At 39.0% G+C, this 144,179-nt stretch overlaps 1 protein-coding gene across 1 annotated transcript; it reads right to left on the bottom strand.

Moving 5' to 3' along the window:
- Positions 1-67,748: 67,748 nt before the first annotated feature.
- Positions 67,749-128,265, bottom strand: LOC143021814 (uncharacterized). Its single transcript, XM_076179563.1, has 4 exons — positions 128,127-128,265; positions 103,471-107,130; positions 88,364-88,541; positions 67,749-69,150 (listed from the first exon to the last, which is right to left on the bottom strand). Exons 2-3 carry the CDS (start codon positions 107,128-107,130, stop codon positions 88,395-88,397), a joined length of 3,807 nt encoding a protein of 1,268 aa, XP_076035678.1. The 5' UTR covers positions 128,127-128,265; the 3' UTR covers positions 67,749-69,150; positions 88,364-88,394.
- Between the last annotated feature and the right edge of the window lie 15,914 nt (positions 128,266-144,179).

The following is a 144,179-nucleotide window of genomic DNA, read 5'->3' as shown; positions in this document are numbered from 1 at the left end:
TTGGCATACATTTGCAAAACAACAAGGTAATTTGAATATCTTGCGCATGTGCTGAACGCAGCAAGCATTCAAACCAAGCTAAACAAAAGCTAGTGGGCCGCAAAAAAATGGCGATGTAAACAGTACATGGTCGACAGTGGCGCCGCGCGTGGATTCGCGCGTACCTACCTTATGTTCAAAATTGGAAAAGGAGGTGGATGACTTTTTTTGGACAATTTATAGTGTCACCCCATCAACGATTTTGATATGTGGCTTATGTGTTTCTGGTGAGAAATGTTGTGATATGAACAATGGTGTACATCATTTCCGTCACAAATGCGTACTTTTCAAGTAATTAATTATTTGATCTATGCACTTATGCCTACATCTCCTCAATGATCTGGGAGGCACCTGTGGGAAATTGGGGTTTTTGGGTGGGGAGCACTAATAAATTGAGTAATGCGCATTGCAATACAGGTATAAAATGAACAAGAACAAAGAAAAAATATATAAAAAACATAAATTTCACCTTTGAGGTCCGGAGTGTGGTCGGCTATAGCGAGCGGAAGCCATCTTTGTTTATGAATTTACCAATGATTCAAAATATTTCTTGCTACGCTAGGTTACGTTATGCTAGGTTTTATCTGCTCAATTGATTGCTTGAGCACGACGATTTCATTCAGAGGCCTGAATATCCTGCTCCTGGTAGCCTCCAATCACTAAGTTAGTCACTCGTATATCCCCCAAGGGTTATAAACCGCACTCTGGTTTTCTGTCTTTATTACTTAACACAACTCTTTATATATTCTTTGAACAGTGGTTTTTATAGTATCCTTATACACTAGTAACACCAACACCGTCTATCACCGACAACCGCTCCTTGAGAGAACCACGGGGTTTTTTGTTCCCCGGAAGTGTTGAGTAGACAAAATCTCGAGTTGCCTTTCATCATGGTGTTTACAATAATGGCTTGTTAGTCCGTTGTCCCACATGGGTGGGGCAACTGCACTAATTACCTATTGATCTTTGGTACAATAATGTTAATTATATATCCAGGGGGTGGCTGTTAATATGTAATGTTTCCATGTGTTATGTCTGATGGCATCTCTTATGTGTGTTCGTATGTCTGTGTGTGTGTCAGTCGTGGGCGTTCAGAGATGGTGTATTCAGCTGCTAAATTTTAGGACTCAGCAATCTTGGGCGGACGTGGTCTAGCGCCAAGGAGTCCGGTAAGTGAGTGGTGTGATATTGTTCGCCATGCATATGGTGACGTATACAAGGTTAGGTTACGTTATGCTTGGTTAGGTTACATTACGCTAGGTTAGGTTATGTTACGCTAGGTTAGGTTACGTTACATTAGGTTTCGCTAGATTACGTTATGCTAGGTTACATTACATAAGGTTAGGTTATGCTAGGTTAGGTTAGGTTACATTAGGTTATGCTACGGTAGGTTACGTTATGCTAGGTTAAGTTAGGTTAGGTTATGTAAGGTTAGGTTATGCTAGTTAGGTTACACTAGGTTAGGTTACGCTAGGTTAGGTTACGCTAGGTTAGGTTACATTATGTTAGGTTAGGTTACATTATGTTAGGTTAGGTTACGCTATGTTAGGTTAGGTTACGCTAGGTTAGGTTACGCTAGGTTAGGTTACACTAGGTTTGGTTACGTTAGGTTAGGTTAGGTTACGTTAGGTTAGGTTACGTTAGGTTAGGTTACGTTAGGTTAGGTTACGTTAGGTTTGGTTATGTTATGTTAGGGTTGGTTAGGTTATGTTAGTTTACGGTTAGCAACTCCTGCGCAGGTGAAGTGGCCTTTGCTAGATGTAGCGACAAATATTTCGAATCGTTGGAAACTTCGTAAACAAACATGGCTGCCGTTCGCTATAGCCGACCACACTCCGGACCTCAAAGGGGAAATTTATGTTTTGTTATATCTTCTATATGTGTTCTTGTTCATTTTATAGCTGTTTTGCAATGCCCATTACTCGATTTATTAGTGCTCCCCACCCAAAAACCCCGATTTCCCACAGGTCCCCCAGATCGTTGGGGAGATGTAGGCATAAGTGCATAACTTCAATAATTAATTACTTGAAAAGTACACATTTGCGACAGAAATGATGTACACCATCGTTCATATCACAACATTTCTCACCAGAAACACATAAGCCGCATATCAAAATCGTTGGTTGGGTGAAACTATAAATTGACCATTTTTTGGACATTGGTACAGTAGGAAAAATCATCCTAGAAAAATTAGGAACCCACAATAACGGCACAATAACTGCGTATTGTGAAAGGTATGCTTGAGTATGAACTTCAGAGGTGCCACTGGTTCTGGATCATGGGTATGGGGACAAAATTCTCGGGGCATTGAGCGGCTTTAGCAGCAACCAGCCTGTAAGGCCCCATAAAATTTACTTATTTCTCATTTCCCTGCATAGGAAAATGTTTGTCAGCATGAAAAAAAAAAATTCAAAGACTCGGTGCAAAACTGACGCCATTTCCCATAAGGGCCAGTGCAAGCTTATCATATAGCTATTCAGTGGCATTTCAACAACAGATTTTCTTTAATTTCAGTTATTTCAGGCTTTGACTTTGAATCATTGGTAAAGTGCCTGGAGAAATTCATGAAATGCCCTGGGACAAAGGCGTTAGAGGAGGCTGTTGAGATGGAACGAGTTCTACTGCGAGATGACTCCCTCAATACTGGAAACTTTGCTTTAAAATTCAATCGAGATTTGTTAACCATGGACAAGCAGGCGCAGGTGCTCATGGGTGAAGCAAACACACGGGTATCCATCAGTGTTACCAGTATAAATATATTAATAATATGTAATATACTATATGAATATTTGTAATTAGTACAAGGTTAGGGTATTTTTTTTAGAAGTGCACACTGCGATATAGTCATAGAAAATTGAATATTCACTTTGTAAATTACAGTACATAGATGTAATATACACGTCTTTTGATGGAAATCAATAAAAATAATTGATAAAAGCAAATACAATACTGAACGGAGCTGTGATGATAGGTTTGAGATACCACATTGTAGATACACTCAAATCCGAGTGCAGTGCCACAATCACTGACATATTGTTTACACAGCCATCTTTGGTGGCTGGTTGGAATACATATGCATCAGTTTTAATGCTTGTAGCGTTCAGTGCATGCACAGGGTATTCAAATTATCTTGTTGTTCAGCAAGTGTATGCCCAGTTTTTTAAAACTTTGCTAATTTTTTATCAATTTAAATGCAAACTTTGATATTAGCCTTGGCAAATTAGTTTTCCAAGTAAAAATCTAAAGACAAGAAACTATAAAATATAATATTTAAAGTATTAATAATGTTTATTAGCCTCTATTCTCCCAGATATGAGCAACTTTGAAATCGTTGGTAATAGCACAGCTGTGCAATTACGATAACTTAGATGCCTATTCGACATATCGAGATTCCACGATACTCTTGTTTGTAGTAGTTGTAGAGGGTGTTGTTGACAACTAATACATTGTTCTGGTACGAATTTTAAGATGTTGGACAGGGTATGCTATGCCTATTACATAGCCGGCTATGGCTATGATAGAATATATGAAATAACGATCAATTTATAGTTTCACCCAACCAACGATTTTGTGATGTGGCTTATGTATTTCTGGTGAGATATGTTGTGTATTGAATGATGGTGTACATCATTTCCATTGCAAATGCATACTTTTCAAGTAATTGATTATTGAAGTTATGCACTTATGCCTACATCTCACCAACGATCTGGGGGGACCTGTGGGAAATCGGGGTTTTTGGGTGGGGAGCACTAATAAATTGAGTAATGCGTGTTGCAAAACAGATACAAAATGAACAAGAACACATTAAAAATATATAAAAAAAACAACATATATTTCACCTTTCAGGTCCGGAGTGTGGTCAGCTAACGCAAGCGGTAGCCATGTTTGTTTACCAACGATTCAAAATATTTCTCGCCATATCCGCTACATTTAGCGAAGGCCACTCCATCCGCGCCGGAGTTGCTAACTGTAAACTAACGTAACCTAACCTATCCTAACATAAACCTAACCAAACCTAACCTATCCTAATCAAATCTAACATAACCTAACATAACGTAACTTAACCAAACCTAAGCTAACCTAACCTAACCAAACCTAACGTAATATAACAATGTAACCAAAGCAAACCTAACCAATCCTAACCTAACATAACCTAACCTAACCAAACCTAACTGAACGTAACCTAACCTAACATAACGTAACCTAACCTAACCAAACCTAACATACCTAACCTATCCTAATCTAACGTAACCTAACCAAACCAAACCTAAGCTAACCTAACCTAACTTAATGTAACCTAACTTAACCTAAGCAAACCTAACCTATCCTAACCTAATGTGACCTAACCTAACCAAACCAAACCTAACCTATCCAAACCTTACCTAATGTAACCGAATGTAACATAACCTAACCAAATATAACTTAACGTAACCTAACCTAAGCAAACCTAACATAACCTAACCTAATGTAACCAAACCAAACCTAACCTAACTGAACCTAACCTAACCAAATGGGTAGGTTAGGTTACACAAGTTTACAGTTAGCAACTCCTGCTCAGTTGGAGTGGCCTTTGCTAAATGTAGCGGACATAGCAAGAAATATTTCGAATCATTGGTAAACAAACATGGCTACTTCTTGCATTAGCCAACCACACTCCAGCCCTCAAAGGTGCAATCTATGTTTTTTTTTTTTTTTTTTTTATCTTTTTTTGTGTGTTAACTTTATACTTGTTTTGCAATGCATATTACTCAATTTATTAGTGCTCCCCACCCAAAAACCCTGATTTCCCATAGGTCCCCCCAGATTGTTGGGGAGATGTAGGCATAAATGCATAATTTCAATAATTAATTACTTGAAAAGTACGCATTTGCGACAGAAATGATGTACACCATCATTCAATACACAACATATCTCACCAGAAACACACAAGCCACATCACAAAATCGTTGGTTGGGTGAAACTATAAATTGTCCAAAATAGCTATTAATATGGTCAGTATTCCAAGTCGCTGACCATGTCCATGACCATGAGTCTAGGCTAGTAGAGGTCTAGAGACAAGATTTGATTTTCTTCTTGGTTTCATAATAGACATGAGCTGCTGAAAAAAGGCTGTTCATTCAGATTATCATGATTATAGATAACATGATTAAACAAAACTCCTTTGAAAGTAAAAATACTTTAGTCTTTTCTCTGTTTTAGTAAGTTGGTGTGAGAAATAATGCACCGATATCAAGGTAAATTTAAGGGTCCTAGAGCTGCAGCGTCTACGTCGTGGGTCCACCCCCCAACCCCAAGAGTTGGGGGCCAAACGGCAGCAACTAACCCTGGCCACCGGCTCTACGCAGGTGGCACCGATCCCCAAGAGGAGCTACGCCTACCTTGGGGAGTACCACAATCCTTTTTCCCAACATGCAATATTACATTTTTTCTGCACCAAGGGGTGATTTTCCGGCGATCACCCCTCTTCTTCCACTTTTAGCTGGAGATGTAGAGAGCAATCCTGGGCCCACCACAAAATACACATGCCCAAAGGCAGACAAAGGGCTCAGTTCAGTGCAATATGTGCAAAATCTGGGCCCACCTCACTTGTACAACACTTGCTGACAAACCAATACACAAACACTTGGACATGTTCTACCTGCCCTCCAGTAACCCCACTACCACCTCCCCAACCCCAACCACAACCAGCACCCTCACCCACTCCCAATTTCCCTCTGCCCTTACCCCCGATTAGTACTCCCCTTCCTTTGTCCCCGATCTCTCCTTTCCCCCCCGACCCAGATCCTACACCTTCCCCACTACCACCCCAACCTCAACCCCAAACGGCAACATACAACACATACAAAACACACAACATCAACATATTACAACACAACATTGACGGTATTAACACGAAAAAACATGAACTTGAACACTTTCTTAAGGGGGTACGCGACACCTGGAGGTCATTTTCTAAAATATTTAGAGTAAAGAGCTGAAACTTCTCAGGTAAATAGGTATCCATATTGCCTACATTTTAGGTGAAGCAGAATGATGTATGTACACATGTACACATGTACGTATACCAGTAGCGACATTTAAAAGTGCACAGCACCATAATACCAGGACCAATTTGTTTTATATTTTGGCTATGATTAGTCAGTAGGCACACCTAGGGCCGGTCATTGAGTAATTGAACAATTTCCTTTATACTTTTGTATACAGGCATTTCAATTTTAATGGCTGGCAAAAATCGTGAAAAATACAATTTTTTTGCTCTTGTTTCCATTATTACTCCGAACTCTTTCATCCTATTCAAAATATTCGAACGATCGGCCCTAGCAGTTACTAAAAGTAATATTCCCTGTAAGTTTCATCTAAATCTAATGTATATTAGATTTTTTATGATTAAAAAAAAGTAGAAAAATATCGAACGGAGATATGGCAACTTGAAATATGAATATATCTGTAACTTGCTTATAGTTTCACCAATTTGACTGATTTTTTCATGGCTTAATTCTTATTATATAATAAGTACAGTAAACATTATCAACATATTTTAATTATAAGTACTTTAAATACTGAAAAACTAAAGTATAAGTATGTCACAGTAGTGACGACGCACAGACGACAACATCATATAATTTGCTTTTTTGCACCTTTGGCGGTTTCTTCATATGAAACCTCTCTGCTGGGGGTCTTCAGGGTATCTAAATCATTGGAGAGAGGTTTATTTTCCAGTAGTGGGCGCCTTCTCTTTCCTCATCAGATTCCCCTCGCCAATCTATGTTGGTAGGGCACCCCCTCCAGCATCATATGATGTCCCTTCTTCTTTCTTCTTCCTGTATAGCCTTGATCTTTTTCCTCTTGCTTTCTTCTTTGGATTTAATCTTCCTCTTTGAATTGTTTAGTCTAATGTTGTCCTTTACCTCTGTCACCGTCACAGAGGTGCAGGTGAGGGCGGTGGTGGAGTGAGAGGTGGTGAGATCTTTAGTCGTCTTTGACTGCTTGCCATCTTTAACTGCTGTTTTTTGTCATTGTGATGTTCTTTTGTTCTTTTGTTCTTTTTGCTACCCATGATGACTGTACTAAAGAGTAATATGTACTAGCTAAAGTAATAGATTGCAATGAGAGCTCATGAGACATGCGTAGTTCCTTTTTCAGAGCTAGCCGGTAACTAACGCTTAGTTTCGCACAAAGTTGGCGAAATATTCTCCCTCCACCTTCCTCCCTTCCCCTCCACAATCGTATTGGCCGTTGATACACTGGGCGAGTGTTAATTCAATCAAATTTCAACGTTATTCGCTTCGCCTGAAGGTCCTAAGTGGCACGCCTCCTTCTAGTGTGGGTTGCGCCTTTAAATCTGTCCCTTTAATCCTCACCCAGGACCTTTAAATTGCGCGCGGCTGAAAAATTATTTGTCGGGATTTGTTTCTAAGTGGTATACGAACATTTTGAACACAGTTTTGAAAAATGCCATATCTTGACCAAATTCACCCCCCCCAGGTGTCGCGTACCCCCTTAAACAACACAACATACACATTGCAATTTTACAAGAAACAAAACTAAGACACTCACACAAAACACCATCATTTCATAATTACACCACCATCAGACAAGACCGGACTGACGGCTATGGCGGTGGATTCATCACCCTGATCCACCACTCCATCTGTTTTGTGGACACAAGTGCCACAACCAAAATTCTCCTCCCTACCACAGATAACACAACAGAAATCCAATCCATTCGAATCCGCACAGGCAACAAATCAACACTGACAATAGTTAACATGTACATTCCCCCCAATCATCCCCCACAGTTCCAGACACCTTCAGGCCTCATTTTAGCCAACTAGCCTCAATCCCCAACCTGATCATGGGTGGAGACTTCAACGCCAAGTCGTCTGCTTGGTATGTTAACAACCCTGACACAGACAGAGGGCTTGATATACAGACTCAGTTTGACTCATTGACTATCATGAACAACACACATAATCATACACATATCCCACACCAAGCCCTCTACACTCCCTCCTCTCCTGATATCACCTTTTGCTCCCCCTGCCTAACCCCAACATCATGGAGAGTGGTCGGAACCCTTGGCTCTGACCACCTTCCAATCATCATCACCACCAAAACAAGATCCCCAGTTGGCCACAGACACACATACACCAATTACAAGAGAGCTAACTGGGAAGCTTTTATTGAAGAGACAGAACAACATTTTGAAACACTTAACAGTACACCAATCACAAACATAAACAATGCTGTGCACACTTTTAATACAATCCTGCAAAATGCAGACAAGAGATACATCCCTAGAGGTAACAGAAAATCACACAACCCCAACTTCACACCAGAAATCCAAAGCCTCATCAGACAACGTGACACACTTAAACACGGTACCCCCACACCTATCCCTCAAAACATAGCAGACCAAATACAAACACTAAACACTGTGATTGCCAATAAAATACATGAACAAAAAACACAAAATTGGCAAAACTTTATCAATACACTTGATCACAAAACAAACACCAGCAAATTGTACAAAACACTCAACAGCATTACACTATCCAACAGTAACACTACACGCTCTCACGCAGCAATAATCACAACAACAGATAATCTACCCTCAAACAGACAACAGGCAAACGCACTCATACGTCATTTTGCACAGACAAGCCATCTCACTTCTCACCCTGACGACCGACGCACCATTCGACGTAAGAAAGACTTTCCCACAGACTCAGACTATATACCCTTCATAGACAGTCAGACAAAACTCATAATACATAGTCTCAAGCACTCATCTGCCTGTGGCCCTGATAAGCAACATCCACCTAAAACACATTGGACCACAAGGTATACATGCACTCACAAACATTGCAAACTACAGCTATTCACACAACACTATACCCGACATCTGGAAGCATGGTAAAATAATCACCATTCCAAAACCGAACAAAGACCCAACAATCCCAACATCGCACCGCCCAATCACACTTCTCTGCACCCCCTCTAAAGTCATTGAACGCCTAATACTTAAACTTGTCACACCACATATTCCCCTTGCTGACTCACAACACGGTTTTAGGCCACTACACTCCACAAACACTCTTCTGACAAACCTCACACAAAGAATTTTAGATGGCATCAATTCAGATAGGCCCCACCAAAGAACACTTTTTATAACATTAGACATTAGTAAAGCTTTTGATGCTTTCCCCTGCCACAACCTAACAAATAAAATATATAACACAGACATGCACAATAACACCAAAAGATGGCTGGCCAATTATCTGGCAGGTAGGAATGCTTACGTGTCATATAATGGCCAATCATCGCACATCAGAAACATTAAGAACGGAGTACCACAGGGCTCAGTTCTATCCCCCACACTATTTAATCTATACATGCATGACTTACCCACGCCAGACACCTCAGAAATACAAATCTCTTCCTACGCAGACAACATAACAATCACATGCACACATCGTAACACAGACAAAGCTGCAGAAATAATCCAGCCATACCTTGACACACTCAACACATGGTTCATCACAAACAGACTCAAAATAGCTCCAACCAAATCTACAGCAACACTTCTCACCAACTGGACAAAAGAACACAAATACATACCTCATCTCTACATCAACAACACTCTAATACCACACACAAACACACCGAAAATTCTTGGTGTAACATATGATACATCCATGTCTTTCAAACAACACATCACAATCATAAAAAACAAATGCACACCCAGACTTAATGCACTTAAGTCAATCACTGGAACAACATTTGGACAAAACAAAGAAACTAATATAACAATATACAAACAATGCATACGCTCAGTGTTGAATTATGCGAATCCTGCATGGGCTCCTAATCTCAGTGAGACACACCACAACACTCTTCAAATCATACAAAACAAAGCCCTAAAAACAATTACAGGCTGCACAAATACAACACCTACAGACCATTTACACCATGAAACAAAAGTCCTCAAAATCAAGGACCACCTCGACATGAGAGGCACACAAACACTTGCCGCAGCCACCACAAACACATTACACCCGCTACACTACATAGCAGAACACCCACACACACCAAGAAACATTAAAACAACACCCAAAGACCTTTATCACGCACAGATACTCTCTTCTCTTCCTCTACAACCACCAAATACCAGCCTCCGGAAACATATTCATAATCATATCACTCACCGCTCCATTAACACACTGAAAGACAACACACTGCTGCATGCCAGACCCCCTGATATCCACCCTTCTGAATCCTCTCTCCCACGAAAGGACAGAGTCCACTTGGCCAGACTGCGGTGCGGTCACCACCCAGCACTTCTAAGCTACCAGAAGAGGCTGGATGACCGCATTGTGAACAGCTGCCCAGGATGTAACACTTCACCCCATACCATACAACACATAATGGAAGACTGCATTATACACAATCATGCACGCAAACAACACAACATACGCTCTATAAAGGATTTGTGGGAAAACCCAGTTTCGGCTATGGCATTCCTTGGGGAGATGGGACTGCTCGGACAGACAGTCTAGGGAACGACAACAACAACAACAACAACGTAAATTTAAGTTAGGTCTTAGGATAGTTGCAGTACTGACTGGTTAGTGTACTGAAAGGCAATCTAAGGGTAAGGGCAAAGGCACCAATATATGCACTTTTTAATGTGGTAGGAGAGTTCTTTTAGCTGCATATACATTACATTGTGCATACATTACATTGATGGAACATGTTACATGATAGGTGTTAGTAAGAATTGTGTAAAAGGAAGGTCCTACATTGTTTTTGACATGCTCAGGTGATTTTTTTACCTATAAAACCTACTTGTATGCCAAGTTGAATGTCAATTGGGCCAGGGTTTTGGATTTTACAGATGATTATCTCTAAATTGATAATATTTGCCATAGCAACATGAAAGGTTATTAGTAAAAATAGTATAAAAGGAAGGTCTTATATTGTTTTTGACATGCTCAGGTGATTTGTTAACCCATAAAACCTTTACATGCCAAGTTGCATGTCAATTGGGCCAGGGGTTTGGATTTTATGGATGATTATCTCTAAATTGACAATAGTTGCCATGTCAACATGATAGGTATTAGTAAGAATAGAACAAAAGGAAGGTCCTGCATTGTTTTTGACATGCTCAGGTGATTTGTTGACCCAGAAAACCTTCATATGCCAATTTGCATGTCAACTGGGCCAGGGGTTTGGATTTCATGGATGATTATCTCTAAATTGACAATAGTTGCCATGGCAACATGATAGGTGTTAGTAAAAGTAGTATGAAAGGAAGGTCCTGCATTGTTTTTGACATGCTCATGTGATTTGTTGATCCATAATACCTTCATGTGCCAGGTTGCATGTCAGTTGGGCCAAGGGTTTGGATTTGACAAATGATTATCTCTAAATTGAGAATAGTTGGCATGCTGTCAGTTGTGGTCCCCCACACCATTCAGGGTATCACCACCCTTGAAGCCATCCAGAGGACCTTCACAAGCAGGATTCAGGATGTACAGTGTATAAATTACTAGGAAAGACTCAGCCACTTGAAGCTGTATTCACTTCAAAGAAGGAGGGAGAGGCACATTGTTATCTATGTGTTAAGATCCTGTAGGGAATAGTACCAAATGTGGGACTACAGCAACATACTCAAGGAGAGGGAGGGCTATGTGAGGATCACCCAGGGCACAATACACAAGCTACACACACTGGTACATAATTCCTTCACATACAACAGTACTTGCATCTTCAAGAGATCTGAGGCCAACCCCAAATATATTCAGGCTTCCACTACAACACCCTCCTGGAAGTCACATGTAAGGCAGGAGCTGAAGACCTTGGGACCAGTGGAGACAAAGGATTACAAAGGCGGAGCATGCTGACCTTTTGATCCATATCTAGGTTGGATGCGAAAAAAATCATAATAATAAATTAATAAATACATAACATATACCTTACAAGGGAGGTAGCCAAAAAGTAAAAGGCATAAAATCATTCCCACCCATTCCATCCCTGAATACACTCCACACCTCTCCACCCTCCCTCTTATCTTAGCACCTCCTGGATGACGGGTCATCCCTGCACCTTGTCCACTGCCCTGGGTCAGAAGCAGTGTTGCAAGACACAGCACATCCACAGCAAGGCCGCTTAATTAAATCAGCGACCCCCCCCTCTCCATCCCCCCATGCATAAAAGGAGAAGACGGGGAGAAATCCCTTCGGGGTGCGTCAAATTTTGCTCACACATACTACCTCACCCCCCATCCCCCCGCCCATTCCACCCCATGCATCACAACATCATCCATATACAACCATTTTCCATTCACCCCTGTCTTCTGTTCTCTCCCGTCCTTCATCAACAGACATTCCCCTCTTCCCCAAAGCCCCCTTCACCCCATCCATCCACTTCATCCTAGGATGTCCCCTCATGTTCACTCCCTCCACATCTGCCTTCCATACCTCTTTTACTAGTCTTTCTTCACTCATTCTTTCCATATGTCCAAACCATCCTAATACTCTTTCATCAACCCTATCTCCCAACTTTCTTTCCACCTCTGTTCTCCTCCTCACCTCCTCATTTCTCACTCTATCTAGCCTAATAACCCCCATCATACTTCTCAGACACCTCATCTCAAACACATTCAAACTCCTCTCTTCCTCTCTTATGTTCCATGTTTCTGCCCCATACAGTGCTGTTGGCACAATCACTCCTTCCTACAGTCTCCTCTTAGTATCCATTCCCAAATGTCTATTCCTCATTACACTCTTTAATCCACCAAGGCATTTACTCACTTCTCTCAATCTACATTCTACCTCCACCTTCACTCCACCTTTTCTTGCCACATTTGCACCCAAGTATCTAAAACTATCCACTTCCTCCAGTCGCTCTCCCTTAATGTTCACTTCCAGTCTACTGCCACTTTCACCCCTTGTACATCTCATCACCTTACTTTTACCCACATTTATCTTTAGCTTTCTTCTATCACATACTCTCCCAAACTGTCACCAACTTCCTCAATCCCTCCTCCGATCCTGCCACAAGCACAGTGTCGTCCGCAAACAACAGCTGGCTCACCTCCCACTTTTCTCCATTTTCTTTAACCATCTCCAATCCCTGACCCACTACCCTTGCATTCACCTCTCGCACTACCCCATCCATGTATAAGTTGAACAGCCAGGGCGACATAACACATCCCTGACGAAATCCCACCTTTACCTCTAACCACTCACTCTCTCCATTTCTAATCCTGACACAAGCTCTACTACTCTCATAAAAACTCTTGACAGCTCCTAGAAGCTTTCCTCCTATCCAGTATATCTGCATAACCTCCCACAGTGCCTTTCTGTCTACCCTATTGTAAGCCTTTTCCAAATCCATAAAAGCCCAAAAAACATCCATCCCCTTTCCTATAGCTTTCTCACATATCTGTCTTACCACAAAGATCTGATCTACACAACCTCTACCCGTCCTAAATCCACACTGTCCCTCACCAATTACTCCCTCTGTTCCTCTCCTAATCCTCTCAATCAAGATCCTCCCATAAGCCTTCCCAACTACACTTAACAAGCTAATCCCTCTGAAACTACTACATTCACACTTGTCCCCTTTTCCCTTGTAAAGAGGAACTATACAGGCACTCCTCCAGTCCTCCGGCACTCTACCCTCTCTCCAGCAAACATTAAATAACCTCACCAGCCAGTCCACCATCACTGTACCTCCTTTTTTTTAGACATTCTGCATGGCATCCATCCAGACCAGGTGCCTTACCTGCTTTCATCATCTTAACAACTGCTTTCACTTCATCCTTCCCTATTTCTCCTCCATTTTCCTCACTCATGACGGTCATTTTCTAAGCATTTCCCACTGCAACTATCTTTCCCTCCCTATCCTTCTTCACATTTAGCAACTCCCTAAAATAATCTGCCCATCCTTCCCTTACTGTGTTCTCTTCCATTATCATCTCTCCATCTGCACCTTTTACCTTTTCTTCTCTACTTGGTTTGCCTCCTCTTCCTCTCTTAATTTCTTTCCAAAACATCTTTTTATTACTTTCAAAATTTTCTGTCATACTCTTACCCCATTTCACATCTGCTCTCCTCTTTGCCTCCTTTACCTTTTGCTTTACTTCTCTTTTCTTTTCTTTGTACCTCTCATATGACTCCCTCGTCCTATTTTGTAACCAATCTGTGAAAGCTCGCTTCTTCTCTTCTACAACCTTCTTTGTTTCCTCATCCCACCATTCACTACCCTTCCTTCTATTTCCTCCTCTCCTTGTTCCACACACCATCTTTGCACACTTTGTGACTCCCTCCTTGAACCATCCCCATTCCTCCTCCACACCTACCTCTACTCTATCCTTCACTCCCTCCCACTCCTCCTCCAGCTTCTTCTTGTACTCCATCTCCTTTTCCTTTTCATTTAAAGAGTTCACTCTAAGCACCTCCCTACCTTTTGTCCCTTTCCTCTTTCTCCATCTATCCTCCACTCTCAACTTACCTTCCACCAAAAAATTATCTGATATTCCCCCACCCTCTCCCCTTAGCACATGTACATCCTTAACTCTTCCTATCATAATCCTATTTACCACTACATAATCCATTAGTGCTCTATCTACCACCCTTCCATCCACCACCTTTTCCCATGTGTACTTATGCTTGACTTTCTTCCAAAACACTGTATTTGCTATCATCAACTCTCTAGATACATTTCCACCATCAACTCTCCACTACAATTCTTTCCTGGAACTCCACATTTCCCCACCACTCCATCAATTGGACCATTTCCTACCCTAGCATTAAGGTCTACCAATACTATTACATTGACATTTCTCCCTAAATTCTCTATGCACTCATTTAAATCTATCCAAAAGGCCTCCCTTTCTTCTACACTCTTCTCACTGCCAGGCCCACATGCACTTACATAGACCCACATCTCCTTTCCCAGTTTCACCTTCATCCACATTATCCTTGAGGAAACCTCCTTCCACTCCACTACACGTTTACCTATCTCTTCACTTACTAGTATAGCCACCCCTTCCCTCCCTCGTCCTCTCTTCACTCCTGATAACCTCCCACTTACACTCCCAAACTTACACTCACCCTTCCCTTTCAACTTAGTTTCACTCAAAGCCAACACATCCATCTTTCTTCTCACAAACATACTACCTATCTCTTCTCTTTTACTCTCATCTGTACCACATCCACACACATTAAAAGACCCAAACCTTAGGGTGCTGGTCAGAAAACTCCCAGACCCTCTTATGCCTTTACTTTTTTGTTTAGGAATGTCCCCTGTGGGGCTACAAGGAGAAGGATGCCTAGTCCCAATCCCCGTCCCTTTCTTTTCGCCTCTTACGATCCAAGTGGAAATACTTGGTGGCAGTATTCTTTTTCCCCACCACAGGGAATTCCCCCTCCACAGAAAATGAATACTCAGAGAAATGGTAAAGGACAGCAGCAAGGGGTTGGGGGGACAGCATAACGGAGGGGCAGTCGTAGTATAAAGATGGGTGTAGGGGTGAAAAATAAGCAGCTAAAGTAACAAAAATGACACCTGCAGTAAAGAGATCCAGACCAAATGTTGAAGATGAATATGTGTTTGACAGGTACTTGAGAGGTGCAATTTTATCATATTTTCTTGTGGCTTTCTCTCTAGAACAGGAAAGTGACCCAGAGGAAGAAGAGGAGGTGGAAGAAGAACAAGATGTGAAGTTCGTAATTGCAGGAATTGAGGAAGAGGAGGTTGAACTACTAGTGAAAAAAGAATTGCAGGGTGAGGTTGTAGAAGAAGATGAAACTTTTGAAAGGAATGCTAAGGCTTGGGTTAAAGAGATCCTAATGGAAGGTTTGTTTACCTACTGAGGTTACTTCTGAGTGACACTGCAAGGTTTTGACTTTTATGTTAGTAATGTCATTCATTGTTGCTCTACTAATCAGTGCTTGAATTCTAATCTTTAAACAGAAATTGAATATGAATATGATAATGTGGAATCAATAGACATAAAGGAGGAGCCAATAGAAGTTAAGGTAGAAGCTACTGAAGAGTGGCGTAGGGGTGAAAAACGAGCAGTTGAAGTAACAAAAATGACACCTGTAGCAAAGAGATCCAGACCAGATGTTGAAGATAGATATGAGTTTGACAAGAGCTTGGTAGTACTTGACAGGTGTAAGTTTATCATATTTTCCAGTGTTCAGTATCTTTATGGTTTACATGTTGCATATATTGCTTGATTTGTGTCACATTATACTTAAAATGTCTTGTTTTTATATTTTCAGATAATTCAGATACAAGTCTCATCATAAGTGAGGAAGACAGATTGTCAGCATATCCCTTAACTGGACGAGACTATGGTTCTGTGTGGCATGGAGTGAGAGCAACTTATGGCTTCACCAAAGGAAAGGTGTTTTATGAAGTGGCAGTGATGGAGCATCTTAATGTTCCTCACCTGAAAGCTGATGAAGATCCTCATGTGATTCGTGTTGGCTGGTCAGTTGATGACACTGGGTTAATGCTTGGAGAGGAGCCACTGAGTTATGGTTATGAAGGCACTGCAAAAGCTTCAAGCAATCTCAGGTTCAAGGTTAGAGTTTGCTTGATGTGTTACTTGTATTTAAGGTTTGATATCCTGCTGTATTGCATTGATTAAAGGATGATGTTAAATTTCTTTATTTCATTTCAGAATTATGGCATAAAGTTTGGGAAGGGTGATGTTGTTGGATGCTTCCTTAACTTGGATGTTCAACCAGCAGTTATTTTGTTTACGGTAAATGGTAAACATCAAGGCATAGCTTATAAAATTCGTCAGAGAGAAATTGGTGATGCTGCTCTGTTCCCACACATTGTTACCAAGAACTCTTCATTCCAGGTAGATTTTGGATAAATGAAATCGCTTGTTTGTTTATGAAATTTATATCCCACTTTGATTTAAGATACATAGATGAATTTTTATTCCTAGGTCAACTTTGGACAGGAAGATCCATGGTTTAAACCAGTAACTGGCTATACGGCACTACAAAAAGTGCCATTAGAAGAACGGGTATTAGCAATGCAGGGACCAGAAAAGCATGAGGATTGTGAGGTAAGGCATATTGCATGACTGCTTTTAGATACTAGCCAGGTCTCTTATGTTGTAACAGACATTATCTGTTTTGTTTCAGAAATCAGATTTTGGTATTCAGAGATTATTTCACTGGGCAACATTTTTCTCAATTTTGTATAGCCAAGGATCTGATAGATGGAAGGGGTGAAAAGGGCTTTGCCTATTGAAGAAGGAAGGGAGAAGGCAAGGGATAGAAGTGAGTGGAGAATGGTTGTGTATGTACAGTAACTCCTCACTTAACGACTTACTCACAGTACCATTGACTCCCTGAGGAGTCATGTTTTAAAATATTCTTTATAAATTACCTACAGGATGATATAACTTTAAATTGCTTTAAGATACAGATATCAATAGAAACTACTTGTGTAAGAAGCAAAATGATGATTTTCTAAAATTTCATGACTTCTCTTATGACTTGAATTTTCAGCGATTTTGCATATTTCACCCTTACACATACATATATACATATGTATGTGTAAGGGTGAAATATATACCAAGGCTTTTTTCCCCCTTACCAGGGGGGTAGCCAAAAAGGACAAGGCACAAAAACATTCCCACCCATTTCATCCCCGAAAACACTCCACACCCCTCCACCCTCCCTCCCATCTCAGCACCTCCTAGATGACGGGTCATCCCTGCACCCTGTCCACTGCCCTGGGTCAGAAGCAGTGTCGCAGGACACAGCACATCCACAGCAAGGCCGCTTCATTAAATCGGCGACCCCCCCTCTCCGTCCCCCCATATAAAGGAGAGGATGGGGAGAAAACCCTTCGGGCTGTGTCAAACTTTTTGCCCACACACACTACCTCACCCCCATTCCCCCGTCCAATCCACCTCATGCATCACAACATTTACCATATACAACCATTCTCCATTCACCCCTGTCTTCTGTCCTCTCCCGTCCTTCCTCAACCGACATTCCCCTCTTCCCCAAAGCCCCCTTCACCCCATCCATCCATCTCATCCTAGGACATCCCCTCATGTTCACTCCCTCCACATCTGCCTTCCATACCTCCTTTACTAGTCTTTCTTCACTCATTCTTTCCATGTGTCCAAACCATCTTAATACTCTTTCATCAACCCTATCTCCCAACTCCCTTTCCACCCCTGTTCTCCTCCTCACCTCCTCATTTCTCACTCTATCTAGCCTAGTAACCCCCATCATACTTCTCAGACACCTCATCTCAAACACATTCAAGTTCCGTCTCTCTTCCTCTCTCATGTTCCATGTTTCTGCTCCATACAGTGCTGTTGGCACAATCACTCCTTCATACAGTCTCCTCTTAGCATCCATTCCCAGATTCCTATTCCTCATTACACTTTTTAAACCACCAAGGCATTTACTCGCTTCTCTCAATCTACATTCTACCTCCACCTTCACTCCACCCTTTCCTGCCACATTTGCACCCAAATATCTAAAACTATCCACTTCCTCCAGTTGCTCTCCCTTAATGCTCACTTCCAGATTACTGCCACTTTCACCCCTTGTACATCTCATCACCTTACTTTTACCTACATTTATATTCAGCTTTCTTCTATCACACACTCTCCCAAACTCACCAGCTTCCTCAATCCCTCCTCCGATCCTGCCACAAGCGCAGTGTCGTCCGCAAACAACAGCTGGCTCACCTCCCTTTCTCCATTTTCCTTAAACATCTCCAATCCCTGACCCACTACCCTTACATTCACCTCTCGCACCACCCCATCCATGTATAAGTTGAACAGCCAGGGTGACATAACGCATCCCTGACGAAGTCCCACCTTTACCTCAAACCACTCACTCTCTCCATTTCTAATCCTGACACAAGCTCTACTACTCTCATAAAAACTCTTGACAGCTCCCAGAAGCTTTCCTCCTATCCCGTATATCCGCATAACCTCCCACAGTGCCTTTCTGTCTACCCTATCGTAAGCCTTTTCCAGATCCATAAAGGCCCAGAAAACATCCTTCCCCTTTCCTATAGCTTTCTCACATATCTGTCTTACCACAAAAATCTGATCTACACAACCTCTACCTGTCCTAAACCCACACTGTTCCTCACCAATTACTCCCTCTGTTCCTCTCCTAATCCTCTCAATCAAGATCCTCCCATAAGCCTTCCCAACTACACTTAACAAGCTAATCCCTCTGAAACTACTACATTCACACTTATCACCCTTTCCCTTGTAAAGTGGAACTATACACGCACTCCTCCAGTCCTCTGGCACTCTACCTTCTCTCCAGCAAACATTAAATAACCTCACCAACCAGTCCACCATCACTATACCTCCCTTTTTAAGACATTCTGCATGGCATCCATCCAGACCAGGTGCTTTACCTGCTTTCATCATCTTAACTGCTGCCTTCACTTCATCCTTCCTTATTCCTCCTCCATTTTCCTCACTCATGACGGTCATTTTCTTAGCATTTCCCACTGCAACTATCTTTCCCTCCCTATCCTCCTTCACATTAAGCAACTCCCTAGAATATTCTGCCCATCTTCCCCTTACTGCCTTCTCCTCCATTATCATCTCTCCATCTGCACCTTTTACCTTTTCTTCTCTACTTGATTCACCTCCTCTTCCTCTCTTAATTTCTTTCCAAAACATCTTTTTATTACTTTCAAAATTTTCTGTCATACTCTTACCCCACCTTACAACTGCACTCCTCTTTGCCTCCTTTACCTTTTTCTTTACTTCTCTTTTCTTTTCCCTGTACGTCTCATATGACTCCCTCGTCCTACTTTGTAACCAATCTGTGAAAGCTCGCTTCTTCTCTTCTACAACCTTCTTCACTTCCCCATCCCACCACTCACTACCCTTCCTTCTATTTCCTCCTGACCTTCTTGTTCCACACACCATCCTTGCACACTTTGTGACTCCCTCCTTGAACCATCCCCATTCCTCCTCCACACCTACCTCCACTCTATCCTTCACTCCCTCCCACTCCTCCTTCAGCTTCCTCTTGTACTCCTTCTCCTTTTCCTCTTCGTTTAGAGAGTTCACTCTAAGCACCTCCCTACCTTTTGTCCCTTTCCTCTTCCTCCATCTGTCCTCCACTCTCAACTTACCTTCCACCAGAAAATGATCTGATATTCCCCCACCCTCTCCCCTTAGCACTTGTACATCCCTAACTCTTCCTATCATAATCCTATTTACCACTACATAGTCCATTAAAGCTCTATCTACCACCTTTCCCTCCACCACCCTCTCCCATGTGTACTTATGCTTGACTTTCTTCCGAAACACTGTATTTGCTATCATCAACTCTCTTTCTAGACACATTTCCACCATCAACTCTCCACTACGATTCTTTCCTGGAACACCACATTTCCCAACCACTCCATCAATTGGCTCCTTTCCTACCCTAGCATTAAGGTCTCCCAGTACTATTACATTTACACTTCTCCCTAAACCCTCTATGCACTCATTTAAATCTATCCAAAAGGCCTCCCTTTCTTCTACATTCTTCTCACTGCCAGGCCCATATGCACTTACAAAAACCCACATCTACTTTCCCAGTTTCACCTTCATCCACATTATCCTTGAGGAAACCTCCTTCCACTCCACTACACATTTACCTATCTCTTCACTTACTAGTATAGCCACCCCTTCCCTCCCTCGCCCTCTCTTCACTCCTGATAACCTCCCACTTACACTCCCAAACTTACAATAGCCCTTCCCTTTCAACTTAGTTTCACTCAAAGCCAACACATCCATCTTTCTTCTCACAAACATACTACCTATCTCTTCCCTTACACACTATTTCATTTTTAGAAAATAGTAAATGTCACCTTACACATTCATTACCCTCTAAATTAAAAATAACATATATTTCCCTTCAAGAAAACATATGTGTTACAATTGTTTTCTTAAAAGCTAATTTTATTCAAATTATTTTTTCCTAGTGACTCCCGATGGAGTCAATGGGACTTAGGGGTATAGATATATACAATATATTGTTGATTATTGACATAAAGAAATAAAAGCATCAACAATAACAACTTACTCTGAATTTCAGTGGGGGAAATTATAATTTCACCTTTGCTCTACTGTAGATTGGGTGCACACACACACACGTCGGTCAAGGTGACAGTGAAGTTCGGACTCAGGAGTTATCCAAGAATGTCGAGGATCACAACGACAAAGAAGTACATGCGTTCTATTTATAGGGAAGGGGAAAGCTCGTGGTGTAGGGGAAAGGTGATGAAAAAGGAGAAGGGGAGGGATTACTGAGGGAAATGGAAAGAAATGAGGAAGGGGAGGACTTGGTCCAGGAGGCCAGGCGACTTGTAAACAAGTGAAGGCTGGATGATTTTGGTGAAGAAGGGATTAGCAAAAATGTAGAGATTAGAAATATAGATAAGAGCAGCATAATGGAAGCTGAAGATAATAATTTCCATGGATTTAATGAGGGGGGGGGATACCAGCCTCCCCCGATTATCAAGCCTAGAGGAAAAATTTGAGAAAATGACCGAACATTGGGAGAGTAGGTTTGGTCAACTTATACGGATTGTGCAGAGAGTTGAAAAATTGGAAGAACTAGAGAAGGTGAACAAAAACCTAACTAAAGAAATAGAAGAATTAAAAATAGAAGTAAAAGATGAGAATGAGGAATTAAAGAGGAATAGTAAAGAGAATAAAGAGTCCATAACAAAAAAAGCACAGGGTTGGAAAATAATCCAAAAGAACAGCAAAATTGCATTTAATGATATAATAAAACAGCAGATGAAAGAACAAACTGAAGACACAGTTATTAAAGTGATGAGACAGAAGGAGAATATAGTAAGAGACTTAGCAGATAAAAAGAAATGTATAATTATATTAGGAATGGGAGAGAAGTATAATCTAAATAGAACCACAAGAATGAAAGAGGAAAAAGAAAAAGTAAACAGTTTATTAGAATTCGTTCAGGAAGATGAACCTGAAATAGGGAAACAAATTGAAGAAATGTTTAGGCTCGGAAAATATAGTACTGATAAGACCAGACCAATTAAGGTTAAATTCAGGTCACAAACGACAGCAGAGAATATCTTAGCAAAAACAGGGAAACTAGCAGACAGTGAACATTATAAAAAGGTATGGATAAAAAGAGAAGTGAATAAACAGGAAAGAGAGGATGAGAAGACAAAAAGACAAGAAGCTAAAGAAAAAAAACAAGAATAGATCAGAGTCAGAAAAAAGAGGAATTCTAATGGAGAGTAGTGAATATGAAAGTGAGGAAATGGGTCATAACAGAAAAAAACAAAAGGGAAACAGAAAATACAATGGAAGTAGCAAAAAATTAAGATTGTCTTACACAAATAAAGATGGATTGATAACAGGATTGAACGAACTGAATGATTATCTGAAGAAAAAAGAACCGGACATAATGGGAATTGTAGAGACAAAATTAAAAGGTCTACCACCCAACAGTGTAGGACATGATGCATATAATTATTGGATTAGAAACAGAGAGACAAAACGAGGGGGTGGAGTTATGTTTCTGACTAAGATATAAACATGAGGAGTGTCACATATGGAAAGAATAGAGTAGAGATGATTATGATAGAAGTGGAAGACAGAGATGAGAAGAGCAGAAAGTTTGTAATAAATTATGTGCCTCCAAAAACAGCCTCGTGGGAAGAGAGTGAACATAAAAGTATGTTAGAAGACACAAGGATAGCATTAAATAAGATAATGGAAGATGGAGGAAGAATAGTTATGATGGGCGACTTTAATTGTAAAGAAGTCTGCTGGGAAGAGATGACAGTAAAGGGTGGAGACGACTCATGGGGAAATGTTCTACTTGAGATGATTATTGACCATACAATGACACAATGGATTCAAGAGAACACTAGGTATAGAAATGAAGAAGAACCATCGAGACTAGACCTAATAATTACATCAGAACCAGAAATAGTGGAAAAGACTGAATATAAGACACCAATAAGTAAAAGTGACCACATATTGGTTGAAATGGAACTAAATGAGGAAAAATACATGAAAAGAAATGAACAATATAGAAAAGGAAGATTGATGTATGAAAAAACAAATTTTGATAGAATAAGAGAATTCTTTCAAAAAGAAAACTGGGAAAGAATATACAAAGAGGAAACAGTGAAAGAGAAATGGAATATTTTGACAAAAAATTATAAAAAAAGGAGTGGAAAAGTATGTCCCAAGACAAAAGCAAGAAAAAGAATATGTAAAGTGCTGGTACAACAAAAGTTGTAGGGAGTTAAAATACAAAATAGACAAAGCTTGGACCAAATTGAAGAAAGACAAAAGACCTGAAAAATGGAAAATATATACTTGTTATAGAAATGAACAGTGGTGGGCAGCGATAAAGCGGTAATGATAAAGCAATAAATTTTTCTGCTAAGTCCTATAACGATAAAGCGATAAATTTCCAAGATACCTTAAAGCAATAAATCCTGCGATAAATCCAAAAATACTCTATTTTTGCTACTTATGCATTTAAAAACCTCTTTTTTACACTTAAAACACCATATATTACTTAATAAAAGACTTAAGGACCCGAAATCTGTTTGCCACATAACAATGAGCCTGTAACCTCCCGCCATAATGATTTTTCGTCTTTTACTTTATCGATGGATTTATCGTGGGAAATTTGAAAGTGATAAATATAAGCGATAAAATTTTTCCGGTCTTGCGATAAATTATCATTTTACTTATCGCAACGCCCACGACTGGAAATGAATATGTACAAGTGCGCAGAGAGGAAAAGAGAAAATATGAAAAATGTCATAGAAAAATGTAAATATCAACCAAAACTATTTTACAGATTTGTAAACAACAAATTGAAAAACAAACAAGAATTAGAGAATTACAACAAGGAGGAGTTGAATACACAGAGGAAATAGAAATGGCAGAAATTATGAACAAGCATTTTAAATCAGTGTTTACAAGGGAGAACATACTACCTGGAGAAATAGAATGGGAAGAGAAAGTCCCCCCTATAAAAGAAATAGAAGTAACAAAGAATGAAATAATGAAACACTTGAGTAATCTTGATGTCAGAAAATCGCATGGACCAGATGAAATAGCAAACTGGATTTTGAAAGAATGCAGGAATGAACTAACAGACAAAATATATAGCATAAACAGTTCCTTGAAAGAAGGAAAAGTTCCAAAAGATTGGAAAAGAGCAAATATAGTGCCTATATAAAAAGGGGGAAATAAAGAAGACCCTACCAACTATAGACCAGTCTCTCTAAAAAGTACATACATACATACATACATACACTAAGGCTTTTTCCCCCTTACAAGGGAGGTAGCCAAAAAGAAAAAGGCATAAAATCATTCCCACCCATTCCATCCCTCAATACATTCCACACCCCTCCACCCTCCCTCTCATCTTAGCACCTCCTGGATGACGGGTTATCCCTGCACCCTGTCCACTGCCCTGGGTCAGAAGCAGTGTCGCAAGACACAGCACATCCACAACAAGGCCGCTTCATTAAATCGGCGACCCCCCCCTCTCCGTCCCGCCATGCATAAAAGGAGAAGACAGGGAGAAATCCCTTCAGGGTGCGTCAAATTTTGCTCACACATACTACCTCACCCCCCATCCCCCGCCCATTCCACCTCATGCATCACTACATCATCCATATACAACCATTCTCCATTCACCCGTCATCTGTCCTCTCCCGTCCTTCCTCAACAGACATTCCCCTCTTCCCCAAAGCCCCCTTCACCCCATCCATCCACCTCAAACTAGGACGTCCCCTCATGTTCACTCCCTCTACATCTGCCTTCCATACCTCAATTAATAGTCTTCACTCATCCTTTCCATGTGTCCAAACCATCCTAATACTCTTTCATCAACCCTATCTCCCAACTCCCTTTCCACCCCTGTTCTCCTCCTCACCTCCTCATTTCTCACTCTATCTAGCCTAGTAACCTCCATCATACTTCTCAGACACCTCATCTCAAACACATTCAAACTACTTCTCTCTTCCTCTCTTATGTTCCATGTTTCTGCCCCATACAGTACTGTTGGCACAATCACTCCTTCATACAGTCTCCTCTTAGCATCCATTCCCAAATGTCTCTTCCTCATTACACTCTTTAATCCACCAAGGCATTTACTCACTTCTCTCAATCTACATTTTACCTCCACCACTCCACCCTTTTCTGCCACATTAGCACCCAAGCATCTAAAACTATTCACTTCCTCCAGTCGCTCTCCCTTAATGCTCACTTCCATTCTGCTGGCACTTTCACCCCTTGTACATCTCATCACCTTACTTTTACCCACATTTATCTTCAGCTTTCTTCTTTCACACACCCTCCCAAACTCTGTCACCAACTTCCTCAATCCCACCTCTTATCCTGCTACAAGCCTAGTGTCGTCCACAGACAACAGCTGGCTCACCTCCCACTTTTCTCCATTTTCTTTAACCATCTCCAATCCCTGACCCACTACCCTTACATTTACCTCTCGCACCACCCCATCCATGTATAAGTTGAACAGCCAGGGCATAACACATCCCTGACGTAGTCCCACCTTTACCTCGAACCACTCACTCTCTCCATTTCTAATCCTGACACTAGCTCTACTACTCTCATAAAAACTCTTGACAGCTCCTAGAAGCTTTCCTCCTATCCCGTATATCCGCAAATCCTCCCACAGTGTCTTCCTGTCTACCCTGTCATAAGCCTTTTCCAGATCCATAAAAGCCCAAAAGACATCCTTACCTTTACCTATAGCTTTCTCACATATCTGTCTTACCACAAAAATCTGATCCACACAACCCCTACCTATCCTAAACCCACACTGTTCCTCACCAATTACTCCCTCTGTTCCTCTCCTAATCCTCTCAATCAAGACCCTCCCATAAGCATTCCCAACTACACTCAAGCTGATCCCTCTGAAACTACTACACTCACACTTGTCCCCCTTTCCCTTATAAAGCGGAACTATACAAGCACTCCTCCAGTCCTCCGGCACTCTACCCTCTCTTAAACAAACATTAAATAATCTCACCAGCCAGTCCACCATAACTGTACCTCCTTTCTTCAGACATTCCGCATGGCATCCATCCAACCCAGGTGCCTTACGTGCTTTCATCATCTTAACAACTGCTTTCACTTCATCCTTCCCTATTTCTCCTCCATTTTCCTCACTCATCACTCTCATTTTCTTAGCGCTTCACACTGCAACTACCTTTCCCTCCCTATCCTCCTTCACATTTAGCAACTCCCTAAAATACTCTGCCCACCTTCCTCTCACTGCCTTTTCTTCCATTATCATCTCTCCATCTGCACCTTTTACCTTTTCTTCTCTACTTGATTTGCCTCCTCTTTCTCTTTTAATTTCCTTCCAAAACCTCTTTTTGTTACTTTCAAAAATTTCTGTCATACTCTTACCCCATTTCACATCTGCTCTCCTGTTTGCTTCCTTTATCTTATGCTTAACTTCCCTTCTCTTTAATTTGTACCTCTCATACGATTCCCTCGTCCTAATTTGTAGCCAATCTATGAATGCCTGCTTCTCTTTTACACCTTTCTTTGCTTCCTCATCCCACCACTCACTACCCTTCCTTCTATTTCCTCCTGCCCTCCTTGTTCCACACACCATCTTTGCACACCTTATGACTCCCTCCTTGAACCATCCCCATTCCTCCTCCACTCCTAGTTCTACTCTATCCTTTACTCCCTCCCACTCCTCTTTCAGCTTCTTATACTCATTCTCCTTTTTTTTCTCACTTAAGCAGTTCACTCTAAGTACCTCCCTACCTTCTGCCCTTATCCTCTTTCTCCACCGATTCTCCACTCTCAATTTACCTTCCACCAGAAAATTATCTGATATTCCCCCAGTCTCCCCTTAGAACATGTACATCCTTAACTCTTCCTACCATACTCCTGGTCACCACTATATAGTCCATTAATGCTCTATCTGCCACCCTTCCATCCACCACCCTCTCCCATGTGTACTTATGCTTGACCTTTTTCCTAAACACTGTATTTGCTATCATCAACTCTCAAGAGACATCACCATCAATTCTCCACTACGATTTTTACATGGAACTCCATACTTCCCAATCACTCTGCCTATTGGTTCATTTCCTACCCTAGCATTAACCCCTTCCATACGGTGCCGCACACGTAGGCGTCATGGACTTAGATCTCGGTGGCAGCAGCCAATGCCAGCCGTACGACGTGTCGTAATAATACTCGCATCATAAAATATAGTCACCGCTTATATCGATCGTTCTCTCTTCACCCGTGAATTTTGATAACCATAGAAAATGCGATTACAAAAGAATTAGAAAGAATGTCATTATGGAGGGGCGACTACAATAAATATAATCAAGACGCCGATATGGCAGCCTCGCGAATACACTCGCTCCCCATGACGCCTACGTGTGCGGCACCGTATGGAAGGGGTTAAAGTCTCCCAATACAACTACATTGACATTTCTCCCCAATCCCTCTATGCACTCATTTATATCTACCCAAAAAGCCTCCCTTTCCTCTATGCTCTTCTCACTACCAGGCCCATATGCTCTTACTAAAACCCACATCTCCCTTCCCAGCTTCACCTTCATCCACATCAACCTTGATGAAACCTCCTTCCACTCCACTACCTGCTTATTTATCTCTTCACTTACTAGTTTAGCCACCCCTTCTCTCCCTCGTCCCCTTTTCACTCCTGAGTACCTCCCAGCTACACTCCCAGCTACACTCCCAAACTCACAGTTGCCCTTTCCTTTCATTTTAGTTTTACTCAAAGCCAACACATCCATCTTCTCACAGACATACTGCCTATCTCTTCCCTTTTACTCTCATCTGTACCACATCCACACACATTAAAAGACCCAAACCTTAGGGTACTGGTTAGAAAGCTCCCAGACCCTCTTATGCCTTTACTTTTTTTTTTTTAGGAATGTCCCCATTTGGGGCTACAGGTAGCAGGATTCCTAATCCCATCCCCCATCCCATGTTTTGTCGCCTTTTACGACTCAAGTGGAAAGACTTGGTGGTAGCATTCTCTTCCCCCACCACAGGGTAGGCAAAAAAAGGAAATTAATATTCAGAGAAATGGTACAGGACAGTAACAAGGGGATAGGGGACAGCATAACAGAGGGATAGTCACAGTATAAAAGTGTCATCATTTCTCTATGAACAGAGTTTGCCTCTATCACAGACAAAAATGATGTGTGGCTCTGGTCTGTAGGGGCACCCCATATAGAACCTAAAGTATCAACTGCATGTTACTTTGCCACAATAACATGCAGCCAATACCCACATAACCAACTAAAATGAACGAACTAACATTTTCAGACAACTAGCACGATTGCAGAGTGCCACGACACTGAGGAGTTTATTTCAGAAGTAGGGAAGAGGCCTGCACAGTGGGATCCTTCCAACAAACAATACAAGAACAAGAAAGCAAAGGTTTGCTGTTCAGTTTCTTTGGATTATGAAGAGAAAACTGCAAAAGAAAAACTAATTGGTAAGTGATTTTATATCCATATTGTATACTTATTAGCCCTTTATGGGACACCTCATTGATTTTGGTACGTCTCAGTCCCTTTAAATGTAAGGTATGGTAAATTATTATATCTGGTGAAATCTGGCAAGTGTTCACCAGCTGAGGACTGCGAGAACCCATGTATTGTGAAATTAGATCAATAGATGGCGTTAGTGGCTGCTAGCCTTGAGAGACGCCAAGTGAGGGACGCCATTTGCAGGCTTGTGTAAACGAGGATTTGCTTAGACGAAATGTCCCAGGATGCCAATAATAGTAAGTGTTCACCTTCCAGAAAATCACAGTTTGTTCATGAATGCATAGAGAAGATGATAAGTGATTATAAAAGTGTTTTTTTATTGATTGATTGATTGATTGATTGATTTATTTTTTATTTTTTTATTTTTTAGAAAATTACGTAAGTGTAAATGTAACTTTTTTGGTACACAGAGCACAGGACCTATGTTTATTATATATATATATATTTTTTTCTGAAATTTGTCATTTTTAGTGACCAGAGTAGAACTTTTGAAAAATAACATACAGTTGTATCATGCCTTCTCATGACAATACTGTATAAAGTGCATATATTGCTTGATATCTGCCACAAACTTGTTTCAGTAAAGAATATCTATCACTGCAAAGTATTTTTATGTAATTTATCTCTTCCAACTGGCATGCACCTCTCAAAATTTTATGGAAAGAAAGCTCCCCCAACACCAAAGGGAGTGAAGAGATTTGTGATAAGAGATGAGCCCCAGTCTGATTCTGATATGTCAGATATATCTATAGATGACAGTGAAGATGAGTATTACCCCTCACAAGATGACAGTGAGGTGCTGAGGCAAGATCTAATGATAGACTATCAAGGTAACTTTCTGTCTCTCAGTTCTCAGTTGGATTTTGAGGATAATACCTCTACCGTAATATTTATTTACATACTAGATGTAGTAAAATGTTTAGCAATAACTATATTTTGTGATGGAAAGTGGTAATTCTTCTTCTTCTAGTATAAGGGAGATTATAACCTTTATTCCTTCCCAGACATATGACTATCTTATTCACGATGGCTTGCTCCAGGGAGCTCCCAGCACGGGATGGGTGGGGTGGCCACGGCAGAAAGTCTTCCAGGAATCACTATTATTACAAACTACTTTGGCCCTTTCCATCGCTCTCACTCTGTAACATCATCAGAATGTACAATTATTGTTATTACTGTCATATACAGTTTTTTTTTTTTTTTTTCCTTCTTTCTTTGACAGATGAAGACCGTGTCATCATGGGAAGTTCCAGGAGGAGGACACTATTACCAGAGTTGTCTGCCATGTCAGCAGAATCTTCCTCTGATGTGTTACCAGGACCTTTCTTTGACATGGGAGGACCTTCGTCTAACGTGTTACCAGCAGAGCAGCAGAGAAGAGAGGTGGAGGAGGAGGAGGAGGAGGAGACATATAAAAATTTAAAAAATATATTGAAATGGACCGTATGTAATCCTGAGGAAAATAATGAAAAACCTATTCCAGACTGGCTAGTTTGTTTGCCCAAAGAAGGGACAATATTAGATCCAATTGAATATTTGAGGATGTTCTTTGATTACGGTTTACTGACTCTTATATGCACTGAGAGCAATCGCTATGCTTTACAGGTAGACTCAAGTAAACCTTTAGGGCTTACAGTTGAGGAGTTGGAAGTATTTCTCGGCATCTGCATTTATATGAGTGTAGTAAAACTTAGTCAGACTCGTAGATACTGGTATCCCGAAGCTAATTTAAGGGCTGTGACAGATTATATGTCTCGCAAAAGGTGGGAAAGAATTAAGAGTTGCCTTCATTTTGCAGACAACACAAAAATGCCTGAAAAAGGTACACCTGAGTATGATAAATTGTATAAGGTCAGGCCATATGTGAACATTCTGAAAGAAAACTTTAATAAGATTCCTTTGAGTATGAACGTTTGTGTTGATGAGATGATGGTTCCTTACAAAGGTAGTCGAGGGCCTCGTTACTACATCAAGTCCAAACCTAACCCTTGGGGATTTAAAGTTTGGGTTTTAGCTGATTCTTTTGGCATCGTGCATAATTTTGATATATGTGTTGGTGCAACACCAAAAGTTGATGGCTTTCCTGATTTGAAATCCAGTGCTAATATTGTTTGTAAATTGACATCTGTTATTCCTCACTGTAAGAATCACAGACTGTTCATGGATAATTTGTTCTCAACAGTTCCTTTGTTTTTTGAAATGTTCAAGAGAGGTATATTGTGCATGGGAACTGTTCGGAGTAACAGACTTGCTGGACTGAAGCTTATTTCAGATAAGGACCTAAAATCAAAGGGAAAGTCTGGCTTTGTAGAATATGAAGGAAAGGTTAGCACATGTGCAGGTTCTGTAAGGGTTGTTAGATGGAATGATAACAATATATGTACAGTCATGTCTACAATGGGATCTGCTCAACCTGTCACAACTATTGGACACTGGGACAAAAATGTATCCACAACACAGAAAACTGATGTAAGGTGTCCTGCTCTTATCAAGTGTTATAATGCTAATATGGGAGGTGTTGATAAAATGGATGCCCTTATTGCTTTTTATAGGATGTTTTTCAGATCAAAGAAGTGGTATCATCGGCTTTTTTATCATTTTTTTGATGTGGCAATAGTCAATGCTTGGTTGGTATACAGACGGGATCATACGGCTTTTGCTGTCTCTGCAAAGCCTCTAAAATTGCATGATTTCAAACTAGTTTTGTCCTCATGCCTGCGTCTGCAAAACAAGCCATTGACAGGTAAGAAGAGAGGTAGGACATCAGCTGGTGGAGTTGATGAAAAGCAAGCTGAGAAAAAGCGCAAAGGTCATAACACTAAAGCAATTCCTTCTAAGGCAATTAGGCATGACCAGGTTGGACATTTTCCTGTAACTCTAAAAAAAAGAGGAAGGTGCAAAATGCCTGGTTGCAAGTCGTCACCTGTAACATGGTGCTTGAAGTGTGAACTCTATTTGTGTATTGCCTCAGACAAAAGGTGTTTCTTGGATTTTCATGGGGTTCACTATGATCTGCAAATACTGCCACGTGAAAAATGAATTGATCTTTCTAGTACAAGAAAATAAAGTTACGTTTCAGGAGTTTTGACTCATTTCAGTACCTTTTAGTTGGTTTTCATTTGTCTCTAATTGGGAATGTGAGATAAGGTATTTCTTGATCTGTAAACATTGTCACATGCATAAGGAACTGATTTCTCTTATACTTGATAAGAAATTTGTGGTACAGGAGTGTTAAATATTTTATCAGTACCTTTTATCTGGCTTTGAATTGTGAAAATGTGTATTTTTTTCATTCAGTCTAACAATAAAATATATCAAACTTCACTCACTACATTCATTATTAATCTCATGAAATGTTTTTATCATAAAAAATAGTAATCTTCACTTTCAGGTAAGATTAAAGCTTGGTATGTAATAATTCTGTATTTTGGCTATATTTCACTAAAAGGCCTGTCCTGTGCTCAGATCATCGAAAAAGGCACATTTGAAAAAAAAAAAAAAAAATTACAAGAAGAAGTTAAAAATACATATACCAAGGCTTTTTTTCCCCTTACAAGGGAGGTAGCCAAAAAGGAAAGGCATAAAATCATTCCCACCCATTCCATCCCTGAATACACTCCACACCCCTCCACCCTCCCCCTTATCTTAGCACCTCCTGGATGACAGGTCATCCCTGCACCCTGTCCACTGCCCTGGGTCAGAAGCAGTGTCGCAAGACACAGCACATCCACAACAAGGCCGCTTCATTAAATCGGCGACCCCCCCTCTCCGTCCCCCCATGCATAAAAGGAGAAGACGGGGAGAAATCCCTTCGTGCTGCGCCAAATTTTGCTCACACATTCTACCTCACCCCCCATTCCACCTCATGCATCACACATCATCCATATACAACCATTCTCCATTGACCCCTGTTTTCTGTCCTCTCCCATCCTTCCTCAACCGACATTCCCCTCTTCCCCAAAGCCCCCTTCACCTCATCCATCCACCACATCCTAGGACGTCCCCTCATGTTCACTCCCTCCACATCTGCCTTCCATACCTCTTTTACTAGTCTTTCTTCACTCATCCTTTCCATGTGTCCAAACCATCCTAATACTCTTTCATCAAACCTATCTCCCAACTCCCTTTCCACCTCTGTTCTCCTCCTCACCTCCTCATTTCTCACTATCTAGCCTAGTAACCCCCATCATACTTCTCAGACACCTCATCTCAAACACATTCAAACTCCTTCTCTCTTCTTCTCTTATGTTCCATGTTTCTGCCCCATACAGTACTGTTGGCACAATCACTCCTTCATACAGTCTCCTCTTAGCATCCATTCCCAAATGTCTATTCCTCATTACACTCTTCAATCCACCAAGGCATTTACTCGCTTCTCTCAATCTACATTCTACCTCCACCTTCACTCCACCTTTACCTGCCACATTTGCACCCAAGTATCTAAAACTATCCACTTCCTCCAGTCGCTCTCCCTTAATGCTCACTTCCAGTCTACTGCCACTTTCACCCCTTGTGATTGCATGAGGTGGAATGGGTGGGGGGATGGGGGGTGAGGTAGAATGTTTGAGCAAAATTTGATGCAGCCCGAAGGGATTTCTCCCCGTTTTCTCCTTTTATGCAATGGGGGGTCGCCGATTTAATGAAGCGGCCTTGCTGTGGATGTGCTGTGTCTTGTGACACTGCTTCTGACCCAGGGCAGTGGACAAGGTGCAGGGATGACCCATCATCCAGGAGGTGCTAAGATAAAAGGGAGGGTGGAGGGGTGTGGAGTGTATTTAGGGATGGAATGGGTGGAAATGATTTTATGCCTTTTCCTTTTTGGCTACCTCCCTTGTAAGGGGGAAAAAGCCTTGGTATATGTATGTATGTATGTATGTAATGCATATAAGAGTCAGTAAACCGTAATCAAAGAGCATCCTCAAATATTCAATAGGATCTAATACTGTCCCTTCTTTGGGCAAACATCCTAGCCAGTCTGGAATAGGTTTTTCATTATTTTTCTCAGGATTACATAAGGTCTATTTCTATATATTTTTTAAATATATGTCTCCTCCACCTCCTCCTCCTCTTCCTCTACCTCTCTTCTCTGCTGCTCAATAGGTACTGTAGACCCTGTTACTCTGGTGGAAACCTGTGCCTCCACTCTATTACTTTCAGAAGTAAAATCTGTATTAATTGCTACACTACTGGCATTATCTAAATCAACAGTGGTGTTACTAGTGACTGAATTAGGCATAGCTGACGACAGAGTTACAGTCATCCTGAAAGGTCCTGGTAACACATCAGAGGAAGATTCTGCTGACATGGCAGACAACTCTGGTAATAGTGTCCTCCTCCTGGATCTTCCCATGATGACAAGGTCTTCATCTGTCAAAGAAAGAAAAAAAAAAAAACACTGTATACGACAGTAATAACAATAATTGTACATTCTGATGATGATACAGAGTGAGAGCAATGGAAAGGGCCAAAGTAGCTTGTAATGATAGTGATTCCTGAAAGCTTTTCTGCCATGGCCACCCCCCCAAGCTGGGAGTTCCCTAGAGCAAGACATAGTAAATAAGATAGTCATATGACTAGGAAGAATGATAATTACTACTTTCCATCACAAAATATAGTTATTGCTAAACATTTTACTACATCTTGTACGTAAATAAATATTACGGTAGAGGTATTATCCTAAAAATCCAACTGAGAACTGTGAGACAGAAAGTTTTCTTTAAAGTCTATCATCAGACCTTGCCTCAGCACCTCACTGTCATCTTGTGAGGGGTAATATTCATCTTCACTGTCATCTACAGATATATCTGACACATCAGAATCAGACTGGGGGTCATCTCTTATCACAAATCCCTTCACTCCCTTTGGTGTTGGAGGAGCTTTCCATAAAATTTTGAGAGGTACATGCCAGCTGGAAGAGACAAATTACATAAATATACTTTGCAGTGATAGGTATTCTTTACTGAAACAAGTTTGTGGCAGATATCAAGCAATATATGCACTTTATACAGTATTGTCATGAGAAGGCATTATGCAGCCATATGTTATTTTTCAAAAGTTCTACTTTGGTCAACGAAAATGACACATTTCAGAAAAAAAAATAAACATAAATCTTGTGCTCTGTGTACCAAAAGAGTTACATTTAAACTTACATACGTAATTTTCTAAAAGAAAAAAGAAGGAAAAAATAAAAAAAAATTATAATCACTTATCTTCTCCATGCATTCATGAACAAACTGATTTTCTGGAAGCTGAACACTTACTATTATTGACATCCTGGGACATTTTGTCTTGAGCAAATCCTCTTGTTTACACAAGCCTGCAAATGGCGTCCCTCACTTGGCGTCTCTCAAGGCTGGCAGCCACTAATGCCATCTATTAATCTAATCTCACACTACATGGGTTCCCGCGGTACTTAGCTGCTGAACACTTGCTAGATTTCACCAGATATAATAATTTCCCATACCTTACATTTAAAGGGACTGGGACGCACCGAAATTGATGAGCTGTCTCATAGAGGGTTAATACCATATGCATATAAATTTATATAATAATATAATTGTTATATAACCTAATGTTACCATATGCATATAATTTATATAATAATTGTTATATATCTGTTGATTGTTACCATATGTTTATAGATACATATACCAAAGGCTTTTTCCCCCTTACACAGGGGGTAACCAAAAAGAAAAAGGCATAGAAACCACTCGCACCCATTTCATTTCCCATATATTCCACTTCCCTCCACCCTCCTCCCTCCCTCCTATCTTGGCACCTCCTGGATGATGGGTCATCCCTGCATCCTGTCCACTGCCCTGGGTCAGAAACAGTGTCACAAGACACAGCACATCCACAGCAAGGTCACTTAATAAATTCAGCAACCCCCCCTCTCCTTCCCCTCATGCAGGAAAGGAGAAGACGGGGAGAAATCCCTTTGGGCTGCGTCAATTTTTTTTTTTTTTTTTTCATACAAAATTTCTCACCCCCCCATCCCTCACCCACTCCCCCTCGTGCATCACAGCCTCATTTATACACAACCCTTCTCCATTCGCCCCTATCATCCGTCCTCTCCTGTCCTTCCTCTACAGACATTCCTCTCTTTTGTAAAGCCCCTTGCACCCCATCCATCCATCTCATCCTAGGATGCCCCCTCATATTCACTCCTTCCACCTCTGCCTTCCACACCTCTTTCACTTATCTCTCTTCACTCATTCTTTCCATGTCTCCAAACCATCCCAATACTCTTTCATCAACCCTATCTCCCAGCTCCCTTTCCACCCCCGTTCTCCTCCTCACCTCCTCATTTCTCACTGTATCTAGCCTAGTATCCCCTATCATACTTCTTAGACATTTCATCTCAAACACATTCAAACTCCTTCTCTCTTCCTTTCTCATGTTCCATGTTTCTGCCCTGTACATTGCTGTTGGCACAATCACTCCTTCATATAACCTCCTCTTAGCATCCATTCCCAGATGTCTATTTCTCATTACCCTTTTTAATCCACCAAGGCATTTACTCGCTTCTCTCAATCTACATTCTACCTCCACCCCCACTCCTCCCTTTCCTGTCACATTCGCACCCAAGTATCTGAAACTATCCACTTCCTCCAGTCTTTCACCCTTAATGCTCACTTCCAGCCTTCTGTCACTCTCTCCCCTTGTACATCTCATCACCTTACTTTTGCCCACATTTATCTTCAGCTTCCTTCTTTCACACACCTTCTCAAACTCTGTCACTAACTTCCTCAATCCCTCCTCTGATCCTACTACAAGCGCAGTGTCGTCAGCAAACAACAACTGGCTCACCTTCCACTTTTCTCCATTTTCTTTACTCATCTCCAACCCCTGACCCACTACCCTTGCATTCACCTCTCACACCACCCCATCTATGTAAAGATTGAACAGCCAGGGCGACATAACACACCCCTGACAAAGTCCCACCTTTACCTCAAACCATTCACTCTCTCCATTTCTAATCCCAACACAAGCTCTCCTACATACACACGTGTCACGCTCATCGAAGCAACACCGCTCGTCGTCGCTGTCGTCGCGCGACCAAGAAGAAGAGGATTTACGACGAAAAAGGAAAACCTGGTTTGTACTGTAGGGGTGGGGAGTGAACGTGAGTGCCCGAAATGGTATCTATGCAGTGCTAGTTAATTGTGTTAACTCGAAATTAGCAAAAATGAATGAAAACGACTCGAAAGCCAGTTGCGAATCAGAGCCATCTGGCGGCAATCCACTGAACCGCGATGTAAACAATAAAAAAAACACGTGTTATGACAATGATTTCTTAGGGTTTGGTAAGTACGAAAGAAAGAACTTAAGTAGATTATTAGAGATAGAGAGAGAGATGAGCAAAAATAGGACTCGGTGGGAAAATGAAATCATGGACTTAAGAAAAGAGGTCATTGGTTTAATTGATTGTTTATCTAAGACTAACCATGAAATTTCTGACCTGAAAAAAGCTAACTTGGATCTTACAAACGAAATTAAAGAAATGAAAAGAGACATAAATGAACTGAAGAATGATAATGAAAAGAAGAAAACTAATGATAATAATAGCGAAAATCTAAAGCAGGAAGTGAACAACAAATTACAAGAATTGACACAAAAGATCGAAGAAAACTTAGGTGGGGACAGTATCCAGGAAATTAAGAAGTGGAAAGAAAATATTGAAAATAAAGAAATTGCTTTCAAAGAAATAGTCAAGCAGCAAATGCAAGATAATGCAAAAGACACAATCATTCAAGTGATTAACGAAAAAGCAAATTGGGTCAGGGACACAGTAGATAGGAAGAAATGTATTGTGGTTTATGGGCTTAAAGAAAAACAAGGATTGGCGAGGTACATGAGAGAAAAAGAAGAAAAAGAGACAGCAGTAGAAATCCTTAATGAAATTCAGGGGGGAGATAGTGATTCAGGCACAGACTTAGAAGAGACTTACAGAATTGGTCGCTATACTAAGGATAGGAATCGACCTCTAAAGATAAAACTAAGGTCACAAGTGGTAGTAGAAGACATATTTGAAAAAGTAGGTAACTTGGCAAAGAGTGAAAAATACAATAAGATATGGATAAAAAGAGAAATGAGTACCGAGGAATTAGAAAAAGAAAGGGCGCTAAGAGAAGAAGCAAAGGAAAAAAACTTGAAAAGATCGGAGACAGAATGCAAAGAATTCCAGTGGAGAGTAATAGACTTGAGATTAAGACAATGGCGCTTCAAAACGAACAAAACAAGGGAAGAAGAAACCAGGGAGAAGGAAGAAAATTAAAAGTGGCCTATACCAACATTGACGGACTAATTTCGGGACTGAACGAACTCAATGATTATCTGTTAGAAGCAAAACCAGACATAATGGGAATTGTAGAGACTAAACTAAGAGGTGAAATACCATCCACTGTTATCGGACAAGGTTTATACAACTACTGGATAAAAAACAGGGACAAGAAACAGGGAGGGGGAATCATGTTCTTGGCCAAGAAAGACCTAAAGGTGACAAAAATTGCAGAGGGCAAAGGTAATGCTGAATTGATCATGATAAAAGTCGAAGGCAAGAATATGAAAAGTAGAAAGTTTGTGGTGACTTATGTGCCTCCAAAAACAAGCGCTTGGAAAGAAATTGAACATACAAAAATGCTAGATGACACAAGAAAATCACTCAATGAGATACTAATGGGTAAGGGTAATCTGGTAGTTATGGGGGACTTCAATTGCAAAGAAATTTGTTGGGACAGCATGACAGTGCAAGGAGGAGATGACTCGTGGGGCAATGTACTGCTAGATATGACCATGGAGTACACAATGACCCAATGGGTCCGTGAAAACACAAGGTACAGAAATAATGAAGAGCCATCGAAACTAGATCTAATATTTACAACAGAGCCTGAAATAGTGCATAAAGTCCAGTATGAGACACCAATTGGAAAGAGTGACCATGTACTCATCGAAACTATACTAAAGGAAGAAATAGACATAGAGAGGAACGAAAAGCATAGGAAAGGAAGACTGAGGTACAACAAAACAGACTTTACAAAACTAAAGACATTCTTCCGGAATGCAAACTGGGAAATATTTTACAGGGAAGAAACAGCAGTGGAAGAGAAATGGAATATATTGATGGAAAACTACAATGAAGGGGTAAACAGGCATGTACCAAGACAAAAGCGAGAGAGAGAGTACATTAAATGTTGGTTCAACAAAAGATGCAGTGAGGCAAAAGACAGAAGGGACAAAGCTTGGAAAAAGTGGAGAAAAGACAAAAAACAAAGCAAATGGCAAATTTATGTTAACTATAGAAATGAGTATGTTAATGTGAGAAGAGAGGAGAAAAGGAACCATGAGAAGGATATTATAGACAAATGCAAAGAGCAACCCAAACTATTCTATCGGTATGTGAATGGTAAACTTAAAAACAAACAGGAATTGGTGAAACTATGCCAAGGAAACATAGAATACACAGAAGATTTAGAGATGGCCGAAGTCATGAACAATCACTTTAAATCTGTTTTCACCAGAGAGAAAATACCGAATTGTGACATAGACAAAAACAAGGAATCTCCCCTCATGAATGAGTTTACAGCATCACTAAAGGAAATATCAGAACATTTATCAAGGCTGGATGTCAGAAAATCACATGGCCCGGACGGTATTGCAAATTGGATTCTAAAGGAGTGCAAAGAAGAACTAACAGACAAAATACACATCTTAATAAACAGCTCACTCAAAGAAGGAAAGATACCCGAGGACTGGAAAAACGCTAACATTGTACCAATACACAAAGGAGGAAACAAAGAAGAACCCACCAACTATAGGCCAGTATCACTAACAAGCACCATTGCCAAAATTTGTGAGAAAATAATCAAGAATAGATGGGTAAAACATCTGGAAGACAATGACATACTAAACCCAAGACAATTCGGATTCAGACAAGGAAGATCATGCTCCACAAACTTAATATGCTTTTACTCAAGACTAATAGACATAGTGCAAGAAAGAAATGGATGGGCTGATTGTGCATTCCTAGACTTGCAAAAAGCCTTTGACAAAGTACCACACAGAAAACTACTAAAAAAACTGGAACACATAGGAGGAATACAGGGAAACCTACTAAAATGGATAGAGGACTTTCTGACTGGTAGAAAGATGAGAGTAGTGCTCAGAGAAAAATATTCAGACTGGAAAGAGGTGATCAGTGGAGTACCGCAAGGATCTGTGCTGGCACCAATAATGTTTGCTATCTATATGAATGACATGGATGAGGACGTGAACTGCTACATGAGCTTCTTTGCCGATGACGCCAAACTGCTAAGGAAAATAGAAACTGATGAGGACTGTGAAGCACTGCAAGAAGACCTAAATAGGGTATGGAACTGGAGTCAGAAATGGGAAGTGGACTTTAATACTAAGAAGTGTAGCATAATGGAGTTTGGAAAAAGCAAAAACAGAATATCAGGAAAATATACAATTGGAACCAAAGAAGTAAAGAAAGTAGGATCCGAAAAAGATTTGGGAGTAATTATCACGAACGACTTGTCCTATGATATACAGATTAACAAAATTGTCGGGGAGACTTACAACTTGCTAAGATCAATAAAAGTGGCGTTTACATACTTGGACGAAGACATGATGAAAAAAATATTGGTTACATTGATAAGGCCTAGATTAGAGTATGCAGCGACATTGTGGTCCCCCAGTACCAAAAAGAATATAAAGAAAATAGAAAGAATCCAAAGAGCAGCTACAAAAATGGCACCTGCACTTGCAAACCTATCATACGAAGAGAGATTGGCTAAACTGGAATTACCGACACTGGAGCAAAGAAGAGAGAGAGGTGACCTATTGACCATCTACAGAATCATGAAAGGCACAGAGGTACTCGATAGTGAGAACTTACTTAACTGGGACAAAAGAAACACAAGAGGACATGGAAAGAAAATAAAAAAACATAGCTATAGAAGAGAACTGAAGAAAAACAGTTTTCCTCATAGAGTTTTGGACACTTGGAACAAACTGGACAATGAAATAGTATGTGCAAAAACCATTCATGAGTTTAAAAACAAACTAGACACTGCAAGATACAAAGGCGGGACAACACGAGCATAGCTCCCCTTCCCGCAAAATACAACTAGGTAAAATACATATACATACATATACCAAGGCTTTTTCCCCCTTACAAGGGAGGTAGCCAAAAAGGAAAAGGCATAAAATCATTCCCACTCATTCCATCCCTGAATACACACCACACCCCTCCACCCTCCCTCTCATCTTAGCACCTCCTGGATGATGGGTCATCCTTGCACCATGTCCACTGCCCTGGGTCAGAAGCAGTGTCACAAGACACAGCACATCCACAGCAAGGCCACTTCATTAAATTGGCGACCCCGCCCTCCGTCCCTCCACGCATAAAAGGAGAAGACGTAGAGAAATCCCTTCGGGCTGCATCAAATTTTGCTCACACATACTACCTCACCCCCCATCCCCACCCATTCCACCTTTTGCATCACAACATCATCCAAATACAACCATTCTCCATTCACCCATCTTCTGTTCTCTCCCGTCCTTCCTCACCAGACATTCCCCTCTTCCCCAAAGCCCCCTTCACCCCATCCATTCCCTCTTCCCCAAAGCCCCCTTCACCCCATCCATCCATCTTATCCTAGGACGTCCCTTCATGTTCACTCCCTTCACATCTGCCTTCCATACCTCTTTTACTAGTCTTTCTTCACTCATTCTTTCCATGTGTCCAAACCATCCCAATACTCTTTCATCAACCCTATCTCCCAACTCCCTTTCCACCTCTATTCTCCTCCTCACCTCCTCATTTCTCACTCTATCTAGCCTAGTAACCCTCATCATACTTCTCAGACACCTCATCTCAAACACATTCAAACTCCTTCTCTCTTCCTCTCTTATTTTCCATGTTTCTGCCCCATACAGTACTGTTGGCACAATCACTCCTTCATACAGTCTCCTCTTAGCATCCATTCCCAAATGTCTATTCCCAGTGGCGGTGCCAGGTGGGGCTTGGGGGGGCTTTAGCCCCCCCAAAAAAGTGACCAGTCCCCCTATTAGCCCCTCCAACTGAAATGAGCAAATTGAAAATTTAAAACACTCATTGAAATAATTTTATTAAGGGGGTACGCGACACCTGGGGGGGTGAATTTGGTCAAGATATGGCATTTTTCAAAACTGTGTTCAAAATGTTCGTATACCACTTAGAAACAAATCCCGACAAATAATTTTTCAGCTGCGCGCAATTTAAAGGTCCTGGGTGAGGATTAAAGGGACAGATTTAAAGGCGCAACCCACACTAGAAGGAGGCGTGCCACTTAGGACCTTCAGGCGCAGCGAATAACGTTGAAATTTGATTGAATTTACACTCGCCCAGTGTATCAACGGCCAATACGATTGTGGAGGGGAAGGGAGGAAGGTGGAGGGAGAATATTTCGCCAACTTTGTGCGAAACTAAGCGTTAGTTACCGGCTAGCTCTGAAAAGGGAACTACGCATGTCTCATGAGCTCTCGTTGCAATCTATTACTTTAGCTAGTACATATTACTCTTTAGTACAGTCATCATGGGTAGCAAAAAGAACAAAAGAACATCACAATGACAAAAAACAGCAGTTAAAGATGGCAAGCAGTCAAAGACGACTAAAGATCTCACCACCTCTCACTCCACCACCGCCCTCACCTGCACCTCTGTGACGGTGACAGAGGTAAAGGACAACATTAGACTAAACAATTCAAAGAGGAAGATTAAATCCAAAGAAGAAAGCAAGAGGAAAAAGATCAAGGCTATACAGGAAGAAGAAAGAAGAAGGGACATCATATGATGCTGGAGGGGGTGCCCTACCAACATAGATTGGCGAGGGGAATCTGATGAGGAAAGAGAAGGCGCCCACTACTGGAAAATAAACCTCTTTCCAATGATTTAGATACCCTGAAGACCCCCAGCAGAGAGGTTTCATATGAAGAAACCGCCAAAGGTGCAAAAAAGCAAATTATATGATGTTGTCGTCTGTGCGTCGTCACTACTGTGACATACTTATACTTTAGTTTTTCAGTATTTAAAGTACTTATAATTAAAATATGTTGATAATTTTTACTGTACTTATTATATAATAAGAATTAAGCCATGAAAAAATCAGTCAAATTGGTGAAACTATAAGCAAGTTACAGATATATTCATATTTCAAGTTGCCATATCTCCGTTCGATATTTTTCTACTTTTTTTTAATCATAAAAAATCTAATATACATTAGATTTAGATGAAACTTACAGGGAATATTACTTTTAGTAACTGCTAGGGCCGATCGTTCGAATATTTTGAATAGGATGAAAGAGTTCGGAGTAATAATGGAAACAAGAGCAAAAAAATTGTATTTTTCACGATTTTTGCCAGCCATTAAAATTGAAATGCCTGTATACAAAAGTATAAAGGAAATTGTTCAATTACTCAATGACCGGCCCTAGGTGTGCCTACTGACTAATCATAGCCAAAATATAAAACAAATTGGTCCACGTATTATGGTGCTGTACACTTTTAAATGTCGCTACTGGTATACGTACATGTGTACATGTGTACATGTGTACATACATCATTCTACTTCACCTAAAATGTAGGCAATATGGATACCTATTTACCTGAGAAGTTTCAGCTCTTTACTCTAAATATTTTAGAAAATGACCTCCAGGTGTCGCGTACCCCCTTAAGTCGAAATTTTAATTGCCAGGGCTAAAGATTTGTCAGCCATCAGTGCTAGCCCAACCATTAACCCCCTCCCCTTCTGAAATGAGGATAATATATGTGTATTATCATATTACTATGAGCACCCCCAAAAATTTGCTCAGCCCCCCCTTAGCCTCCCCAACTAAAAATTCCTGGCGCCGCCGCTGTCTATTCCTCATTACACTTTTTAATCCACCAAGGCATTTACTCGCTTCTCTCAATCTACATTCTACCCCCACCTTCACTCCACCTTTTCCTGCCACATTTGCACCCAAGTATCTAAAACTATCCACTACCTCCAGTCACTCTCCCTTTGTGCTCACTTCCAGTCTACTGCCACTTTCACCCCTTGTACATCTCATCACCTTACATTTACCCACATTTATCTTCAGCTTTCTTCTATCACACACTCTTGTAGTGCTGAGGTTGCACTACATGGTTTGTGAAGTCATCCTTGATTGAAGGATTAAAGAAACATGTAGTTTCTAATGACTTAGTTATTGGCAACATAACGAAAGTATCATTGAATGTGACTGCTGACTTGCAGTGCAAACACAAAAAGGACACATGTATCAATTAGAAGAATGTTGCATTACTTGTTATACAAAATACAATTAGCATTATATAGAGTATTGGTATATACACTAACATATATTTGTACATTGTTACTGGTACCATATAACAATTACTAATTACATATTTGCATAACAGTTTGTACAAGCAATAATATATGTGCTATTCATAATTAAAGAAAACAGCTTAAGGCGTGATGTTGCTACATAATTCCCCCCCCTAGTGACAAAGGATGAGGAATGATCACTCAGTCTCGAGGCATGACGAGCTGTCTGCAGGAGCGAGTCACTGACATGGTAGGTGTGAGCACATGGGCGTCCGTGGACTGCAGGCGGCTCAGTTGGCGTCTGCCCGGTAGGACAGGTGGCGCTCAGTAGGCGCAGTCGACAGTAGTCCATGGACTAAAAGGTGGCAACAATGACGGCTCCGAGCAGCAGTGGCGGCTGGAGGCAGCAGTTAGTGAATGGAGGTAGCGTTGTCAGAAGGTCAGGTTGACGGTGGCAGCAAGAGCCAGCAGGCGGTGGGTGCGGGCGACGGCGACTACGACAGCTCGTAGCGGCTGGAGACTGCGTTAGTAGCAAGTCAGGGCGGCGGCTGGGGGCAGCATGCTGGTGTGGGACTTGCAACGGCAACACAGAGGGCATTCCGGGACAGGCAGCTGGGACAATGACAGCTGGAAGCGGCAGTGGCGGCTAGAGGCAGCATTGTCAGCAGGGCAAGTTGGTTCGGGACTGGTGGCTGTGTTGAGTAGTGTGGGTACAGGGTGTTGGCTATGGGCAGCGACTGGGGGTGGTCCACTTCAACTGCGGCAATGCAGGTTTTCGGCGGCTGCGGCTGGATGGCAGGCGAAGGTTGATGCTGTGCCGGAGGTGACTGCAGCGACACACAGTAGTCGGAATCCATCATTTTGTGAGCAGAAATCAAAGTCAGAATTGTGTTTAAAGGACTTTTGTACATTATTAAGAACATACAGTGTCAGTTAATATGATTATCTTACTGGTATGTCATTTGGGTTGGCTGAAAAAAATAATTAAATAAAATATTGCATTTTCATCAAGTTGCTCTTACAAATGAAATTTCATCATTGGGCACCTTATTAAGAGATATAAATAATTATGCACGAAAAATATATAAAAATTTATATGGAATAGTCTTAAGTATTAACTATGAATTATAATTGTATATTTAGAAAATACAATTTTTTTTATAGATATCCATATTTATCCACTGTATCATACACTAACACCCAAATAGTACATTTATCTATATCATGAAACATAATATATAACCTACTTTTGCCAATATTTTGAGAAAATGGCATTTAAACAACTAAAAATTTCATCTTGCAGTGACAAAGGTATTGAAATCCCAGCTCACCTCCATTTTCTTTGCTTGTCAACAGTGTAAACAGACCTGACCAGCTGACAATTTTCTCACTGCACAATAACACACCTTACAACTAAAGTAGCCTTTATTTATGTATTTTGTGATACATGATATTTAAATATATCAAGGTTATGTACATACATACATATACCAAGGCTTTTTCCCCCTTCCAAGGGAGGTAGCCAAAAAGGGAAAGGCATAAAAACACTCCCACCCATTTCATCCCTAAATACACTCCACACCCCTCCCACCCTCCCTCTCAAGGTTATGTATGTCAATAAATATATAAAGTGAAAAAAGGTGAATGCTATAAGAATGATGAGATGCCAAACGAGATATTAATATTAAAGATTTAAAATAGTTGCCCATAAACCAAGGACTACTATTACATAGGACGTGCGCACCCAGATCCCTGGCTCCGCTAGCGGAGGCCATTGCTTTCTTTGTAACCTAACATTTTATGGTGCCAGTTTAGTATGTGGCCTACCTTTTGGGTGTGGCCTACGAATTTTTTCTCTGGTATAGTATGTGGCCTACCTATTCAACGCACCGAGGGACGCACCCAGCTCTGCAGGTTAGGTTAGTTTAGGTTAGGTTAGGTTTAAATGAAAAAATTATCAAAGTATTGTTTTTTATTTTCATTGCTTCCTGAGGTAGGACATATTCAAATAAGGTAGGCCACATACTAAACCAGTTTCAAAAAGGAAGGCCACATACTAAACCAGCACCCATTTTATATTGGACAAATATACCAAAACTAGAAACCTAACATTGTATATAGGACAAATATATCAACTATTGACTTATTCAATGCAGTATAAGTTAATATAAACTTTTATAGTGAAATGAGAAACTATTTTTAAGACACTGTTATGCTTTGAAATGCCAATTTTAGCTGGACATAACAGGTATTATTTTATGAGGTTATTGGACACCAGGGTTGGCGATTTTATATATATATATATATATATATATATATATATATATATATATATATATATATATATATATATATATGAAATAGATTTTTATTTAAATCAGATTTATTTGATTAAAATAGCTTTTTCATAGATTTTTAATATTGTGGGATTGCTATCTGATTGCTAAAGGACATTTTTAGCATATCAATATAGAGCAGTGTTATATAGACTTGCCACAAGTATACAAGGAACGGTATAAGCCTACATGTAACATATATATCACTGTGCAGCCCACAACAAGTTTCAACAAGACTCTTGTTGAAAATTGTTCAAGGTAAGCAGCTTCTCACTGAGTCAGTTGCTGCTTTGGAATCAACCAGGAAGGATGTCTTCTGGACCTGGTAAAGTGGTTCCTTCAGGCAGAAAAAATGATCCTGTCTGGAATTATTTTGAAAAACTACCAACAACTTCTGGCAAAGGGTACCGAGCTAAATGCAAAGACTGCAGCCAGGAACTACAGGGCATTGTGTCAAGATTAAAATCTCACAAAGATAAATGCCAATGTCAGCCACAGCATACAGAAGAAATTGATTACCCAGGTAAATAATTTTACTTATATTGTGTGCATTTCTCCCTTTTCATATGCAACTATATAAATTTGGTGAAGAACAGAGAGCATGTGCAATAAAAATGTGAAGGCCTAAAAAGATGATACTTCAACTTCATTACTTCTAAATTTGGGTAATGACTATATCACTATTATATACTGTATCCGCTCAACTTTGGAGCCTAGATGATTGTTATTCATTTCATTCAACATTGTGTAATATATTTAATAGGTTCCATTGGAATTCAGCCCACATGGGATTCAGCCCAAAGGGATTTAGCCTAACCTAACCCAACTAACCCATTATTTTTAGTGAATTTAAAAGTGGACTGAATCCTGTGTGGGCTGAATTCCAAGCCCACCTATTTCATATCCTGTTAATTATTTCTAAATAATTTAGTGGTTTGTGTGAATATGATCATTATAAAAAGAAATAACTACTGTAATCAAAAGTAGCCTAAATCACACTGTATTCATTCATTTATGTATTTATAAATTATGCAATATGCTAAAATTTTCTGTTTCCATTTCAGGATCTGTATCCACAGCTTCAATTCCTTCATCATTGGCTCCACTTGAATTATCTGAAAACCTGACTCCACCATTAAAAAGGTCACTATTAGACTCCTCCACAGATGCCACCTCTGCTAAATCATTTTCATCTAAAAGAAAGTCATCAACATCTCTGGACAGATTTATCATAAAAACTGCCTCTCAAAAGGAAAATCTTGACAAAGAAGTTGCAAGAATTATATTTGCTACAAATTCACCATTTCGTCTTGTTCAGCATCCTCAGTTTCTCAAGATGGTTCAGAACCTGAGGCCAGGTTATATTCCTCCATCCAGAAAAGATATTGCTGATAAGTACTTGGATCTCGTGTATGAAAAGGAATATAAAAAGTGTGCAGATGACCTGAATAATGAAACTGTGTGTCTTTCAATTGATGGGTGGTCTAACATCCATAATGAGCCCATAATATGCGTCACTTTAACAACATCCACTTGTCAGATTTATTTAGTTGACACAATAGACACATCAGGGAAACCTCACACTGCTGAATATCTTCTACAACTTGTACAAAATTCGATCAAGAAGGCTGAACAAGATTTTGGTTATCACATTGGAAGTGTTGTGACAGACAATGCAGCAAATGTCACCAAGATGAGAAAACTCTTGGAGGAATTGAGTGAACCTGACCATACTGTCCTCACGGCTTATACCGTTCCTTGTATTGATATGCTAAAAATGTCCTTTAGCAATCAGATTGTATATCAGATAGCAATCCCACAATATTTAAAATCTATAAAAAAGCTATTTAAATCAAATAAATCTGATTTAAATAAAATCATTTTTTTTTTTTTTTTTTTTTTATAAAAAAAAAAAAAATAAATAAATAAATTGCCAACCCTGGTGTCCACTAACCTCATACAATAATACCTGTTAAGTCCGGCTAAAATTGGCATTTCAAAGCATAACAGTGCCTTAGAAATAGTTTCTTATTTCACTATAAAAGTTTATATTAATTTATACTGCATTGAATAAGTCAATAGTTGATATATTTGTCCTATATACAATGTTAGGTTTCTAGTTTTGATATATTTGTCCAATATAAAATGTTAGGTTACAAAGAAAGCAATGGCCTCCGCTAGCAGACCCAGGGATCTGGGTGCACACGTCCTGTGTAATAGTAGTCTTTGCCATAAACAAATAAAGAAAACTTACTGAATGCAAGAGAAAACTGTCCCCAAAGGGGAAATTATTGTATGATTATGAGTCATGATAATTAGTCGACAAAGTATAATTATTGATTTGTTTTTTCTTTATAGGTATGGCTGTTATTAAGAAAGAAGATATTGTGACACATTATTTTTCAAATGGTAGAGACATAACTTTTGACCAAGCAATTGATATCATAATAGAGCAACACCAACGAACTCAGAACCACTCCAAAACATTATCATACAAGCAAAAGAAAAACTTCAAAGGCCATTTCAATGTTAAATGGAGAAGTAGTCATTACGTAAAAAAACATTTCTTAAATAAAAATAGAAAGTGGCTGAATGGTGTGTTAAAACTAGAGACTACTGAAGATTGTGAAGTAGAGAATATGAATGAAGATAACAACTCAAATACCAGTGATAGAGAGAGACCTGTGAGCCCATTTGGGGAGGCAAGTGCTTGCACCAAACAAAGAAAAACACACCTTCTGAGAGATCAATTTTCCACAGATGAGTTGGTTTCTGCCACTATAATGAAATTACGCAAAGAAGGAAAGGTTGATGCTGCTAAATTATGTACTGAAGCTACTTCCTCACCAACAAGGGCAGCGGAAATATTGGAAAAAGCAAACCATACTAATGAGTCTACGTTTACACCAGCTGAAGCACTAAATATTATTGTAACTACAGGAATGAGTAAAGAGTGCTATGTATTTTTAAGAGATACCCATAGACAAAAACAGTGTTTCATGTACCCTTCATATGAGAAGGTGCTAAAAGAAAAAGAAAAGTGTTACCCTGGTGCTGTTAATGTGGCAGATTTTGAAGCTAAACTGCCATTACAAAGTCTGTTATCGCACACAGCTGAGCGTTTGTTAGTGGCTCAAGAGAAGGCTGATATTAGCCTTGCCAACTATTCCAGTAATAACTGTGAACAACCTAACCTGTCTCTTGAGTTGTTAACAAAATACGGCATAGATGGAAGTGGAAGTCAGTGTGATATTAAACAAAATGCTCAGTGTTACTTTATTTATTAACCCACATATTAATCTATTAAATCAACTGAAATCTATAACCACAGGATCTCCTGCCAAGGTTTAACAGAATGGGCTGAGTTGGAGATGGTTCGAGTTGGACCTATCCCTACAGGCACAGTAGTATATTTGAGAGCATGGATTGCAAATAAAGTGGAATGAGTTATGTGAGTTACTGTGGCTACCACTAACCAGAGAAATTATTGATTATATTTAATCTCTTTCTTTGTCCAGCATTACTATTTTGTGCATTTTCACCAACTAGTTCCTGTTCCCTTTCATTAACATCATCAGAACTATCTTCATCATTATGGTTTTCCATATTCCTCTTTCAATTTCAATGTTGTGCAAAACAGCTGGACTACAAATCATGGCCATTGTTTTGTCTAGGTTTGTCAGCATAGGTATGGAAAGACAACAGAATCTTTGCTTGAGGACCCCAAATGCTCTTTCAATGGGACTGGGTTTTTGAATGAGCCAAATTATATCTAAATTCATTCTGCAGTGTGGGATGCCAAACTGGAATTGACAAAAATGAGTTTAGTTGATATGCAGAGTCTCCTAGCATAAGCTCCTGCTTGCATTTGAGCATACAGAGAACTATTCCTAAATGTCCTGCTGTCATACACCAAGCCTGGCCACTGAGAAACTACATTATAAAGACTCAAGTCTGGCGGCTCACACACTGCTTGTACATTTCATGAAAAAAATAAATAAATAAATAAAAAATAAATATATAAATAAATTGCATAAATAGCATAAATACAGTTCTACTTGAGGACCACCTGGACTCTGAGTAGGAATATGTGTGCAATTTATTGCCCCAATAACACTGGGAATCCCAGAAATAGCAGAAAAGTTGTCCTTGACAGTTTGAAGCTGATGCCATTTAGGAAACTGTACATGCCGCTGAAATAAAGCAGCAATAGCATGTACAGTGCATGAGCTTACAAACTGTTGTGATATGTCAAAAGTATCCCCAGTTGTGAGCTGCAAGTCACCAGTTGCCATAAATCGTAAGGCAATGAGGAGTTGAATATGGGGTGGCACAGGACAGCCTGTGGAATAGAAAGAAAATATCAGTTAAAATTTGATAAATTAGCTATTTTGTCTCTAATACTTTTTCTTAACTATGGGAAAGGTGTTCTTGCTTTATGAAAGTGGTACTTCACGTATGATGGAATATAGAATTTTTGTTGACAAAGGAATGCCTATTTAATTTTTTCACATGTGCATTTAGCATATATGTCATTATTTGTTATGATACTTTACACTAACCTCTTTAATCATTTGCCTCTGGTAATTGTAAATCAGCAAACAAAGCTCTTGCAGTCTCCTTGCCTATCTTAAACCTCAATGTAAATTCTTCTTCAGTTAGGCTTGCAAAGAAATCCTAGCGGTTTCTCACAATTTGTATCGGCAGTCTGATCCTTTCTTGTTCTGCATCACCTTTCTTACCAGACGCCATGTAGTTGATTTCAACTGTCAGACATCAGCCTTGTCATCAGATGCCTCCACTCATCTCGATCTTCATAAATTTCTTGTTCATTTACTTCTTCCAACATTAAATTTCTTCCTTGCAAGTTCTTTTTCACATAGTCCATCCACCTACACCTGGGTCTTCCAACTGGCCTCCTTCCTCTAGGGTGCCACTCAAAATACTTCCTTGGATATCTACTTTCCTCCCTTCTCTTCACATGACCAAACCATCTCGAGTTATTTCTTTCTATGATTCCAACAATTGGCTCAACTTTTAGGTGTTCTCTTATTTTCTTGTTTTTAATCCTGACTCGTCTGGTGATCCCCATAATTATTCTGAATACCCTCATTTCTACAGTTCCAATCTTTGACTTTATCTTCCTTGTCATAAATGTAAATTCTTCTTCAGTTAAGTTTGCAAAAAATCCAAGCAGTTTTTCACAATTTGTCTTGGCAGCCTGATCTTTTCTTGTTCTACATCATCTACCATTTAAAAAACCTCAAATTCTTGCAGTGCATCCATAATCTGAAAAATAATTGGAAGCTTTCACAATATGTCATCCATATCATTACTGTTATAGTGACAGTAGTAGATAGCAGTAACTGTGGGAGTGAAAAATATGAATAAATTGTTCACCTAAATCAGGGTTTCCCAAACTTTTTCAGGTTGGCACCCCCTTGGCTTCTAGAATAGACTCCTAGCACCCCCTACCCCATAAACACATGTGAGCTTTCTTTTTGAAGTGAAAACAACAATATTATAAACAAAATATGTATTTAAAAAAACAATGATATAGTACACAAGCTCCCCCCGATATCAAAGCACCGCCCCCAGGGGGGTGGTACCGCCCACTTTGGGAAACGATGACCTAAATGGTGTATGGCAACCATATACTGCATCATAAATGCATATATATACCTACTACATCATTGGGGATTTTCTTCATGATGTGTGTACATATGTATATATATATATATATATATTCTGCCTTTTGGAGGGTTTTCAGGGATGGAATGGGTGGGAATGTTTTTGTGCCTTGTCCTTTTTGGCTACCTCCCTGGTAAGGGGGAAAAAAGCCTTGGTATATGTATGTATGTATATATATATATATATATTTATTGTATATTTGACAAAAACCTCTTCAAGCAAGTTTAGCCCAATTCAAGCACAGTAATGTAATAATATAATCCAAAGTAACATACGTTGGCTAATCAAACCTAACAAACTGATTTAACCAACAAAAGCTAGTGTAACCTTTTTTTCGAGAAAATTATTTCACACTTTATCGAGACCATTTGTTCACTAACTTTGGGGTTCTAATAGGCTGTCAAGAAATATGCATAATTATTTTTTAGTGAAGGGTGTGTGGGGTTTTATACTGCTTTATTTGATATTTACTAAATGCCATTCTAGATATATGTTGTCACTCGTAAGACAAAAAAGAACATAAGAAAATTAGAAAGAATTCAAAGAGCAGCGACAAAAATGGCACCCACACTGTCAAATCTGACATATGAACAAAGAGTGGAGAAATTACAGTTGTCAACACTAGAACAGAAAAGGAAAGAGGCAATTTGTTGACCATTTTCAGAATTATGAAAAGGGATGGAAGTTCTCGATAGGGACAAACTATTAAAGTGGGACAGAAGAGAAACAAGAGGAAACAAAAAGAAACTAAAGAAAGACAGTTACAGAAGAGACCTGAAAAAGAAATAGCTTACCACATAGAGTGATCGATGTCTGGAACAAACTGAACAGAGAAATAGTGAATGCCAGAACTATACACAATTTTAAGAACAAACTGGACGTGGAGAGATATGAAAACAGGTCACTACGAGCACAGCTCTCGTCCCGTAAAATACAACTAGGTATGCTGATGTTGTAATCAACTTAATAGATAATACACAAAGATATTATTCTTTAGCAGCAGTGAACAACACAATTGCAAGTACAATAGAAATTATCAGGTGGCTCAAACTCAAAATAATAAATGTTTACAATTGCATTAGCAAATACCTAAGAAGCTATGTATATATTAAACACATCATTAATGTCTTAAACCATAACCACATATTAATGTTAAGAGGGTGACATAACTGTGCTTTAAGAGGTCCTGGAGCTGCAACGTCTACGTCGTGGGACCACCCCCCAACCCCAAGAGTTGGGGGCCAATCAGCAGCAACCACCCCTGGCCATCAGCTCTACGCAGATGGCACCGATCCCCAAGGAGGAGCTACGCCTACCTGGGGGAGTACCACAATCCTTTTTTTTCCAACACACAATGTTACGTTTTTTCTGCACTGAGGGGTCATTTTCCGGCGATCACCCCTCTTCTTCTACTTTTAGCCGGAGATGTAGAGAGCAATCCTGGGCCCACCACAAAATACACATGCCCAACATGCTCTAAACCCATTACTTCGAGCAGACAGACAAAGGGCTCAGTTCAGTGCAATATGTGCAAAAACTGGGCCCACCTCACTTGTACAACACTTGCTGACACAAACCAATACACAAACACTTGGACATGTTCTACCTGCCCTCCAGTAACCCCAATCCCACCTCCCCAACCACAGCCAACACCCTTACCCACTCCCAATTTCCCTTTGCCCTTACCCCCGATTAGTACTCCCCTTCCTTTGTCCCCGATCTCTCCTTTCCCCCCCTCTGACCCAGATCCTACACCTTCCCCACTACCACCCCAACCTCAACCCCAAACGGCAACATACAACACATACAAAACACACAACATCAACATATTACAACACAACATTGACGGTATTAACACTAAAAAACATGAACTTGAACACTTTCTTAAACAACACAACATACACATTGCAATTTTACAAGAAACAAAATTAAGACACTCACACAAAACACCATCATTTCATAATTACACCACCATCAGACAAGACCGGACTGACGGCAATGGCGGTGGACTCATCACCCTGATCCACCATTCCATCTGTTTTGTGGACACAAGTGCCACAACCAAAATTCTCCTCCCTACCACAGATAACACAACAGAAACCCAATCCATTCGTATCCGCACAGGCAACAATTCAACACTAACAATAGTTAACATGTACATTCCCCCCCAATCATCCCCCACAGTTCCAAACACCTTCAGACCTCAACTCAGCCAACTAACCTCAATCCCCAACCTGATCATGGGTGGTGACTTCAACGCCAAGTCGTCTGCCTGGTTTGTCGACAACCCTGACACAGACAGAGGGCTTGATATACAGACTCAATTCGACTCATTGACTATCATGAACAACACGCATAATCATACACATATCCCATACCAAGCCCTCTACACTCCCTCCTCTCCTGATATCACCTTTTGCTCCCCCTGCCTAACCCCAACAACATCATGGAGAGTGGTCGGAGCCCTTGGCTCTGACCACCTTCCAATCATCATCACCACCAAAACAAGATGCACCCCAGCTGGCCACAGACACACTTACACCAATTACAAGAGAGCTAACTGGGAAGCCTTTACTGAAGAGACAGAACAACATTTTGAAACACTTAACAGTACACCAATCACAAACATGAACAATGCTGTGCACGCTTTTAATACAATCATACAAAACGCAGACAAGAGATACATCCCTAGAGGCAACAGAAAATCACACAACCCCAACTTCACACCAGAAATCCAAGGCCTCATCAGACAACGTGACACACTTAAACACGATACCCCCACACCTATCCCTCAAAACATAGCAGACCAAATACAAACACTAAACACTGTGATTGCCAATAAAATACATGAACAAAAAACACAAAATTGGCGAAACTTTATCAATACACTTGATCACAAAACAAACACCAGCAAATTGTACAAAACACTCAACAGCATCACACTATCCAACACTAACACTACACGCTCTCACGCAGCAATAATCACAACAACAGATAATCTACCCTCAAACAGACAACAAGCAAACGCACTCATACGTCATTTTGCACAGACGAGCCATCTTACATCTCACCCTGACGACCGACGCACCATTCGACGTAAGAAAGACTTCCCCACAGACTCAGACTATACACCCTTCATAGACAGTCAGACAAAACTCATAATGCATAATCTCAAGCACTCATCTGCCTGTGGCCCTGATAACATAAGCAACATCCACCTAAAACACATTGGACCACAAGGTATACACGCACTCACAAATATTGCAAACTACAGCTATTCACACAACACTATACCCGACATCTGGAAGCATGGTAAAATAATCACCATTCCAAAACCGAACAAAGACCCAACAATCCCAACATCGCACCGCCCAATCACACTTCTCTGCACCCCCTCTAAAGTCATTGAATGCCTAATACTTAAACTTGTCACACCATATATTCCCCTTGCTGACTCACAACACGGTTTTAGGCCACTACACTCCACAAACACTCTTCTGACAAACCTCACACAAAGAATTTTAGATGGCATCAATTCAGATAGGCCCCACCACAGAACACTTCTTATAACATTGGACATTAGTAAAGCTTTTGATGCTATCCCCCGCCACAACCTAACAAATAAAATATATAACACAGACATGCACAATAACACCAAAAGATGGCTGGCCAATTATCTGGCAGGCAGGAATGCTCATGTGTCATATAATGGCCAATCATCGCACATCAGAAACATTAAGAACGGAGTACCACAGGGCTCAGTTCTATCCCCCACATTATTTAATCTATACATGCATGACTTACCCACGCCAGACACCTCAGAAATACAAATCTCTTCCTACGCAGACGACATAACAATCACATGCACACATCGTAACACAGACAAAGCTGCAGAAATAATCCAGCCTTACCTTGACACACTCAACACATGGTTCATCACAAACAGACTCAAAATAGCTCCAACCAAATCTACAGCAACACTTCTCACCAACTGGACAAAAGAACACAAATACATACCTCATCTCTACATCAACAACACACTAATACCACACACAAACACACCGAAAATTCTTGGTGTAACATACGATACATCCATGTCTTTCAAACAACACCTCACAAACATAAAAAAACAAATGCACACCTAGACTTAACGCACTTAAGTCAATCACTGGAACAACATTTGGACAAAACAAAGAAACTAATATAACAATATACAAACAATGCATACGCTCAGTGATGAATTATGCGAGTCCTGCATGGGCTCCTAATCTCAGTGAGACACACCACAACACCCTTCAAATCATACAAAACAAAGCCCTAAAAACAATTACAGGCTGCACAAATACATCACCTACAGACCATTTACACCATGAAACAAAAGTCCTCAAAGTCAAGGACCACCTCGACATGAGAGGCACACAAACACTTGCTGCAGCCACCACAAACACATCACACCCGCTACACTACATAGCAGAACACCCACACACACCAAGAAACATTAAAACTACACCCAAAGACCTTTATTACGCACAGATACTCTCTTCTCTTCCTCCACAACCACCAAATACCAGCCTCCGGAAACATATTCATAATCATATCACTCACCGCTCCATTAACACACTGAAAGACAACACACTGCTGCATGCCAGACCCCCTGATATCCACCCTTCTGAATCCTCTCTCCCACGAAAGGACAGAGTCCACTTGGCCAGACTGCGATGCGGTCACCACCCAGCACTTCTAAGCTACCAGAAGAGGCTGGACGACCGTGTTGTGAACAGCTGCCCAGGATGTAACACTTCACCCCATACCATACAACACATAATGGAAGACTGCATTATACACAATCATGCACGCAAACAACACAACATACACTCTATAAAGGATTTGTGGGAAAACCCAGTTTCGGCTGTGGCCTTCCTTGGGGAGACGGGACTGCTCGGACAGACAGTCTAGGGAACGACAACAACAACAACTGTGCTTTAAGATTATGTGAAAGTTAAAGAATAATTTTACTGATGAGGCAGGGCACATGAGTAGCACTGTGATAAACTTCACTGTCAAGCACCTGAGCGTATGAACCCTATTTTAATGTTATTATAAAGGAGTCAAAACCTAGTTTACTATAACTGATATGCAAGTAATGGGTGCACTTGTAAAGATGTACCAAATAATGACCTGGGACAGTAAGGCAACAGGCGTAATATTGATACGCCTCACAGTACAGTACCTGGGTATATGAGCCCTCTGGTATAGCTCATACTAATTATTCAATCATTAAAACATTGATACTAACACTTGTTAAAAGGACAGTTACCCCTAGAACCAAAATAACAGCAACAAAAATGTTTAGTAACTCACCTCAATCAGCTGGAGGTGTTGTGAACTCTCACTGCAACCTTTACAGTCTTGAAAAAGTTATGTAAATATTCATTATCATAACAGGCATGTGATGTCCAGAGCTTTTAGAATTACACTGTATTTTCTGTAGCATAAAATGCAAAAAAAAATTAAATAAAAATTGCACAATTTGTGATTTGAAGTAATAAAAAAATTTCATCAATTGAAGGAAAAAGAGGCTTCTTGTGACTCATTGCCAGCCTTTTTCAATACAATTCCTACGTCAGGCGCAGCCAATGTAATGCCAGGCGAACACTGTTTTTGCATTTAACAGTACCAAATTGCAGAATCGGAAGTGAATCGGGTGGAGAGGAGGGGGTGCAGATGGAGGATGGTGGGGGGGAGGGCAGTGAGAGGAAGATGGGCGGAGTATTTTGGGGAGTTGCTGGGTGTGAAGGAGGATAGGGAGGGAGGGGTGGTTGCGGTGGGAAGCGCTGAGAGGAAGATGGTGGTGAGTGGGGAAAATGGAGGATAGATAGGGAAGGATGAAGTGAGGGCGGCTGTTGGGATGATGAGAGCGGGTGAGGCGCCTGGGTTGGATGGATGCCATGCGGAGTGTCTGAAGAAGGGAGGTGCAGTTGTGGTGGACTGGCTGGTGAGGTTGTTTAATGTTTGTTTGGGAGAGGGTGGAGTGCCGGAGGACTGGAGGAGTGCCTGTGTGGTTCTGCTTTGCAGGGGAGGGGGGACAGGTGTGAGTGTGGTGGTTTCAGAGGGATCGGCTTGTTGAGTGTAGTTGGGAAGGCTTATGGGAGGGTCTTGATTGGGAGGGTTGGGAGAGGAGCAGAGGGAGTGGTTGGTGAGGAGCAGTGTGGTTTTGGGGGATGTGTGGATGGATTTTTGTGGTGGGACAGATATGTGAGAGAGCTGTAGGAGGGGGTGAGGATGTTTTTTGGGCTTTTATGGATCTGGAAGGGGCTTGCGACAGGGTGGACGGGGGGCGCTGTAGGAGGTGCTGCAGATGTATGGGATGGGAGGGGGGCTGTTGGGAGCAGTCAAGGGTTTTTATGAGAGTGGTGGAGCTTGCGTTGGGATTAGAAATGGAGCGAGTGAATGGTTTGAGGTAAAGGTGGGACTTCGTCGGGGGGGGGGGGTGTTATGTCGTCCTGGCTGTTCAATCTTTACATGGATGGGGTGGTGCAAGAGGTGAGTGCAGGGGTTGGAGATGGTTGGGGAAGGTGGAGAAAGGTGGGAGGTGAGCCAGTTGTTGTTTGCTGATGACACTGCGCTTGTGGTGGGATCGGGGGAGGGATTGGGGGTGTGTGTGAAGGGAGGAACCTGAGGATGAATGTGGGGAGAAGTAAGGTGATGAGATGTACAGGGGGAGGGAGTGACAGTAGGCTGGAAGTGAGCGTTAAGGGTGAGAAGCTGGAGGAAGTGGATAGTTTCGGATACTTGGGTGCGAGTGTGACAGGAAGGGAAGGAGTAGGGGTGGAGGTGTAGTGTGGGTTGAGAGAGGCAAGTAGATGCCTTGGCGGATTGAGGAGTGTGGTGGGAAGTAGACATCTGGGAGTGGATGCGGGGAGGAGGTTGTATGAAGGTATGATTCTGCCAACAGCAATGTACGGGGCGGAAGCATGGAGTGTGAGAGAGGAGAGAAGGAGTTTGAATGTGTTTGAGATGAAATGTCTGAGAGGTGTGATAGGGGTTGCTGGGCTGGATGGAGTGGGAGATGGGGAGGTGGGGAGGGGAACAGGGATGGAGGGGGAGCTGGGAGATGGGGTTGATGAAGGAGTGTTGGGGTGGTTTGGACGCATGGAGGGAGTGGGTGGGGGGATTGGTGGGGGAGGTGTGGAGGGCGGAGGTGGAAGGAGTGATTATGAGGGGGTGTCCTGGGGTGAGATGGATAGATGGGGTGAAGGGGGCTTTACAAAAGAGGGGAGTGTCTGTAGAGGAAGAACGGGAGAGGACAGAAGATGGGGGTGAGTGGAGAAGGGTTGTGTGTGGATGAGGCTGTGATGCATGAGGGGGAGTGGGTGGGGGATGGGGGGTGAGGAAGTACAGTATGTATGAGAAAAAAAAAAAATTGACGCAGCCCGAAGGGTTTTCTCCCCGTCTTCTCCTTTCCTGCATGAGGGGATGGAAAGGGGGATCGCCGAATTTATGAAGTGGCCTTGCTGTGGATGTGCTGTGTCTTGTGACACTGCCTCTGACCCAGGACAGTGGACAAGGTGCAGGGATGACCCATCATCTGGGAGGTGCTAAGATAAGAGGGAGGGTGGAGTGTATTTAGGGATGGAATGGGTGGGAATGGTTTTATGCCTTTTTCTTTTTGGCTACCTCCCTTGTAATGGGGAAAAAGCCTTGGTATATGTATGTACTATTTTTTGTTACAATTTAATGACTATTGAATAAGAACCACATATATTTTTTTTACTACAATTGTTATAATCTAATGACTATTGAATAGGGTCCACATATATTTTGCTACAATTCAATAATTGATGGACAGAAAACTCAGGATATTCTTTCATTACCTAACCTGGACATTACTACTATAACATCACGAACAGCCTTACTGCTACTATAACACCTCAAACGGCCTTATGGGGAGGCTCTGGCTAAAAATGGCTATTTTCGATCGTGGGTACGAAATTTAGTTAAGCATCACAAATCCTTGTTCAGTTATCAAGGTCTGCCAGACATATGATTTGAAGTGAAAACCTAAATGGCAAATACCATAAAAATGCACTTTAGTGGCAGGAGGTAGGGGATGGCAGGCTGCATCAAATATGGCAACAACCACATTTGTCAACACGTTTGCCATTTTATTGCTTTTATTGTCTTTTTCATACCCTCACTGACTAGTGCTATGCAGTACAATCTTTTTCCTATCTAAAGCAGCATTTCACGGCTATCATAAGTCCATATTTGATTAGAAAAAGTTGTTTACAAAAGCTTTGATATTGTGCTGTCTATGTTTGTTTACATTTATCGTCGAGTTGACGTGTGTAATTTACATTTTATTTCCATTTTATTGTGTTACCATTATAGTTATGGGTCTTAATAAAGTGAAAAAGCATATGAAACATATGCGTTGTATAAGGAAAGAAATCGAGATTGTTATTAGTGCGTGTAGCCACGCCCACCACATCAGCTGATGTTATGATTTTGTCACCCGAAGCATCAGATTCTGTTCCATCAACTTCTGTTCCATCAACTTCTACACCTTTCAAGAGGACAGGAAAAGCACAAATATGTAAAGAAACACTCGCCAATAAAAGTAATGAAAAAAAGAAGAGGAGGAGGAGAGAGAGAGGATTAAACTATACATTTGCTCTTTACTGCACGTCTGAAGGAAATAGTTCTTAGTCATTGTGAGTGCAGTGTAGATAATGTTGTTCACTATCATAGTGATGGTTTTGAAGATAAAATCAAAATTATGTGTGGAGAGAGTAACAATGAATTTATATCAGAACCTGAGACTGTTGCTGATGATAATTATTTTGTAAGAAATGTTAGTTTTGTTTATCATTCGATTATGGAAGGGTATGGCTGGGAGGGTATGAAAAGAAGCTATTGGGACTGTCAAAGCTGCATTTTATTGCAAGAAGTGCAATTCTAAGCCATAGCCTTGGCTACCAGGAAGGCTCTATATTGAAAGAACTCAAGCTCGGATCACAGGCACTTGACAGAAGCCTAAGCAAGATGGAGAAAAGAAGGCTATTATCCTCAGAAAGAGGACCCAGTAAGAAGAGCAAGAAGATGAGAGCAACAATAGACAAAAGAGACTACTCTGCAGGAAGGTTCTAAGAAAAACTTTGCATCAGTGAGGAATGTGGGCAGTTCCAATAAACTCTGAAGTAATACTCTTCCTGGGTGGGTAGGGGGGGACCAAGTGCCTTTCTTGAACCCTAGAGCCAAAATATGAGAGATCCAGTCTTCTCTATACAAAGATAAGTGAGACAGTAGTCGTAATAGAGTATTCAGCATAGCATTAATTGGTTTTGAGAAAAAAATAATTGTAAAAATTCTTTCAGAATCTTTAATTGGCCGTATCTCAAAACTAACTTTTTTATTATAAAGTGCCAGAACTTCGTTATTTACTGTTCAAATTCCATGAAATATATGGTGCAATAACTATGGATATCTCTGATGATAAATAAAGAGCCAAATTTTTGAAATATTGATTTTATTTTATTTTTTTTACCATTTTTTCTTACGTGAAAAATGACAAAAAAAATACATGAAAGTAGACGACCCACAAAAAAAAAATAATAATAAAAGAAAAAAAAATATGTCTGTTTACAATTGTTAATCTACACAAGAAGTAATAGTAGCATAAATTTCAAATCAATATCTTGATAATTATAACTGTGTTCAGCCTTAGAAAATGCATAGTTTTGACGTACAAAACATGCCTAAGGGCGGCGCCCTTAAGGAAATTAAGGTAAATTTCGGGGTCAAAATACTTCATTAACTTTGTTTATAATTGTGTAATTTTTGGGCAACCCTGAAGACAAAATAAATTTCTTCCGCCCTATGACCGCAAGAGCCTCCCCTTAAGGGGGTACACGACACCTAGGGGTAATTTTCTAAACTATTTAGAGTAAAGAGCTGAAACTTCTCAGGTAAATAGGTATCCATGTTGCCTACATTTTAGGTGAAACAGAATGATGTATGTACACATGTACATATACCAGTAGTGACATATAAAAGTGCACAGCATCATAATACGTGGACCAATTTGTTTTATATTTTGGCTATGATTAGTCAGTAGGCACACCTAGGGCCAGTCATTGAGTAATTGAACAATTACCCTTATACTTTTGCATACAGGCATTTCAATTTTAATGTCCGGCAAAAATCGTGAAAAATGACTTTTTTTTTTTTTGTCTTGTTTCCATTATATGCAAGCGGGGACGGAGAGGGGGGATCGCCGATTAAATGAAGCGGCCTTGCTGTGGATGTGCTGTGTCTTGCGACACTGCTTCTGACCCAGGGCGGTGGGCAGGGTGCAGGGATGACCCGTCATCCAGGAGGTGCTCAGATGAGAGGGAGGGTGGGAGGGGTGTGGAGTGTATGTAGGGATGAAATGGGTGGGAGTGTTTTTATGCCTTTCCCTTTTTGGCTACCCCCCTTGTAAGGGGGAAAAAGCCTTGGTATATGTATGTATGTATGTATGTTTCCATTATTGCTCCTAACTCTTTCATCCTATTCAAAATATTTGAATGACCAGCCTTAGCAGTTATTAAATGTAATATTTACTGTAAGTTTCATCTAAATCTGATGTATTTTACATTTTTTATAACTAAAAAAAAGTAATAAAATATGGAACGGAGATATGGCGACTTGAAATATAAATATATCTGTAACTTGCTTATAGTTTCACCAATTTGACTGAGTTTTTCATGGCTTAATTCTTATTATATAATGGACAAGTACAGTAAAAATCATCAACATATTTTAATTATAAGTACTTTAAATAATGAAAAACTAAAGTCTAAGTATATCACAGTAGTGGCGACACACAGACGACACCATCATATAATTTGCTTTTTTGCACATTTGTTGGTTTCTTCATGAAACCTAACTGCTGGGGGTCTTCGGGGTATCTAAATCATTGGAAAGAGGTTTATTTTAACCAGCAGTGGGTGCCTTTGGAAGTGAATCCTCTCTTACTCCACGAACCATCGATAGTAACTTTTACTTCCGGTAAAGTTGGGTCTTCCTTTTCTAATGCTGCATGTACATGTTCCCTTGTTTTTTCCAAGAGTTCCTCATACTTCTTTATGCTGGTCTCTATAATATGATGGCAAAGTTTACTAAACGTCTTGTGATGTATCATTTTCATGTTCATTGCCATGCACATTTTCTGTACTGCAACATCCCCACAGAGTAAGCCAGCCTCCACAACTCTGTTATGTATTTCATAACTTTCATTTCTACCGCCTGGTGAAGTACACCATTTGCTCTTTTCAGAGCACAACTTTCATTCTGCCTGAAATGTCTTCACCATTCCACATTCTCCTATCGCTTCAACATACATCTTCTCACCACACTGGCATCTAACAAGCGAATTTATCCATGGCAAAAAACTGCTCTTCTCCACAATCATAAATTCACATTCATTCTTATCTCCCCTCTGTACAATTTCATGACTAATATCTAATTTTCTTGCTGTATTTGAAATGAATAAAGTACTTCATGGTGTAGAACCTGGCTACATATGTTGAGAGAGGTGGAAGTGAGGGCAGTGGTGGAGTGAGAGGTGGTGAGGTCTAGGCTAGTCGTCTTTGACTGTTTGCCATCTTTAACTGTTGTTTTTTTGTCATTGTAGATGTTCTTTTTGCTACCCATGATGACTGTACTAATGAGTAATATGTACTAGCTAAGGTAATATATTGCCAGGAGAGCTCATGAGACATGCGTACTTTTTCTTTCAAAGCTAGTAGGTAACTGACATCCAGCTGAGCTCTAAGTTGGCAAGAGCTATCCCTCCACCTTCCTCCCTTCCCCTCCACCCTCATACTGGCCGTTGAAGCATTGGGCGAGCGTAAATTCAATCGAATTTCAACATTATTCAATGTGCCTGAAGGTCCTAAGTGGCACGCCCCCCTCTAGTGTGGGTTGCGCCTTTAACTCCGTCCATTTAAACCCCCGCCCAAGACATTTAAATTGCGCACCGCTGGAAAATTATTTGTCGGGATTTATTTCTAAATGGTATAAAAAACATTTTGAACACAGTTTTGAAAAATGCTACATCTTGACCAAATTCACCACCCCCCCCCAGGTGTCGCGTACCCCTTTAAAGGAGGAGAATGGAATAAAATATGGTTTAATGAAAACAAGTTTCAATTCCAGATCATATATACAGGTGAACGTCGACTTACGATGGCCGCGACTTACGATTTTTCTACTTTACGATGACGACGACGACGATATGATATATTTAACTAAGATAGTATGTCAAGCGCACGTACGATAATTTTTCTAGCGGCTGGCAGCGCGAGCATCCCCGAGAAGCAGCATCAGTGTGTTTGAGTCGTCTCAGTCACCAACATATATACATACATACATACATATACCAAGGCTTTTTCCCCCTTCCAAGGGAGGTAGCCAAAAAGGGAAAGGCATAAAAACACTCCCACCCATTTCATCCCTAAATACACTCCACACCCCTCCCACCCTTCCTCTCATCTGAGCACCTCCTGGATGACGGGTCATCCCTGCACCCTGCCCACCGCCCTGGGTCAGAAGCAGTGTCGCAAGACACAGTACATCCACAGCAAGGCCGCTTCATTTAATCGGCGACCCCCCCTCTCCGTCCCCCTTTGCATATAAGGAGAGGACGGGGAGAAATCCCTTCGGGCTGCGTCAAAAATTACTCACACATACTACCCCACCCCCCAGCCCATTCCTCCTCATGCAGTCACAACATCATCCATATACAACCATTCTCCACTCACCTCTGTCTTCCGTCCTCTCCCTTCCTTCCTCAACAGACATTCCCCTCTTCCCCTCTTCCCCAACATATATAATACTAAAAAATATTTTATAATTTTCTTTAAACCCCGATCAGAGATGGCGCCGAAAAGAAAACCATCCCCAATTAACAAACCTGCTAATAAGAAGATAAGAAAAGCCATTGATCTCGATATGAAGATGAAAGTTATTAAACAACATGAAGGGGGAAAGAAAGTGAGTGTAATAGTGCGTGATCTTCAATTGTCGCAGTCTACTGTGTCCACTATCTTAAAAGATAAAGAAAGAATTTGTGAAGCAGTGAAAGGTTCAGCACCAATGAGATCAACAGTGATAACTAAACAGCGAACTGGACCCATCCACGAAATGGAAAAACTTTTAAATGTGTGGATTGAAAGCCAACTCCAAAAACGTGTTCCATTAAGCCAACACACGTTGCAAACGAAGGCTCTAAGTCTTTTTAATATGTTGAAGGAGAAAGCTGGAGAAGATTATACTCAGGAATTTACAGCAAGTACAGGTTGGTTTAAAAGGTTTAAGAAAAGGTTTCAGCTGCATAATGTTCGAATCACTGGCGAAGCAGCGAGTGCTGATGAGGAAGGGGCAAAAAGTTTCATTCAAATGTTGGATGACTTAATCATAGAAGAAGGCTATCTACCTGAACAAATTTTTAATGTAGATGAAACTGGCTTGTTTTGGAAACGTATGCCTGAACGGTCTTACATTCATAAGGAAGAAAAATCCATGCCTGGATTTAAGGCTTTCAAAGATAGGCTGACTTTGATGTTTGGTGGAAACATCGCTGGTTTTAAGCTCAAGCCCTTTTTAATTTATCACGCTGAAAACCCACGCGCTTTCAAAAATGTGAATAGGCATACGCTACCAGTCTACTACCGTTCTAACAAAAAGGGCTGGATGACTCAAGCACTTTTTGAAGACTGGTTCTTAAATTGTTTTATTCCTCAAGTGCGTGAATATTGTTTGCAAAACAATATTCCATTCAAGATTTTATTGGTTTTAGATAATGCACCTGGACATCCACCTCATCTCGCAGATCTCCATCCAGATGTGAAAGTGGTATTTTTGCCACCAAATACAACTTCTCTTATCCAGCCTATGGACCAAGGTGTTATTTCAGCATTCAAGGCAAATTACCTTAAATGCACCTTTACTCAAGCTATATCTGCTACAGATTCCGATCCCGATTTATCTTTAAGAGATTTTTGGAAGCAATATGATCTTCTTAAATGCATCAAGAACATCGCTGCGGCATGGGATACTGTGTCAAAGAAGTGTATGAATGGCGTTTGGAAGAATTGCGCTAAACGCTATGTGAATACTTTTGCTGGTTTTGATAATGAGAATGAATTAGAAATTATTCGTGACAAAATTGTTAAACTAGCTAAAGATCTTAAGTTAGAATGTGATGTGGAAGAAATTGAGGAATTGTTAGATAAAGAGTCTGAAGAACTAACAAACGAAGAACTGATGGAATTGGAAGAAGAAAAAGTCGCAGAAGAAAGAAGGCGAGAAGCAGCAGCAGCAGCAGCAGCAGAAGCAGAAAATGAGGAGGAGGTGGAACCACAAAGAATGTTCACCACAAGAGGCTTAGCAACAGGTTTATCAGAATTGAACAAAGTTCTTGCTCATTTTGAAGGGATGGACCCAAATATTGAAAGATTTTCAAGAATTGAAAGAATGATTCTAGATGCAATTCGTCCATACCGGGAAATTTATGAAGATAGAAAAAAAACGAACAATTCAGACAAAAATCAGCATGTTTATGAAAAAACCTCCGTCAACCTTGACCCCCAGTGACGCACCCGAGGACCCATAGCCACCATCTTCCCTTATCCCCGAGGACTCACAACAACCATCTTCCCCTACCCCCGAGGACCCTACCACCAGCGATGACCCGGACGATCCAAAGCCAGGCCCCAGCTGGCGAATGTAATTTTTTTTTTTAAATGTTTTTCAGTTTTGATTAAAATGTTTTATAATTTTTATTTCTTTTTTGCAAATACGTACATGTATGTAAATCAATAAAAAAATAAGATAAAAAAAAATTAAAATTCTGTAGCGGGTTAGCGATGCTAATAGCCGATAGGAAATCAGCTGATTTGAATGCGTACTACCTCATTTTGTTTTCTGATTTAATTTTGTTCCAAAGTATAAAATGATTCATTTGGAAATGTATTTTTGTATTATTTTTTTTTGCAAATAAATAAAATGTTAAAACAAATTACTACTACATATTTAATTCAAACCTATAAATTCATAAAAAAAATAATACGTAAGGTACTGTTTGGCAATGCAAATGGGTGTGGAGATAAAAATGTAAACAAATCGGTTGGTGTGAATATAAAACCGATAAATACATTAGTAACAAAAGTAAGTATATTAATCAAGGTGTTAACCCCTTCCATACGGTGCCGCACACGTAGGCGTCATGGACTTAGATCTCGGTGGCAGCAGCCAATGCCAGCCGTACGACGTGTCGTAATAATACTCGTATCATAAAATATAGTCACCGCTTATATCGATTGTTCTCTCTTCACCCGTGAATTTTGATAACCATAGAAAATGCGATTACAAAAGAATTAGAAAGAATGTCATTATGGAGGGGCGACTACAATAAATATAATCAAGACGCCGATATGGCAGCCTCGCGAATACACTCGCTCCCCATGACGCCTACGTGTGCGGCACCGTATGGAAGGGGTTAAAATATTTCATAATATGCTAAACGTAATAATGCAGTATACTATACATGAATATTTTTAGAATACACATAAAAGGTGTGTGTAGTCAATTGTTAATAAATACTACTACATGTATACAAGTACATACATATATACGTACGTCAGGATGATAATACATACATGTATATAAAAAAATACATATTATAGTGTTTGAATATGGTAAAAAGGATAAAAATAATTAAATAAACTACTGTACATGTTTAATAGGCTATATTCAGTATCTCTGGTGGTTAATATACAGGTAGGCTAGGTACAGTGACCACGGAACAGAGTGATACACAAATTGGGGATCGACTTATGATGAAATCGTCTTACGATGGCTCTATCGAAACCTAATGCCATCGTAAGTCGACATTTACCTGTACATATAATTGACCTGGTGGTGGCAGTGATACCTACTAAGTCATTAGACTTAATATATTTCCCAAGTCACCATTATAAAGGTATACAGACGCTCCTCAACTTACGTTTTAGTTACATTCCGAACGGCCGAATGTAACGTGAAAATGAACGTAAGTTGTTACTGTACGTTCCAGTAATGTATGACCGTTCATACTGTACTATACATCCATAAATTCTATTACCGTATCTTATAAAACACCCCTAAATCATTAATTATAAACATAATATTGTAAAATAATAACATTAATTTCAAATTAATTAAATTCAAGCAACATAAAGTGAGATGGTGGAGGAGGAGGGGGAGGAGGAGGAGGAGGCAAGGCACATTCAGTCTGTCGTTTGTGCCATGTAAACAATGGACGCAGCATCATGCGTAAGTATCGTTTGAACATCTCGTACTACTCAAAAAATGTTTTTTTACAAAAATTTTTTTAGTCAGTTCAAACGTAAAATCGAAAAAACGTAAAACGAATGAACGTATAGAGGAGCGTCTGTATTTTATTTTTCTCATAGGAGGTGCTCTTGATTAAATACTATTCTATAGAGGCATTATAAACATCTTGCCCTTCCATTCATCAATTGAAAGATAATAATATTAATCATTTATAACACTGCATTTCTTGGGTGCCAATCAAACAACACAGTAGCTGGACAAACACAGGGAACCTGTGGAAATTTAAAAGCCATTCCTCTGGGTATAGAGTAATCTGAAGTGAAACAATCAAAGTTTGAATTAAACCAAGAGGGGAGGGGAAGTTAAATGAGATAGTATGAGTACAAGTCACTCAGACCTACAACACTCAATTACACAAATGCAGAAACAGACAAGTAACATTTGGCCATCCCATCCCTAGAATTTAGGCATCAGTAGCACATTTTATTGCATCTATCATATGTGAGTGACAAGTGTAGCTGCATCAATACATGACAAAATAAACATGGCATCTGAGTTCTACAACTTAAAGGTGCTATTAATTTTCCTTACTATGTTAGCCTTTGGAACAAGTAAACAATAGGTAATCCTATGGTCAGCTTTTCATGATCAAGTCTAGTAGATCCATCTTTCCATTATATAAAGTTGGTCCAGGAACTAGCTCAGTGCTCTGAAGTACTGGGAATTTGCTTCTGTAAGAAATGGATAATCAATTAGGAATACATAATTTAGCAGCACAAACAATAATACAGAAGAATGAAATACTTAAAATGTAGGAATGAAGATGGTGTTTGGGATGGGGAGGATGGGATGGAACAAAAAGAAAGTCACCAAAAGGTGGGATGAAGAGGTAAAGATGGTAGTGGTAGAGGAGAAGCAAGCATAAGAGGAATGACTACAAAGAAAAAATGAGGAAGCACATGAGTTGTATAGAGTAAGGAGGGTGGAATCAAATGCAAGATAAAGAAGGCCAAGAAAAGAGTTGTAAGATGGAATAGGAGTTCCTGTTTGCCTTGATGTGAAGGCTGAAAGACATGTATGTATTAAAAGTGGGGTCCAGGACTTTTGGGCTCTTCTTTGGTGGAAGGAGTTGGTTTTTCAATTATACTGTTGGACATTTCTTTGATTCAGGATTGTCTGGGGTGATCAATGTCATTGATGATTTCTGTGGTGGTGAGGGGCCTACACCAGGAGGCATGTACCAACTTTGCCCTATGTGGTCAGACTGATGGGGCAGGTAACAAATAGTCACTGCTGGGAACTGGAACTCATAATTGAGTGCAAGACCAGCATACTTCCAGTTTTGCCACCAGTGATGATTTCTTTGAGGAAACCTTGATTTTATTTTGCTTTAACTACTATTCTTGTTTGTGTAAGTATATCTGGGTGTTCTTTCCAGTTGTTTTGTTGTTGCTGTGCTAGGTTATTTTTTGTTAGGTAATCTGCACAAGTAAGAATTTGGTATTATGCTTTAGATTTGGTGTGGGGAGACCACTTGTATTTACTATCTTTCCTCATCCAGTTTTTTCTTAAAGTCATGTATAGTTTTAGCACTTACCGTTTCCTCATTCAGTTTGTTACAGATATCTATCACTGTGTGGAAAGCTATTCTTTTTCAGATCTCTTCTGTAACTGTCTTTCTTAAGTTTCTTCTTGTGTCCTCTTGTATTTCTTCTGTTCCATTTTAGTAGGTCATCCCTATCAAGAATTTCCATTCCTTTCAGAATTCTGTAAATGATTAGCAAATCACCACTTTCTCTTCTTTGTTCCAAGGTTGGTAAATTTAGTTTATCCAATGTTTGTATGTCAAATTGCAAAGTGTTGGTGCTTTGTCACTGCTCTTTGAATTCTTTCTAGTTTCTTTATGTTTTTTTTTTCACACTAGGTGTCCATAGTGATGCTGCGTATTCCAATTTTGGTCTTATCAGTGTAACTGGTATTTATTCATTTATTTATTTATTTTTTTTAAGTTTCTCTGACTAATTTGCTGACATGTTTCTCTGGTGTCATGTCATTTGAGATAGTTACTCCTAGGTCCCTTTCTGAGTTTACTTTTATAACTTCATTTGTACCAATTTTACATTGACCTGAGATTCTATTTTTGCTTTTTCCAAATTCCATTATACTATATTTCTTAATGTTGAAGTTAACTTCACTCTTCTGACTCCATTTCCAGACTTTGTCCAGGTCTTCTTGAAAAGACTTGCAGTCTTCCTCTGTTGTGGTAATTGTTGTTATGGGAATTGCATTGTTTACCTTGAGCTACGGCAATTTCCCAAAAGCTTGTTTAATTTCGAATCGGGAACCTTACCTGTAACTTCGTACCACACTATCGTAATTCTAATTAATATATTATTAAACTCCCCTCCCTCTTTATTATTTATTAAGTCTATGTTGTAATTTTGATTAACAAATCAGGAACTTTGAGAACTTACTTAAAGTATTAGTTGTCCCATGGTTTCGAAGGCATTTTACGAGCTCATAAGAATCCCAGCCTAACGAGACTATGTTTAGTTAACTGAACATCAGACAAGCTTTAGCTCTGGTACCAGACGCAACAAATAAACTTCAGCAAGGGAATTCTACAGTTAGATCGAAGCCTCAAGAATACACTTTCAGTTCCGATGATAGTATTAATACAGAGAGATTTAAAAAAGACAATAAGAAAAAGAAAACGACAATACGAAATGAACATCGCTGATAAATCCAAAGAGAATTCCAAAGAATTCTATAGTTACATTAGAGATTAAAAGGTTCTTAGGAATCACATTGGTCCACTATTATCTGCTGACGGTCAACTTGAATATTCAAATGAAGGAATGTGTAATATCTTAAACAATTATTTTAGCTCGGTATTCATAAACAAAACACCTCAAAGTGAATTCCAAACTGAAACCTGTGAAAAGTCTAGGGTAAACTTAATCACTACGGTAAATATAACAAAAGAAAAAATTAAAAGGTGTATAGATAAACTCAAAGTTAATAAAACACTAGGGCCTGACGGTTGGCATCCAAGAATCTTAAAGGAAATGAAAAATGAGATTGTTGTTCCATTAGAAATTATTTTCAAGAAATCCATCATATCCGGGGATGTCCCAAGAGAATGGAAGCTAACGTTACTCCCATATTCAAAAAAGGTGACAAAAAGAAACCAAATAACTATAGGCCTATAAGTTTGAATTCAATCATAGGAAAAATAATGGAAACTATCATCAGAGATGCTATCAAACATCATTTAGAAAGTAACCGTTTGATAAATGATAGCCAGCATGGTTTCAGATGGAAACGTTCTTGCGTGACTAACTTACTCGAATTCTACAACACAGTTATCTCGAATTATGACAAAAGAAACAATATAGATTTAATATATCTAGACTACTTACTAAATTAGCTTTACACGGGATAAGTGGTAGCCTATTAGGTTGGACTAGTAATTGGTTGAATGGTTGAAAACAGAGAGTTGTTTTAAATGGAAAAACTTCTAGATGGAAAAATGTTACAAGTGGAGTTCCTCAGGGTTCCGTTCTTGGGCCACTTCTATTCATAGTATATATAAATGATATACACCATGGACTAAAATCTACTGTTTCCAAATTTGCTGATGATACAAAACTGTGCGGAGTGGCAAATGATCACTCAAACCAATTAGATATTCAAGAAGATTTAGATAAATTACAGCAATGGTCTGAAAAGTGCCTCATGAAATTTAACACAAGTAAATGCAAGGTAATGTACATAGGTAAAAATAACAGTAAGTACGATTACAAGTTATTTGGAAATTCGTTAACAAAAGTGGATAGTGAAAAATATCTCGGCGTAATTATCAGTAACGACCTCAAATCATCCAAGCAGTGTATTTCAGCCTCTGAGAAAGCAAATAAGATTTTAGAACTGATTGCACGATCTTTTGATTTCAAAAGTCCATCACTCATTAACAAGCTTTATAAATCATTAGTTCGTCCACATTTCGAATATACTGTTTCCGTATGGTCACCGAATCTCATTAAAGACATTGACAGACTGGAAAAAGTACAACGGTGAGCCACAAAACTGATTCTAAATATCAAAAATAAATCATACAAAAATCGACTAAAACATATGAATATGTTTTCCCTAAAAAAGCGTAGACTCAGAGGTGACTTGATACAAGTCTTTAAGATTTTAAAGGGAATTGACAACATCAAAAGTGACAAAATTTTCACACTGAATGAAAATCAGACAAGAAACAATGGTCTCAAACTGTCCGGAAATAGATTCAATTTGGAAGTAGGTAGAAACAATTTTGCCAACCGTGTAGTTAATGAATGGAATAAACTTCCTGCACAGGTAGTGCAATGTAGTTCAATTCGAAGCTTTAAGAATCATTTAGATAAACACCTAAGCAAGATGCTGTAATTATTATAATTTATTTTATATTATTTGTTTATGTTTTGTTATCATTTGTCTGTTTGATTTTCATTTATTATTAGTTATATGTCAATTTATTATTATTTACTAATTACCTGTTTGTTTATTATTTAACTATACCTATGCATTTATTTATGTATTTTATTTGTTATCTACATTACTATAGTTTTTATTTATCATTTCATTATTATGATTTTTTTCACATCCGACCTAGATATGGACCAAAAGGTCTCCTGTCGGCATGCTCCACCTTTGTAATCCTTTGTAGTCCTTAGAGAACTCAACCAGGTAAGTTCTCTATCATTCTCGAATTTGAAGACACTTAATTACAATATTATAAGTCTTCTCTATCGGAATTCTCGGATTTAGTTGATTAACTCTGAATTTGAGAATTTAACCTGAAGTATTTAAATTTAACTTTAGTAGTCGATTTTGACATTAAATTATTACCCCTTTATGTCGTAAGCCGCTATGTAAGCACTTTATTAAGGTTATGATAGTGTGTGGTTACGAAGTCCGGTTTCCTGTTCTTTATACCGAGTTTGTTCGGTTTTATTAATTTCCTCGTTTGAGGACCTTATTAACTTTCGGGAAATTTTTTGCCGGCTTTGGTACCTTGTCTTTCTCGTAACATTCGGAAATTTTCGAATAGTTCTCTATTCTTGGTGGCCTCTATTGTTATATTGTCGTGGTTTCTTTTGATCTGTTGCCTTTATCCAATTTAAGCTTGTATTTAAATCAAATTAATGATTTTTCCTTAATTACTATCTTCATTGTGCTTAGTCTATAAGACGGTTTATGGCACGACTTTTTGCCCGTGTATTTTGTGACGAATTGTTTGGGTTGGCATCGTTATGGCTAGGCACGATAAGACATTGTCCGATTCAGAAGTTTTGCAAAAACTCCGAAGACAGAGAGCTCATAAAAAGGGGCTTATCCCTAAGGACTTTAACCTCTTCACTCCAGGGCACATCGCACGTCTGGCAGCATTAGCTGCCCGACGTGCGATGTTGCATCATAATAATCGCATTATAAAAAATAAAGTCAGTGCTCAATTGTTCGTTCTCTTTCACCCATGAATTTTGATAACCATAGAAAATATGATGAAGCCAGTTTAGAGAGAATGGAGGTTACATAGGTACGACTACAATAAATATAATCAAGACGCCGACGTCGGCATCATCACGTACCCACTTGCTCCTCATGACGCCTACGTAGGCGTCATCGTATGGAAGTGGTTAAAGCTCTAAATGCACAATCTGACTCTTTATCTATTTCCGTCCTTGACAATATGTTAATTCAGATTGAGAATTTCCTCCCAAAAATACAAGATTTGGACGAGGAAATTCACAAATTGCTCCCCAAAGAAGAAAAGGACGAGGATATGGAGAAATCCAGAGCTTACAGCCTCTCCGTTCTTCTTGAATTGTCTCCTTATAAGGAACGGAGACCAGAGTTAAGGGGAATTCTTGAATCTAAAATAGGTGAAAAACTAAACAAGTCCACTGATAATTCTGTAAAACTTCCTCCTCCTCCTATTGTTCTTCAACATTTCGAGAACAATTCCAGCAATCCTTTTGCTTATTTCAACTTTAAAAAGGGTTTTCTGAATGCCTTAGCCAGTATCCCCAATCTGACTAATAGTCAGAAGTTAATTTATTTGAAGGGATACCTCAGAAGGGAGGTTTTCCATTTAGTAGAGAATTTACCAGTAGATGATTCAAATTTTGACTCTGCTTTCCTTCTTGATGAGTTGTATTTCAACAAGGAGGAAATTCTTGATAAGGTGTTGATTTCCATTATTAACCTCTTCAGTACGGGGCACATCACACGTCTGGCAGCATTAGCTGCCCGACGTGCGATGTTGCGTCATAATAATCTCATTATAAAAAATAAAGTCAGTGCTGAATCATTCGTTCTCTTTCACTCGTGTATTTTGATAACCATAGAAAACTGATGAAGCCAGTTTAGAGAGAATGAAAATTACATAGGTACGACTACAATAAATATAATCAAGATGGCGACGTCAGCAACAACGAGTACCCACTTGCTCCTCATGCCGCCTACGTAGGCATCACCGTATGGAACTGGTTAATGCACCGGAGGTCTCACTCTTGTGAGACCTTGAAAGTTACATTAGGTCTGTAGATTCCAAGCTACAAGACCTTAAGGGAATTGGGGTAGATTTCACTAGGCTAAGTAGCGAGGGCCTCCTCTTGATAAGTGAATTAATCTTAAATAAATCGCCTAAATTTTTTCTAATTGAATTGTCTTGGGTGATTAATTCTAATTACCCCAATTTTAATCAACTCAAGGAAGTTTACCAGTCAGTTTTGGTTAGACTTAAAATGAGATCAGATGATCTTGGTGTCAAACCTAAACAAAGTCTTACTACCAGCTCCCTTGCTTTCAAGGAAATTTCCTTGAAAAAAAACCAGTTGATTCCAGTAAGGGAGTTGATGGCTCCTTTAAGGTCAATTCTAATCCCATTAAGAAGTCTATTAGTAGATGTAAATTTTGTCCCGCTTCCGACCATGCTAGTTCAAAGTGTACTTCATATAAATCCCTTGAGCACAGGAAAGCTAGAGCAGCTCAGTTAGGACTGTGCAATAGATGCCTAAATCATGGACATGGTTCTTTAGAATGCCCTGGGTTAAAGGCTGCTCTGCCTTACAAATGTTTTGTTTGCAACAAACCCGAGCACCATGGAGCCATGTGTCCTATGGCTTATAAGACACCACTTTCCGAAGGGAAAGTGTTTAATTTTCATAATTCAACAAATTCCATTGTTCCTTTGGTCTCCCTTCCTATTAGCAGAGGAAAGAGAGCTGCCCAATGTCTCTTTTTGTTGGACACTGGAGACCAGTTTTCTATCATTAATAAGGAATTTGTAGAGGACAAAGTTAGTTTCTTCTTTTGGTTTACCTCTAATGAATAAAAGAGGTTTTAACTACACTGCTAACTTAAAACTCCCTTCAGGGATGAATTTGTTTAGTTTGTTCTTTGCCATTGAAGGATTCAACTTGTCCTTACAAAATCCTTCCTTATCTTCTGTACTACTTAGTATGAATAATCACCAATTTTTTGTCTCGCCATGTTTTCCAAAAGTGAAGGGAGACCAACTGAACGTTTTAGGGATCATAGGTAATGATATTCTTCAAAACTTCTCAAACTTTTCAATTGAAAGTGCCCCCTTGTATGGTAGCCCGTCATGCAAGGTTATCAAACTGGCTGATGGTTACATTCCATACAGGACTGGGGCTCAATATATCCCTCCTAGTGAGAAGCCTTTCTACTTACAGAGAATGATAAGGGGGATTCCTGAAATGCCCTCTAATGAAACCCAAGACATTGATAGTTTCAAATGCAAGGAGAGGCCTTTGAGGATAAAACCAGACTCTGACCTTGGAGTGGATTCTTTTAATTGCTTAGAGGAATATCATGGAGATTCACTTGTTTTCTATAATTCTTCTTTCAAGACCAATGGAGTTTCTATAAAGAAAACTGAGAAAGGTACTTCCCTTACTCAGTCTTATAAGACTGTTAAATATTTTCCTCCCAAAAGGTTAGGCAAAGAAAAGTTTCTTGTCAACTTCTGTTTAGAACCTGTAAGTTCTCAATTTGATCCTTTGCAGGAAGTCTTTATTAATTCTAATGTTGAGTATGGTCTTGACAATTTCTATTCTTTAGTCCATCAGTATTAAAGAGGAACAGACCCCAGATATTCATAATTTACACACTGATGAATTTAAACAGTCCACTTCCTTCAAGAATGGACATTACTATGTGAAGATCCCATGGAAAAAGGATTTGGAGGATCTTGTTCCCTCTAACCTTAAGATATCTCTAGCTGTGGCTCAAAGGGTTTATGACAAACTTGAGCAAAAGGGGCTTAGAGAGGAATATGAAGCTGTGTTTGACCAGCAAGAGGCCTTGGGTATTATTGAGCCAGTAACTAAAAGAGTCCCTGGACAAATCTTTATACCCCATAGACATGTGTTGAAGGATGATCTTGCCACTTCTAGAATAAGGCCAGTTTTCAATTGTTCTCTCACAGTAGGAAAAGCTCCTTCCTTAAATGAAGCTGCATTCCCGGGAGTTGACTTGATGAACAACCTCCTCTCTCTCTTGTTGTATTTCAGGACCAATAATCATGTCATTTTGGCTGATGTTATGAAAGCCTTCTTGCAGATCCGTTTGAAGGATGAGGCTGATCCTAACAGGTTCTGTTTCTTCAGGAGGATTAACGACCAGTATATACCCTTCAGGTATAATGCTATCATTTTTTGCTTCATTTGCTCTCCTTTCATGCTAAATTTCATTATCCAACACCATCTTTCTTTGCAGCCTGACTCTCTAACTGCCTCCTTAATCAAAGATAAATTTTATGTAGACAATTTGGTCTACACAACTAATGAGCTTTGTTCTCTCCCTGCAATGGTCGAGAAGATTAATGAATGAATGAATAATTGGGATTTATCTAGCGTCGCAACATCAATGGTCATTGACGCCGTAGTATTTATGATTAAGAAAAGGAAGTGGTAAAAAGCTCAAGAAATAAATAAAATAAAAAAAGATTGAAATCTAAAGATCATTGAGAAGATCAATAGTACTAAGAAAATCAAAAATAGAATTTATATTGCAGTTATATCCCAGAACATTTCGAAGGGACAGATCTCCATCTCTGTGTTTTGACAAATATTGTTGTCTTTCTTCATCATAACTGGGGCATTCCACCATAATGTGTCTAATGGTCATAGGAACAAGGCAATCATTACAAAATGGAGGAGGACTGCCTTCCATAAGAAAGCCATGGGATAATCTAGAGTAACCAATCCTCAACCGGCAAAGGGTTACTTCCTGTTTTCTGTTCAGCAATGTATAAAACCAAGGGTGAATAGTATCAGTAATCTCTCTCATCTTGTTACCAGCCTCAAGATCCCATTGGAACTGCCAGAGAGATGAGATCTCGGCTTTGATTAGAGGGATATAATCTTCATAAGGTATAGGCCGTAAGCGAGGTAAGGGTGAGAGAGTGGCTTCCTTGGCCAATTTATCGGCCTGTTCATTTCCTGGTACTCCGACATGTGCTGGAACTCAGCAGAAGTTTATTTCATTACCTCGATTCTCGATTAAAAAAAGCCATTCTAAGATCTTTAAAACTATTGGGTGCCTTGAGTCGAATTGTTCTAGAGACTGCAAGACACTCTTTGAGTCACTAAAAATTGTAAAACATTTGCCTCTCTTTTTCATGGAGGATATAATCTCCACTGCGGACAGTATTCCCGTCAGTTCGGCAGTGAAATTAGATGCTGTATCAGGCAAGGTGCCCTTACGATTAAAATCATTTGAGAATATTCCAAAACCAACGCCAGCGCTAGTTTTGGAGCCATCAGTAAAAACAAACACAGAGGGTTGGTGGCTAAAAGAATGTTCTAAAAAGGCATTGCGTAGTTCGTAATCCTTGAAATCACGCTTACAACCGTTAAAATATTTACAGAAAGATACTGTGGGTAGTCTCCATGGCGGAACAACGGAATATTTAAAAGGGAGGATGGGAATCTTGGTAAGATTCATGTCCTCTAAAATCCTTTTCATCCGGTATCCAAAAGGCTTTGGAAGTCTGGGGTGATTGTTGAAACAAGTGCTGTTAAAATCTGTTTGAGCTGTTCTAAAAGCGAGAGTTGGGAAGCCTCTGCAATCTATGCCAGTATCTAATAGATGAGGTTTGGCGAATAAGATCTAACGACATTTCCCCTGCATCAACTAATAGACTTGGTATTGGGGAAGACTTGAATGCACCTGTGGCCAAACGAACTCCACTGTGGTGTATCATATCTAAACTTTTTAGTCTGGATGGAGTGGTCGATGAGTAAAACTCGCATCCATACGATAGTTTTGATAAAATAAGGGAATGATGTAACCGTAAAATTGTTCTGCGGTCAGCGCCCCATGAGGTATGTGCTAAAACTTTTAAAATTTGCATTGTCTCTAGACATCGTGTCTTCAGGGTTTTCAGGTAGGGTACCCAAGAAAGGTGCTTATCAAAAATAAGTCCTAAAAACCTGGTTTCGTCAACACAGGGAATCTGGTCATCCTTTAACCAAATGGTAGGGTCAGGATGCAGACTTCTTAGTCGGCAGAAATGTACGACGACAGTTTTGCTGGGTGAAAATTTAAAACCATTATTATCGGCCCATGAAACTATTTTATTGATGCAGAGTTGTAGTTTTCTTTCAGCTATTGCCATGTTACTAGCTCTAAAAGAAATGGAGAGGTCATCTACAAAAAGGGTGGCAAGTATATCAGGAGGAATCACAGATGTCACCCCATTTATAGCTATACTAAAGAGAGTGACACTGAGAACACACCCCTGAGGTACACCTTCTTCCTGTTGTCTTATTTCAGATATGATGTTCCCAACTCTTACTCTAAAAACACGATTTGCTAAAAAGTTCTTGATGAAAAAGGCCATTTCTCCTCGAATGCCAATAGCATGTACAGCCTTAAGAATACCATGCTTCCATGTGGTATCATATGCTTTCTCCAAGTCAAAGAAAACACTGATATGATGTTGCTTAGAGACAAAGGCTTTACAAATTGAAGATTCTAGTCGAAGTAAGGCATCAGCAGTGGAGTGCATGCGACGGAAACCACATTGAATATCAGATATGATGTGGTTTCGTTCAAGATACCAGACTAGTCGTGCATTGACCATTTTTTCTAAAATTTTGCACATGCAGCATGTGAGGGCAATAGGACGGTAATTTGATGGAATTGAACCATCTTTATTAGGCTTAAGAAAAGGTAAAATTATACCCATTTCCCAAATACTGGGAAACGAATGTTCAAACCACATCTTATTAAGAAGTGCAAGAATAAAATCTTTAGTTACTGGAGATATATGTTTCAACATGGCATATGTAATGTCGTCAGGACCTGGAGAAGTATCACTGCAGGAGTTCAAAGCTGAATCGTATTCCTTTTCAGTGAAAGGGAGGTTATAGGATTCTTCATGAGGGGCAGTGAAGTCAAGATTACGTTGTTGTTCTCTCATTCGGTATTGATATCCAGGAGAGCTGTTGTCTGGTTTAGATACATTAGCAAAATGATTTGCTAAGGCATTACTGACGTCTTTAGGATCAAAGACCAAAGAGCCATCTAATTTTAAGACAGGTGGAGGGCTAATGGTGTATTTCCCTGATATTTTTCTCAAGTTTTTCCAAATGATTGATGCCGGTGTTCTATAGTTGAATGATGATACAAATTTAGCCCAAGACTGATGCTTTGCTTCTTTGATGGTACGTCGAAGTAATGCTCTGCTTTCACGATAAGAAACTAAATTCTCATCATTTCTATGGCGATGTAATCTAGTCAGAGCTCTTCGTGTTGCTCTATGTAGATTTCGTATGGTGTCAGACCACCATGGTACAGGGCGTCTCCTAAACTTTCCAGATGACTTTGGGATGGAATTAATGCCAGCAGTGTAGAGTGTGTCATTTAAGTACTCCAGTGCAGCTTCTACTGAAGAAAAACTGTCAATATTGTTCTGGACAGTACTCAATTCTTCAAACTTGGTCCAGTCGGCTTTTTCAGTGCACCAGCGAGGAATGCCATCTGTAGGAGCACCTTCCTGTGTATACAATACAGTGGGATAGTGATCACTGCTTCGTAAGTCATCAAGGACTTTCCATTCAAAGTCCAAAGCACAATTTGAGCTTCAGATCGATATATCTATACATGATGTAGAGCCAGTCTGAATGTGATAATGAGTAGGTTCACCAGTGTTTAAAATAGTAATGTCCTCCTGCTCCAAAATAGATGAAATTAGATTTCCTTTCTGATTTGAGGTAACATCACCCCATAATGGGTGATGAGCATTAACCCCTTCCATACGGTGCCGCACACGTAGGCGTCATGAGGAGCAAGTAGATTTGCGACGCTGCCATATCGGCGTCTTGATTATATTTATTGTAGTCGCCCCTGTGTTTTTACATTCTCTCAAATGTGCCCTGAATCCCATTCTCTGTGGTTTTCAAAATTCGCGGGTGAAAGAGAGAACGATCGATATAAGCGGTGACTATATTTTATGATGCGAATATTATTACGACACGTCGTACGGCTGGCATTGGCTGCTGCCCGCGAGATTTAAGTTCCGTACTGAAGTGGTTAAAGTCACCCATAATGATGAATGGCTGAGGTAACTGTTGAATAAGATTCAACAGACTATATTTGGTTATATTAGTACTTGGTGGTAGATAGAGGGAGCAGACTGTATATCTGCGATTCAAGCCGGCTTGTATCGCGACAGCTTGCAATCGAGATTGAAGAGGGATGGGAACATGAGGTATATCTTTACGGATATACAACATGCTTCCCCCATGGATACCAATATCTGGATCATATGTAGTACGGTATGCTTTGAAGTCTTTAGGGCATGGGGTGAATGAGTCTAACATTATTTCTTGTAAGGAAATAATATTAGGTTGCTGGTCATGGATTAGCAGTTTCAATTCCTCATACTTGGCTCTTAGTCCCTGACAATTCCATTGGAGCAGAGTGAATTTATCTATGGTTCAGGGAATGTCGGGAGGTGTTGTTACCCAACTTCTTGGTCTTAGATTGTGGGATTGAATGGACCTCTGCTTTAACTGGAAGTTTTGGTGGTTTAGATGATTGAATTCCAGGTTTAATTTTAGGAGGACCTTCTTTAGGTCTACCAGAGGTGGTAGAACTTCCCTGTAGCCCTATAGGTACAGGGGGAGGGGCTACTTTCTGTATAGGTACAGAAGGATCTCCTGTTGATCCTTCTAGGTTGAGGGAAAGGTTTCCCACTCCCCTCTCAGGGGTGGGAAGAGGGCCACTATCTGGGCCCTTGGGTGATGGTGTAGGGCCTCCCATGGCCCCAATATGGGAAGAGTTGTTAGATGGCATTTTGGATACAGCTGTTGTTGAATCTCTATTCTTAATTTTGCCACTTGGGCAATCCAAAGAGTCTGAACTCCGTGTTCGCTTATTGCGAGTTAGTTGGTCAACTGATCGGTTGGTGGATTGTTTGCACTTTATCTGGTGTGACTGATCGGTCTCCATTTTATCCATATTAGGTTGTGTTTTAGTGGTGAGGTGGCCTGTAGGCTGAAATTTGTTACCAAGGGCTTCTGAGTATGTCTTAGTATTAAGTTTTAATGGATCAATCACTTTTCTTCTTGCTTCAGAGTGGCTAATATGTTCTCTGACCTTTATATTTAGGATTTGTTTTTCTAGTATATATTTTTCACAAGATCTAGAGGAAGTTGGGTGTTCTTCATGACAATTAAAACATTTCGATGTTTTCGTACATTCTCCATGTTCGCTTTCACTGCAATTGACACAAATCGGTGGTGTTCCTGCTAATTTCTTGCGACATGTGGTGAATGTATGACCAAACATTTGGCAGTGGTAACATCTTCTTGGTGAAGGTATATGTGGTCTAACCTTCAGTTTATACCAAGCAGCAGATATTGATGATGGGAGATTAAGTAGGTCAAATGTTAAGATTATTAGAGGTTGGTCTACAAGAGTGCCAGTTTCTTTTCGTTTCATCCGGCGAACACTTGAAACGTGCTGGGATTTCAACTCCGTTAAGAGCTTTTCTTCGGAAAACCTCAGCAGTTCCTTGGAGTAGACAACTCCTCTACACTGGTTGAGTGTCTTGTGGGGGGTACAATCTGCCTCATGCCCAGCAACTTTTCCAATGTTCTGCAATTTTGAGCTCTCTTCTGAAGAGTTAACCTCTATCAGAAGTGATCCACTACTTTGGGGGATGATTTTGGGTTCCCTGCCAATACATTGGATAATTTCTCTATGGACATCAAAAATGTCTAAAGAGTCAATGGGGTTGTCATTGGGCATGGATAAAGTTAAATATTTATTATAATGGGACTCAAAAATCCCAGGCAAAACTTCCGATTGTCCTTGTGGATTAGTTAGAGGGGGGAAAGACTTTTCTTTATTTCTATTTTTCCGCTGTGGTTTAGCAGAATAGGGTTCCAGTGTGATGAAAGACTGTGGACTTTCATCTCTAGAACCAGTAGAGGCCTTGCTCATATCCTTGGTTATGCATAGGTCGTCAGCGTTAGGAGAGTTCTCTCTTAAGGGTTTGTCTTGACCGCAGTGAGGGTGACCTTACTGGGGGCGGTTCCCCAGTCAGGTGGTTATGAGGCAAACTATGTTTGGGGCACCTTTTCTAGCCCCCTCCCCATGTGGGGTGAGCAGAGTGGATCCTGAGTAGGGCTGTTCAGTCATGTGGGTAGCTACCGAACTGTGCTGTTGCCTCGATCCCAATACGAGAGCGATTTATCTTGCCCACACCGCCCATGTGTAGTTCGTGACTAGAGGCTTCCAGAGATCACCTTCTCCTGCCCCCATCGTCACTAGCCATCGCCATAGGGCTTTCTTTTGCCGCTACTGAGAGGGGCGGCTGAAAATTAGGTCGGAGGGATGGAACAGCAAGCGGAAGAGAAGAGAGGAGTGGAAAAGTAAGTTTAAGAGGAAGCCCTGTGCGGGGAAACAAGAGCCCCGCCCGGGGATCGGCATTAGTCGCCTCTTACGACACGCAGCCGACGTGGCGGGGGCTATATTCTATGCTACACCCCCTAGCCCCAGGGGGTAGAAGATTAATGAGATCATGCTCAATGGAGGTTTACCTCTCAGGGAGCGGACATGCAATTCGACTTCTGTTCTTTCTGTTCTATATCAAGAAGTAGTTTGCAATAAAGAGGAGGTTAAAGTCTTGGGTTATATTTATAATAAGGACCATGATACTTTGAGAATCAAGGATGTTTCCCTTGACAAGAATGCCTTGACCAAAAGACAAGTTCTGTCTTCCTTGTCTTCTGTATTATCCTTTAGGGTTTTTCTCTTCTGGGCTGTTGCATGGAAAAATCCTTATTAGAGATGTGCCAAAAAATGGTGGATTGGGATTGGAAATTAGATAGAGAGTTACTTGTTAGATAGAACAAGTTATGTGAAAATTTTAGAGAGGTTAATAACCTATCCTTTAAAAGGAAAACCTTTTGTACAGATTTTCCCATTAAACTGTTTGTTTTTGCTGATGCTTCCAAGGAAGCCTATGGATGTGCCATATATGTAGGGCAAGAAGGAAGAGAATTAAAGGAGTCTAATATCTCTCTTCTATTTTCCAAGGTCAAGGTGGCTCCTATTAAACAGAGAACTTTATCGTCTTTGGAGCTTATGGCAACTTTTCTATCTTTGAAATGCCTCAACACTATTTTTGAGGAAGGACTGGTGTCTGTCCCACTGGTTGAATCAGTGGTTCTTTTTGTTGATAGTCAAGTTGCCCTTTCTTGGATCCTGACCAACAAGGCTCCCAAGAAAAATATATTTGTCAATAATAGATTAAAAGAAATTTCCAATCTCTTGGAAATTTTCAAGGCCAAGTTCACACTCATTTCTTTTACTTATGTTCTTTCTGAACATAATATGGCTGATTTCCTAACTAAACCTTATAGTGCTAAGGTGTTCAAGGAAAAAATTAATTGGTGGGTTTATGGACCTGAATGGTTGTTGTTGCCTCCTCATACTTGGCCAAAGGGTCACTTGGGATGTATTCCCTCCTGTTTCAAGGGAGACATTGTCAATGCGGCTGTTGTACAAGTTGACACTCCTCCTCTAATAGATGTCTCTAAGTTTTCTTCCTATAGCAAACTTCTTCATCACACTTCTTTGATTTTTAAGGCTGTCTTTCTGTTCAAGAAGTCTAATGCTGACCCTGTTAAGGCAGTATCTAATTATTTGATGAGTATTATGCAAAGGGATTCCTTTCCTGCTGAATTGGCTTATTTGCAGAATTCCAACACTAATGACGTACCTCCTTTGGTAAGTCAAATGAACTTGTTCTTGGACAAGAATAGTTTGATTAGGTCCAAGGGCAGAATTGACAAGAACATTAACCTCAAATATGAGGTTGTCAATCCCCTTCTCTTGTCCAAATCTCATCATTTAACTAAGATCCTAATTTTCTTTGCTCATTGTCAAGTTATGCACATGGGACTACAAGCCACACTTAATTTTCTTCGTATGCACGGATTCTGGATACTTAAGGCCAGACAAGCTGTTTTAAGCATTTTGAAGGATTGTATAGTTTGTAGGAAATACAATTCCCGTGCAATTAATTATCCTTCTCCTTCCTCTTTACCTGCCTCTAGGGTGAATCTAAGTGTGCCCTTTGCCCATACTGGTGTAGACTACACAGGGCATTTATGGGTTAGAGACAGGAATGGAGAGAAGGTTAAAACATACATTCTTATTTTCACATGTTTCAATACTAGAACAGTTCATTTAGAAGTTGTTGATACTATGTCCACTCTTGAGTTCATTTTGGCTTTCGTTAGGTTTGCTAACAGGTATGGAATTCCTTCTGTTTATTCTGACAATGCTAAATCTTTTGTACAGCATAGCACCATTCCTGTTTATGCTGCTTGGTATGGTGCCACTTGGGAAAGGTTATTACAGACAGTGAATCAATGTTTGTATAAGGTAATGGGTAGGTCTGTTCCTTCCCTGGCAGAGATTACCACTCTTTTGTCCGATGTTCAAAAAATTTTGAACAATAGACCACTAACTTATCGTTCTTGTGAAAATGAGGTAGATGTTATTACCCCAAATCATTTCCTTATTGGAAGGACCATTCCTTCCTTGATGTTTGGAGACTTAGAACAAGTCCCTGAATGGGAATCAGGAGAAGACTACCCTTCTCTTCTCAACTTGGTCATGGACTGTAGGGATTATTTCTATGAAGAGTTCAAGAAACAATGGTTGACAGAGTACTTGGTCAGCTTATGGGAAAGGGATAGAGCTGTATATCACAGTTCTAGAAGCTGGAAAAAGGGTGATATTGCCTTTTTGAAACTCCCCTTCAAGACCAGACCCTTCTGCCCCTTAGTTTGTATTGTGGAAACTTTTCCTGACCAAGACAAGGTGATACATACAGTCTCTGTCGTTAAGCCTGATGGAAACTCTATTAAAGTCAACATTAAACTTTTAATCCCTCTAGAGCTCCATGCTGAGTTGAGTTCCAGTCTTGAGGATGAATCCCCTGGGGATCCTAATGTTCAGGCTAGAGAGTCTGAATCCTTTGAAGAGGTCTCAGACTCGGAGGAGGTTAACTCTTTACAAGACGATTGTGTCTCACTGGAACCTACCTCTGTGAGGCCAACACGTAAGACTGCACTAGCCTCTAGAGACCTAGTAAGGTCTCTAGCAAACAATTTTTTTTTTTAATTTTGCTCGAAAGTGTTATACAGGCACTCCTCGTTTAACGACCTACCCGGTTAGCGATGACGCGGAGTTACGACAGGCTTTATGACAGACCAATATTCGTTTAACGTAAATCTCCCGAAGTTACGACGTCGTGTACGATAATTAAGTTGGCTGAGGCAAATTTGTATGATGTTATAATTGAGCTTGTACGGTGGATATTAGCTGTGAGGTAAAGTGTTCTGAAGCTTAGGTCTACATTACCATCCTGCAAGCTGCAAAAACTACCTGGGGTACAGTATATACTGGTAGTGGTAAATTTTTAGTTTCGACCATGGGCGCAATATAGCAATAGAAAATTAATTATTAATTTTGTAAATTATAATGTATCAAAGTAATATGCAATTTTGTGAGCGGAAATAAAAAAAAGGTGCTAAAACAAATTTCGTAAGTAACGAAGTCATGTCGGACCAATGGTACACCATGTTTGTTATGATAGATGCCGATGTCGAAGAAATAAAAGGATGATAAATTCGTCTAACCTAAACTAAACTAACCTGACCTGTGTTTGATAAATTATTACCTGCAAATTAAATGTCATCCGGCTCGTCCTCGTTGTTGTCGTCGTGAGAGACGTTGGCAGACGACAGGATGGCATCCCAATCCTATGCTACCGACTTCGTTCATTAGCATATTTTCTTGTAGCATGGTATTTTTTACTTTCATTTCCGCCCACAAAATTGCATATTACGTTGATACATTTTAATTTACAAAATTAATAATTAATTTTCTATTGCTATATTGCGCCCATGGTCGAAACTAAAAAAAATACCCCGGTATTCAATATGGAATGTCAGCATACGCGGATTTGGTCATATACGGTAATTTCAGGAACCTATCCACCATAAATAAACAGTAAATAAAGCTTTAATGTACTGTATAAAAGAGGAAAAATACACGAAAATAAAGATACATGTATTGCTGGACATTGTACATACAGTACATGTACGTATATGTATACACTTTCGCTTAACGACCAATTCGGTTAACGACGGCGCGCTGGTCCCAATTGTCGTCGTTAAACGAGGAGTGGTTGTATTTCTTAAACACTTTCTTTTTGTTGTCAGGGAGGCTGTGGTAATTGTTGTTACGGGAATTGCATTGTTTACCTTGAGCTACGGCAATTTCCCGAAAGCTTGTTTAATTTCGAATCGAGAACCTTACCTGTAACTTCATACCACACTATCGTAGTTCTAATTAATACAGTATATAACTCCCCTCCCTCTTTATTTTTTATTAAGTCTATGTTGTAATTTTGATTAACAAATCGGGAACTTTGAGAACTTACTTAAAGTATTAGTTGTCCCGTGGCTTCGAAGCCATTTTACGAGCTCGTAAGAATTCCAGCCGAACGAGACTATGTTGAGTCAACTGAATGTCAGACTAGCTTCAGCTCTGGTACCAGACTCAACAAATAAACCTTGGCAAGGGAATTCTATTGTTAGATCGAAGCCTCAAGAATACACTTTCAGTTCCGACGATTGCTAGAGAACTCAACCAGGTAACTTCTCTAACGTTCTCAATTTGAAATCAATTACAATAATGTACTTACTCTCTTAATAGTTTCACATCATCTGCAAAGAAGTTCATATAACATTCCATGACTTCATCCATATCATTTATATAAATAGCAAACATTATTGGAGCCAGTACAGAGCCTTGAGGGACTCCACTTATCATACCTTCCCAATTTGAGTTCTTGTCTCTAAGTACCACCCACATTATTCTTCCATTCAAGAAATCTTTCATCCATTCCAATAATTTTCCTTGTATTCCACCTATTGTGAAGAAATTAAATTGCATGTTAAGGTAATACTTCTTGGAGATTCCATGAGACACTCTTTTCATCCTAGATAATTTATTATTTTGGGATAATCTGCATTCTCCTTCACCTAAGAAGTATTAGAGATTCAATAAGAAAACATTATCAGAAAGAATGGCTAGCAATACTGATACATGTAAAGAAGTGTAAAGCCTTGACAAATTAATGGAAACAATGTGGATATATATATATATATATATATATATATATATATATATATATATATACAGTATATATATATAGAAAGAGAGAGAGAGAGAGAGAGAGAGAGAGAGAGAGAGAGAGGGAAAGAGAGGTCAAAATGCCAAAGGGGTGAAGTACAGAATGAATATATAAACAAGTAATTAAAACAAAAATACCTGTTTCCAAGACATGTGAAGAAAACAAGCTTCACTCTGGGAGAAGATCAGACTTATGAAGCTGTGAAGATGATGATGATCCTATTCTGGACATTTCTCTTTTCAAACGTAAAGAAGTGATAAAATCTTCATCTGTTTCTGAATCTGTGTACTTCTTGCTGTGATTACCACCTTTGTTCTGCAATGCAAAATTATATTAAGAAATCAATAAAAGCTATGCATACAAGTACTGAAATCCTTTTCTCCCTTATAAGAGGGCCAACTGGATCAAAACACATACAATTACCAGAAATATAACCTTTTTTCCAGTCTTAACCTCTTTGATACAATGATGCCTATGTAGGCATCATAAGGCATGAGTGGGTATACAAGTCTGCCAGTGTTGGAGTCTTGATTATATTTACTTTATAGTTGTAGCATCATACATTAGGCATCTGATACTGCGAAGGAGACAAAGAATACACAGATGACACAGAGATGGCAGAAGTTATGATTAGGCATTTGAGGTCTGTTTTTACAATTGAGAGCTCACAACCATGGGAGGATGAACAACTAGAAAGTTCACCCATGATGAAGGAAATAAAAATAACACAAAGTGAAATAAGAGACCAAATAAAAAGCCTAGATGTCAGAAAGTCACACAGACCAGATGGAATTGCAAATTGGATACTGAAAGAGTGTATAGATGAACTGTTAGATAAACTAAACAAGATTATAGACTTCTCACTAAAAGAGGGAAAGGTGCTGCAAGATTGGAAAGATGCAAACATAGTACCAATACATAAAGGAGGAAATAGAGAAGATCCTACAAATTTTAGACCGGTGTCCCTCACAAGTACTGTAGCAAAAATATGTGAAAACATTATCAGGAGCAGATGGAAGAAAACAAAATAATAAATCCCTAACAATTTGGTTTTAGAAGTTGAAGATCATGCACCACAACTCTAATCTGTTTTTACTCGAGACTAATTGAGATAATACAAGAAAGAGATGGATGGGCAGACTGCACCTTCTTGGACTTGAAGAAAGCATTTGATAAGGTGTCACACAAAAAATTACTAAGTAAAATTGAAAAAATAGGAGGAATTCAAGGCAAACTACTGTTAGCAAAAATATGTGAAAACATTATCAGGAGCAGATGGAAGAAAACAAGATAATAAATCCCTAACAATTTGGTTTTAGAAGTTGAAGATCATGCACCACAACTCTAATCTGTTTTTACTCGAGACTAATTGAGATAATACAAGAAAGAGATGGATGGGCAGACTGCACCTTCTTGGACTTGAAGAAAGCATTTGATAAGGTGTCACACAAAAAATTACTAAGTAAAATTGAAAAAATAGGAGGAATTCAAGGCAAACTACTGTTAGATTGGGTGAAGGATTTCTTAACTGGGAGAAAAATGATAGTGGTACTTAGAGACAAAAATTCGAAATGGGAAGATGTAAAAAGTGGCATTCCACAAGGCTCTGTTTTGGCACCTTTAAATGTTTGCCATATACATAAATGATATGGATGAAGGAGTTAATTGTTACATGAACTTTTTTGCTGACGATGCCAAATTACTCAAGAGAGTGAAACAGAAATGATGCAATTGCAGATCAAAAAGATGATTGCTGAGATAAAAATATGTATGGGAAAGTAGCGGAAATATGAAATGAACTAATATAATGGAAAGACAAGCAAATGTAGCATTCGGAGGAAGAGACAAAACATGGAAAACAAAAGTAAACTCAGAGAGAGACCTAGGAGTAATCATCTCAAGTGATTCGACACCTGACAAACATGTAAATAAGTTATTTGGAGAGACCTACAGCCTATTAAGATCAATGAAAGTGACCTTCGACTACATGGATGAGGAGATGGTTAAGAAAATAATTATCACATTGATAAGACCGAAACTAGAATATGCTGTATCAATGTGGGCACCTAGCACAAAGAAAAACACAAGAAAATTAGAAAGAATCCAAAGAGCAGTGACAAAAATGGCACCCACACTGTCAAATCTGACATATGAACAAAGATTGGAGAAATTACAGTTAACATTGGAGCAGAGAAGGGAAAGAGGCGATTTGTTGACCATTTTCAGAATTATGAAAGGGATGGAAGTTCTTGATGAAGATGACCTACTAAAATGGGACAAGAGGGAAACAAGAGGACACAAAAAGAAACTAAAGAAAGACAGTTACAGAAGAGACCTGAAAAAGAAGTTTCCCACACAGTGATCAATGTCTAGAACAAATTGAACAGTGAAACAGTGAATGCCAGTTTATACACAATTTCAAGAAAAAACTGGACGTGGAGATACAAAAACGGGTCACAATAAGCATAGCTCCTGTCCTGTAAAATACAACTAGGTAAATACAAGAATTTGACTCATATTGAAGAGGTTAAGTACCAGTTTCTTAAAATTCTTTTCATTCCATCTATAAATATACTCACTTCCTTTACTCTATAATTCACCTCCATGTGGAATGAATGACGGGTACCAGTTTGTGGTTGTTCTGCAAGATGGGCAGTAGATAGAATCATCTCCCTGCTACTCATTTTCAAAATGGGTCACCACCCTCATCTCCATCTAAAGGTGCAGCCTCCAAGGGCTGACTCAGTCTCCAAACTGGGCCCAAATATCAGTGCTAATATAAAATTTGCCTTTTCACATAGAGACTGCTGATAAATGGCAACTGCCCCCTTCTTACTATTTTCAATTGATGACATAGAAAGACTCCCAGACTGATACAACACACTACGGTCCAAAGTTTCTTCGCAGAGAGTTATTGTAGGACCCAAAGACGCTGTGGAGGTGCAGGTTTCCAGCCAATGAAACTCATGGTGAGGATTCATAGCTGTGGCCGAAGCTGTCACCTATGCCCTGTGTACTTGGACACCAGCACACAGTGAAACTTGAGGCAGTCATTATAATTACTGATAACACTGAGGCAAGGCAGCAAAACACAGTACCTTTTGATCACAGCCCAACAGCCAAAACTGGTTTACCACCACCACTTCATCACATGATGACCCCCTCCCATCAACCATTTAAGACATATGTATACAGAGCAAAAAAGAAATCCCTTTGGGTCATTATTTCCTGGTGGAAGGTAAACTGAGAGTGGAGAATAGGTGGAGAAAGAGGAAAAGGGCAGAAGGTAGGGAGGTACTTAAGAGTGAACTGCTTAAATGAGGAAAAAAAGGAGAATTAGTATAAGAAGTTGAGAGAGGAGTGGGAGAGAGTAAAGGATAGAGTAGAACTAGGAGTGGAGGAGGAATGGGGATGGTTCAAGGAGTCATAAGGTGTGCAAAGATGGTGTGTGGAACAAGGAGGGTGGGAGGAAATAGATGGAAGGGTAGTGAGTGGTGGGATGAGGAAGCAAAGAAGGGTGTAGAAGAGAAGAAGCAGGCATTCATAGATTGGCTACAAATTAGGACGAGGGAATCATATGAGAGGTACAAAGTAAAGAGAAAGAAAGTTAAGTATAAGAAAAAGGAAGCAAGGAGGAGAGCAGATGTGAAATGGGGAAAGAGTATGACAGAAATTTTTGAAAGTAATAAAAAGATGTTTTGGAAGGAAATCAAAAGAGGAAGAGGAGGCGAATCAAGTAGAGAAGAAAACGTAAAAGGTGCAGATGGAGAGATGATAATGGAAGAGAAGGCAGTGAGAGGAAGGTGGGCAGAGTATTTTAGGGAGTTGCTAAATGTGAAGGAGGATAGGGAGGGAAAGGTAGTTGCAGTGGGAAGCGCTAAGAAAATGAGAGTGATGAGTGAGGAAAATGGAGGAGAAATAGGGAAGGATGAAGTGAAGCAGCCGTTAAGATGATGAGAGCAGGTAAGGCACCTGGGTTGTATGGTATGGTATGATATTTAGGCCAGAGGCCAGGCACTGGGACCGAGGAGGTCATTCAGCGCCATCATGACTGATTGGTGAGTGGGTAAAAGATTAAAATTGATAAAATATAAAATCACTAAATTTGGTTAAAAAATAAAGATAAAAAGTAGAAGTCAATAAAATTGTTTTGATAGAGATCTAAATTTCATTGAAAATATTTGTTTCTTTTAAAAATCCAAAAAGTTTATCAATATCAGCTTCTTCACCCAAAATCTCTTTGAGAGATTTTGAGTGAAGATTGTACTTCGTCTTTATATTTAAAAACTTTGGGCAGTGCACCAGAATGTGCTCAACTGACATCAAAGTGCCACAATGAGCACACTCAGGTGCACCGCCACTATCCAGGATGAATTTATGGGTTAGGCGGGTGTGTCCAATCATCTGGTTAAAATAACATGCTTTTTGCGGTTCAAGTTAAAATCAGAGACCCATGGATTTATGGAATTTCTAATATTTTTATACATACATACATACATATACCAAGGCTTTTTCCCCCTTCCAAGGGAGGTAGCCAAAAAGGGAAAGGCATAAAAACACTCCCACCCATTTCATCCCTAAATACACCCCACACCCCTCCCACCCTTCCTCTCATCTGAGCACCTCCTGGATGACGGGTCATCCCTGCACCCTGCCCACCGCCCTGGGTCAGAAGCAGTGTCGCAAGACACAGCACATCCACAGCAAGGCCGCTTCATTTAATCGGCGACCCCCCCTCTCCGTCCCCCTTTGCATATAAGGCGAGGACGGGGAGAAATCCCTTCGGGCTGCGTCAAAATTTACTCACCCATACTACCCCACCCCACCCCCCCGCCCATTCCTCCTCATGCAGTCACAACATCATCCATATACAACCATTCTCCACTCACCTCTGTCTTCCGTCCTCTCCCTTCCTTCCTCAACAGACATTCCCCTCTTCCCCAAAGCCCCCTTCACCCCATCCATCCACCTCATCCTAGGACGTCCCCTCATGTTCACTCCCTCCACATCTGCCTTCCATACCTCTTTTACTAGTCTTTCTTCACTCATTCTTTCCATGTGTCCAAACCATCCTAATATTCTTTCATCAACCCTATCTCCCAAATCCTTTTTCACCCCTGTTCTCCTCCTCACCTCCTCATTTCTCACTCTATCCAGCCTAGTAACCCCCACCATACTTCTCAGACACCTCATCTCAAACACATTCAAACTCCTTCTCTCTTCTTCTCTTATGTTCCACGTTTCTGCCCCATACAGTGCTGTTGGCACAATCACTCCTTCATACAGTCTCCTCTTCGCATCCATTCCCAAATGTCTATTCCTCATTACACTCTTTAAACCACCAAGGCATTTACTCGCTTCTCTCAATCTACATTCTACCTCCACCTTCACTCCACCTTTTCCTGCTACACTTGCACCCAAGTATCTAAAACTATCCACTTCCTCCAGTCGCTCTCCCTTAATGTTCACTTCCAGTCTACTGCCACTTTCACCCCTTGTACATCTCATCACCTTACTTTTACCCACATTTATCTTTAGCTTTCTTCTATCACATACTCTCCCAAACTCTGCCACCAGCTTCCTCAATCCCTCCTCTGACCCTGCCACAAGCGCAGTGTCGTCCGCAAACAACAGCTGGCTCACCTCCCACTTTTCTCCATTTTCTTTAACCATCTCCAATCCCTGACTCACTACCCTAGCATTCACCTCTCGCACCACCCCATCCATGTATAAGTTGAACAGCCAGGGCGACATAACGCATCCTTGACGAAGTCCCACCTTTACTTCAAACCACTCACTCTCTCCATTTCTAATCCTAACACATGCTCTACTACTCTCATAAAAACTCTTGACAGCTCCCAAAAGCTTTCCTCCTATCCCATAAATCTGCATAACCTCCCACAGTGCCTTTCTGTCTACCCTATCATAAGCCTTTTCCAGATCCATAAAAGCCCAAAAAACATCCTTCCCCTTTCCTATAGCTTTCTCACATATCTATCTTACCACAAAGATCTGATCTACACAACCTTTACCCGTCCTAAATCCACACTGTTCCTCACCAATTACTCCTTCTGTTCCTCTCCTAATCCTCTCAATTAAGATTCTCCCATAAGCCTTCCCTACTACACTCAACAGGCTAATCCCTATGAAATTACTACATTCACACTTGTCCCCTTTTCCCTTGTAAAGAGGAACTATACAGGCACTTCTCCAGTCCTCCGGTACTCTACCCTCTCTCCAGCAAACATTAAATAACATTTGTTTAAAATATGGGATTTTATTATTCTTTTCATGTCAGAATATGGTATCTTGGTATTTGGCATGTTACATTGTGCAGCTTCCTTTGCTTCCTTGTCAGCTAGTTCATTACCATGGATTCCCACATGTGATGGAACCCAGCAGAAATGAACCTCTGTGTGTTGGCAGGAAATATGAAATAGCCACTCCTGAGCTTTTTGTATTAAAGGGTGAAAGCTATTAAAACAGCTAACAATGTCCAAGACACTCTTTGAGTCACAATAAATTACAAATGCATCTCCTTTGGTTTCATGTATTACTTTTAAAGCATGATTAATTGCTGTTATTTCTGCAGTGAATATGGAGGCTGAATCAGGAAGTTTAAGTATGATGTGTCATCATGGATAACAGCATATTCAACTCCATTATTTGATTTGGATCCATCAGTATAAATCTTTATGTGTTCTTCATGTATTTTATCATGTTCTAAAAATATAGACTTCACCTGCTCAATGGGAGCGTTCCTTTTGGTTACCTCTATTGAGCATTTTGATATTTCAGGGGTAATCCAAGGGGGAATATGTGGATGGCCCACTTGAAAAACGTTCTGGGTCTTGATAAATATATCTTCTACTTGTTCATTCATTTTGACTTGAAGGGGTTTTGAAGATCTGGAACCTTTAAAATCATCACCATTTACATTTTTGATAATATCAAAGGCAGGGTTTTTACGGTCTGTCTTGATCTTAAATAAAAGTCTTAGTCCTAGTTCCTCTCTACGAAGGTCAAGTGGCAGTTCACCAGAATCTACATAAATGCTTTCTACTGGTGATGTTCTAAATGCCCCTGAGCATATTCTAAGGCCCATGTTATGAACTGTGTCAAGTTCCTTCAGTCTAGTTTTGCAAGTAGAGGAATAAATTTGACAACCATAATCAATTTTGGATCGGCAAAGAGTTGTATAACATTAGCAGTGATTTTTATCTGCTCCCCAACTAAAGCTAGATATAACTTTCAAGATGTTCAATGATTTCCTGGCTTTTGTCTTCAGGGTATCAATATGGCTGGTCCAAGTCAATTTTGAGTCAAAAATCATGCCAAGAAATTTTACCTCTTCTTCATGTGGTAAAATGGTTCCATTTAGATTTAAGGTTGGAATTACTTCTCTTCATCTACGTCGAGTAAAACATACAGTAGTGGTTTTTATGGTTGAGATTTTAAAGCCCTATGAGTCAGCCCATCTACTAACAGCATTAATTGAATTTTGTAAATGCTTGCAGGCTGAAATAGCATCATAGCTTGTACAATAAATTGCCAAGTCATCCACAAAAAGGGAGCTCTTTACAGGTGGTGCAATTTCTTCTAAGATATTATTTATTGCCACAGCAAAACAAGTGACACTCAAGACACTTCCTTGGGGGACACCCTCCTTCTGAATAAATGGTTTTGAGAGACTACTGCCAACTCTAACCTTTAATAACACTGGCCTGCGTTTAAATTTTTTTTTTCAAAGGTCGAAGGTTTTTCAAGTGATTTATAGGTTTTTTGGTGCGCTGAATCCAAAAATGCCATCCGTTTCCTTGGATCAGGTCTAGTTTTTGAGATATGAGAAGTGTGACTTTTGGGCCTTGTATAGTACTAAGTATAAGGGAAACGAGGCTGCAGGTATAGCCTATTCTTATTTTTTTTTGCATAAAAATTATACTGTAGCACCCCGAAACTGATACTGAAACCTAATGATGTTTTTGTTTACTTTCAGGAAACTGAAACTGAAACTGCATTGACTACATTGACAAACTGCATTGACAACACTGAAACTGAAAATGGTTTAGAAAAGTGTGATCTCCAATCAATGTGACTGATTTTATAAGAATCTGTGCTTTTTACAAGAATCTGTGCTTCTTGTGTTTCTATTTTGGACACGTATCTTAGAGTGACAGAAAATGGAACGCAAATGCACAAATCATCCTGATAGGTTCTGCTACATATGTGGTAATGTGATTCTTCCTCGTCGACTAGCAAATATAACTGATTTTGTGAAGAAGGCATATCATGCTTACTTTATAGTTAAGCTTGGGGACCAGGACAAGCCATTTGCACCCCATGTTAGCTGCAAAACATGTGTCGAGAACTTGCGTGATTGGAGAAATAAAAAAAGGAAGAGTATGCCATTCGCTGTTCCAATGGTTTGGAGAGAGGGTAAAAAAGATCATGTGTCAGACTGCTATTTCTGCATGACTAATCTTAAAGGAGTCAACCGCAAGAACAAGCATTGTATTCAGTATCCTAATGTTCTGTCTGCCATACGACCAGTCCCTCATGGTCCAGGCCTGCCTGTTCCCGAGCCAGATGTTGCAATGGAATCTAGCTCTGAATCGGAATCTGATAACACACTAGACAGGGCAGAGGGTGGAGAATACATGCCAGAAGAGAATGACCGGCCAGTGCCTCTAACACAAGCAGATCTCAATGACCTGACACGGGATCTAAACCTATCAAAGGAATAAGCACAGCTTCTGGGTTCTCGTCTTCATGAGAAAAATTTGCTAGCACCTGAGACAACATTCTTTTGGTACCGAGAGCGTGAAAGATAATTTAGACAGTTCTTCACAACCCAGAAGGACTCGTCATTAGTTTACTGCAACAACATTGCTGGTTTGATTCAATCAATGGGGCTGGACTATGTTGCTACTGAATGGAGACTGTTCATCGACTCTTCCAGCAGAAGTCTCAAGGCAGTCCTCCTTCACAACGGAAATAAATACTCTTCAATTCCAATCGGTCATTCGGTGCAAATGAAAGAAACTCATGACAACATGGATCAGCTACTGTCTGCTCTGAACTACAATGACCATGGTAGGTTGATCTGTGGAGATCTTAAGGTAGTTGGATTGGTTTTGGGACTACAGGGTGGGTACACAAAGTATCCATGCTTTTTGTGTTTGTGGGATAGTCGGGCTGATGATCAACATTTTGTCAGACAAGAATGGCCACCACGACAACGTTTAGAACCTGGTTCACACAATGTTCAGGCTCGTTCTCTTGTTGAACCAAACAAGGTCTTACTCCCACCTTTACATATCAAACTGGGACTGATGAAGAACTTTGTGAAGGCAATGGACAAGGACGGCATGGGATTTACTTTTCTTCAGCAGAAGTTTCCTCGGATCAGTCTGGAAAAGCTTAAGGCTGGCATCTTTGATGGGCCTCAGATAAGGGAACTTATGAAGGACTCAATGTTTGACAATGCACTGAATGCAGCTGAGCTGTCCATTTGGTGGTCGCTTAAGTCAGTGATAAGAAACTTTCTAGGAAATAACCGAAGTGCAGAATACGAGAAAGAAGTCGATGAGCTCTTGAACAGCTATAAAAAATTAGGGGCTCGCATGTCAGTCAAAATGCACTTTCTACGGTCCCACTTAGACTATTTCCCTCAGAACTATGGTGACTTCAGTGAGGAACAGGGAGAACGTTTCCACCAGGATATTCGTGTCATGGAAGAACGCTACCAAGGCCAGTGGGATGTGAACTTTCTTGCGGACTACTGTTGGTGTTTGAAACGAGACGTGGTGGCTGCCCAACACAGGAGAAAGTCACTGAAAAGGCCCTTCATCCATGATTAGATTTTCTGAACTATGCAAGAAAAAATTATTTCTTTTGTCAAGAATTTTTTTCCAAAATTAAAGGGAATAAATAGCACTAAATGGCGTTTTTAATTATTTTTACCACCACGTATCTCAAAAACGTGACCTGATTGAACAAAATGAGTGTGATTTTTAGATTCTGCATAGCAAATTACCCTAGAATCAGTTATCAGATGCTTTACCTTTGAAACTTCGCAGGCCAGTGTAATCTATCAGATAAAAATAAGTTAATGAATCTCAGTATATTACCTCGGATGCCTATTTTATTTAGTTGTTGGATAATTCCAAATCTCCAAGTTGTGTCATAGGCTTTCTCGAGATCAAAGAAAACACCTATCATTTGACACTGTTTTGAGAATCCTTGTTGGATTTGGTTGGATAGTCTCAGCAGTGGGTCCAGCGTGAATCTGTTCTTACGGAAACCAAACTGGTAGGGTGAAAGTTTGTTTTCAGATTCTAAGTACCAAACAAGTCTGATATTTATCATCTTTTCCATTAACTTGCAGACACAACTGGTTAAGGCTATGGGCCTGTAGCTAGATGGATCAAAAGGATTCTTATTGGGCTTTTTGATAGGTATTATAATGGCAGTTTTCCAGCTTTTAGGTAATATACCTGTCTCCCAGGTTCTGTTAATGGCTTTTAAAAGAAAGGTCTTAGCATCTTCTGGGAGATTCTTGATCATTTCTTATAATATTGTGTCTTCACCAGGGGTTGTAGTTTTTGTGCAGGAAAGAGCTTCTTTAAATTCTTGTAGGGAGAATTTTACATTACAGATTTCTCTGCTATTTGAGTTGAAATCCAGAGAAATCTGAGCATTTTGAATTTTCTGAGATTCGGGCGAGTGATTTTCTAGACTAGAAATTTTGGAGAAGTATTCACCTAAATTTTCTGCAATGTCATATGGATCTGTAAGGTAGGTAAAGGTGAGGGAACGAACTTGCTACTAAGTTTTCGCACTTTTCTCCACACTATGCTCAAAGGGGTTTTAGAGTTAATCCTATTTATGTAGTGAAGCCATGATTCTCGTTTTGATTTCTTGAAGTGTTTGCGCTGCTTAGCAAGAGCACGTTTATATACAGGTAGTCGTCGACTTACGACCGAGTTCGGTTCCGACAGACAGGTCGTAAGTCGATCTGGACGCAAGTCGGTCTTTATATACAGTATATATTACCCTTTAAATATTTTTTTTACTGTATATATATATATATATATTGTATATCATAGTTAGCATATTGAAATAATCTTAGCATCTTTGAACTATGTTGTACAGTATTTTTTAACCTTTTTGTAGTTTTATCTGATTTTCTTTGGGAAACGTAGCCTAGGCCTAAACATACTGAATAAAATCCTATCATCTTTATCCTATGATATTTAATACTGTATTTTTTAACTTTAATATTATTTTACCATCAGACTTTCTTTAGGAAACGTATGCATACTGAATAAAATCTTATTATCTTTGAGCTACGTTGTTTAATATTCATTAACTTTTTTTATAAATTTCGTTAGGAAACATAGCCAAGGCCTATGCATACTGAATAAAGTCCTGTCATCTTTGAACTACTAATACTTTTTGTTGGTTACATTAAAATCATTGTAAGGCAAAATTAGGATTTTTTTTATTTAAAAACACATTCATTTCGTTTATGCACTGTACCGAAAATATTGTTATCGACAACAGACTAGGCATAAACAAAGTTTATTGTTACATTCGCAAAACATGAAAATATAAAATGCTGAACCGAACATATTGTTATCGATAACAGACTAGGCATAAGAAAATTTTACTGTTACATTTTGTTAATTGCAAAACATATAAAAATAAAAAATGCAAGGCAAAATTAAGATTTTTTTTTATTTCAAAACACATTCTTTTCGCTTATGTACTATGCCGAACATATTGTTATCGACAACAAACTAGCCTAGGCATAAAAAAAAAAAAAGTTTTATTGTTACATTTTGTTAATTGCAAAACATATAGAAATACAAAATGCAATGCAAAATTAGGAAACATTTTACTTCAAAGAAAAAAATTGAAAGAATATTTAGCTGGCTGGGATGCTGACGGTGTTGGCAGCCTGCCAAAACTATCGTACTCGCGTCTCGCGGCGTACGGAGTAATTGTTCTGCGCTGCCAGGCATAATATTGCAGTTCTATTACTCTATTAAATGTTAAATATTATTGCTCTATCTTGTGGTCGTAAAGTCGATCAGTCGTAAGTCGCATAGGTCGTAAGTCGACGACTACCTGTATAATCTTGCTCTGTGTTGAACCGCTATTTTTGTATTGTCAGTAGCATTTTCGGGTTATCTTTCTCAGTACTCCACAGGTTTTGTTCCACCATGGAACTGTGGGTCTATTGGGTTTTCCTTTAGTTTTTGGAATAATCTCAGCACTTTTTAAGATTGCTTCAGTAAGAAATTTATATGCTTCCATATGACTGTCAAAAGTTTCAAAATCTTGATCTAAAATTAAATTATTTTTATACTTATTCCAGTCAGCTTCCTGAACCTTCCATTTAGGGGGACATTCTGTTGGGGTATTTTTGACATATTTAAGATGGATGGGGAAGTGGTCACTTCCATTAAGATACTCATTGACAGACCATATAAAATCGAGATGGATGGAAGATGAACATATACTTAGATCAATAGCACTGGTTGTATTATTGTGAGTGTTATGGTAAGTCATAGATCCATCATTATATAAGGTGATAGGATTGTTGTCAATAAACTTTTCAATTAATTTCCCCTCAGCATTTAATATGCTACCTCCCCAGAGAGGATTATGAGAGTTGAAGTCACCAAGCAATAAAAATGGGCTTGGGAGCTGGTTAGTTAAGTCTTGTATGTCATGTTCTGTGAAGCCACATTTAGGTGGAAGATAAAGAGAGCATATAGTAATTTTTTTATCAAGTATAGTTTCAACAGCCACAGCTTGCAGAGACGTCACTGTGTGTTGTATTGATTTATGAATTATTATTGCTGCTCCACCATGGGCAATATCTCCTGGAGGAGGAGGCGAATGGTATATAGAGTAGTTTAATCGAGGATTATACGGGTTACTGCCTATCTTTGTCTCCTGTAAACAAATAATTCCTGGATTAAAATCATGTAGTATGACCTTTAGCTGTTCAGATCTGGCTCTTATTCCTTTGCAGTTCCACTGTAGGATATCTTTGAATTTGGAATAGGTTATTTTTTCCCTCTGACAGACATACTTCCCTTAGAGGGAGTAGTTTGTTGGGGATTTAAGTTTTTCTGTAGTCTTTTTATCTTGGAAGGTTGAGATTCTTTCAGCCTTTCATGAGTACTTGATAGGGGAAGGTTCTCAAGAAGATTTTTCGGGGATGTACGGGAGTTGGTAGACATTCTCCACAGTTTCCATCTTGCCAGTAGTTTGGGGAAGCGGTATGGAAGTAATATCTTCCGGTGTAGTATTATCTGTTTCCATGAGCAAGCTTCAAAACCATTGACCAGAACAGAGGCATGTTTAACATCGCCCCTCCTATCATCCATCTGTTACCCGCATTAAATAAATGTATGAAATGTCCCCCTTAGTCCACTTCAACAAACTGTCCGAAATGTCCTCCTTTGTCTCCACCAAGTCCCACCCGTCCCCCTCCTCCCCCCCTCCCCCTCCACCTACCACCCACCCCTCCCTGATAACCTCTCCCAGTTCCTTCCCTGTTGGCTTAAATGTGCTCAGAGTGTGTGTCATGTCTGTACTTGAAAAAGCTGTAACAAGCGAAACGTAGTACCAATAAAGGTTTCGATCTCACAAGGTGTTTATTCTCAAAGTCAAATGTATTGGAGGTATCACAATCAGAGTTTGTTGTTTTCTCTTTCTTTTTTGCTCTCTTTTTGACGGGGGGTTCTAGGAATCCATCAGAGTCTTCAGCCCTGTCGGTTTGTTTATCTTTTATTGTTATTATTTTAGATTTTGTTTCTAGTTTCAGATCCTTTTCTTTTTCATCAACTGATCTACTATTAGGTGGCATATTCTGGGCTTTTTGCTTAGCAGATAGGTTGCTGGTGGTTCGAGGGTTGTTTTGTGAGCTAGCCTTTTTAATTTTTGAATGGTTATTAGGATCAGGCAAAATATTATCATGGTCCACACTATTAATAGGGTTTGCTGCAGCACTAGTGTTAGGTATTGGAGTCTGGGTTTTGGGAATTCCAGTTAAAACATCCTTGTGTGCGACAATGTTACGATTTGACAAGTTATTATCTAATTTTATTTTCATTTTCTTTACTATGTCAGCATAGGTTGAGTTGGGGTTTCTATTGGCTACCATTAGTTTCCGCTTTGCATTGCCAATACTGATATGTTCAGAATTGGCTATTTCGAGGATGTCTTGTTCAAATTTAAAATGTGAGCATTCCTTAGATCTAGGGGAGTGATTACCAGAGCAATGGAGGCAGTATGGAACGTTTGTACAGATACTGTCTTCCCTGCTTCTGACCCAGGGCAATGGACAGGATACAGGGATGACTCATCATCCAGGAGGTGCCAAGATAGGAAGGAGGGAGGAGGGTAGAGGGGAGTGGAATATATGGGAAATGAAATGGGTGGGAGGGATTTCTATGCCTTTTTCTTTTTGGCTACCCCCCCCCCCCCCCCCCGTGTAAGGGGGAAAAAGCCTTTGGTATATGTATGTATTCACAACCAATTTCCACTCGCACCTATATTTTCCCTCTCCCTTTCCTATTCAACTGACATTCCTCTTGCATTCAGTGCCACTTTTACCTCATCCATCCACCTCATTCTTGGTCTTTCCCTTAATTTTCTTCTAATCATATCTGCCTTTTACTTTCTTTTTGCATCTTGCTTTGCTTACTCTTTTCACATTCCTTAAACCATCCAAGGACTCTGATCAACCTTATCTGCCAGCTTTTTTTCCACCCCTGTTCTCCACAGCCTATCCTCCACCCTTCCATTTCATCAACATCATCATAAAATTTGTATCTACCTTTCAAATAACTCGATTCATTAACAATGGTTCTACCTCTTCAGTGCTACATTACTCCCAATGATATGTTGGTTACTGCGGACATAATATGTTATAACAAATGATGAAAAAGAGATAAGACTCCATAAGCATAGTTCCTTTCCTGTATACAGTAAAATTAGGTAAATACATACAGACACATTGGAGTACAAAACATGAAACTTTTTAAGTACTCATACTGTCTACACATACCATTTTCCTTTCATAAAATGAAACTAAACCTACTGCACAAACTTGGGATAAGTGTAAGGTGGGTGTATGTTTTGATTTGGCCACCCTCCTCCAAAGGGGGAGAGGGCTTTGTCTAAATATGTACTAAAATCTTCAAAAACTTTCTGTAAAACTTACCTGCAACATAGAGAAATGAGCATTCCTTCTCAGTTCTTTAATTCTTTGTAGAGTTGACTGATTTTGACCATGAACAACTGATGAAGAGATGTTGTCAAAGAGACTATAATGAAGTGGCATAGGTTCTTCCTGGTAATCTGCATTAATGTCTTCTTCCAAGCTTTCTTCTTCAGGACAAACTGAATCTGTCTGTAAGGAATTCTGCAATTGCTTCACAGGTCTTATGGTAGAGCTTGCATTCTCTTTATTGTCTGGATTACATCCATCAAAAAGATTTGGGCAGACATTAGGGGATTTTGGAGACAATTTTGCTACAATATCTTCATATGTGCAGAACTTTTCCCATTTGTGATTATCATCACCTGTATTCCTCCTACATTCTTTTTCATGATCTTTCATACTGGTATCAAGATCTTTAACCATTATTTTCGTGGGACCCTCAACATTTTCTGTTAATTCTCCACAGAATTTTCTCTTCCGCACTTTGCATATTGACACATCATCCATGTCTGTGTCTTCCATACCATTCCCACTACTTGACTGTATTTCTCTTTTACTTGGTCTGTAAATATGTGATAATTTCCTTTTACCTTTTCTAGAAATTCTCAGTAGTTTAATTTCAGGATGTATCTTTCCCTGGGTTCTATTATTTTCCATCTCATTTTCAATGTCTTCTTTTACTCGACAGGTATTGTTCCCTTTCACAGTTTTTCTGTCTCCCTTATCTATCCATATTGTATCCTCATCCTTACTCTCAAGGTCAATAACATTACCAAACTGATCATATATTTCAAAGTCTTTCCTGCTGTCTTTTCTATTTATTTGAGAACCATCATTTGCATCTGAAGTTGATTCTACTTGTTCATTTTGAGCCTCCAATGGAAATTTATTCAGTTTTTTGGATATGCTTTTCTCTTCAGACTTTCTAAATGAACTAGAAAGAGATGATGAATCAATCATCATCATCTTTTTCTGGGCTTTATTTTCCATCTCATTTTCATTATTTTCTTTTACTTGATAGGAATCATTCCCTTCCACATTCTTTCTGTCTCCCTTATCTATCCATATTGTATCCTCATCCTCACTTTCAAGGTCAATAACATTACCAAACTTATCACATATTTCAGAGTCCTTCCCATTGCCTTTACTATTTATTTGAGAACCATTATTTGCATCTGAAGTTGATTCTACTTGTTTATTCTGAGTTTCTACAGTAAATTTATCAAGTTTCTTGGATATGCTTTTCTCTTTGGACTTTCTAAATGAACCCATTTCTTTTTTAGTTTTTGTTTTATTTACTTTACAACATTCTTTTTTATTTACATTTCTTAAAGAATCTCTTTCTTTCTTAGTCTTCCTTTTAGTTACTTTTAATTTTTCTTTTTTATCAACACTTCCTGGAGATGGAGGACTAACAGGACTTTCTTTTGCCTTGGTTCTCTGTTTTGATAAATCCAATAAATTTTCTTGTGATTCTGATATTTCTATTATTCTTAAATTCTTACTATCATTATAAATGGAAAGCCCACAAATATTGTGCCTATTTTTTTCTACACCAGTATGGCTTGTTACATTTTCTTTAGTCAAAATGTGTTCACCAATTTCTTCTTCAGCCACTGAACCCACTCTAAAAATAGAATCTTTATCACTTCCTCTCTGACTAACTTCTTGACTCATCTTATAACTTTCACTATCTCTACTTCGTAACCTGATCTTTTCAAAACAATAGAGAGGCCTGCCATTCAAGTAATTTTTTTCCATAACCTCTTTACCTTTAGTGCTACACTTAAAATCCCTTTTAGTTACTTTTAAATGTTTTTTATCAACACTTCCTGGAGATGGAGGACTGACAGGGCTTCCTTTAGCCTTGGTTCTCTGCTTTGACAAATCCAATAAATTTTCTTGTGACTCTGTTACATTTTCTTTAGTCAAAATGTGTTCACCAATTTCTTCTTCTGCCATTGAACCCACTCTACAAATAGAATCTTTATCACTTCCTCTCTGACTAACTTCTTGACTCATCTCATAACTTTCACTATCTCTACTTCGTAACTTGATCCTTTCAAAACAATAGAGAGGTCTGCTATTCAAGTAATTTTTTTCTATAACCTCTTTACCTTTAGTGCTACAATTAAAATTCCTTACATAAACCGTAGACAAATCTTTCATTAAAAGAATAGCATCCACTTTGCTTTTACATGAACTCTCTCTATTCTGCCCTAGCTTGGATTCCTTCTCACTGTCCTTCTGATTCAAACTGGACTCAAAGGTAGTTTTCAATAGTGATCTGTTTTCCCCATCTACATGATCTGTTTTATCTTTTCCACTCCTCACACCAGGGTAGTCCTTATTCAACTGAGAGCTTTGGTTTTCTATTGGCAAGCATTCCTGATTTTTTCGCTTTTGAAGAATTTCATTACTAATACCAGGATTATCATTGTCATCAGAATTTGCAACAGAGACAGGCAGTGTTGTCTTACTGGTAACTTCTTTCTTCTGTGTACTTATCTTATCTTTTTCATAAGCAGTACTACTAGGTTTCTTTGTTTTCTTAGTTTTTTGAATACACATATCATAAGTGCCCAATAACAACTGTAAATTAACAATATTATTTTGCAAAGAAGTGTTGTTTTCAAATGTACTCAAGGCTTCCTTTGGTCTGGCTTCTGCAGTCTTGCTGGTACTTGCTATATTTTCAGAGACAACTGGCAATATTTTTGCTTTCCTGTTGGTTTCATAGTTTTTGTTGGTTACTTTACATTCCAAACTATCTTCATCACTTTTTTTTGTACAACTGAATTTAGGACTACCTAATTTCTTTAGAGATTTTGAATGTTTATCTGACACTCTATCTTCAGTACAGATGATCTTATCATCTACTATTCTTGTTTCACCAATAGTAGGTTTGGTAGCATTACTAGAAAAATTACTAGGAATATTTTCTGATATACTCCTTGATTTACTACGGGTCCACCTTTCTGAGGTCTGCAAATCTAATGGTTCTTTAGATTGTGCACTACCTTTCAATAGCTGAGATTCTACATCTACAGCCCCATTATTACAAAGGTTTTTTACATTTCTTGGAACTTTTAACATTGCTTCATTTTCCCCTTGCAAGTTATTTGTTGACCTCCTACTGCCATAACCTTTATAACGACGATCTCTTTTACTTTTTATATTTCGTACTGATTTTGACACTGGATTTTTTACTCGGAAAGATGTCTTTTCACCTTCATAATCCTCATCATCAAACGACTCATATAAACTGTCCAATTCCAATACCTTCTGACCTGGGTGATTCACTTCATCAAATATTTGCAATCCAAGCTGCTTTTTCTTTTCATTTACAGATTTTTCTGTCTCTCTGGCTATCTCATCTAATTCTGTTAACAACTTTGAGTCATCGACATCATTGGCTTTTTCTGGACTACTTTCTTCCTCCTCCTGGACTTCAAGCCGACCTCCATGGAGGCTACTCATCATGGCACTTCGTTCCCTACTCTTCTCCCGATATGAATCCAAAGGATCTTCTTCATCCAACGGAAGTCCATAGGAAAGATTAGTGTACTTATTGATGATACCTTGGAAGACATTGTAAGCACTTGAATTAATGACACCCATCACCTTCTTAAATGTGTTTCTGTAGCCTGGTTTCTCCATCTGAAAAGAACAGAAACTGTGTCAGACATGACACTGACAATGAATTCATAGTAACATGCTAATACAGTAGAAGCCCGATTTAACAAACTAATTCAGCCAAGGTTCAGTCCGCTAAAGTGAATTTTCCGTTAAATTGAGCAAGTGAGCGTTGGTGTAACAGTGTTGCCAAAGCGGATTGTAAAAATGATACGTACCTAAAAATTCCCTAGTGTACACACACACACATACAGTATATATATTATTGTAAGTGAATTATAGGCAGCACAATCGTGAATTGCAAACGAACAGCATAATTTGTTGCAACGTGTGTGTGTGTGTATTTACCTAGTTCTATTTTACGGGAAGGGGAGCTATGCTCGTGGTGTCCCGTCTTCATATCTCATTTTATCTAAACTATTTTCAAATTCTTGTATTGTTTTTGCACACACCACTTTCTCATCTAACTTGTTCCAACTGTCTATTACTCTATGAGGAAAGCAGTTCTTTTTCAGATCTCTTCTGTAGCTTTCTTGATTTTCTTTCCGTGCCCTCTTGTATTTCTATCATCCCATTTTATCAGATTCTCTCTATCAATAATTTCTATGCCCTTCATGATTCTGTAAATAGCTATCAAATCTCCTCTCTCTCTTCTTTGCTCTAGTGTCTGTAGTTTAAGTTTTTGTAGTCTCTCTTCATATGATAGTTTTGAGAGTGTTGGTGCCAATTTTGTAATTGCTCTTTGTATTCTTTCAAGTTTTTTTATACATTTTTTTGTACTTGGTGACCATATCGTTGCTGCATATTCCAATCTTGGTCTTATCAGGGTGATTAGAATTTTCTTCACCATTTCTTCATCCAGGTATGTAAATGCCACTTTGATTGTTCTTATTAAATTATAAGTTTCTCCAAAAATCTTATTTATATGTTTCTCAGGTGACATATTATTCATAACAATGACTCCCAGTTCCTTCTCATTTTCTACTTTTTTTTATTCCTTCTTCTCCCAATTTATATGCTCCTGTTATTCTGTTTTTGCTTTTTCCAAATTCCATTATACTACACTTTTTTGTATTGAACTCCATCTCCCACTTCCTACTCCATTCCTGTACTTTATTTAGATCACTCTGTAGTGATTCACAATCTTCTTCCGTGTTCACTCTTTTCAGTAGTTTTGCATCATCTGCAAAGAAGCTCATATAGCTTTCAATTCCTTCATCCATATCATTAATATATATAGCAAACATTATTGGGGCCAGAACTGTTCCTTGTGGAACACCACTTATTACTTCATCCCATTTTGAGTGTTTGTCTCTTATCACTACTCTCATTTTCCTTTCTTGCAAAAAATCTTCCATCCAATTAAGCAGTTTGCCCTGTATTCCTCCTTCAGTTTCTAATTTCTTAAGCAACTTCTTATATGGTACTTTGTCAAAAGCTATTATGTCTAGAAATGCACAATCAGCCCATCCATCTCTTTCTTGTATTATATCTATTAGCCTTGAATAGAAACATATTAAATTGGTGACGCATGGTCGTCCTTGTCTGAATCCAAATTGCCTTGGATTTAGCACGTTGTTTTTTTCTAAATATTTTACCCATCTACTTTTGACAATTCTTTCACATATTTTTGCTATTGTATTTGTTAGAGAGATTGGTCTGTAGTTGGTAGGGTCTTCTTTATTTCCCCCTTTATATATAGGTACTATATTTGCTTTTTTCCAATCTTCTGGGACTTTTCCTTCTTTCAAGGAACTGTTTATTATGCTATGTATTTTGTCTGCCAGTTCATTTCTGCATTCTTTCAAAATCCAGTTTGCTATTTCATCTGGTCCATGCAATTTTCTGACATCAAGATTACTCAAGTGTTTCAATATTTCATTCTTTGTTACTTCTATTTCTTTCATAGGGGGGACTTTCTCTTTCCATTCGATCTCTTCAGGTTGTATGTTCTCCCTTGTAAACACTGATTTAAAATACTTGTTCATAATTTCCGTCATTTCAATTTCCTCTGTGTATTCAACTCCTCCTTGTCTTAATTTCTCCAAGTCTTGTTTGTTTTTCAGTTTGCTGTTTACAAATCTGTAAAATAGTTTTGGTTGATCTTTACACATTTCTATGAAATCTTTTTCATATTTTCTCTTTTCCTCTCTGCACGCTTGTACATATTCATTTCTATAACAAGTATATATTTTCCATTTTTCAGGTCTTCTGTCTTTTTTCCATTTGGTCCAAGCTTTGTCTCTTGTCTTTTAACTCCCTACAACTTTTGTTGTACCAGCACTTTACATATTCTTTTTCTTGTTTTTGCCTTGGGACATACTTTTCCACTCCTTTTTTTTTTTTTTTTTTTATAAATTTTTGTCAAAATATTCCCTTTCTCTTCCACTGTTGTTTCTTCTTTGTATATTCCTTTCCAGTTTTCTTTTTGAAAGAATTCTCTTATTTAATCAAAGTTTGTTTTTTCATACATCATTCTTCCTTTTCTATATTGTTCATTTCTTTTCATGTATTTTTCCTCATTTAGTTCTAGTTCAATCAGTATATGGTCACTTTTACTTATTGGTGTTTTATATTCAATCTTTTCCACTATACTATTCCAGGTTCAGATGTGATTATTAGGTCTAGTCTCGATGGTTCTTCTTCATTTCTATACCTAGTGTTCTCCTGTATCCACTGCGTCATTGTATGGTCAATAATCATCTCGAGTAGAACATTTCCCCATGACCCATCTCCACCCTTTACTGTCATCTCTTCCCAGCAGACTTCTTTGCAATTAAAGTCGCCTATCATAACTATTCTTCCTCCATCTTCCATTATCTTATTTAATGTTATCTTTGTGTCCTCTAACATACTTTTTTGTTCACTCTCTTCCCACGAGGCTGTTTTTGGAGGCACATAATTTATCACAAACTTTCTGTTCTTCTTATCTCTGTCTTCCACTTCGATCATAATCATCTCTACTGTATTCTTTCCATATGTGACACTCTTCATGTTTATATCCTTCTTAGTCAGAAACATAACTCCACCCCCTTGCTTTGTCTCTCTGTTTCTAATCCAATAATTATATGCGTCATGTCCTACACTGTTGGGTGGTAGTGGACCTTTTAATTTCATTTCTACAATTCCCATTATGTCTGGTTCTTTTTCCTTCAGATAATCATTTAGCTCATTCAATCCTGTTATTAATCCATCTATGTTTGTGTAAGACACTCTTAGTTTTCTGCCACTTCCATTGTATTCTCTGTTTTCCTTTTGTTTTTCTCTAGTATTTCGAATTTCCTTACTTTCATATTCACTACTCTCCAATAGAATTTCTCTTTTTCTGACTCTGTTCTGTTCTCGTTTTTTTCATTGTTGTCTTTTCATTTTTTCCTCCTCTCTTTCCTCTTTATTCATTTCCCTTTTTATCCATACCTTTTTATATTGTTCACTTGCTGCTAGTTTCCCTGTTTTTGATAAGATATTCTCTGCTGTAGTTTGTGACCTGAATTTAATCTTAATTAGTCTGGTCTTATCTGTACTATACTTTCCGAGTCTAAACTTCTCTTCAATTTGTTTCATGATTTCAGGTTCATCTTCCTGAACTAATTCTAGTAATCTGCTTACTTTTTCATTTTCCTCATTGATTCTTGTGGTTCTATCTGGGTTGTGTTTCTCTTCCATTCCTAATATAATTATACATTTATTTATATCTGCTAAGTCTCTTACTATATTCTCCTTTTGTCTCATCACTTTAATAACTGAGTCTTCAGTTTCTTTCATTTGCTGTTTAATCATGTCAGTAAATGCAATTTTACTGTTTTCTTGGATTGTCTTCCAACCCTTAGCTTCTTTAGCTATGACCTCTTTGTTTTCTTTATTATTCCTCTTTAATTAATCATTCTCCTCTTTTACTTCTTTTTACTGTCTTTTTAGTTCTTCTATTTCCTTAGTTAAGTTTTTGTTCGCCTTCTCTAGTTCTTCCAATCTTTCAACCCTTTGTGCAATATCTAACATTCTACCGAACCTACTCTCCCAATATTCGGTCATTTGTTCAAGTTTTTGTTCTAGTCTTGCCAGTCGGGGGAGTTTTGTATCCGCCCCCCCCCTCATTAAATCCATGGAAATTATTATCCCCACCTTCTATTGTGCTGCTCATATCTATGTTTCTAATCTTTACATTTTTGTTAGACCCTTCATCGTCACTAAATTGATCCGGTCCGCGTTTGTTTACATGGCGTCTGCCTGCCTGGACCAAGTCCTCTCCTTCCTCATTTCCTTCCATTTCCCTCAGTAATCCCTCCCCTTCTCCTTTTTCCTCACTTTCCCACTACACCACGAGCAATCCCCTTCCCTGCAAATACAATAGGTACTTTGCGTTGAGATCCACGAAAATTTCACTTTTTCTTCAGGACGTCAATCCTCGCCGTCTGTCCGACGTAAGTGTGTGTGTGTGTATTTACCTAGTTGTATTTTACGGGAAGGGGAGCTATGCTCGTGGTGTCCCATCTTCATATCTCATTATATCTAAACTATTCTTAAGGGTCCGTCAGGGGCAATTATTCGAAAAAATCTGGTACATGAGCGAATTTTAGGAAAACATTTAAAAAGAATCTCTATGATGTTGGCAACACTCCTACAAAGTTATAGAGCTGTATTTCGTTTCTATCTTTTTATACAGAATAAAATAGATAAATTATTGGCAACCTCTGGCAACCCCATTGCGTATCAAATATTCTGTATATTGGAATAGCGTTAATTTTTTCTATAGCTATTTTGTTTTTTGCTATGGAATTGTGTTTATGGAGGTATTTAGCAACTTCTCCCACAAGCGTAGATCCAGAAATAGCACACATCAGGGCATCAGTACCCATCCAAACGTCAAAGTGAGGTCACGTTCTTTTGAAGCTCTCACCGTGCTTCATATTTTTTATTCCTCACTGTAATTTCTTGCGGTAATCATGGCAAGATTGACGAAAAGCCAGCGAGCAAGGAGGAAGAATGCAGTAAAGGCCCTTGCGTGCCAGATGAAGAAACGAGAAGGAAAAAAACAAACAAACGAAGAGGACAGCATCCAACAATGTTGGTTATAAAGAAGGATTTGTTGTTCCTCTTCTTGAAGAACCCTACACCCATATTCATAAGTCTGCCCTCGAAAGAAGAGACAAGAAACGAGAGGAGAAAAAAAGTGAAAAGCAAAAGTGGTAAAGTGACCAAAAGCGGGGACTATGGGGCTGGGGCCTTTTAAAAATGTCGCGCAAAATTTAAATGCCTTCTCATGTACATTTAATGTTTTTGTTCTTTTTGTTGTTATTTCTTCGGTTGTTCTTGATGGATTTTTGTCATTTTTGTTTCATTTGAAAGATAAAATTATGCTCTTTATTTCCTATATTAAGAAATAAAAGAAATTTTATTTTATTTTTTTTTCTATTTATGAAACCTGAATTTTGCAGCATCTTTGAAATGTTCAGAAAAGAAAATTCACAAAAAATCAGAGGTATAAGTTTGGTCAAATGTACAATATAACAAATATTCCCCAGACTCTAAGCTTGTAATATATACCAAGCTTAATTATGTGGAAGGATTTCCATATGATTAATTACAGCTTCATTAAACTTCATTATAACTTCATTATATCTTCACTACACTTTATATATACATGTGAGGAATACAATACCCAGGGGAATTATAGACAAATGTAAATGGTAATTATACCTAAGTTCATCAAAGAGATTCAAAAAGTTATAGGACATGCTCCCTTATAAAGCAACCTGACGGTCCCTTAAATTCATGTATTGTTTTTGCACACACCACTTTCTCATCTAACTTGTTCCAACTGTCTATTACTCTGTGAGGAAAGCTGTTCTTTTTCACATCTCTTCTATAGCTGTCTTTTTTTATTTTCTTTCCGTGTCCTCTTGTATTTCTATCATCCATTTTATCAGATTCTCTCTATCAGTAATTTCTATGCCTTTCATGATTCTGTAAATAGCTATCAAATCTCCTCTCTCTCTTCTTTGCTCTAGTGTCTGTAGTTCAAGTTTTGCTAGTCTCTCTTCATATGATAGTTTTGAGAGTGTTGGTGCCAATTTTGTAATTGCTCTTTGTATTCTTTCAAGTTTTTTTATACATTTTTTTGTACTTGATGACCATATCGTTGCTGCATATTCCAATCTTGGTCTTATCAGGGTGATTAGAATTTTCTTCACCATTTCTTCATCCAGGTATGTAAATGCAACTTTGATTGTTCTTATCAAATTATAAGTTTCTCCAAAAATCTTATTTATATGTTTCTCAGGTGACATATTATTCATAACAATGACTCCCAGGTCCTTTTCATTTCTACTTTTTTTATTCCTTCTTCTCCCAATTTATATGATCCTGTTATTCTGTTTTTGCTTTTTCCAAATTCCATTATACTACACTTTTTTGTATTGAACTCCATCTCCCACTTCCTACTCCATTCCTGTACTTTATTTAGATCACTCTGTAGTGATTCACAATCTTCTTCCGTGTTCACTTTTTTCAGTAGTTTTGCATCATCTGCAAAGAAGCTCATATAGCTTTCAATTCCTTCATCCATATCATTAATATATATAGCAAACATTATTGGGGCCAGAACTGTTCCTTGTGGAACACCGCTTATTACTTCATCACTACTCTCATTTTTCTTTCTTGCAAAAAGCCTTCCATCCAATTAAGCAGTTTGCCCTGTATTCCTCCTTCAGTTTCTAATTTCTTAACCAACTTCTTATGTGGTACTTTGTCAAAAGCATTTTTTAGGTCTAGAAATGCACAATCATGTATTTACCTAGTTGTATTTTACAGGAAGGGGAGCTATGATCGTGGTGTCCCGTCTTCATATCTCATTTTATCTAAACTATTTTTAAATTCATGTATTGTTTTTGCACACACCACTTTCTCATCTAACTTGTTCCAACTGTCTATTACTCTGTGAGGAAAGCTGTTCTTTTTCACATCTCTTCTATAGCTGTCTTTTTTTATTTTCTTTCCATGTCCTCTTGTATTTCTGTCATCCCATTTTATCAGATTCTCTCTATCAGTAATTTCTATGCCTTTCATGATTCTATAAATAGCTATCAAATCTCCTCTCTCTCTTCTTTGCTCTAGTGTCTGTAGTTCAAGTTTTGCTAGTCTCTCTTCATATGATAGTTTTGAGAGTGTTGGTGCCAATTTTGTAATTGCTCTTTGTATTCTTTCAAGTTTTTTATGCATTTTTTTGCACTTGGTGACCATATCGTTGCTGCATATTCCAATCTTGGTCTTATCAGAGTGATTAGAATTTTCTTCACCATTTCTTCATCCAGGTATGTAAATGCCACTTTGATTGTTCTTATTAAATTATAAGTTTCTCCAAAAATCTTATCTATATGTTTTTCAGGTGACATATTATTCATAATAATGACTCCCAGGTCCTTTTCATTTTCTACTTTTTTTATTCCTTCTTCTCCCAATTTATATGATCCTGTTATTCTGTTTTTACTTTTTCCAAATTCCATTATACTACACTTTTTTGTATTGAATCTCCCACTTCCTACTCCATTCCTGTACTATATTTAGATCTCTTTGTAGTGATTCACAATCTTCTTCCGTGTTCACTTTTTTCAATATTTTTGCATCATCTGCAAAAAAGCTCATATAGCTTTCAATTCCTTCATCCATATCATTAATATATATAGCAAACATTATTGGGGAACACCGCTTATTACTTCATCCCATTTTGAGTGTTGATCTCTTATCACTACTCTCATTTTTCTTTCTTGCAAGAAGTCTTCCATCCAATTTAGCAGTTTGCCCTGTATTCCTCCTTCAGTTTCTAATTTCTTAAGCAACTTCTTATGTGGTACTTTGTCAAAAGCTTTTATTAGGTCTAGAAATGCACAATCAGCCCATCCATCTCTTTCTTGTATTATATCTATTAGTCTTGAATAGAAACATATTAAATTGGTGACGCATGATCGTCCTTGTCTGAATCCAAATTACCTTGGATTGAGCACATTGTTTTTTTCTAAATATTTTACCCATCTATTTTTGACAATTCTTTCACAAATTTTTGCTATTGTACTTGTTAGAGAGACTGGCCTATAGTTGTTAGGGTCTTCTTTATTTCCTCCTTTATATATAGGTACTATATTTGCTTTTTTCCAATCTTCTGGAACTTTACCTTCTTTCAAGGAACTGTTTATTATGCTATGTATTATGTCTGCTAGTTCATTCCTGCATTCTTTCAAAATCCAGTTTGCTATTTCATCTGGTCCATGCGATTTTCTGACATCAAGATTACTCAAGTGTTTCAATATTTCATTCTTTGTTACTTCTATTTCTTTCATAGGGGGGACTTTCTCTTTCCATTCGATCTCTTCAGGTTGTATGTTCTCCCTTGTTAACACTGATTTAAAATGTTTGTTCATAATTTCCGCCATTTCAATTTCCTCTGTGTATTCAACTCCTTGTCTTAATTTCTCCAAATCTTGTTTGTTTTTCAGTTTGTTGTTTACAAATCTGTAGAATAGTTTTGGTTGATCTTTACATTTTTCTATGACATCTTTTTCATATTTTCTCTTTTCCTCTCTGCACGCTTGTACATATTCATTTCTATAACAAGTATATATTTTCCATTTTTCTGGTCTTCTGTTTTTCTTCCATTTGGTCCAAGCTTTGTCTCTTTTGTCTTTTATCTCCCTACAACTTTTGTTGTACCAGCATTTTACATATTCTTTTTCTTGTTTTTTTCTTGGGACATACATTTCTACTCCTTTTTTTATAGATTTTTGTCAAAATATTCCATTTCTCTTCTACTGTTGTATCTTCTTTGTGTATTCTTTCCCAGTTTTCATTTTGGAAGAATTCTCTTATTTTATCAAAATTTCATTTTTCATACATCAATCTTCCTTTTCTATATTGTTCATTTCTTTTCATGTATTTTTTCTCATTTAGTTCTAGTTCTATCAATATGTGGTCACTTTTGCTTATTGGTGCCTGGTATTCTATCTTTTCCACTATTTTAGGTTCTGATGTGATTATTAGGTCTAGTCTCAATGGTTCTTCTTCATTTCTATACCTAGTGTTCTCTTGGATCCATTGTGTCATTGTGTGGTCAATAATCATCTCAAGTAGAACACTTCCCCATGAGTCTTCTCCACCCTTTACGGTCATCTCTTCCCAGCAGATTTCTTTGCAATTATAGTCGCCCATCATAACTATTCTTCCTCCATCTTCCATTATCTCGTTTAGTGTTACTCTTGTGTCTTCTAACATGCTTTTATGTTCATTCTCTTCCCATGAGGCTGTTTTTGGGGGCACGTAGTTTATTACAAACTTTCTGCTCTTCTTATCTCTATCTTCTACTTCTATCATTATCATCTCTACTTTATTGTTCCCATATGTGACTCTCTTCACGTTTATATCCTTCTTAGTCAGGAACATAACTCCACCCCCTTGTTTTATCTTTCTGTTTCTAATCCAATAATTATATGCATTGTGTCCTATGCTGTTGGGTGGTAGTGGGCCTTTTAATTTTGTCTCAACAATTCCCATTATGTCCGGATCATTTTCTTTCAGATATTTGTTCAGTTCATTCAGTCCTGTTATTAATCCATCTATATTTGTGTAGGATACTCTTAACTTTCTGTTATTTCCATTGTATTCTCTGTTTCTTTTGTGTTTCTCTCTTTTATGTTCCATTTCTTCAATTTCATATTCACTACTCTCCAGTAGAATTCTTGTTTTTCTGTCTCCGTTCTGGTCTCGTTTTTTTTCTTAGCTTCATGTCTATTCCTTATTTCCTCCTCTCTTTCCTCTTTATTCATTTCCCTTTTTATCCATACCTTTTTATATTGTTCACTTGTTGCTAGTTTCCCTGTTTTGGATAAGATATTCTCAGCCGTAGTTTGTGACCTGAATTTAATCTTAATTGGTCTGGTCTTGTCTGTACTATATTTCCCGAGCCTGAAATTCTCTCCGATTTGTTTCATTATTTCTGGTTCATCTTCCTGAACTAATTCTAGTAAATTTCTTACTTTTTCATTTTCCTCTTTGATTCTTGTGGTTCTATCTGGGTTATGTTTCTCTTCCATTCCTAATACAATTATACATTTCTTTCTGTCTGCTAAGTCTCTTACTATATTCTCCTTCTGTCTCATCACTTTAATAACTGAGTCTTCAGCTTGTTCATTCATTTGCTGTCTGATTATGACAGTGAATGCAATTTTGCTATTTTCTTGGATTTTTTTCCAACCCTCCTTGTTCTCCTTATTATTCTCCTTTAAGACTTTATTCTCTTCTTTTACTTCTTTTAACTGTTTTTTAATTCTTCAATTTCCATAAGTGTTTGTTCGCCTTCTCTAGTTCTTCCAATTTTTCAACTCTCTGCACAATGTTGTTAACGTGACCGAACCTAAATTCCCAGTGCTCGATCATCATATCGAGTTTCTCTTCTAGTCTTGTTAATCGGGGGGGGGTTGTGTCCCCCCCCCCACCCTCTTTAAATCCCTGGAAAATATTCTCATCATCTTCTACTGTATTGCTCTTATCTATACTTCTAATCTTTACATTTTTGTTAGACATTTCGTCATAGCTAAATTGGTCCGGACCTCGTTTGGTTAGATTTCGTCTGCCTGCCTGGGCCAAGTCCTCACCTTCCTCATTTCCTTCCATTTCCCTCAGTAATCCCTCCCCTTCTCCTTTTTCCTTACTTTCCCTACACCACGAGCAATTTCCCCCCACCCTGCAAATACAATAGGTACTTCCTTTGCTTTGGGATCCGCGAAATTTCACTTTTTCTTCAGAACGTCTTCTAAGCCGTCCGTTCGTTGAAGTGTGTGTATTTACCTAGTTGTATTTTACGGGAAGGGGAGCTATGCTCGTGGGGTCCCGTCTTCATATCTCATTTTATCTAAACTATTTTTAAATTCATGTATTGTTTTTGCACACACCACTTTCTCATCTAACTTGTTCCAACTGTCTATTACTCTGTGAGGAAAGCTGTTCTTTTTCAAATCTCTTCTATAGCTGTCTTTTTTTATTTTCTTTCCGTGTCCTCTTGTATTTCTGTCATCCCATTTTATCAGATTCTCTCTATCAGTAATTTCTATGCCTTTCATGATTCTATAAATAGCTATCAAATCTCCTCTCTCTCTTCTTTGCTCTAGTGTCTGTAGTTTAAGTTTTTGTAGTCTCTCTTCATATGATAGTTTTGAGAGTGTTGGTGCCAATTTTGTAATTGCTCTTTGTATTCTTTCAAGTTTTTTTATACATTTTTTTGTACTTGGTGACCATATCGTTGCTGCATATTCCAATCTTGGTCTTATCAGGGTGATTAGGATTTTCCTCACCATTTCTTCATCCAGGTATGTAAATGCCACTTTGATTGTTCTTATTAAATTATAAGTTTCTCCAAAAATCTTATCTATATGTTTCTCAGGTGACATATTATTCATAACAATGACTCCCAGGTCCTTCTCATTTTCTACTTTTTTTATTCCTTCTTCTCCCAAATTATATGATCCTGTTATTCTGTTTTTGCTTTTTCCAAATTCCATTATACTACACTTTTTTGTATTGAACTCCATCTCCCACTTCCTACTCCATTCTTGTACTTTATTTAGATCTCTCTGTAGTGATTCACAATCTTCTTCAGTTTTCACTCTTTTCAGTAGTTTTGCATCATCTCCAAAGAAGCTCATATAGCTTTCAATTCCTTCATCCATATCATTAATATATATAGCAAACATTATTGGGGCCAGAACTGTTCCCTGCGGGACACCGCTTATTACTTCATTCCATTTTGAGTGCTGGTCTCTTATCACTACTCTCATTTTTCTTTCTTGCAAAAAGTCTTCCATCCAATTTAGCAATTTACCTTGTATTCCTCCTTCATATTCTAATTTCTTAAGCAACTTCTTATGTGGTACTTTGTCAAAAGCTTTTTTTAGGTCTAGAAATGCACAATCAGCCCATCCATATCTTTCTTGTATTATATCTATTAGCCTTGAATAGAAACATATTAAATTGGTGACGCATGATCGTCCTTGTCTGAATCCAAATTGCCTTGGATTTAGTACGTTGTTTTTTTCCAAGTATTTTACCCATCTACTTTTGATAATTCTTTCACAAATTTTTGCTATTGTACTTGTTAGAGAGACTGGTCTATAGTTGGTAGGTTCTTCTTTATTTCCTCCTTTATATATAGGTACTATATTTGCTTTTTTCCAATCTTCTGGAACTTTTCCTTCTTTTAAGGAACTGCTTATTATGCTATGTATTTTGTCTGCCAGTTCTGTAATTCATTCTTTCAGAATCCAGTTTGCTATTTCATCTGGCCCATGCGATTTTCTGACATCAAAATTACCCAAGTGTGTCAATATTTCATTCTTTGTTACTTCTATTTCTTCCATAGGGGGGACTTTTTCTTTCCACTCAATCTCTTCAGGTTGTATATTTTCCCTTGTAAACACTGATTTAAAATGTCTGATCATAATTTCTGCCATTTCCTCAGTGTATTCAACTCCTCCTTGTCTTAATTTCTCCAAGTCTTGTTTGTTTTTCAGTTTAGTGTTTACAAATCTGTAGAATAGTTTTGGTTGATCTTTACACTTTTCTATAACATCTTTTTCATATTTTCTTTTTTCCTCTCTGCACTTTTGTACATATTCATTTCTATAACCAGTATATATTTTCCATTTTTCAGGTCTTCTGTCTTTTTTCCATCTGGTCCAGGCTTTGTCTCTTTTGTCTTTTAACTCCCTACAACTTTTGTTGTACCAGCATTTTACATATTCTTTTTCTTGTTTTTGTCTTGGGACATACTTTTCCACTCTTTTTTTGTAAATTTTTGTCAAAATATTCCATTTCTCTTCCACTGATGTTTCTTCTTTGTATATTTCTTCCCAGTTTTCTTGTTGGAAGAATTCTCTTATTTTATCAAAGTTTGTTTTTTTCATACATCATTCTTCCTTTTCTATATTGTTCATTTCTTTTCATATATTTTTCTTCATTAAGTTCCAGTTCAATCAATATGTGGTCACTTTTACCTATTGGTGTTTTATATTCAATCTTGTCCACTATTCTAGGTTCAGATGTAATTATTAAGTCTAGTCTCGATGGTTCTTCTTCATTTCTATACCTAGTGTTCTCTTGTATCCATTGTGTCATTGAATGGTCAGTAATCATCTCAAGTAGAGCATTTCCCCATGAGTCATCACCACTCTTTACTGTCATTTCTTCCCAGCAGATTTCTTTGCAATTAAAGTCGCCCATCATAACTATTCTTCCTCCGTCTTCCATTATTTTAGTTAATGCTATCTTTGTGTCCTCTAACATACTTTTATGTTCACTCTCCTCCCATGAGGCTGTTTTCGGAGGCACATAATTGATCACAAATTTTCTGCTCTTCTTATCTCGGTCTTCCACTTCTATCATAATCATCTCTACTGTATTCTTTCCATATATGACACCTTTCACGTTTATATCCTTCTTAGTCAGGAACATAACTCCACCCCCTTGTTTTTTCTCTCCGTTTCTAATCCAATAATTGTATGCATCATGTCCTACACTGTTGGGTGGTAGTGGGCCTTTTAATTTTGTTTCTACAATTCCCATTATGTCCGGTTCTTTTTCTTTCAAATAATCATTCAGTTCATTCAATCCTGTTATCAATCCATCTATATTTGTGTAAGACGCTCTTAGTTTTCTGCCACTTCCATTGTGTTCTCTGTTTCCCTTATGTTTTTCTTTTGTATGTCGAACTGCTTTATTTTCATGTTCATTACTCTCCAATAGAATCTCTCTTTCTCTGACTCCGTTCTTTCCTCGTTTTTTGCCTTAGCTTCAAGTCTTTTCTGCTTTTCTGCCTCTCTTTCCTCCTTATTCATTTCTCTTTTTATCCATACCTTTTTATATTGATCATTTGTTGCTAGTTTCCCTGTTTTGGATAGAATTTTCTCTGCCGTTGTTTGTGACCTGAATTTAATCTTAATTGGTCTGGTCTTATCTGTACTATATTTTCCGAGTCTGAATTTTTCCTCAATTTCCTTTATAATTTCTGGTTCATCTTCCTGGACTAATTTTAATAAACTGCTTACTCTTTCATTTTCCTCCTTGATTCTTGCGGTTCTATCTGGGTTATGTTTCTCTTCCATTCCTAATATAATTATACATTTCTTTTTGTCAGCTAATTCTCTTACTATATTCTCCTTCTGTCTCATCACTTTAATAACTGAGTCTTCATTATGTTCTTTCAATTGCTGTTTGACTATGTCAGTGAATGAAACCTTATTCCCTTCTTGGGTTGTTCTCCAATTTTTAGCTTCTTTAGCTATTGTCTCTCTGTTTTCATTACTATTCTTCTTCAATTTCTCATTCTCCTCCTTTACATTTCTTAACTGTCTTTTTAGGTCCTCTATTTCATCAGTTAAGTTTCTGTTTGCCTTCTCTAGTTGTTCCAACCTTTCAATTCTCTGGAAAATGGAGTCAACATTACCTAACCTACTTTCCAAGTCCTCGATCACCTTATCAACTCTCTCCTCTAGTCTTATCAGTCGGGGGGGGGGGGTTGTGTCCCCCCCACCCTCTTTAAATCCCTGGAACATATTCTCGTCACTTTCTACTGTATTGCTCCTCTCTATACTTCTAATCTTTACATTTTTATTAGACATTTCATCATCGCTCAGTCTTTTGTTTACCTTTCGCTTGTCTGGCTGGGCCAAGTCTACTCCCTCCTCATTTCCTTCCATTTCCCTCCCCTTTTCCTCTTTCCCTACTTTCCCACTACTCCACGAGCAATTTCCCCCCCACCCTGTAAAAACACTAGGCACTTCTCTTTGCGTTGGTATCCACAGACTTCAGTTTTCTTCAGAACGTCATCCAAGCCGTCCATTCGCTGAAGTGTGTGTGTGTGTGTGTTCAGTTGTGTACAACTACGCAATATAGTATTAGGAAATCAAATATTAATTTTGTAAATTATAATATATGAATGTAATATGCGATTTTCTAGGTGGAAAAAAAAAATACCTTGCTACAAACAAATATACAAATGAACAAAGTCAGTAGCATAGGATCGGGACACCATCTTGTCGTTTGTCAAGTGTTGTCCAGTTGAGGCCTGATGTACGCCGTCGGTACTTCCGACAGTACCTCACAAAATATATATTCTTGAAGGAATGCTATGGAGCTGAAATCCATGCATTCCTTCAAGCTATGAGAAACCTATATACCCTGCAATCAGAAAGAGTTGATTGAACAGACTGTCAACATCCGTGACCACGATGACAATCTGGATGACCTTAAATTACAGGTACCGATTTACTAAATACATGTTAGGTTAGGTTAGATTAGATGAATTTATCATCAGTTCATTTCTTCGACATCAGCATCTATCAAAACAAACATGGTGTACCATTCGTCTGGTGTGACTCCGTTACTTATAATATCTGCTTTAGCAACTTTTTGTTTTTCATTTCCACCAAGAAAATTGCATATTACGTTGATATATTATAATTTACAAAATTAATAATTTTCTATTGCTATATTGCATAGTTGTGCACAACTAAACATGGACAATTTATAGTTTCACCCAACCAACAATTTTCTTATGTGGCTTGTGTGTTTCTAGTAAGATATGTTGTGTATTGATTGATGGTGTACATCATTTCCGTTGCAAATGCATAGTTTTCAAGTAATTAATATATAAATTTATGCCTATCTCTCCTCCCCAACAATCTTGGGGGACCTGTGGGAAATCGGGGTTTTTGGGTGGGGAGCATGAAATCAAGTAATGCGCCTTGCAAAACAGGTGTAAAATCAACAAGAACACATAATATATGAAAATATATACATTATACCTTTGATGTATGATGGTGTACATCATTTCCATTGCAAATGCATACTTTTCAAGTGTTTAATTATTGAAGTTATGCACTTATGCCTACATCTTCCCAACAATCTGGGGGGACCTGTGGGAAATAAGGGTTTTTGGGTAGGGAGCACTAATAAATCGAGTAATGTGCATTGCAAAACAGGTATAAAATGAAAAAGAACACATAAAAATGATATACAAAACCCATAAATTTCACCTATGAGGTCCGGAGTGTGGTTGGCTAACACGAGCGGTAGCCATGTTTGTTTACCAAGTTACCAACGATTCAAAATATTTGTCACTATATCCACTACATTTAGCGAAGGCCACTCCACCCACGCAGGAGTTACTAACCATAAACTAATGTAACATATCCTATCCTAGCATTACCTAACCAAACCTAACGTAACATAACCTAAGCTAACCTAACCAAACCTAACGTAACCTAACCAAACCTAACGTAACCTAACCAAACCTAATGTAACGTAACCTAACCTAACCAAACCCAACGTAACTTAACGTAATGTAACCTAAGCAAACCTAACGTAACCTAACCAACGTAACCTAACCAAACGTAACATAACCTAACCTCTCCTAACCCAACGTAACCTAACTTAACCGAATGTAACCTAACGAAACCTAACGTAACCTAACCTAACATAACCTAATATAACCTAACCTAATATAACCTAACCTAACCTATCGTAACCTGACCAAACCTTGTTACGTTAGTTTACAGTTAGCAACTCGTGTGTGGGTGGAGTGGCCTTCGCTAAATGTAGCGGATATAGCGACAAATATTTCAAATCGTTAGTCGACCACACTCCATACCTCAAAGGTGAAATTTATATATTTCTTTTTATCTTTTTTGTGTTCTTGTTCATTTTATACCTGTTTTGCAATGTGCATTACTCGATTTATTAGTGCTCCCCACCCAAAAACCCCAATTTCCCACAGGTCCCCCCACATCGTTGGGGAGATGTCGACATAAATGCATAACTTCAATAATTACATGCTTGAAAAGTACACATTTGCAACGGAAATGATGTACACTATCATACATATCACAACATTTCTAACCAGGAACACATAAGCCACATATCAAAATCGTTGGTTGGGTGAAAAGGTATTTTTTTAGTTTCGACCATGGGCACAATATAGCAATAGAAAGTTTATTAATTTTGTCAATTAAAATGTATCAACGTAATATGCAATGTTGTGGGAGAAATGAAAATAAAAAATACCTTGCTACAAGCAAATATACTAATGAACGAAGTCGATAGCATAGGATTGGGACACCATCTTGTTGTCTAACAATTGACAGCCTCCGTACTTCCAACTGTACCTCACCAGGCACATTTTCTTGAAGGAATGTTATGGAGCGGAGATACATGCATTCCTTCGATCTGCAAGAACTTTGTATACCCCGCAAGCTGAGAGAGTGGTTGAAAAGCCCGCCAATGTCTCTCATGATGACGACAACGAGGACAAACCAGATGACATTTAATTTGCAGGTAATGATTTATTAAACATAGGTTAGGTTAGGTTAGTTTAGTTTAGGTTAGACGAATTTATCATCCTTTCATTTCTTCAACGTCGGCATCTATCATAATAAACATGATGTACCATTCGGCCGACACGACTTCGTTGCTTATGAAATCTGTTTAAGCACCTTTTTTTGTTTTTTATTTCCGCTCAAAAAATTGCATATTATGTTGATACATTATAATTTACAAAATTTATAATTAATTTTCTATTGCTATATTGCGCCCATGGTCAAAACTAAAAATTTACCAGTGAAACTATAAATTGTCCATTTTTCATTTGTTCTTGTTGATTTTACACCTGTTTTGAAATGCACATTACTCTATTTCATGCTCCCCACCCAAAAACCCTGAATTCCCACAGGTCCCCCAAGATTTATATATTAATTACTTGAAAGCTACGCATTTGCGACGGAAATGATGTACACCATCAATCAATACACAACATATCTCACCAGAAACACAAAAGCCACACAAGGAAATCGTTGATTGGGTGAAACTATAAATTGACCCTAAACATTTACCTATATACATACCTATCTTATATCTATATCATCTTACCTACAATAGCTAAATGTGGTTGGTAATTTTGCAGAGGATAAAAACGTAACTTCTCTTTGATCAAATTACATGGAAATCACACATTTTAAAGACAATAGGTTGAATAATGCAACCATATGCTAAATTTTTATATAAAATTGTGCATTTCAGTAAAAACAGTCATTGTTCTGGTTTGGTCGGCTTTGGTCGGCGATTAGTGAGACCTCACGTTTTGGCCCGATTTCCTGGGACAAAATAGGCCCGATTTAATACCATTCAAAATGCAATATCTCGGGAACTAGGACAGCTAGATGGATAATTTAAATTTCATTGTACTCATAGCAACTTTCTGCATAATGGTAACTACTTCAGCTCAAATATCAGGAATTCCATTTTCATGTTGACCTAGCTACCTACAAGTTCCACCTGGCAACAGGGTGCTAGAAGTGTGTCAGTATATCATAATCTTACCCTATGCTGGGCCCCAGAATTACACCTGAGGGCAGTAGGTGTCCAACTCTAGTAGCATGTCGACCAAGAAATAAACTCTGTGAATTACCCAACAAACAGCTTTTCACTTAACTACACTGGTGACTCTCTCCACACAGCCATAAGGTGAAAAGGACAATTTATAATTTCACCCAACCATAGAATTTGATATGTGACTTATGTGTTTCTAGTGAGAAATGTTGTACTTTTGATGTAATTAAATATTAAAGTTATGCACTTATGCTTACATTTCTCACCAGAAACACATAAGCCACATATCTAATTCTATGGTTGGGTGAAACTATAAATTGACCGGTGAAAATAATGTTTGGCTACAATCACCATCAGTAAAAATCATTCATAACCACATTTCTACAAAACACTAAGGACTAAATGCAACCATCTACATGTAACATCATACATGATCTAAATATAGGTACCCCGGAATCCACGCGCGGTGCCACTGTCGACCATGTAATGTTTACGTCGCCATTTGTTGCGGACCACTAGCTTCTGTTTAGTTTAATTTGAATGCTTCCCGCGTTCACCGCATGTGCAAGATATTCAAATTACCTTGTTGTTTTGCAAGTGTATGCCCAATTCTCTAAATAGAACATTTCTTCAGCGATTTGAACGGAAATTTGGTTATCAAACTCGGCAACATAGTTTTCCGAGTAAAAATATTAAGGTAAGGTATCACTAAATATTATTTAAATATACATAAACATGTTTATCAACCTATTTTCTCCCGGATATGAGAAGCTTAAGAGCATTGATCACTTGATGTTTGAGCTTAGGGTCATCACATATAGGCATATCACCCATGAATCTGATGCGTCCAGTTCGTGTTTGATTTTGTTTACACATCACCATTGACGACCAAAACCACACAATGACGGTTTTTGCTCAAATGCATAATTTATATATAAAAAATAGCATATGGTTGCATTATTTGACCTATTTTCTTCAAAATGTGTGATTTCCATGTAAAATGATCGAAGAGAAATTAAGTTTTTATCCTCTGCAAAATTACCAACTGGCAACCAATGCCGACCAAACCCAAACAATGATGGCTTTTGCTCAAATGTATAATTCTAAATAAAAATTAGCATATGGTTGCATTATCTGACCTATTTTCTTTAAAATGTGTGACTTCCATGTAAAATCATCAAAGAGGAGTTACGTGTTTATCCTCTGCAAAATTACCAACCACCAACTGCCGACCAACGTCGACCAAAGCCGACCAACATCAACCAAAACCACGCAATGACGGTTTTTGCCCAAATGCATAATTTATATATAAAAAATAGCATATGGTTGCATTATTTGACCTATTTTCTTTAAAATGTGTGATTTCCATGTAAAATCATCAAAGAGAAGTTACGTTTTTGTCATTTGAGCAAAAGCCGTCATTGTTTGGGTTTCGTCGGCGTTGATTGCCGGTTGGTAATTTTGCAGAGGATAAAAACGTAACTTCTCTTTGATCATTTTACATGGAAATCACCCATTTTAAAGAAAATAGGTCAAATAATGCAACCATATGCTATTTTTTATATATAAGTTATGCATTTGAGCAAAAACCATCATTGTGTGGTTTTGGTCGACGTTGGTCGACTTTGGTCGGCGTTTAGTGAGACCCACCATTGACAACTTCATAGTTGCCATGAAAAGGCAAATATGGTATGATAGAGATGTCTCACATTGTTTTTGACATGCTCATGTGATTTGTTGATCCATAAAACCCAAGTATTCCGAATTTTAATTAAATTGGACCAGTGGATTAGAGTTAATGTGTATTTCTTTACCGAAATCTTTACAAATGACCAACCTTAATTCTAACACTTTGTTATGGTAAAGTCCAGCCAAAAATGCGGGCTAAAAAAATCATTTAAAAAATCGTATCTCCCTTATTTTTCAAGCCATTTCAAAAATTTAAAAAGCATTTTGTTTGTAATAAAGTTGTCTTTCATATGCAACAATAATTCAATTTTTTTTTTTTTGTAGGGGTACCTACTAGATATGAAATAAGTTGACAAATTATCATATTGCTGTTTGTAACATGACTACATGCCATTTCTGTGCAATTATCCTATTCTATTTCTTCTTAGGAGGGAGAGGTTACTGTCGCACCCTTTGGTACCAAGCTTATTATGAAATAGATCTTCTTCACATACTGATATTTCTATCAAAAAGGATGCCGTATATCCCGCCCATTGTGACTGTCATAGAATATCAATATAGATATCAGTAATAAGTTTCCCAGACCTAATTTACTAATTAATTTTAATCCAATCCCTCCTAAAGCAGTGTTATAAATTCTACTTCACCAGTGAGTTTAAGCTGTTTCATCAGTGTCTGGGTTTTTATAAGTACCGCCGTATTGCAACTATTTACTAATTATAATTATTATTCAATTTGAATAACTGAACTGAAGCTAATTGGTAACTTGTACTACGATCACTTTCATGACTTTATCAGACATTCATACTTGTCATATCTATCTGTAGAACCCTTAATTCTTATCCCATAAGACAGCACGCTGTTTTTTATTCTCGGTGACAAAATTAGTAGACTTAACTATTATACTATACCTTTCATTTCAGTTCGCGCTCAAACTTGTTATTTTTCGGGCCTTTTGTTATTTGTAAACAGAGACCCTGAATGCAAATATTCAGCGTTTTTGATTAATTGACATTTTTTGTATTTCTTCTATCAACTGACTAAATCTAGTTTATAAATATACTAGTATTAGTACAATCTTAGATAAGGGACCCAGCCATTTGTTTCATGTTTTGACATCAAAAATTCTTGTTGAGACACTTGTTCGGCCACACTTATTGCGAGACCATCTGGGATCCTCTATCAATTGACTAAATCTAGGGTAAAATTTTACTTTCGACCATTGTAAGAATATAGCAATACAAAATTAAATACTAATTTTGTAAATTAAAATGTATGAACGTAATATGCAATTTTTGTGCGGAAATGAAAATAAAAAAAGTTGCTAAAACAGATTTCTTAAGTAACGAAGTCGTGTACTACGAATCAAGATCTAAGGAATAACAGGTCTAACCACTTCCGACCGAATTTCGAGGGAGTTGGCGCAGCGGGCCCGTGAACGTCACCTGGCTGTTCAAAGTGGGGTTCACGGGTCCTATAGCTGTCAGTTGAAGCTGGTCCGTCGTCCGACTATGTTGTTGCCTTCGCTCGCACCGCTCCACGCAATTAGTTATATTCTGACAAATATTATATAAATATATATAAAATATTATAGTTCCTGTCTATATATATGAATATATAAAATATTATAGTTCCTGTCTTCCTTGGCGTTTCACAGTTTTCTTCAGTGTTTCACAAAGAGAAAATGGACCCAGCCTAACGACGTCAGAAGCTGCGCACAATAATTCAAACGGTCTGACCTGTATATTCAGACCTTGCTACGAATGGTACGCCATGTTTGTTATGGTAGATGCCGACGTCGGAAAAATGAAAGGACGATAAAATTGTCTAAACTAAACTAAACTAAACTAACCTAACCTAAACTAACCTAACCGGTAAAATTTAATTTCGACCATTGGAGGAATATATTAGATAGCCATACAAAAGCTGAGAGAGTGGTTGAAAAGCCCGCCAACGTCTCACGACGACGACGACGACGACCAGCCGGATGATATCTAATTTGCAGGTAATGATTTATTAAACACAGGTTAGGTTAGGTTAGTTTAGTTTAGACAAATTTATCGTCCTTTCATTTCTCCGGCGTCGGCATCTACCATAACAAACATGGCGTACCATTCGTCGTACACGACTTCGTTACTTAAGAAATCTGTTTTAGCAACTTTTTTATTTTCATTTCCGCACACAAAATTGCATATTTCGTTCATACATTTTAATTTACAAAATTACTATTTAATTTTGTATTGCTATATTCCTACAATGGTCGAAAGTAAAATTTTACCAAATCTAGTTTATAAATATACTAGCGTTAGTATAATCTTAGATAAGGGACCCATCCATTTGTTTTATATTTTGACATCAAAATTCTTGTTTAAGACACTCGTCCAGCCACACTTAGAGTATTGCGACTCCATCTGGGATCCTCACACTAACAGTGGCATATACAAATTAAAGTCCATGTCACAAAATCACTGGACAGTGGAAGGAGAAGGTGGTGGTTGTGGGGGCGTGGGAAATACCTACCTTAGGTGAGGGATGAAGGGAGAAGGATAGCCGCAGTGGGAAGCCGAAGTCCAGGAGATTTGAGTCACCGACCGGGACCACGCGCGCTCCCTTCTCGGCGCGCATGTATATAACTCAATGGGGGGTGGGACAACTCATTAAGTAGACCGTCCTAGGCTAATCAAACAGATCATCCTATTGTGAGTTTTAATGATCAAAATTATTTCTACAATCAATCCTCGTTGGCATGCGCCTCAAATCTATAAAGGTAGTTCTAAAAGTTAATAGATTGTTCCTGTGGAGAATATTATGACTTCCGACAGATTTCCCATCTCTTTTAATACGAAATGTTGACGGTGTAAGATAATCTAGGTGACCGTCCCACCGAGTTAATACTGGGATACTCTGCGTGAACTTGCATACAACTCTCAACACTACAAAACTACGTACCTGTGAAGGGCAGGGAACTCATCGAACCCTGAAACGTATAATGGCATCACAAAGCATCATGTATCTTTACGAATATGTAATTATTATATTCTTCATATTGGTTTGGATATTTCATGTAACTCAAGTTATGACTTACCGTGGCCTTGGGACCACTTGGAAATCTTCTTCGTCTTTGTTCTGGTTAATGACGGTGATGTGCGTAACGAACTTCGGGCGTGGCATGGAGGGTGAGTATGGGGATGGGAAAGGATATAGGTATGCTGAGGGGAATGGTTCTCTCACAGAATCCCCTCACTGGTTTAAGACACGCTTCGTCGTATATGCACTTCACACATGATTTATATGAGGTCTGTGATTGGGGTGAATTCATATCATCCCCTAGTCACTAATCACTAACACTTTGGTCAATTACATTTCTTGTCTCGGACTTGTCTTGTCCTCAACTTGAACTCAACCACGCCAAACTGCCTGTTTTGGCGCCAGAGGGGCCTCTCTTGGTGCCGAACGCCTAGTGACCTTTGGCCTCTCGTTGCCAAGGGTCTATGGGAAGTACAACTTCACCTTAACTGAAGTGAAAATGTTGCACGATACATATATTATATGATCCCCATGCATAGGAACTATAGATGGGTAATACACCAGAACCAATACTCAAGACGGAGAAGACACCAAGTGGTAAATAAAATTATTAATAATGAAAATGACATATCGGTAACTCGACATTCCTGAGAGGGGTTAGAACAACCGGCTTGTGGTAACTAAGGGGTGTCGAGTCCTTACAAAATGCTTTATATAATATTTTTGTATATAGAAACAAAAATGATAGGCCACTCTATCTAAATGGAAAAAGTAAGACTGTATAACTTGTTATGCATGCTTTCATATACTAAGTCTCTAGAATACAAATTTCATACAGCTTGATATGCTTAATTGCTGTATTTCAATCTTAATCCTAATTCTACAGCTATCAATTCACTAAATTAACAGAGGCCGAAACCACAGATGTCTATATTAATATGTAATAATAGTCTATTTACTCTAAAAAATGCCTCTGTCGGGATTTATTCCCGACAGTTCCTACAGTATTCTACCTCCCTGCGCGCCTATCTATGGGTCCTATCTAGTAAACACCAATATCGTTACTTGCTACCATCCTTAGGGAACTTCTGCTGGTTGCGGGGATGTCTTCAAATAGGCGCGGATCCCTCGTTCAGGCAGGATGCGCTTGCTATTGAAGGATAACTGTGCCGTTGAGCACGGCGGAAACCCTGGCCATCTTCGTTGTTGGGCACCTCATGGCGGGACGCGGGTTCGATCACGTAGGGGGTTTCCTATTTTTCACTATCAAGTTCCTTTCAGGTCAGGATGTCCCGAAAAGGGGGGAACTGGTTATACAAATAGTCGAATAGCACAAGGGTGGTGTGTTCACTGGAGCCTGACCTCGTCACGACACCGTTCAAATCCGTTCCCACGATGGTCTGGGCGGCACTCGCAACACTGTCTTCAATTCGATAAGTCTCCGGGGGATTTTGTACTTGAATCACTCGTGTAGAGTCTGACAGTGCGTAATCGGTCACTTAAGGAAACAAATCCTCGATAGCCACCATATGGGAGGGTAGGGCGCGATTGCACTTCCGAGAATACGAGCGGCCCGACCTCCCGGTAGGGACCCAGGGGGATTAACTGCCCAGTGCCCGGCACCGCCGGGTCAACCGCCTATGCCTATACACTGTATGGCATACACCGTTGCCGTTACTTCTTCGTTTCCACTCGCTAGATTTGAAGGGAACGCCGTGCAATGTTTATGTGGAAGTTGAAACAGTTCTAATTGTTCCTTGAGGGTAGTCACTACTCACGAGAGTGGAAGATATGATCCTAACTAATCTAATTAAAACTAGCCTAACCAATAAATGGCAAGCGCGCAGGAGGGGGAGGGGGGAACCGTTAGAACTAATTCGAACGGTAACTCTTGGATGTAATACACTAATTCTATTCATAAAGTAGCAACTTACAACTGCAAGAAGGAACAGTAAACTTGAGAGGTTGTGGAATCCCACACTTAATATTAAACATTCGTGTCTTTGCTTGCAGGCATATGTAGACACCTGGAACTAAAGGGAGGGGGGAGGGTTTTCCTGAGCAATTAGAAGTCTCTCTCAAATTCGTTAAGGCACTGTAATTGATTGCCAAATTGGCACAATAGTTAATGAGGATAAGGAGAAGGAAAATATCAAGAAGTAGTTGCTAGAGGCCCTAAGAGTTCCGGCAATTCCAGAGTAAAGGGAATTGATGGCCGAAAAGGGCTAAAAGGAGACGAAAAACTGTGGAGCTTGAGTCGCCTAGGCCCTTGAGTGAAAGTAATTGGTAACTGTGGTTTGAGAGGAGACGTAAGAAAATGAGAAGAAATAGTAGGCCGTGTGTCACAACCCAAAGTTGTGACAGTCCACACAAAATGAAGCAGCAAAATGGATCAGAGTTCAGACGTGACTACTGACAGCCTACACCAGTTACTAGGTTAAAAAAGACATTAAACTTGAACCACTTGAAACAAGAAGACAGACAACAGATGATTTACAAAATCACAAACGATTTAGTTGACACAAAGAAACTTAAAAAAAAAGAATAACTAGAACCAATCATAACCTAAAATAACACACATACCAAACAAGCACCAACATATTCAAGTAATCATTTTTCCCTTGCAGCATCCAAGAGTGGAATCATCTCCCTTTTCACATAGTCAATAGTCCCACTCTTGTTACTTTTAGAAATAGGATCACTCATCACTACCTCTCTTCAGTACAAATTTCATTCCTGACTCTAATTCTGATCCCACACATAACCTTTATTCAAACCCCATTCCTAGTCCAAATCCTGTCCGTGACCTTTAATTCCCCCCGCTCAGCGCCGGTAAATCATGCCGTCCGTGAGCAGCCTTCTGTGGGTTCCCTCAAGGAAATAGGCTTCATTGCTTAAAGTAGGATTCAGTACAGAATTCATTACAGATGAGAGCAAAAGGGAAGAGATAGATAAAATATTTGGGAGAAGGAAGATGGGTGTGTCGGCATTAAGTGACACTCAATTGAAAGGGAGGGGGGTTTTGAGTTTGGGAAGGTAAAGGAGAGGGTGTCGGGAGTGAGGAGAGGACAAGGGAGGGGAGGGGTGGCTCTACAAGTAAGTGAGAAGGTAGGTTAACGAGTGGTGGAGTGGAAGGAGGTTTCTTCAAAGTTAATGTGGATGAAGGTGAAACTAGAAAGGGATATGTGGGTCTTTGTAAGTACATATGGATCTGGTAGTGAGAAGAGTGTAGAGGAAAGGGATTTTTTAAATTTAAAATGTGCGTTGAGAATTTTGGGAGGAATGTTAATGTAGCGATATTGGGAAATCTCTATGCTATAGTTGGGGATAATCCAATAGATGGAGTGGTTGGGAAGTGTGGAGTGCCAGGTAAAAGTCATAGTGGAGAGATAATGGTGAAGATGTGTTTAGAGAGTTGATGATAGCTAACACAGTGTTTAGGAAGAAAGTTAAGCTTAAGTACACATAGGAGAGGGTGGTGGATGGAAGGGTGGTTGATAAAGCATTAATGGGCTATGTAGTGGTATCCAGGAAGAGTAGGAAGAGTACTGGAAGTCCATGTTCTTAGGGGAGAGAGTGGGGGAATATCAGATTTTTTTTTTTTTTTAAGATAAGTTGAGAGTGGAGGATAGATGGAGAAAGAGGAAAATACCGGAATGTAGAGAGGGGCTTAGATCAAACTGTTTAAATGAGAAGGAAAGGAAGAGGAATGGGGGTGTTTCAAGGGAAAAGTTACAAGGTGTACAAAAATGGTGTGTGAAACAAGGAGGATGGGAGGGAATAGAAGGAAAAGTAGTGGGTAGTGGGATGGTGAAGTGAAGAAGGTAATAGAAGAGGAGAAGCAAGCATTCAGGGGTTGCCTGCAAAGTAAGATGAGAGAAAAAATATGAGAGGTATAAAGGAAAAAAGAAGAGAAGCAAAACAAAATATAAAAGGGTCAAAAAGGATATATGTTTTGGAAGGAAATCAAGAGAGGAAGGGGAGGTGAGTAAAATAGAGACATATCTTAACGGAAGACGTGGTTGTAAGGGGGAGGTGTGCGGAGTATTTTAGAGAGATGTTGAATGTGGAGGATAGGGAGGGATTGATGGTAACAGTGGGTGATGGGAGAGGAAAATGGAGAAGAAATAAGAAAAGATGAGGTTTTCATGACAGTAGCAGTTGCCGACAAGACTGACGAGTTAAACATCATATGGGGACGGAGCCTTTATTTGTACGACGTTTCGCTTATTACAGCTTTTTCGAGTACAAGTTGAGATACATATGCTAGAGATTAAATAAGAGGAATGGAGGGAACGGGGAAAGAAAGAAGTAGGGGGGAAGGAAGAAGAGGAGGAGGAGAGGAGGAGAAGGGGGACTGAATACTGGGAGAGGTTGAAAAGATGGCCCAAACGTCCGAGGGCAAATTGCTCACAAAAGGGTGGTTTAAAATTTTGTTAGCCATGGGTATTAGAGGAACTATGTGGGGTGAGATTTTGAACATGCCCCTATTTTGTTCAATAGTGTTCATTCCTTGAATGATCGCTGCTTCCAAACACTTCCTGTGGATCTTGTCTGGTTCTCGTATCACCAGCTCTGCATTCTTCCAGTCCATCAAATGGTTTTCCCTGTTCCTATGTGTCACACATGCATTGGTGGTGACATCATGCCTGACGTCGTAACGGTGTTCACGTATTCGTTTATTCAGGTCGCGTGACGTTTCTCCGGTGTAAGCTTTATCACATCCCGAGCACGGAATACAATAAACCCCGGCCTTGGTGCCCGGTGTTTGGTTGTTGTATGTTCTCGTCCTCGTGGTGTCTTTTATCGTCCTGCTGGTCTGGCACACTACTTCCAAATTGGTGGTTCTTAGAATATGAGTCAGGTTGGTGGCAACGTCGCTGGTTGGCAACACGAGACTTTTTTGCTGTGCTGTCCTGCTGCCTACGGCTTTCCCGAATCTTAGCGGCCTGTTTTCTGTAATTATAAAAAAAAAAAAAAAAAAAAAAATCTGGAAATGTCAGTTGTAAAAAAGTCTCTAATAAACCTGCACTCTTCTTCTAAGTATTTTTCACTGCATATACTGAGTGCCATAAGGAAAAAGCTTATCACTCCTTTCTTGGCCCTAATGTCATGGTGGGAGTAGAAATGAATTAAATCGTTTTTGTTAGTGGGCTTTCTATATACTTTAAATTCCATCTGGTTACCATATTTAAAGATGTGTGTCCAAGAAAGGAAGAGAATCGTAGATTTCTTCCTCTAGGGAAAACTGAATGGTGGGCTCTACTTCGTTTAATGCAGTCTGCAAGCGATGAAGATTGAATCGCTTGGGTGTGACGAGTAAGATATCGTCCACATATCGCAGCCAGGTCACATGCTCGTGAATAATGTTAGCAAAAGGTCCTGCTTCTAGAAATTCCATAAACAAATTGGCCAGGACTGCACTTAACGAAAAACCCATGGCCATGCCAAATTTCTGGTGGAAATAGCGGTCCTGGAACTTGAAATAATTAAATTCAACACAAAGTTTGATCAAATCGACCAAGTGGTTAGGGGCAGGGTAGATATGCAACTAAAAAAAAAAAAAAAAAAAAAAAAAAAAATATATATATATATATATATATATATATATATATATATATATATATAAAACATGGATTTTTTCGTTTTTTATATATTTTGTTTTAAAATAACTCAGCAAGGAAAAGAACCATATTACAATAATTTTTCTATGTTAGAATATCAAATAAATCAGTATACCCCTCACTTGAGGTTTTCTATGGTGTTAGGACACTTTCATTTTCTGTGGTTTCATTTTTTGATGAGTTTTATTTATTTTACAATGTACATTTGCCCCACTTAGTTTTGACACAGTTTTAAAAATGTTTCGGACAAGAATAGCAACTCACCCGGTATTCTTTTTTATTACATTTTCGTGTCTGTTCATTTCCATTTTTTTTTTTTTGTTAAATAGTAACTACCTTTAAAAATGTGACAAACAGCGAAATACTCAAAATGGTGTAGCAGACGATACATTTTTCTTGACTTACTAATGACATCTATCATTCTTATTTGACAAGTTTAATGCAGTCTGCAAGCGATGAAGATTGAATCGCTTGGGTGTGACGAGTAAGATATCGTCCACATATCGCAGCCAGGTTGACGCAAATTCCTGGACAGTGGAAGAAGGTGGTAGATGAGGTGGTGTGGGTAACACGTACCTTAAGTGATTGATGAAGGGAGGGGGAAGATAGCTGCAGTTGGGGAACCGAAGTCCAGGCGATTTTTATCACATCTCGGGACCACTCGCCTTCCCTCCAAGGCAAGCGTGAGTAAATCAAAGAGGGGGGAGGGGTATGATGGGACAACTCATTAAGTGAACCGTCCTAGGCTAATGAAACCCAGAACTCCTATTGTGAGTTTTAATGAATTTAAATAATTAAACACTAGCAATATAACTTGATTAAATAAGGGTTTTAACAGTTGGTTTTCATACATACATACATCCTATCTATTCCCTGCGCGCGTTCCTAGCTTAAGAAATTGTTATTGAATGAGTACTTATAAGTGTCTTGCTTGTGGAGACGTCTTCAATTAGCATGATCTCCTGCTGAGCTTCGATCGGCGCCACTTCGTTTGGTGGGGGCGGGGGGTGGACGGCCTGGGCGCGCTGTGATGGGGGTTGTAAGTCACTTCGTCGGCGTACTTTTCCCGGTCAATCGCACTACACTCAGAGTTTTTGCTTGAGGGGTTTATACCCAAATAATCGACACTCGATTTATTCAAGAGGTTATAAATCCCCAACAGTCACATGAGGGAGGAAAGGACACGCTTGTTCTTCCGAGATCGAGCGGTCTGACCTCCTTTTTCGAACTCGATGCTTAGACTGCCTGTGTCCTGCGACAGGTCAGGTCACGATGTCCGCTAGCCGGCTTCCGACGTTGCCAATAGTTCTATGTCTCCGTCCCTAGTTGCGAAGGGTACTACGAATAATGTTCATGCGGGAGGGTGACACAGTTCCAAGTGTTCTTTGAGGTAGACACTGTTCACGAGCGGGTTAGACACAATCCTAATTATTCTAATTGCCTAGCTTAAAACTAATATGTGGCAGCGCGCAGGGGGGGGAGGGGGTGTGTTTGAGCGCTTTGTGTGGGCGCGAAAACCGTTGAGCATGGCTCTGAGAACACAAATCAAAAAGGGGGGGAGGGTGTTTCTAGATAATTAGAAGTCTCTCCCTTCGTTAAGGCACTGAAATTGATTGTCAAAAATGACATGACAGATAAAGAGGATAACGAGGAGGAGAAAGGACAGGATGTAGCTACTAGAAGTCTTAAGGACTCTGGTAATTCCCCCGAGTATAGGGAATAAAGGGCCGTAGTGGTGAGAAATCGCAGAAAATGGGAAGGTTAGACAGCGAGCTGGGTGTCACAATTTCAAAAATTGTGACACAGGTCACATGCTCGTGAACAATGTTGGCAAAAGGTCCTGCTTCTAGAAATTCCAGAAACAAATTGGCCAGGACTGCACTTAACGGAAAACCCATAGCCATGCCAAATTTCTGGTGGAAATAGCGGTCCTGGAACTTGAAATAATTAAATTCAACACAAAGTTTGATCAAATCGACCAAGTGGTTGGGGGCAGGGTAGAGATGCAACTAAAAAAAAAAAAAAAAAAAAAAAAAAAAAAATATATATATATATATATATATATATATATATATATATATATATATATATATATATATTAACACACAGGAACCCACAGTCGGAGAAAGAATAAACTTTGAATAAAGAAAAATCCTATATTTCGGCTATCAACTGTAGCCCTCTTCAGGAAAGTACATAAGATAGAGAACAGAGGGGACTTATAAACTACAGTAAGAAGAGATGTGGACAGTTGACCTCACTCAGGCGCGGGGCAAACTGGGGTGGCGGAGGAGGGAGGAGGTGAGGAGAGGTGAGGATGTAGCGTCAGCATCAACTTGGCTATTGCTGCGCGTGAGATTATGTCAGGTGTCCACTGCCCTTTAGAAATATTAATATTAGGGCATTCCTCAATTAATGCTGATTCGACTATTTTCCTCCTGAAACCGCAGTGGGACTTGAACACTAATCTGGCCTTACCCCAGTCGAAAGAATGATTCTTATTTTTGACATGAAGAAATACAGCCGAATTTTCTTGTCTATACCTAATTGACCTTTTATGTTCTGCCAATCTAGTGTTCAGGTCTCTCCCGGTTTGACCCAAGTAAACCAAATCACAATCTTTGCAGGGCAAACAATAAACACCAGTTGACTCAACTTCCTTCGGTTACAGTTGATAGTCGAAATATGGGATTTTTCTTTATTCAAAGTTTATTCTTTCTCCGACTGTGGGTTCCTGTGTGTAATTTACAAATGTGCTACTACATTTCTGTTTAGAAATATATATATATATATATATATATATATATATATATATAAAACATGGATATTTTCGTTGTTTATATATTTTGTTTTAAAATAACTCAGCAAGGAAAAGAACCATATTACAATAATTTTTCTATGTTAGAATATCAAATAAATCAGTATGCCCCTCACTTAAGGTTTTCCATGGAGTTAGGGCACTTCCATTTTCTGTGGTTTCATGTTTTGATGAGTTTTATTTATTTTACAATGTACATTTGCCCCACTTAGTTTTGACACAGTTTTAAAAATGTTTCGGACAAAAATAGCAACTCGCCCGGTATTCTTTTTTGTTACATTTTCGTGTCTGTTCATTTCCATGCTTATTTTTTTCTAAATAGTAACTACCTTTAAAAATGTGACAAACAGCGAAATACTCAAAATGGTGTAGCAGACGACACATTTTTCTTGACTTACTAATGACATCTATCATTCTTATTTGACAAGTTTAATGCAGTCTGCAAGCGATGAAGATTGAATCGCTTGGGTGTGACGAGTAAGATATCGTCCACATATCGCAGCCAGGTCACATGCTCGTGAACAATGTTGGCAAAAGGTCCTGCTTCTAGAAATTCCATAAACAAATTGGCCAGGACTGCACTTAACGGAAAACCCATAGCCATGCCAAATTTCTGGTGGAAATAGCGGTCCTGGAACTTGAAATAATTAAATTCAACACAAAGTTTTATCAAATTGACCAAGTGGTTGGGGGCAGGGTAGAGATGCAAAAAAAAAAAAAAAAAAAAAAAAAAAAATTAATAATAATAATAATAATAATAATAATAATAATAATAATAATAATAATAATAATAATAATAATATATATATATATAAACATGGATATTTTCGTTTTTTATATATTTTGTTTTGAAATAACTCAGCAAGGAAAAGAACCATATTACAATAATTTTTCTATGTTAGAATATCAAATAAATCAGTATACCCCTCACTTAAGGTTTTCTATGGTGTTAGGGCCCTTCCATTTTCTGTGGTTTCATGTTTTGATGAGTTTTATTTATTTTACAATGTACATTTGCCCCACTTAGTTTTGACACAGTTTTAAAAATGTTTCGGACAAGAATAACAACACGCCCGGTATTCTTTTTTATTACATTTTCGTGTCTGTTCATTTACTTTTTTTTTTTTTTTTTTTTTTTTTTTGCTAAATAGTAACTTACTAATGACATCTATCACTCTTATTTGACAAGGAATACTATTAATATACGTTGCAGAGGAGAGAGAGAGAGAGAGAGAACACAGGAATCCGTTCACGTAGTGGTCGATGGTAGACTAACAACCAGCTTCAAGCTGTGAGTGGTGTTGAGTGCAGTGACAAACTAACCAAAACTAACTCGTATACTTATAAGTTGTTATAACCCTATTATCAAATCAATCATTTTAATTTATTTATTGAGCAGAGGGCTTGTGATCCAATTATGTTATGTTAACTGTGATGCAAAAAAAAAACGTTTCTTTAATCGTTTTTTTTTTATAAAAATATTTATTATTATTATTTTTTTTAATCTCGTCCAAATTTGTTCAGATATTAAATGTTTACTATATATAAAAACAGGTGTAAGTATGTTATTTATCCCTCAACATATGTGCATCTATCTTATTCAAAGAGGCATTAGACAGAGTATAAAAATAAACAAGCAATTGACCATATAAAGTCACTGTCAGATGCTGCAAGCCTGCAACAAGTGTAGATTCTGTATATGGGCCAGTATGGCTATTGGCTGGCTACCTTACAAAATTTACCTTTTATCTTAGCATACTCTTCAAAGATTAAACACTCCAATTTCCCATAGTGACCCTGGACGTTGCCTAAACACAGATCCGCCACTTGGACAGTGGAAAAGGGGTTAACATAGTAATAGGGGGGGGGGGCTGTTGTACTCCCCGCCACCCATCAAGGCTCAGAGCTTACTTTCTACCTGACTTTTTGCTCGCTATCCCTTAGCTTTAACCTACAATCATACATAACATAATTGGATCACGAGGCCTCTTCTGAATAAATAAATGAAAATAATTTATTTAATAATAGGGTTATAACATAACTTATAAGTATACGAGTTAGTTTTGGTTAGTTTGTCACTGCACTCAACACCACTCACAGCTTGAAGCTAGTTGTTAGTCTACCATCGACCACTACGTGAACGGATTTCTGTGTTCTCTCTCTCTCTCTCTCTCTCTCTCTCTCTCTCTCTCTCTCTTTCTCTCTCTCTCTCTCTCCTCTGCAACGTATATTAATAGTATTCCTTGTCAAATAAGTGTGATAGATGTCATTAGTAAGTTAAGGATAATGTGTCGTCTGCTACACCATTTTGAGTATTTCGCTGTTTGTCACATTTTTAAAGGTAGTTACAATTTAGCAAAGAAAAAAAGAAAGAAAAAAGCATGTAACACACACACACACACACGAACACACGCGCGCGCGCGCACACACACACACACGCACAAACACACACACACACGCGCGCACACACACACACACGAACACACACACACACAAACACACACACATCAACACACACACACACACAAGCACGCATACACACGGCTCGGTGGCGGATTGGTAAAGCACTGGCCTCACAAGCCAGAGAACCGGGGTTCGATTCCCCGGCCGGGCGGAGATAAGTTGGGTTTGTCTCCTTTCACGTGTAACCCCTGTTCACCTAGCAGTGAGTAGGTACGGGACGTTAGTCAAGGAGTTGTGACCTTGCTGTCCCGGTGTGTAGTGTGTGAGTGGTCTCAGACCTACCCAGAGATCGGCAAATAATGAGCTCTAAGCTCACTGCCGTAGGGTGGTGTCTGGCTGTCTCGACGGAGACTGCAGCAGATCCGAGGTGAAGGTGAATACACGCACGCAACCACACAAACACATACACACACACGCACACACACACACACATACACACACACAAGAGCACAATCAGGAGCAATTTCATCTGCGTCTGTCTCACAAACCTGACAACTGCGAACATATGTTGGTAAATCTTGATAAGCTTAACGCTATCAACCCTTTAACTGTGATGGCATGTGTATACACTTTAGTCTTGCTAATGCCAAAATTATTTTATACAATTTAGGGCAGAAACTCCTACCACAATATAATAGCAAATTTAAGATTATGTTCTACCTAACTCCAGACAATTTTATTCAGCTGTTTTCAGGTGGTGACGGTAAGGGGTCCAGGTCTCAGACGATTAGAGGAGCGTTGGGATAACAACGGCTCTGTAAACCATGAGTTTTGTGTCCTTTTGGATGTCCCTATTCCCAAAGACTCTTGTTCGGAGTTTGCCAAAGGCAGTTCCTGCGCTCTTCAGACGGTGTTGAATTTCATCCCTGAGATCGGCATTTGCTGGAAGATGGATTCTAAGGTAGCAGAAGTTGTTTACATTTTCCAAATGATGTTCCATCATGATGAATTGTTAGTAAATTATCACCAAGGGTACTGAGTGAAGGCTGGTTAAGTATCTGAGTCTTCTTGATGTTGATGCTTAGTCCAAGCTTTGCGTATGCATGATGGAAAGCATTCAGTACCTTTTGGAGGTGATCCTCTCTGTGGGGTTCTACACAGTTGTCGTCAGCGTATTGGAATTCCAACAGGCTTTTTCTTATAGGTTTTGTCTTGCTTTGTATATGTGTGTGTTTGTAAGTGTAAGTTTGTTTATGTCTGTGTGTTTGTTTGTTTATGTATGTGTGCATTCCTTTGCAATGCACACATACATAAACAAACACACAGACACAAACAAACTTACACTTACAAACACACACACACACACACACACACACACACACACACACACACACACACACACACACACACACACACACACACACATACACACACACGCACACACACGCACACACACGCACACACACAGACACACACACGGCTCGGTGGCGGATTGGTAAGGCACTGGCCTCACAAGCCGGAGAACCGGGGTTCGATTCCCCGGCCGGGCGGAGATAAGTTGGGTTTGTCTCCTATCAGGTGTAGCCCCTGTTCACCTAGCAGTGAGTAGGTACGGGATGTTAGTCAATGAGTTGTGACCTTGCTGTCTCGGTGTGTAGTGTGTGAGTGGTCTCAGACCTACCCAGAGATCGGCAAATAATGAGCTCTGAGCTCACTGCCGTAGAGGGGTGTCTGGCTGTCTCGAACAGAGGCTGCAGCAGATCCGAGGTGAATATACACACACGCACACACACACACACGCACACACACACACACACACACTTCAACGAACGGACGGCTTAGAAGACGTTCTGAAGAAAATGGAAGTTTCGTGGATCCCAACGCAAAGAGAAGTGCCTATTGTATTTAAAGGGTGGGGGAAATTGCTCGTGGGGTAGTGGGAAAGTAGGGAAAGAGGAGAAGGAGAGGGATTGCTGAGGAAAATGGAAGGAAATGAGGAAGGAGAGGACTTGGCCCAGGCAGACAGGCGAAAGGTAAACAAACGGCCCCCCGACCAGCTGAGCGACGATGAAATGTCTAATAAAAATGTAAAGATTAGAAGTATAGATAAAAGCAATACAGTAGAAAGTGATGAGAATATTTTCCAGGGATTTAAAGAGGGTGGGGGGACACAACAAAATTAAAAGGTCCACTACCACCCAACAGTGTAGGACATGATGCATATAATTATTGGATTAGAAACAGAGTGAAAAAGGAAGGGGGTGGAGTTATGTTCCTGACTAAGAAGGATATAAACGTGAAGTGTGTCACATATGGAAAGAATACAGTAGAGATGATAATGATGGAAGTAGAAGACAGAGATAAGAAGAGCAGAAAGTTTGTGATAAATTATGTGCCCCCGAAAACAGCCTCATGGGAAGAGAGTGAACATAAAAGTATGTTAGAGGACACAAAGATAACATTAAACAAGATAATGGAAGAGGGAGGAAAAATAGTTATGATGGGTGACTTTAATTGCAAAGAAATCTGCTGGGAAGAAATGACAGTAAAGGGTGGAGACGGCTCATGGGGAAACGCTCTACTTGAGATGGTTACTGACCATACAATGACACAATGGATACAGGAGAACACTAGGTATAGAAATGAAGAAGAGCCATCGAGACTAGACTTAATAATTACATCCGAACCTAGAATAGTGGACAAAATTGAATATAAAACACCAATAAGTAAAAGTGACCACATATTGATTGAACTGGAACTTAATGAAGAAAAATATATGAAAAGAAATGAACAATAAAGAAAAGGAAAAATGATGTATGAAAAACAAACTTTGATAAAATAAGAGAATTCTTTCAAAAGGAAAACTGGGAAGAAATATACAAAGAAGAAACAACAGTAGAAGAGAAATGGAATATTTTGACAAAAATTTACAAAAAAGGAGTGGAAAAGTATGTCCCAAGACAAAAACAAGAAAAAGAATATGTAAATGCTGGTACAACAAAAGTTGTAGGGAGTTAAAAGACAAAAGAGACAAAGCCTGGACCAGATGGAAAAAAGACAGAAGACCTGAAAAATGGAAAATATATACCTGT

Source organism: Oratosquilla oratoria, chromosome 43 (genome assembly GCF_046742065.1).
Source record: "Oratosquilla oratoria isolate Oo_2021 chromosome 43, ASM4674206v1, whole genome shotgun sequence".
Lineage (NCBI taxonomy): Eukaryota > Metazoa > Arthropoda > Malacostraca > Stomatopoda > Squillidae > Oratosquilla > Oratosquilla oratoria.
The sequence above is the reverse complement of the archived record's forward strand: the minus strand, read 5'-3'. Positions and strand labels throughout refer to the sequence as shown.

What these genes read in the sequence shown, in the direction of transcription:
- LOC143021814 (XM_076179563.1), bottom strand. Translation starts at nt 107,130, where the DNA reads ATGGAGAAACCAGGCTACAGAAACACATTTAAGAAGGTGATGGGTGTC. An exon ending in CTCATTTCTCTATGTTGCAG is followed by an intron (nt 88,542 to 103,470) that starts GTAAGTTTTACA and finishes TTTGCATTGCAG; the next exon opens with AACAAAGGTGGTAATCACAG.